At 37.9% G+C, this 131,222-nt stretch overlaps 4 protein-coding genes across 6 annotated transcripts; 2 read left to right on the top strand and 2 right to left on the bottom strand.

Annotated features, from left to right (window-relative positions):
• The first annotated feature begins 20,644 nt into the window (after nucleotides 1–20,644).
• Nucleotides 20,645–71,292, top strand: LOC121322418 (polypeptide N-acetylgalactosaminyltransferase-like 6). Its single transcript, XM_041262395.1, has 8 exons — nucleotides 20,645–20,823; nucleotides 22,274–22,457; nucleotides 41,892–42,009; nucleotides 54,037–54,144; nucleotides 55,253–55,474; nucleotides 68,598–68,714; nucleotides 69,864–70,013; nucleotides 71,110–71,292. Exons 1-8 carry the CDS (start codon nucleotides 20,667–20,669, stop codon nucleotides 71,290–71,292), a joined length of 1,239 nt encoding a protein of 412 aa, XP_041118329.1. The 5' UTR covers nucleotides 20,645–20,666.
• Nucleotides 71,293–89,818: 18,526 nt separating this feature from the next.
• LOC121320804 (N-acetylgalactosaminyltransferase 7-like) lies at nucleotides 89,819–116,741 on the top strand. 2 transcript variants are annotated; one of them, XM_041259456.1, is made up of 12 exons: nucleotides 89,819–90,175; nucleotides 91,854–92,308; nucleotides 103,077–103,243; nucleotides 104,563–104,693; nucleotides 105,133–105,212; nucleotides 106,830–107,012; nucleotides 108,274–108,391; nucleotides 113,234–113,356; nucleotides 113,480–113,698; nucleotides 113,907–114,005; nucleotides 115,311–115,439; nucleotides 115,612–116,741. In XM_041259456.1, the coding sequence occupies exons 1-12, from the start codon at nucleotides 90,053–90,055 to the stop codon at nucleotides 115,747–115,749; spliced, it is 1,965 nt and encodes a 654-aa protein (XP_041115390.1). In that variant the 5' UTR covers nucleotides 89,819–90,052; the 3' UTR covers nucleotides 115,750–116,741. The 2 variants fall into 2 exon arrangements, with proteins under 2 accessions (XP_041115390.1, XP_041115399.1); XM_041259465.1 differs by lacking the exon at nucleotides 106,830–107,012 and adding an exon at nucleotides 106,527–106,709.
• Nucleotides 116,742–118,831: 2,090 nt separating this feature from the next.
• LOC121320817 (high mobility group protein B2-like) lies at nucleotides 118,832–121,503 on the bottom strand. 2 transcript variants are annotated; one of them, XM_041259487.1, is made up of 5 exons: nucleotides 121,397–121,503; nucleotides 120,535–120,693; nucleotides 120,088–120,233; nucleotides 119,792–119,966; nucleotides 118,832–119,375 (listed from the first exon to the last, which is right to left on the bottom strand). In XM_041259487.1, the coding sequence occupies exons 2-5, from the start codon at nucleotides 120,679–120,681 to the stop codon at nucleotides 119,208–119,210; spliced, it is 636 nt and encodes a 211-aa protein (XP_041115421.1). In that variant the 5' UTR covers nucleotides 120,682–120,693; nucleotides 121,397–121,503; the 3' UTR covers nucleotides 118,832–119,207. The 2 variants fall into 2 exon arrangements, with proteins under 2 accessions (XP_041115421.1, XP_041115411.1); XM_041259477.1 differs by having other exon boundaries at nucleotides 121,393–121,490.
• A 2,810-nt stretch (nucleotides 121,504–124,313) lies between these two features.
• Nucleotides 124,314–126,589, bottom strand: LOC121320795 (trihelix transcription factor GT-3a-like). Its single transcript, XM_041259444.1, has 3 exons — nucleotides 126,179–126,589; nucleotides 125,421–125,558; nucleotides 124,314–125,150 (listed from the first exon to the last, which is right to left on the bottom strand). The coding sequence occupies exons 1-3, from the start codon at nucleotides 126,570–126,572 to the stop codon at nucleotides 124,744–124,746; spliced, it is 939 nt and encodes a 312-aa protein (XP_041115378.1). The 5' UTR covers nucleotides 126,573–126,589; the 3' UTR covers nucleotides 124,314–124,743.
• Nucleotides 126,590–131,222: the final 4,633 nt, after the last annotated feature.

The following is a 131,222-nucleotide window of genomic DNA, read 5'->3' as shown; positions in this document are numbered from 1 at the left end:
ACTCTGTCAATGACAGGCCATGAACTGGGAGACCAAGAGTCACAACACCTGTCCAAGATCGACAGATCATTTTGCAGCATCTTCCTGATGTCAATTGTTAATCAGCACAATAAAAAGTTACTGCACCTGCTCTAAAACAGAGTTTGTCATTTTTTCAATCAAATCTAGTGAATTTTATCCAAATATAAGTGATAAGTTTCTTTTGAAGTCATAAGGGAGGTAAGGCTTTTTCTTTTAGAGCCTCTAAAAACTATGGACATTTTTTATAAAATGGTATTTTTCTTAGTGGTTTTAATGCAACATAATTGCTAGCTTTTAATGATTATTTTTTTTATTTTATTATTTGCATATTTTGTATTTTAATGTATTTATGTACAGTGCCTTGTGATACTTCGGTATGAAAGGCGCTATATAAATGAAATAAATAAATGCGTTTCTTTTGATGCTCAGATACTGTATAAGTGATAAGTTTCTTTTTATGCTCTGCATATATTGGAACATATCATACTGTTTAACTGCATATCAACTGTTAATGGAAAATAGTAATCTCTTCATCCAATTCATTTGATAAAGATAGTTGGGGTCTCTTTTTAAATGAAAGACTGTATTTTTAAAACAGATGCATGCTGTGTAGAAAAATGCCAGGTTATATAACAACCCTTAAGATAAACTTATCAGGAAATAGCATTACTGTCATTATAGTACATTACATTGTATGCATTGCATCCATAAGCACACACTGTATTTACTATTGACAATGAGGCAATATTCTTACAGAGCAAGAACACATTTACACAGAATGCATTATGAGTACTGTTTACTCCATCTGGCTATGCAAGTGTAAAATTGTAGGAGCATCCTGAGTAAAGAGTAATCAGACAAAGTAAAGAAGTGCTGAATATATGTTCAATATATCAGTAGATACTCAAAGGTGAATTACGCCCTGCTTTAATAAGCAAGGAGTTTACGACCATATAGTCTGGAAGATTTTTGGTTAAATGGAAAACCATAATGCTTTTCTTTAGTCTTTTGGTTGAATTTGTGTGTTTGCTTATTTATTTTATCTTTAAAACTGAAATTATTCTCTTCCCTGGGATGAGTACAGTGGAACACAGCTGTGTAAAGAAATAAATAAACAAGGTGAACGATACCTTATACAGATATACAAATCTTGGTGTCACATGTAGTTTTGGTTTGTTTGATATCTGTAAGTGGATTTTTCCTGACTCATCGTTATGCCCTGAACTGTGAGGGTGAAAGTCTCTTCTCCATTTAAGTGAGTGTATGGTGAATCAAGATTTTAAAGCTGATATATAGCTGGGTGATTGTACCATAAATAGTGATTGTACCACAAAATTATGCTGTAGAGTAAACATTTTGTTAATTATGAACAGCACCTTTCACAAGACACTGTTTATACAAATATGCACAAGAATCCTTTAGAATAACACACACTAAAGTAAAGATGCCAACGTTTTACCATATAGTACATGTATAATAATACATGGTGCTATTATAAGCTGTCTTAAGTAAACATGATTTAACCTGTGTTCTGTTTGTACTGTAACGCTATTATACACTGATTAATAGTTTATATACAAGTTACAAAACCCAACTATAATGGTTTCTATTCTTTACAAACCCGTATAGTATAGTACATTGACGTTTTCACTGAAAAGATGGTAAAGATTGATATAGGGAATACTGTTAAGTGGCTGAGATACATGGTCGATGCCACTGGTTTGAATTGACGTAGCAGTTTAAGGGAATTCTGAAAGGCCCCTAAGGTATGGTTTTTCAAGCAAGTGGAGTCAACCATACTTAAAATGGCAACAAAGGACTATAGAAACTCAATTTGGTAAGGTTGATTTCATGATTTTTTTTTTTTTTTTTTTGTGGTGTACCATGGAAAACAGGAATGCTGGCAATGTGATTGGCTGAGAGCTTTCAGCAATCTAGCTATAATAGCGATTATGGGCCATATTTGTTTTCAGACCATTGGCAATCTTTTTTTAAATGTGTAAGGAACATTCAACTTGACATGCAATATAAGTGACATATACATTTGTTTTAAATTAAATGTGCAACACTAGACACAGCTGATTCAACAACATTAGCCTGAGGCCAAGAATCTCATTTTGAGTAAAAAGTCTATTTGCTGGAGTGATTTTTAAATTAAAGATTTACTAGTTACCCTTATTAACATACTTGATTTCAAAGATCACTTTATCAATGAAATAATTACTCCTCATGGCAATTTTTTAATTGGCTGCAACCATATGACTTTTTTTCCCCCAGGTGTTGCACTTTACTGTACTACAGCTTGTTTGCATATACAGTACTGTATATAGTAGTGTATGCAATTACCATGAACTTGTAGAAAATGTAGATTTTCCAGAATTGTAAAGTTATTAAAAATCTATCTGTCTATCTATCTACAGTTAATTATTTGATTGTATTGCAAATTATGAATTTATATTAGTAAATGCAATACTCTCTGTTATTGTTTACATGCAATACTCTATAATATTTGAGGGCTGTGTACTGGAAGTAATTTGACTTTACCAATAATAGCTTGTATACAGTAGGTAACAATAGTGGGCTTACGACCACTGTCACATGTTTGCATTCATGATTCTGACACACAGAGGAGTGTGTTAGATAACGTGCATTCAAATTCAGATGACTGCTGGTATGGTAAGCCTGCTACCTCTATCATAAAGAAGTGTCTGTCTCAAAGCTGTATAATGTGCAGGAAATCCACCCAAATAGTCTGTTAAAAGGGGTTTAAATCCACTGGGATTGCTGCAGCAAAAATGGTGTTTAATGTGTATATTGTGTTTCTGCTTTGTTTTGAATAAAATAGACTGATAAAAATTGTGACTAACAATGTCTGGTCAATTACAGCTAAGACTGGGCATACCAAATATGTATCATTACTGCTCCTAACCATGCAGGGTCTGTTTGAGCAAATGGTTTTTACTGTGTGGCTGAAAATGTATGCTAGGGGCACGTTTCTAGTAATTGAGAGATGTCCGGCAACTCAAATCTGGTGTTATCAAATAAAAACTTATGGTTGCAAAAAATATGAGGAGAACACTTCCAAATAGGGTTTAATCCTCAAGTTAGTAGAGATACAGGGTGTCTCTCTGCCTTATGTAATTAGGCTCAATCACGAAGCTATCACCTACGTGCTAAAAATCTACAAGTGCTTACATTGTTTATTAGTCATCTGCAATTCCATAAGTAGGTCCTTATAGTAGAAATATGAGTACCTGACATTTGAGTATTGTGCTTTATTGTTTTATACAATGTCAGCATCAGTTGTGTCACACGCTTGAAGTGATTTATTGCAAGGTTTTATCAGAGTGAGTGTCCTGCAGTCTTAAGACTAACCTCCATCTGTTATTCAGTGGTGCTCTTTAAATTGGCTCCAGGCTTGTGACAGATCGATGGTTATTGATGTAATACAACTTAGCGATCACCTCTACAGACAGGAAATATTCTGGAAGAAAGTAATTATGAGAAACATACTGCACTGACAAGGTGTTCGGAACCCATCAAAGATGTTTACGTAAATATGCTGCCACGTTATTATAATATGCTATTAACAATGCTAGGGTGCACAATACAAGCCAGAAGAGAATTTAACCAACTTAGCTTAGAAATGCTGTATACATAAGCACCGAGTTAGAGGTACATGCTCCTCCAAAGTAAAGCCTATGTACATGGAATGCATGCTACTGTACTAAACACAGCAATACTATAAACTTTTACTGTGTTTACTTGAATGTGTGAATCTTTTTCACTTAAACCTGAAGCTTCTCTAAATCGCTCAAATCGGTGAATCCATTTCAGCCATTCTTTAGTTTTACTGAAAGGAAACTTTTTCCGGTGCCACTATCTGAAAAGCTACCATCATCTCAGTCCTGCATGTGTTGCAAGGCTGTGTGTAATATGAAAGTCTCTTTTCAGGACTCGGAGTCTCTCTTTCTCTCTCTCTCTCTCTCTCTCTCTCTCTCTCTCTCTCTCTCTCTCTCTCTCTCTCTCTCTCTCTCTCTCTCACCTTTGTTTTTTTTTCGAGCTAGAATCGGTTTTCCGCACCCTTCTGTCACCATGTTTAATTACTAAAGAGGGTGGGAGTTGGAGTATAAACTGAACAACCTGGCTTTAGTAACCCTTTCAGGACCAAGCATTTATTAGTGGGATGCTCCCCCAGGACGAGGCGTTTTTTGGCTGTATTTGACTGTTCTCCTTTAAAAATTCATTAAAAAATCTATTTTTTAAAGTAGCATCATGGGAAGGGTGTCTTTTTTTCAGAAAACTCTGGGGAACAATTTAAGATATGTAAATGTAAAGTATTTTATTATGTATTCTGTTTAGAGATACATGTATAAAAACATCCTGAAAGTTTTGCTGAAAAGTATTGATGTTTGGGCAAATTACAAGACATTGTTTCACCTGAGTGATTGTAATACACGTTTATTCTTAGGGTCTTTATAAGCAATAATGGACACTACTCTCAATTTATTTTCTCAAAATAAATATTTATAAATAAAATAAGTTATTCATTCCATTATTATCAGTAGTAAGGGGGGAAAAAAAAACCTACTTGATAACTTTAGTTAATAAAATAATATCTGCTTATGTCCACTCGTTTCTTGATATTTATAAATTTATAAATGTTGGCACGCTTACACCTCAGACACCTGGGTGCTCGCCATCGTGTACACCGGTTACGCGCTACAGTTCCACATGGGGCTTCCTCCCTTTCGAGGGGTCACAAATATATCTGTGATAGACCCTCTCCAGGTCTCAGTACTTCAGCAGGAAGTGGCCACGTTGCTATCACTATCTCTGTCCTGGTCACGAAAGCAAAGTTTGTGGGGAATAATAGCCATTTTCTATATTTTTGAGGCATAAGCAATTAGGAAATAACACTTACTACCCAGGAACAAAAGTGTGTTACCTAGTGTAATAATAACTTCATTAAGCATAACAGGGGCTCAGTGGGCTAATCTGTACCACCAAACATCACACTACACTGCAAATAACTACTTCATAGAAGCCAAACTGAATGAATTTATTCCCTGAGAGTCTTCCTATAACCCTCAGTGAGAAAATACAAAAGAAAGACAAGACAACAAAATGCCGTGTGTGTACATTAGTTCACAGTCAGAACATTAGGGACAACAACTACCTATACAGATTGTAATTGACAGTCTCAGTCTATGATAACTTTGATAATAAAAGCTGTAAGTGTTGCTTAGATAGTGTATATTTGATGTGGTATTTCTACAAAATGTCTAAATAACATTACTAAGTAGAAGAAAATAACTGCTCAATTCCCCCATGGGCAATTCCTTGTTCATTGCAAAAGTATAGACTTGTGTTCAGTTTCAGCCCATAGAAAGCGCATCTCGTCCTTTGAATCTGCAAAAGTTAATTTGGGCTTAGTTCTCTTGGTCTGTTTTTTGTTTATTTTCATGTATTTTTGAAAGGTGGATGCTGCTCTTGTTTAATGCACAACTGGTAAAAATGCCAGTACAGAGACCAAAAAAAAACCTTCCTGAATATAATCCTAATAAGACCTATTGTCCATCAATAAATGTGTCAACACCTGCAGTGAAAGAAAAAGCTGTGTGAATACAAAAGACATATATTCAATTGACTAATGTTGATTTATTGCAAATACTTTTGTGAACAGGTTCCAAGGCCTGCCTAATTTGTGGTCTGGAATAAAAACAAAATGCACACAGAATGAACTGTGTAAAAAAGACCCTCAGCATATAAATGACATTGCACCTTGATATTTTAATTATTTATTGTCAAATAGACATAGTAGTTTGTCTCTATTTGAGTTTCCTGGAAAAACAGAAGAATTCCTGTGACAGTGTAAGTGGTCTCCGGTCTTAGGTTTGAGGTGGTACATGCGCTTTACTATCTCTGGTTATCGTGTGATTCCTGCCTTCTGACTGCTCGAGCATGGCAAACCTTTGTTTGGGTTCAATTAAAATGGTGGAATATCACGGTTTTGCAGGACTGGTGTTTTAATCTTGTTTATTGTTTTTGCCTGGACAGTTTGTTTAAGTAAGCGATAACTGCAGTCCAAGTGAATAAACACCAAGACCTTCAGAACCAGTTAATTATAAGTGAGGTAAAATGATGTTCCAGGGGTGCCAGGTTTGTAAATTCTTTGGTGGTGCCCAAGGGTCAGGGGGCAGATTCCTCTGTACGGTTGCCACCGCTTAGAACGGGCACATTTATGTTACCTTGATTCACATGTAGTAAGCGACGAATGGTATAAACGCCCACACAATAACCTGACATTCAAAATGTCCTCCAATCACCAGTAATCAAAACAAACAAGTGTGTTTGCATTTAAAAATCTTTATTAAAACACTCACTACATCACTCATTTTAAAACCTATGAATGTAATAAAAAGTAAGTGCAAAAAAGTAATGCAAGTGCAGAAATGTACAGAACAGGTCGGCCACATTTCTATGGGGTACCATATGTAAAAAAAAAAAAAAAGTGTTAATATTTTAACTTTTTTTCCAGATTTAACTTAAATCTTGTATTTTTTCCCTAGATTAATAAACGTTGTGAAAATAAATCAATATTTTATTTAAGTGTGTACATTGAGATATAATTTATAAATCTACTTACAAGATTTAAGTTAGATAAATATTTAACTAAATCTTAAATCTATTAACAAGATTTAACATTTAGCCCAATATTTAACTAAATTTTAAATCTCTGTCTGCTTTGTGCTTTCCTGTGATTTGATTGGCTCTTGTAATGCTAATCGGGAAATATGTAAATTTCAACATTGCAAGAGCCAATCAAATTGCATGAAACTACAAAGCGAGTGGAGCTCATTTGTAAGCAAATTCCAGATTTAGCTGGGCAGTTAAATATTTAGCTAAATGTTAAATCTTGTTAACGATGACTTCCTCAGCAACACCAAGAGCCAATTACATTACAATCGGTGTTGTGTCAAAAACTACTGGGTATGATAGTCGCAGCTTCATGAGCCATCCAACTGGGGTTACTCCACATGTGCCTGATCCAAGCATGGCTCAATGCCTTTTGGCTACACCCTAAGCGCGACAGACACCTTCAGCTGACCATGTCTCTCCTATGCTGGGAGTGATACACAACCGTCAAGTGGTGACGACATACGCGTCCAACTCTAGTTTGGGGGGGTCGGTCTAGGCAGACAGAGGAGTGTGCGGACCCTGGTCAGGCTGCTAGACATCCCTGCACATAAATGCGGTGGAGCTGAGAGTGGTCCACCTCATGTTTCAACATTTCCAACCTGTGCTCCAGAACAGACATATCCTTGTCCACACTGACAAAATGTCAGTAGTGGCTACGTGAACCACCAGGGAGTGCTTGGGTCTCTGCTGTGCATGGATCTCCTCAGTCAGGCAAAACGCACCCTCTGGCACCCAGAACTGGGCAGACTTCAACTGTGGGGCTGTCTGTCTGCCTTAGGGCTCTCGAATGCAGTCGTCAGTACATTGCAAAATGCTAGGGCCTCCTCCACAAGAGCATTGTACACCTATAAGTGGAAGTATTTTCAAAATTGGTGCATGACCAGAGGTCATGACCCCGTTTATTGCTCTACAGCAACTATGTTGCAGTTTCTGCAAGATCCGTTAGAAGCAAGTAGATCCCCCATCTGCATGCCATGTCCCCATTGACGTTCCTGGGCGCTCATATACTAGCGAACCGTTTTCAGTGGTTACATCCTCCCCGAACGGAGTCTAAACGTGATACTGGAGGTTCTCACTAAGGCCCCACTTGAGCCTATACATTCCATAGAGTTGAAATACCTCTCTGTGAAGACAGCCTTTCTATAAGACATCACCTCCGCTAAGCAGGTTAGTGATCTACAGTTTCTGTCAGTGCACAGTTCCTGTATGCGTATTTGCGACAATGGAAACAGGGTATCATTGCGCTCAAACCCTGCTTTCCTCCCTAAGGTGATTATGGCTTTTCACTTGAATCAATCATTGGAACTAGAGGCTTTCCATCCCCCTCCTTTTGTGGAGGACACAGACTGGAGGTTGAATTCCCTCTGCCCTGTTTGGGCATTGAGAGATTATGTGGATTGGATGAGAAGCTGTATCAGTCTAACCAGCTATTCATCTGTCATTGTGAAAAGACCCGAGGTCAAGCCCTCTCTAAGCAGCGACTGTTCCATTGGATTGAGGACACACTCTCGACTGGGTATACTAATGCCGGCCTACCCCCACCTGGGATGGTGGCCGCGCAATCTACCAGAGGTGTGGCTACGTCATGGGACCTCTTTAGAGGAGCTTCATTGACCGACATTCACCAGATTCTGCCAACTTAATGTGGTAGATCCCTCTATGCCTTCATTAGGCACAAGAACCCTTGAGGTTGCACGCTTACACCACCAACAATAGTTGGCGGTAGAGAGACGTCCCTCGTATGCTATCGGCAGCTTTGATATAAAATGCTCAGTGAATACCTGACCTGTGCAGGTATATCCCAAAGGTATTGGTTGGTGGTCGTCTTCTCTTCCATCGGACTGTGAACGTGTGTGTTGCAGTGTGTAGGTGTAGGGGTGAAGCAGGTGACGACGACAGATACAAAGTTACGGTTCAAACAGTTCTTTAATTCAGACTTCTCCTTTTTGTTATATTGCCAGCATATAACAAAAAGGGTTTTTCAGTCCCAAAATAATAAGACAAAACATAGACACTTAACACAGACACAAAGCATGTCTCTAGACTCTGTGTGCTCTTAGTGCAGGTGCGGTGCTTTCAGCTGTAGTGATGTATTTAGTGCGTGTCCAGGCTTAGCGCTGGCTTCTTGCTGCAGGTCCTGGCTTCATATTAGCCATCTGACAAATACCCACAGGTTACAAATAAACAAAACACTCCACTCAAGTTTCCACAGTCCTTGCTTCCTCTCATTAACCACAACAAAGGAACTAATTACGGCATCACGCCCCCCTAAAGTATCCTGAGCTCCGCCCCCTCCGATAGCTAGTTCAATCATGTCTCCTCCGATTCATGAATGAAACTTTGCTCACCGTACTAGGGCGATGACTCCTGGTACTGTGACGTTGTCCCTTTCCTGAATGGCCGACCTCCGACCCTAGAATGAACTGCCCAACCATTGAGTATGAGCCACACAGTTCCTGTTGTACGTGCCCTCACAGGTCAAGAGGGTAATTGTTGATTCGGATTCATTCGCTCTCTGTAACACGGATTCTTTCTGGTTTCATCACTTTGTGTGAGAGCCGGTGGTCTGTGAAAGGCTTGCAACATTGACTAGGACTAAGAAATTTCACTTCTAACAGAGGGAAAATAACACTAATTTACCTGTTAAACTAATCTGATGTGAAATGTTATTCAATAGCTACGCTGTTTCTCACATATTTTACCATTAACAGGTGGAATTTTAAAGACATATCGTGTATAAAGATATTGATCCCATCAAAAGCTATGCACATTTATTACATATAAGCTCAAACATTGGTGGTTCTGGATCCATAGTCCAGCATATTGGTGGAGCATTGGCACCATGGGCCATATAACCCGGCACTTATTGATGTAACCTTTAGTTTGAGCTATTCTGCAAGTGTTTCAAGGATAGACTGTACATTTTTTAGGTATGATGTGACACACCAATTAGATGTTTGAAAATTAAGTTTGACTTCAGTGTGGTTCTGCATTTTCCAGGTCAAATTAGTCAGTTTGAATAGATCATAGTATATTAAAAGAACTGTTCTATCTTAAGATTTTGTGAAAACAAGCCAGACACATGTCACCTGGTTTGTTATGTTAAGAAAAAAAACAGATGTGTAAAATATTGTAAGTATTAATTTATTCCAGAAAATGTATTGTATTATCTGTCAGCATTTGCTGGTTTTTATATGATAAAGTACTTTTTTTCAGTGACAAATACTGTATTTATGTTTCTGTTGAATCATAATCATGTCTGTTGACTATAATAAGTAGGTTTATCTGAGGATATAAAACTGTTACGAAGAACTGAAAGAGTTTCCTTTCATTGATTATTGCATTACTGCTCTTGGATGTTACTGTTGAAAAACTTAGAAAATCTTGTTAAGGTCATATGTATAAAAGGAAGTCTTGCAGCATGTTTTAAATTAATTTGACCTTTTTATGCACTTTCCTTTAAAAGGACATGGTCCTTTTAAAAAAATCAAGTTTGTTCTTCCTTTGAGAGTTTAATTTTAATGAAATTTCAAATTCCTTCAGTCTCAGGTCTCAGGTGAATACAAAAAAGACATATTTGCCCAAAGAATACTATCCATCATAAGAAAGACAACCCAAACGAAATGTCAAAGAAATATAAAGCACCATAAAACATAAGGCTTCCAAAATATCAGCTGACTCAGGGTATTTATCATGTTTTTTTTTGTTTTTTTTTTTATATTCTGACATCCCAGACTACAGCAGCTCCAGTTGCATTTCCTCATAACTATGATATGATGTCTCCAAAGGGGACAATGTGCTTTCTGTAGCATGTTACAGTTCTATCCTTGTTTATAATATAATGAAAAAGGTCGCACAGATCACCAACCAAAAAAATAAAAGAAGAAAATGTTGCAGACAATGGACATTTCCCATTCTATTGTTAAAATAACATACTGTCCATACTTTCAGGACAGTTAAAGTTCAAACAAGTTTGTTGAAAAAATGCAGCCCCTTTACTGTATTAAGGGAACAATGTTTAATTTAATCAATATTTTTGTAATAATGTTTTTTATTAGGTAGATAGAAAATCTTGAAGCAGGTATCTGCACTAAAAGAAAAAAATGGATATCAAGGTAAACTTTTGTAATATTTTCAAGCGCAAATCTGCTGTTGCAAAGATTTTGTAGCCTACTCTGCTGTGGAAACTACTGAATAAAAAGATTATTGTTAACAAAAACAGTAGCAGAAATTTAAACGCTAAAATAGGGCAATTACAGCAAACTTTTTATTATTTTTCTTTTTTTAATAGATCCGGGGACAGGTTTTTGCCTAACTATATGTGCAGTAGGAAAACCTAGTGGTTCTCAAAGTGTCAGTTCGTTAATTCGCACATTCTGTTACGTGACATGACAGGAGAGGCAAAGAGGCAAGGCAAAGCAGAGACAAACCTAACAAAAAAAGAAGGAGTATACAATGGTCATGTTGGTACCACTGACATGTTGGAAGGCAAACATTTATTGTTTACAGAGGGATGTCTTGAATACTGTTTCTGTTATTGTTCTTGTAAGATTCATGGTGTGTGTTGGATACTGCTGGCTGTCATTTACATAATCAAGGTGTGGAAGTCTCTGCTGAAACTTTAGAGATAGGTAATGTAAAACAATAGAAACAGTAAACCCTAAAAACCTCTCATATGAGCCTGAAAATGTTAGAACTTTTCCTATGTATCAGCCACTACTGATACTTCATAACTGACAACATCTGGCTTCAATGCATATTTGTACATATTATTGTAAATGTTATTTTTAAAGCGATTGCTCAGCTTAAGGTAAAGAATGATTTAAAGAAAAAAAAAATTCATTTGTTTGCATTTACAAAAGCAAATAACATCATAAAATGTATATAAAACAGTTGTAATTTACCCGGTCAGTTAATCAATGAATGGCAGTCGTGTAGGAATCTTTGGTGCAGCTGGTGCAACTGCACAGAACCCTATGCACTCAGAGAGTCCTGGAGCGATCCCATTTTGAAAAAAAAAAAATGAACAATGAAAATATGTTTTGTTACTGTTTGTATCATCACAACTTCTGGTGCCAGTAGTAAAGTTTTATACTCCTTTGTTTCAAACGTTCTTGTAACATGTTGTCTTATACTTACATACATACTAACATTCAATGGTATGTTGTCAATGGTAATTGCAATCCTCCTAAATTACATTCCAACATTTTTGTATCAATACATTTCATTTTATGGTTTAGTCTTAATGATTTGACAAGTGCCAAATAAAATGAATCCCAAACAGCTACATATGTAAAAGTAGCTTGCTTTACTCAGCTCCTCTGTAATGCTTATATTGTGCTCCCTCTATTTCATGATGTTCATAGTTACGCCATGCTGACGGTACATTTGACATGTTCTGTACTTACCTGTATAAAGAACCTGATTGCTGTATATAGAGCCTTGCCGTAGTTCTAGGGGTGAGGCCGAGGCTCGCTACGCTAATCCTATTGGTTCCTCAAACTATATAGTTAAGGCTCACCTTCCAGTACTTGTTCTGCAAGTTTTTCTTCTGAGTAGGTCGAAAGTAGCTCCTGAACCGTAAACATGGATAATGTACACGATTATTCTTATGTCTACAACCAACCTCGATCTCCGAATCATGTCCAGATCACTCCTACATCTCCCTTTGATCCTGCTTCTCAGCTTGAGCAGTCTGTTTCGATCGACCCTTTTTCTGATTTTTAAGCCAGTTGATTTACATCTCCTCCTGGAACCAGACTCCTGCCAACTGGATCTCATCACTCTGCTTCCCTTTCCATGTCTGTTCGATGCAGCGAAGGAGCTCGCTTATCGGTGGTAGGTTTTGGCCAGGGGTGGGGAACCCATGTTCCTGGCGGGCCAGTGTCCCTCCTGGTTTTTGTTCCAACTATGCCCTAAATTACTTAATTACACCAATAATTGGTAATAATTTCTCCAATTTAATCATTTAGGGCACAGTTGGAACAAAAGCCAGGGGTGGAACCAGCCCTCCAGGACCAGGATTCCCCACCCCTGGTTTAGGCTCTCACATCACCCCTTTAGCTCTCAAACCAGAACAAAGAATATTCCAAATTAAATGCATTTCAAAGATTTCACGATCTTAAACTTTTAAATCGTCTACATCATCTTAAAGTATCAATCCCGGACAATCTGGAAAAATTTGCAAATCTACTGAAACAATTAATGCATTCCCAAGCCACCATCTTGGATCTAGGTCAAAGGTCAAAACACAGTCTCTTCACTCAGGATAATACCCAGGCTCAAGCAGCAACTTCTGCACTGCTATGGCTCACCCTGGTGGATCCTGCTCACACTGCATTGAAACATTTCAGATCGGTAAGAGATGGTAACGGTGTTAATTTAATTTCTCTTAATTAAATTTCTCTCCTATCCAACATTGTTGACCTCCATGTTCGATATGGTGGCACATACTTTTTGAATATCACAGGGCTTTTTCTGCCATAGCAGCAGCTATTCCATTTCAAGACAACATTGTTGTTAACTGGGCTCAAATCGACCATGACCTGTTTAATCAAGTCTTTTCAGGTCTTTGGGCCAACTCTTGTGCTGTGTGCTATTCAGTTAACCATTCCGATACCTTATGCCCATTACCAGCCTCATCCTGTATACAACAAACGGCAAGTATATTCAGACATATAGACCCTCCGTCCCAGAAAACAGAGCATGCTTCATCTCCTTCTGTATTCTTCTCTCCAACCACCTGGCATTATGCCAAAGGACACAAAGTTACTTTCTCAAACGGGAAGCAATTATGCAGTAATTTCAATTTTGGAGTGTGCTCAAACAGTCGCTGTGGCTTCCTCCACATGTGTAATTTTTGCGAATTCCAGAAGCATCCCTGTCAAGCAAAAATTACTTCCCTCACCAATCAATGACTTCCACTGCCATCAGCCTCCATCAATATCCCCAGCTTGGCCGATGCCCTCCAATTTCACCCCGATCTATTGCTTCTCATCCTTTCTTTTTTTCTGACCTATCAGTTGGTTTCCTAACAGGGGTCCAAAGTATTCCCACTTCCAGTTACACTTGTTCGAATCTGAAGTCTGCTCTCGATGAACCTGAAATTGTAACTGCCCTATGGAAAGAAAAAAAAAATTGGTACAGGTTTTATGATTGGTTCCTTCAAAACTCCTTTTACTGTATATCGCATCAGCTCCAACCAGAAAATATTCAGAACAAAAGGCTTACAATTGATTTATCAGCACCTCATAAAGCAGACTTCCCAAGCATCAAGGATTTAATTGCACCTGAAAATATTTCCCTTGGTGACCTCTGACCGATGTGAGAGGTCACACCTCAAATAAGGGCGGCTCCTATTTGTCCAGAAGACGAGATCCTGGGCCAAACAGTCAATCACCCCACACTACATTTTAAATAATACAATGCTGAGCTTCAATCTCTGAATTAACAAAAGACACATTGAAGCAAGTCTGAAGCAATTCAGGTGATTCTAAGAGTATTTCAGTAAAAGCAATAAGGACTACTCTAAGTAATTGCAATCCTCAAAAGGTAAGGGAACGGCACAAAAAAGAAAAGTGCTTGCTTAGAGAGCAAAAAACAGAAAAAAACCTTAAGAAGAATAAAGAACACAATGGCTTCAGAGCAATTGGTACTTGACAACCATGACTGAAACAAAAGTGGCAAAGTCTCAGAATTCAAGACTCGATCTGTAGGTTATAAGCCTACACTGAAGTTAAGTTTATGAAGCATGCTCCCTAAATGCTCAACAACCATGAGAAGTATATAAATATATTTCATTTGTATGGTTAATTTAATAGGGAATGCTTGCAGAACAAAAGCTAGATGGTGCTCAGAAGAGCAAATACAACTGGTATTACTTTACTGTGTGAAGGGGGATATTTCTTTGGTTAATGAAGCTGGCGATATGCCATTTCATTTAGGTCTAATTTAAAATTCAGCTGAATAATTGCAGAAGAAGTAGGCTTGTAAAAACCGTGTGGAAGAAAAATTGCTTTGTCTAGTAAAAACTGATCAGGAGATACGTGAGGACACAGCAGGGACATTTTTTTTTTTTCTACCGGTACATACGGCTGGATTATCTCCAAAGCAGCATATTTCCACTATATCTCTAGCCATTAATCATTTTTTTAGCAGTTAACATGAAATACTGGGGCATGAAGGCTTAACAGCAATGATGCATCTCATGTGTTTCAGATATAATAAAATAGTTTGCACGGTCACGGTTTTCATTGTTAGATTAACTTCAAAAAAATATAATCTTGTAGCATTAAACATCAGAAAGAGTGATTTTGAGTGAATTTATTAAAGACCTTTTTTTCAGCTGGGGGATATCCAATCAGAGAACAATCTTATTCATGAGATCCAGTCTGTAAATAAGTAATGAATTAGACCACCTTGATCAACTGGACTTATACTATATAATTGGACTGGCATAAAAAAATATATTTTGGGCATGTTACCAGTGTAGTGCTTTTAGCAAACCTATCTTATTCAATTGCACACTCCTAACTTCTCACATTACCAGTCCAATCTGTTTCTGATAGGATTGAGAAACAAATGTATATATTCATTTTCCTTATTAATTTAATTATACTGTATACTAATATCAAACATGGCAGATAATGGCAATGTTTACAACAAAAATAGAAGTAGTATGATTATAGCGGTACTATTCCTGTAAAAAATTCACATGACCCTGTCCTTATATATTATTGCAGGACATATGGAAGTGTATTTCTGTCTCAGTAAGAGGATAATTATTCAGTTTGTCCCTTGAATTTTGATGTATTTTGACCCATGGAACGATGTTAATTGTACCAGACTGGCACTGGCCTACCCACTCCAGACTTTCCATGCTCCATGCTAGTAAATTATAGTAAAATGATGGTATAATTACATCAAACGTCTAGAAAAAGAACGTTCCATTCTGGGTGCCAAAAGTCTTTGTAAACATAGCCCATGATGGCTGCAGTAACAAATACTGAGAGTCGAGACTTACAATATCATGGACAACTAATTGTGTTGTATTGTCCATTCATGTTATTAAACCTTACTGAGGCTCATTAAAACAATGAAACCAGCTAAGAAAAGGAGGGCTGTTTTTATTTTCACTGGGCTGGGTGTAGCAGCAGAGGATAAAATACTATCTTTGGGCACTATCAGCAGTGGCAGTTTTGAAAAGCCATCATTGCATCACAGGTAGGATTCTTAACATTTTTAACTAGAAATGTGCTCCTTTGACAGGCTTAATTGCAGTGCAGTCCTATTGAAATGCAATTAGCTCTCTTTAAAGGCCAAGTCAGGCAAACGAGTACAGCCTTTGTTTCAGGCAATTTACATCATAAAACATTCCTAGGAAAATTTCATCTTTTATTACTGACAGCTTTGGACAGCCACCAAGTAAAAATCACCTACTTAGAGCAGAAATGATGCCTCACCCTTTTCTTTTGAAAGACTACTGTAAGTTTAATCCTCTGATGTCAATGTGATTTCTATAAAATGGGCCAGTCTATTTAAATACGTGATACTGTAACCACAAAAATGGTCAAGGTACAAAAAAAAAATGAAATAATCTTATATTCAGCACTTTCATGGTCATTTCATCTGGGGAGTGAAATTATCCCCCAAATGCTGCTTCCCCTAATGACTGACATGCTTTGAAGCCACTAAAGCCTGTTTCACACTGGCAGTCCTACCCGGGTCCGGACCCAAGTTCTGGCTACCTGGGGCGCAATCCTGCGTAGTGTGAAACCACATACCTGGGTCGTACACAGGTTAACCCAGGTCCCAACGACCTACCTCAGGATGTGGGGCTACCCGCTTTTACCTGGATTGAATGAGACAAAATGCTTGATGACCGTTCATGAGCATGCGCAATAACAATTAAACAAACAAATATTACATGATTAAGAGGTAACAAAATAATAATATCTATAAAGAGATAAATAGTGGCTCCCTTTATTAATTACAACATTGCCCCCCTGAGTAACATTCACTAGCTGTTTAATTTTAAATACTGTTTTTGTTTACAACCACATTAATTTCAATATGTTTTGTTAGATAGGATTTCTGTAATATTGTTGGATACCCCCAACCCCACACCATATTTAATGCAGCTAGTTAGAATTATGTACCAAATCCACTGCAACCTCACTACGACTGAGCTTTGTTACATGGCGACAATAAGGCAGTCTTTATTAAACTGTGGCTCTTCTTTACTATGCATTCATTTTTGGCGGGCTAATGATAAAAAATGTCATGGAATGTTATAATATTTTATTTAAGTAAACTGGTCAGTACAGTCACAAATGTTATTGTCTATACTGTACTATTTTCCTAGACCCCTGGGCCATACTGCTCGTGGCCCCTGATAGATTGGTCATAGCTTTGTTCAAGTCTGATTTATTTATTCATTAGACATACTGACCTTAAAATACCTGTTTTACATTTTCTTTTAGGCTGAATCATTCCAGTCAAAGTTTTATTTTTCACTCTTTTGTTTGTGCTAAATTAGATTTGTGGAAGAATAATGCTTTACAAAAATTTTATATAAGGATCTAATTGATTTGTAATCAGCATCAGACTTTTTTTTTTTTCCCTATTGAGTGCTATACTAAACATCTCTGAAACATCTCTTGGGTTTTGTGGCATGCTTGTTGCCTAGGGAACTCTTTCACTGTGAACAACAGTCACGGTGTGCTGATTTAAAAAGCAAATTCACGTCTATTACAATACTATACAATTCCCAGCACTGGGCTCTAATCACAAAGCTTAGCCTAGGAATAATATTTATATCATATTGATATAACTGTTCTAGGCGATATTCATGGAAAAAATTTATTTTCAGACTTTTGTTTTGCATTACAGACTGCATAACCACTGCCCTCTGTGGGGGTTAAATATAGTGTCAATGGGGAGATTCTTTCTGTAGTATACATGTACATTTCTAAAATGAATCAATGCCCTGTTGCAAACCTATATGTAATTAGACACAAAATGTTACCGTTGGTTTGCTGGGGAAAGCCTTAGATGAATTTATGAATAATGATGGGACCCCATAGTGTGTCCCAGCAAGGGCATTGTGCCTAATTAAATTTAACACAACTTCATTGTCTTCACCATATTCTGCCATTTTAAGCATTTGTTCCTACAGAAATAACCCCCTGGAAAAGCAATTACCTATCGCAGTAATAAACATAAACTGCATTCATAAATTGAATTTGTTTCCACAATGTGACAAAAAGATGGATTTTTGAATCACAATGAACTGTATCAGTAGAATTAGATTGTTTCCCTGTTGTAAATTGAATTTACTGCTTTTGCCTATAATGAATGTTGAACGCTCGTTTGATTTAAAAATTACATTGTTTCCAACCATGGAGGCTAGTGTAGATAGGCTCTCACAAAGGCTGACTTATGTGGGTATTTGTTTCTTCACACCTTACTGCTTATGGCATTTGCAAACCTACAGAGTACAAGTATACATTCATAAGGGAATTTATTTTTAGGCTCCTCAATAAAAAAAAATTGTGGACTGTTATGCATCATGTCTGTCCATCAGTCTGTCTGAAACTCAACATGGTGTACACGATAACTGCCTGATTTTGCCCCAATCTACCAAATATTTCTCATACACTCCTAGACGTTTCAAATTGCATTTGGCTATAGTCTGATAAACAGATATTTTTTTACCTTTGAGGTACTGCGTGATTATTAGACGACCATGAAGACGTCTGTATGTGCATGCACTGGTTTAGAAATGTATGCTTGTATTTCTGTACATACTTGTGCTTACCAGTGATGTACACAGGGTCTCTCCAGAAATGTCTTTACAGCAGCTGTATGGTTCTAATAATTACTATTGAGTATTTTAAATGCTGTAGAAGTACATTGTGAAATACATTATCAAATAAGATATATACTTTTGTAGAATAATAATACTATATAATGAAACAAATGTTAACAATTCAGCTCAAGGTTTAGCTATTTTTTTAAGGGTATTGCTTTGCAGTCAGGCATCAATTTATTTTGGTTTTTAAAATAGTAAAACTATTAAAATTACCCCTAAACAGTGATAAAGGAAAGCTGAAAAATACAGGATTCGTTTATGGGCTATCAATGTTGGAGACATAATGCTGCCCTTTATCATAGGTTGTCTCAGTGGTGACAGGGATATAAAACTCCTGCTTTTCAATTTCAATTTTTATTTGTCACTTTTTACTGTAGATCTGGCAGGTGTCTGGCATATTGTGCATGTATGATTTATTACCTCATGTAATCAACCATATAAAGGTAACAATGCTAGATTTTTTTTTTCTCCTTTAAAAAATTAAAATCAGTCCATTTCCACAAGTTTAAGTGTTAGGGGGTATTTTATTTGGCACACAGGGTGAACATGTTTTCTTTCTTGTTTGAAACTGAAATTCATAAGACAGAAAGCTATTTAATGGTGTCAAATATTAATAAAGCTAGCAATTATTACAGTAATTGATGTTATACATTAAATATATGCTTTAGAAATGTAAATGTACATTTTAATGTAAGCGAGAGTGAGAACTATCATGTAATTGTTTGTGGTTGGATAATTTGTTGTTAACATACATAAACTTTATCTGACCCACCTTGTTAAACATCCTTTATAAAAGTTTACCATAGTAAAATTAGCAAAATGTAATAAACAACTATTGACAAAGCATATGTAAGCATTGTAAAGCCAAAAAGAGGTAATGTAAAATATATCTTAAAACATGGCAAGTTATGGTAAACTGTGGGAAATGCATAGTATAACCATGTAAAAAGGGAAACCACACTTGGAAACCACAAATTTACCATGCAAATTTACTGTGGTAAACTTTTGTAAGAGATATGCATATTCAAAAACATACCTTGTCAGGATAGGCCAGATGTATGTTATGAGGCATGGCCTTAAATGACTAAGTTCCTTGCTTTTTTTGTACTGAACATATTTATAAGTGCCAAGACAGTATGTTTTTGTACAGTACCAACTTGTAAAATCTTTCTAGCAGGCATAATGAAGACTTTTTTAAAGCAATCTTTTCTCTCATGCCAATTCAATTCTGGCCACTTTATCTGGGTGGAATATGACCTTTATCAAGGGGATGAATCCTAATGTGTCCTTACAAGAAATGCAAGATGAAAGAGCATACGTGAAAAAGATGATATGAAATGATTATTTATATTATTTAACTGTTTTCACATTACTGTCACGCAATTTCCAGTGCAGAAGAGCACATTTTGCTTGCATGTCAGGCAATTTGCTGTATCTTTTTTGAATATTGAGTAAATATATGCTCTATACGTAATATTTAACCTTATCACCATTTATTTATAATATATGTTGAAAAAACTAAGTTATGTAAAGCTGCTGTTATCAGTACTCACATCGTCAAATTACATTTACATGTATGTATATGGTTAATAAATATCAATCTGAAATTGTGTCCTTGCTAAGTTTATGTTAGCATGACCTTACGTATTTATCTTTCGATTCTTTTTAGCATATCAAAGTTAAGCTGACCTGGAAAATTGGCGAAAATCTACTATTCAATTTAAGTATTGCTTCAATCCCTGTTCAATCATGACCGTTCTATCCTATACATAGTGGCATCTCCTACTCAAGACAAGCAAATATGTAGAAAAACTACAATAAAACATTAAACGATATATATATATATATATATATATATATATATATATATATATAATATATATATCCAAATATATTATTCATAAATATGTTATTGTAGTTTTTTCTACACAGAACTTGTCCTTGAGTAGAGATGCCACTATGTATAGGATAGAACGGTCATGTGTCTATATATATATATATATATATATATATATATATATGCATGCTCTTTTTATTTTCAGAACATCTCAAAGATAAGTTAGAAGACTATATGGCAAGATTCCCTAAGGTGAAGATTGTACGAACAAAGAAGAGAGAGGGACTGATTCGAACTCGACTGCTGGGCGCTACTGTAGCAAAAGGAGAAGTCTTAACCTTCCTGGATTCCCATTGTGAGGCTAATGTGAACTGGCTTCCACCTCTGCTTGGTAAGTCTGATTGTCAGGTAGGATAAAGGAAAGCTTTTTTGTTGGAGAATATCTTTTCCTGATTGGACATACAAAAAAAAAGAAAATTGTCTTTAGAGTCCACACTTAGTGGGGTCTCTGGGCAGTACATTGAGATATTTGATATTTAGTACTGAATTATGAACTACACTGCAGTTGTATATTTCTGTGAGGTGTGGCAAGGGACTTGGTAAACAGATGAAGAGACCATTAAGTTTCCAGTCCAAAACACTGTTGATAAGGTTTGAGAGTGAATAACTTGCATACATAATTTGACTGACAAAAGGTAGCTGAAATCAATTGTCTTCACCTGAAAATGCAAGTGTTGAGTGAATAAAACAAGCAGGACACAAATATCAATGAGAAAAGACTCCTGCAGGGCTGTTTTTGACTCTTAAGTGCAGGCTGTTTATTATGTCAGTGAGAATGTTTCTCTTTAACAAGTTAAAAAGTCAAAAGAGTAAGATAAATTGCACGAATATTATGTAAACGAGTTGCCGTAGTAAATGCTGATACCGTGAAAAAGATGCTTAGGTGTAAGAAAAGGATTAGAAGAAAAAAGTAATTACTGATCTAATCCCATTCAATCATGTACTGTACTTTTGTCTGCTTGACAAGTATTTCACAGCAGGGCATTATTTTATTGTTTGAGCTGTTGATTATACTACTACTCAGCCAACTCTACTTATGATATAATAGACTTGGGGAAAAAAAAAAGCTATTTAATTACTATTGTTTCCCATGAAATAATGTATTGCAATATTTCAATTGATTAAAGATTTATAATAAGCCCTGACTATTGAAAAGGATAAAATCTGAATCCCTACAAATTGAGTAACATCTCTCCTTGATATTGCTGCAGCCGTAAAACACAGGACAGCAATCTGAGGCTGTATTTCATAGTGTTGTTTCTGTCTTCTGGTGTCCTTATTGTTATAGACTGTTCCCCTGTATGCATGTCAATTAGACCCCCTAGTAGCGAAAAGCATCTCTTTATTTGTTTTATTTTACACTTTTATTTTTTCATTTTTAGATCTAAACAAGGGCTACATCTTTAAATGGTTAATTCTCAACAAGTGCAGTTTTTACACTACTGACTTGCACTGTGGGTGACAGATCTGGGACAGCTTAGCCTGGCTGAGTGACAAAGATGTAGATGGCTGGGGCTTGGTGAGCCTCACTGGTGTAAACCTACTTTGAAAAACTGTAATTGTTTCTAATCACTGCCCAGCTGCATGAAGTCCAATTTCAGATAGGCACACAGTATAGACTGAGAGAGAAATGAGTTGGAAATGGATCCAGTGGGGACCTGCTGTAGACAATCTCTCCTTCCCCCACTGGGAAGCACACAAGTGCTTTGGTTTAATATGATGGACGATCTGATTCAAATCTGCCTTTTTTATTCCCCTCCACCATCCTCATTCTCCAACAGACCAGATTGCTCAAAACCACCGAACAATTGTCTGCCCCATGATTGACGTCATCGACCACAACCACTTTGGGTATGAGGCACAGGCTGGAGATGCCATGCGAGGAGCCTTTGACTGGGAAATGTACTACAAGCGGATTCCCATTCCAGCCGAGCTCCAGAGTACTGACCCCAGTGAGCCATTTGAGTAAGTAACTCAGGCATAAGCACAAAGGATAGATAGGCCAACAAGCAAAAACAATACACACATCCTGTTGAAAAAGTTACTCATGTTATGGTAGGGTACGCTAAGGTATATGGCGGGGGGACAGTCAGTATCATACATATTCATGATGTGAAGCAGCCCTTCCAGTATTTTATGGACCATTACACCATTAGTTTATCAAATGTTAACATTAGAGTTTAACATTTTTGTCTTTAAAAGTGCTTCCTCGGTCTAAAAAATTCCCTATAAAACAGGGATATAATGCAATTCATAATGCTGTATTTTTTGTATTGAAATGCTGAAAATTTACAATTGTTGTTGAAATCATTGGAAGAATGTGTTTTACTTGGAAATTAATACTTTAAAAACAATAAGAAAAAAATGTCTCAGATAGTTACTCATGTTAGCATGGTAGAGTACGCTAAGGTATATGTTGCCTTTACAACACATCACTGTTTTACACCATTGAAAATCTATAACTCATTGAGTACTAAAGCACAGCAGTAGATGTAAAGGCAAAAAGTTAACTAGATGACAATCTTTCTCAGGATAGACTGCCATAACTTAAAAAATTATAATTCACTATAAAAGTGTCATATGCCAGGATTGTCAAGCCCATTCTAAAATGGCCAATACATCTATTAAAATAATATATTAAAATAACTCAAAAGGCTATATTTTTATCAATCTAATACAGTAAAAGCCTCATTGTTATCAGAACAAAAACTAGAAACTATCAATAGAGCTATAAAATTTAAATCGCCACTCTTCTAAAACATAAAAAGTCCAATAGCAATCTTGTCCTGAATGAAGGATTTTATGATGGATTCCAAATTGGTTTGCAGAAACCAATGGCCTGTACAAGTTAACCAAAGGTTTTTTCTCTCCTACGATTCCTCAATTTTCAAACAGTACACTAATGGGAACTTCATACACGTCAAGGACAAAATGGATTCTGTGTTGTCGTGAAGGAAGATTGTGTATAATTATGGATTGCAAACAATTAGTGACAACAATTTAGAACAGGCTTGCAAAAAAAGAATAATACACTTTGGCTATCAGCTTTGAAGCAGTTTCAATCTTTAGTGATCTGGAGTCTCATCCATAACTGTATAAAACACTCAATAGTAGAATATGTATTAAAACTGAATGAATCTTTCACAAATATTTCTCAATATCATTCTCAATGTCTTACGATTTTTCTGCATGTTGCCTGTTACCATGTCCACACTGGAAAATGTATATGATCTTTGCCATATAATTTATTTGTTATCAATCTTAAACTGTTTGAAAATGTATTTTGAGGTTCAGAAATGGCAAATATTTATTAATCAATCAATCAATCTTTATTTTATATAGCGCCTTTCATAGTGGACCGCCATCACAAAGCACTTTACAAGATATAGTAAAAAACCATGCATAATACATTAAATACAGAGAAAGACAATGCATAATACATCAAATACAAGGCTAGGATGTGAAAATTCTAGAACATTGTGGATGCATATGTTGTATCGAATCATGAGTATAAGATACAGTTAAAAAAAAAGAAGTAGCAAAGACACAGCAGCTAATAGCAGATATCAGCCTTAAAGAGCATGGAAAGGAAGAGAGAACAAGTGGTGGAAATGACAAATGACTGCTTCCTAACACAATTTGTCAAGGCACTGACTAGAGGGGAGGCATGCCTTGATTTAGTCTTTTCAAATAACGAAGGTAGAATAACTAAAACAGAGGTCAGAGAACCACTGGCAAACTCAGACCACAACATGGTCTCATTTGAAGTGTTTTGTAAAACCCCAAAAGTAATGACTAAAGCTAAGGTTTGCAATTTTAGAAAAGCAAACTATGAAGGTATGAAACAGAGACTAACAGAAGTAGATTGGAGTAAAATAGAGAAAACACCCACAGAAGAAGGATGGTTGTTCTTCAAAAATGTAGTACTAGAGGCGCAAAACAATTACATCCCTAAAGTAGACAAATCTAATGTAAAACTAAATTGCCAAAATGGTTTAATAGATCAATTAAAAAAAATATTCAGCGAAAAAGGCACTTTACAGAGCATTAAAAAAGGACCAAAAAGAAAGTACGCAGAAAGAGTACACGGAACTGCAAACGCAAGTCAAAAAGGAAGTTAGAAAGGCCAAGAGAGAAATAGAAATGAACATTGCTAAGGGAGCTAAAACCAGTTCCAAAATGTTTTTCCAATATTACAACAGCAAGAGAACATTCAAAGAGGAGATTAAATGTTCAGAGATACAAATGGCAAAATCGTAGATGAAGAAAAAAAATAGCAAATATATTAAATGATTACTTTTCACAAGTTTTTACAAAGGAAGATACTAACAACATGCCCCACATGTCATCCAGTTCCTATCCAGTTTTAAATAACTTTAGCATAACTGAGGCAGAAGTGTTAAAGGGACTAGGAGCTCTTAAAATAAACAAATCCCCTGGGCCGGATGAGATCCTCCCAGTAGTACTCAAAGAAATGAAAGAAGTAATTTACAAACCGCTAACCAAGACCATGCAGCAGTCTCTTGACACAGGGGTGGTACCGACAGACTGGAAAATTGCAAACGTAATACCGATCCACAAAAAGGGAAACAAAACTGAACCAGGTAACTACAGACCAGTAAGCCTGACTTCTATTATATGCAAACTTATGGAAACTATAATAAGATCCAAAATGGAAAATTACCTATATGGTAACAGGGTCCTGGGAGACAGTCAACATGGTTTTAGGAAAGGGAGATCGTGTCTAACTAACTTGCTTGATTTTTTTGAGGATGCAACATCGATAATGGATAATTGCAAAGCATATGACATGGTTTATTTAGATTTCCAGAAAGCTTTTGACAAAGTCCCGCACAAAAGATTAATTCTCAAACTGAACGCAGTTGGGATTCAAGGAAACACATGTACATGGATTAGGGAGTGGTTAACATGTAGAAAACAGAAAGTACTGATTAGAGGAAAAACCTCAGAATGGAGTGTGGTAACCAGTGGTGTACCACAGGGATCAGTATTAGGTCCTCTGCTATTCCTAATCTACATTAATGATTTAGATTCTGGTATAGTAAGCAAACTTGTTAAATTTGCAGATGACACAAAAGTAGGAGGAGTGGCAAACACTGTTGCAGCAGCAAAGGTCATTCAAAATGATCTAGACAAGATTCAGAACTGGGCAGACACATGGCAAATGACATTTAATAGAGAAAAGTGTAAGGTACTGCACGCAGGAAATAAAAATGTACATTATAAATATCATATGGGAGATACTGAAATTGGAGAAGGAATCTATGAAAAAGACCTAGGAGTTTTTGTTGACTCAGAAATGTCTTCATCTAGACAATGTGGGGAAGCTATAAAAAAGGCTAACAAGATGCTCGGATACATTGTGAAAAGTGTTGAATTTAAATCAAGGGAAGTAATGTTAAAACTGTACAATGCACTAGTAAGACCTCATCTTGAATATTGTGTGCAGTTCTGGTCACCTCGCTATAAAAAAGATATTGCTGCACTAGAAAGAGTGCAAAGAAGAGCGACCAGAATTATCCCGGGCTTAAAAGGCATGTCATATGCAGACAGGCTAAAAGAATTGAATCTGTTCAGTCTTGAGCAAAGAGGACTACGTGGCGACCTAATTCAAGCATTCAAAATTCTAAAAGGTATTGACAGTGTGGACCCAAGGGACTTTTTCAGCCTGAAAAAAGAAACAAGGACCAGGGGTCACAAATGGAGATTAGACAAAGGGGCATTCAGAACAGAAAATAGGAGGCACTTTTTTACATAGAGAATTGTGAGGGTCTGGAATCAACTCCCCAGTAATGTTGTTGAAGCTGACACCCTGGGATCCTTCAAGAAGCTACTTGATGAATTTTTGGGATCAATAAGCTACCAACAACCAAACGAGGAAGATGGGCCAAATGGCCTCCTCTCGTTTGTAAACTTTCTTATGTTCTTATGTTCTTAAGTGAGTCTTGAGAGTTGATTTAAAGCGAGCGATGGTGGAAGCATCACACACTAAAGCTGGGAGAGAGTTCCAGAGAGTCGGAGCCATGAAGCTAAGCAAGTGTTCTCCAAGTGTGGTGCACTTTTGCTTAGGGATAACAAGTAGGCCATAGTCGGAGGACCTCAGCTTGTGGGCAGGGAAATAGTGGGTCAGCAGGTTGAAGAGGTACTCAGGACCTGTGTGATGAAGAGCATTGGAGATGAGCAGGAGAATTTTGAAAGCAGTACAGAACTTTACAGGTAACCAGTGCAGCTGGGCAAGACAGGGGGTGATGTATTCAGGTTTTTTATCTTGTAAGGATCCTGGCAGTGGCATTCTGAACTAGCTTCATTCGGTTGATGGCTCATGCCGGAAGACCACCACAGAGAGAGTTGCAGTAATCTGGCACGTTGCTGTCCAGAAGTAGGCCAAGGTTTCGTACAGGGTGGAAAGGCAGCATCAGACAGTTTACGAGGTTCAGGGCAGCTCTATTGAGATTTTTAAACTGGGTTTTAGATCCTACTAGATGGAGTTCAGATTTGCTTGTTTTCAGCTGAAGAAAATTGGCAGACAGCCAGGCCTTGATGCCTTGAACGCAAGCCAAGAGCCGGACCAAAGCAGAGGAACGTCTAGGTTCCAGTTTTAAGTAGAGCTGTGTGTCATCAGCTTTGGGGTGAAACATGAGGCGATGTTGGTGTATGGGGTGACCCAAGGGAAGCATGCAGATATTGAAGAGAAGAGGCCCAAGAACAAACCCTTGAGGGACACCACAAGTGACTGGGTTTGCAACACCACTGCATCCAGCATAGAAAATAGGCGGCATGAGTCCAGATAGGTAAGAGGACAGCCAGGAGAGACAGGTTCCAGAGATCCCAACATACTTCTGAAGGCAGTCAAGAAGAATGCTATGATCTATAGTGTCAAAAGCAGCTGCTAGCGCAAGGAGGACAAGCACAGAGGGAGCAGCAGCATCAGCATTAAGCAGGAGATCATTTACAATCTGGAGCAAAGCAGTTTCAGTACAGTGATGAAGCCGGAAACCAGAGATTCAAGCAGATTGCTATCCGTGAGATGTTTTGTTAGCTGACTGGCTACTGCCCTTTTGAGAGTTTTGGAGAGAAAAGGGAGATTGGAGATGGGATGGAAATTAGATATGATAGCATGGTCGAGGTATGGTTTTCTGAGTACCAGTATAATTTGGGCAAGCTTGAGGGCAGCAGGAACCGAGCCTGAATCCAGGGACAGATTGAGAGTGTGCATAATGGAAGAAGCAAGATCAGAAGCAAAGAGTCGGACAAGATTAGTTGGCCAGGGGTCCAAGGGGCATATGGCAGTAGTTGATTTCAGCAGTAGGCCGGAGACATCAGTAATGGAGAGAGGAGAGTCAAGTTGGTGAAGTAGTAAACTGACCACCTTGACTCAAGGAAAGTGTAGAATAGATGTTGTCAATTTTGTTCCAAAAGAAAGAGGAGAAATCATGACAGGTAAGAGGATGAACGGAAGATGGATCTGTCGGTGGCTGGATGTAGGATTTGATCAATGGTTTTAAAGAGAACATTGGGTTTACCATGTCCCATATTTATGATTTCAGAGAAGTGCTTCACCCTGGCAGCAGCGAGCGCACGCCTGTAGCCACCGAGATGGTCGGTCCAGATCTCTCTGTGAACTGCTGGTTCAGATGACCTCCACTTGCACTTAATAATATTAGCATCATAAGTAGGGCTCTTTGTTTTTAGTTTTTACCAATTTTCACAGTTAAATACTTGCTTTTAAAAATTAATCTTGTTTCCCCAAATTTTGCCTTGCTTAATCTTGGTCCTCCAGATCGCTAGTAGTGCAATTCATTTTAATATGTGTATTATAAACAAGTAGGAGCTGATCTTTTATGCAATATGCTTGAGTCTTGTAAGGTTTGCTCAAGCACTGAAGGCAAAGGTAGTTGATATTACCAGGAAAAACATAACCCATGTTAATGATGACTAGGGATCCTAGGACTCCATTTGCTGCAGAATACCATGGAAAAACACGGATCTTCTATCCTGTCAGATAATTTTTAGTTTTACACTTTGGCTGGGGCAAAAACATGCAAGGCTTTTTTTTGGTTGTTTGATAACCAAATCAATACACTTATCATAATCATCAACACAGAGCATTTAGCTTTAAATTTAGAAAACACACTTGTTCAGTAAAACTGCTTCTGGTGTACAGAGGTCAAGGTTGAACGAGGTTCACTGTCAGTATAACATTCTTGCTGAAACATAGCTGCAGTTTACTTCAGTATCCGTGCGTTTTTACTACTCAACAAGCTGTTTAAAGATGTTAAAAGAGTCTGGTAATAGCCATCCAGGTGACAAAGACTAATAAACTAATATGAATACTGTTTTTTGGTTTTTATTATTACTACACAGACATATTTGAAATGTTTAAAGTAAAATGATACGATTGTTTATATCATTGATTGATGGCACTCTGGTGAGCTTGTAACTTCCTTCGAATTTTTTTTTTTTTTTTAATTGTGAAAAATTACAATCCCTGATAATGACATACTGTAATTGATGTAACTGTAACTTTTCTGAACACAGTATCAGAGATGGTGCATGTGCAGAAAACAAAGAGTGCTTTGCACAGCAGATGCAATTATAAAACGTGGATTTACTGGTAGTTTATACATCAGTTATATATATATATATATTATATATATATATATATATATATATATATATATATATATATATGTGTGTGTGTGTGTGTGTGTGGAACTGGGCTGTAATTTGTGTGGAAAATTGCTCTGCAGTAATTTTAGTCTACAAGAGTGTTTTTCGTAAGTTGTAAGTAGTTCTGAGTGCATCTGTGGAATACTGTATTGTGGTACCTAACAGTCCATTCTGTTTAAATCGAACGTAGAATTCTGGTTGGTTCATTATTACAGAATGTTTGTGGCATGATTCTGTGTTTTGCTTAAATGTACAATTAATTTATGTTTTTATAATGGCTGAAGCTGCATGAATTTCAGTTTATATTTCGGCTACATATGAAAAGTCTTTAGTATTATTAATATTGGCCCAACCACAGTGGTGATTAATGTGAGATAACACTACTTTTAAAGTGCTTTTAAAAGTTGAATTTCATTGAGACTCATCAAATATGAGAGACTGTTGGTCAGTTGTTGAATATACATTACTAGATAATGGTAAACTCATTGAACAAGTACAGTATGTTGAATCTTATTTGCATTTTCACAACATACAGTACCAAAATGATCACATTGTTGAGGAATAGAAATACAGATTTCTTCCCAAACGTCACTGACCTGTTTTTTTCCCCTACTGATTTTCTCCTGGTTTTCAACTGTAAAAATAAACACAGAAAATTTGTAAAAAATAAAACTAAATAAAATAAAAACTGAAAATGAGGAACCCTAATGATAAGGCATCAGATCAATTTTCTAGAGAAACTAGCGACCGTCACCATCCAGAAGTGTGGCGTTAATGTAGTCAGTGCAGGGAGTTTAACATACTGTAGGATAAAAAAAAAATGACAATGCTCTTTTTGGGGAGGGTGCAAACTTAAATTCAATAGAAGACGTTCCAGCACAAAAAAGCTGTGCTGCACCACGGCAGCAGGCCTACCTGTTGCACATCATTGCTGACAGCGAGAAGGCTTAAGTATTTTATGCTGCTGGACTTTGACCTTTCAATAACAGTAGTCTCAGAACTGGAATCATTCTTTGAACAAAATAAAAACAAAACAACACAAGCCAGAGCAAGTCTCACTTGGCCTGAAGTAAGCTGCATTCTACCACTTCAGGGATTTAGGTGATTTCAGCACACTCAGCAGATGTCTGTCTGATGAAAGATTTCTGAAACCAATGCATTTGGCAGCATCTTTATACTAAACCTAAAACAGGGTTAGGAACAAAGACAGGATATACAGATGCTTCCAAATAGGCTTATACAAGTAGAAATGCAGTACCATTTAAATGTATACAACAGCTAGGGTAAAATCTGAGTATTCCTGAGAATATATACACAAAAATGGTCAAAAAGATCCTTCTACTATGTTGTTATTATTGTTATGTCCAGTATATAGAGCAGCAGGCTACTGATATTTTTTATAAGGAATAGAATGCTCATTTTGAATCACAGTTCACTGGGGAAAAAAAGTCCTCAGTTTGACCCACTGTAAAAGGATTGCAAAAAAGCGCCTGAGATGAATGCATAACATATTTTAGGTCATTACTATTTTCAAATGGTTACAGTTCTCCTACAAAATGTAATTTTGGTTTTGTAATTTGTACTAACTGTAAGCGGCCTACTACAGCCTTCAAATTCTTGAGCTCACATCCCCACCTGCTGGTGTGTTTTGGAATGGAAACTTAATATTCCCTTCCTCTGTTTACCAAGTCTCTTAACCACACCCCACAGAAATATACAACTGCAGTGTAGTTCATAATTCAATACTAAGACTGCAGGTCTCCCTGGAGAATATGAGTAAACTAGGAAGATAAATGATACAGGAAGGGATATTGTATTTTACAGCAAGTGACCTTGAATTCATTAAAAGAAAACAGATCTCAAGACCATCCCAATAATCCTTCGTTGTAAGGAGGTTGTTATTTATACCATGAAGTTGGTACAATTAAGGTTCCTGGGGAACATTAAAAAAAAAAAAAAAAAACTAATAACAGAGTATGTGAAGATTTATGGAAGCAGTAAGTAGGCCTTCGTCAATGTATTCTAATGCATATGCTCAGTATCAATTTTTGTTTCTAATAGAAATGAATCTCATAGCAAACTGAATAAAAATTTTAATTTCTATGTACATATATCTAGCAAGTCCATAGTACGGATTGGCACACAACATTTGATCTTATTCAGCTATGTGTGATAAATGACTAAATACTAAAGGACAGTAATATTTTGTGAATATGATAATGTGCTCTCTGAATTCTACACACATAACCAGTTTAAGGTGCCAGAACCTACAAGTTTTACTGTCAGAGGAGGACACAGGTCTGTAGACAAATTTGCTGCCTGGGCATTTGCCTTTGAGCATTTCAAAAAAAGGACCTATTGTCAGAAATACAACCAAAGTAAGGTCAAAGATGAGCCTTATACAGGACAAGAATGCACCCCTTACCTTGGAAAATGTATTTCTCAATTCCTGACTTCATTGTGCCTGTTTCCATTGTTATCAACACTGATAATACTCTATTTTAATTTGCATTCACCCAGTCTATCCCCAGACAATTTCCATCCTTAAAACATGGGAGTTTAAGACCAATTCAGCCTCTAGCCAAGATCTCAAACTCTCCTTCCTGATCAGAATAGTTTTAACATTTGCATTGTATAAAAATGTGATAGATGGCAATTTGCTAACATTGCCACATTGATTCTAGCAGATATATGCCATGATCTAAGACTGTATCTGGATCCCACCTTGGTTGCCATGGGAAAGTTAACATCTGTGAATTCCAGTCAAAATTACTGCAGAGAATGATGACCAATGAAGATTTTTTTGTTTGTTTGTTTTTTTTTTAAACAGCAAAATAATAATAATAAAAAAGAAACTGTACTAAAATAATGGGTGATCAAAACAATTATATACATTTAATATGTCAATACATTTAAATGTAATGTTGATTTATTGAATCAAAAAGGTACTGTATGTATTTTTATTTGAAAATAAGTAGGTTATAAAGAAGATTATCTTTGAACATAATAATCAGATTCCCCTATTTTTTGTTGCTGTTGTAGTTCAGAAGGTTATAAGGAAAAATGTAAAATTCATCCAAAAAAAAATGTAAGAATGACAACACAAACATACACTATTTAAAAGTGCCATTGTCTTGTCCATGTGTAGTCAAACTGACTGCTAATCTGCAGAACCTGGCATCTTGGACTTGGAGTCAAGTATCCCACATAAATCTTTCATACAATCTAATTGGTAGAGACAAATTCACCAAAGAGTCCTTCCGTTTTTTTTTTTTCATCTTGAACTGGTTTCCCACAGTTCTGCTCTTTTCAGGCACGATGTGATTATTTGAAATACTCTGGACTGAATTTTTCTTTTCACTAATTTGAGTCTGCTTTATACTATCCCTTATACTCTTTTGGCAACTGTTAAGGTGTGTTTTGAGGTTAGTGGAACTCTTGCCTTTGAGGTTCACATCGCATATCTTGCTCTCTTAAGTTTTGTCACATTCGGGGCCCATTAAAACAAGTAGTTCCACACTTTCACACTTTCTGCCCAGTGCTTGTTTTTGGTATGGAAAGCAAAGTCATTGTAGAACAGACAGCATTTTTTTTTTTTTTTGCTAGCAACAGAAAACACATACTGCATTATTCTTGTTATTATTTGTATTCAGTTAACCTTGACAACACTGTAAATCCAAACATCTTAAAACGAAACAAACACTACTTGTATAGTTATTTGATATGATCTCAGTGTCTGCTACATTCCCTTGATTAATACTGGTAGGCTGCTGGCAATTCAAATAACCCCTTAGGCTACTCTAACTCTGCTCGAGTCCAGGCTATGTCACAGCCGACCGTGATCGGGAGTTCCCAGGGATGGCGCACAATTGGCCGAGCACTGCCCGGGTGGGGAGGGCTTAGGTCTGCAGGGGAATCCACGGCTCACCGCGCATCAGCAACCTCTGTGGCCGATCGGGCGCCTGTGGTTCTGCAGTGGAGCCGCCAGATCTGTGGTCAGGTGGCCTCTCTGGATCCGCAGTGCGAAAAATGACAGATTGGCAGGAGCACGTCTCAGAGGACGCGTTTTTCAGCTTCCATTCCCCAAGTCAGCAGGGGGGTTGCGAACAGTGAGCCGAGGATGCAGATAATAACTGGGCACACAAAACTGGGGAGAAAACCGGGGTAAAAAATTGGAGAAGACTAAATTAAAAAAAAAAAAAAAAAAAAAAAAAAAAAGGAAAACCTCTGCTAATACAGTAATTCACCCCCCCAAGCAAAGATCTTCATCTTTTTAGTCACAGACCAAGATTGTTTAATTAAAGATTGCTGAAATACATTTTTACATATAGAGGTAGTCACAAGGAAGTGTTTTCTCTGTTCTCTGCTTGTGGCTAAGGGCACGCTCTCCATGGTATGTGCCACTTTTGAGCATAGGCTGCCAATTCTGCTGTGTTTGTGCTGAGATATACTCAAATAGCCGGAGTTCATTTTACAGGAGGATTGCATTGCTGTTGCATTACATTGGTTTTGTTTGACTAGAATCTCTGTTTTCAAAGAGCCTAATTTTCATTTTTTAATCAGACTGACAATTTCTTTATGTCTATCTTCTCCATTTAGGGAGCAGTCAATTTTATGAATATTTTGAATAGGCAGTGACTGTGAAAACAAACAATGTAACATTAGTGTGATAATGTTTTAACTAGTCTGTCAGTTTTCTGACACGATGCATCAACGTCAGGTTATGAACAACATGCTGCCAAATACTTGCATGTTGAGACCTGAGATATAGCTCCAGTGGCTAGTAAAACAGGGTTAAATTTCAGACAGTATTAGGAGATTTTATTACAAGTATCTGTCTATTTTTGGGAATATTGTTATGGCAGATCCCAGGGAGTCACAGAGTTCGGAAATGGCATGTTAAATGTAAAATGAGATGGTATAGGTCAAGTGGACTTTATCTCCCAGGGACAAAAAGAGGAAACAGGAATCCCAGTCTGTGTGAGTGTTAATGATCATGGTGAACTTTGTATGTTTAGAGAGATAGGGTCAGCAGACTTATTTATTACTGTAAGATTGCATGTGTTAGCATGTGAGTGTTCAAAATTCAAAACAGTCTCTACTGTATGTAAAACTATATATATATATATATATATATATATATATATATATATATATATATATATATATATATATATATATATACACACACACACACACACACACACACACACACACACACATACTGTATGCAAGGATTGACCATAAAAATAGAAACAGCTTTCATTGCTCATAAGATATTGATTAATTTAGGCCTTAGGCATTTGAACTATGGTTCCCTTCTATCTGTCCATTTACACAGAATCATGTACCAGGTATTTCAGGTATAACACCTCTGACAGGTGTCTAAGCAGAGGTCCTGCTATGAAAAAATCTAATTCACAGCAAGTGTAAAAACAGCAATCATACTATGGGGAATATCAGTGTATGACATTACACAGTGAGCTTAAATTGAATTTGTTTACTATTTTTAAAATTAGGTTACACACTTGTAATACATAACCTAGTTTACACTAAAAAGCCCAGGGAATGCACCATTAATGTAATACATGTGTTATTCTCAGCAAAGACAGTTCCCTTTTCTCTAAACATCTAATGTGCAAGATTTGTTTGTGTGTGTGTGTGTGTGTGTGTGTGTGTGTGTGTCTATATAATATAGAATAATATATATATATATATATCTATATATATATATATATATATATATATATATATATATATAATATACAACAATATAAAATACAAAAAAGCATTAATTTCCAACTGTTAATTTGTTATCAAATTGGCGGTCAATTAATTTGCAGCAGAAATTATTTTTAAGTGGCTGCTGGCTGCCCACAGAGAACAAAATTGTGAGGTTTCTACATACGGTCATTAAGGTGAGTTACAGGCTGTGGTAACTGAAATTTTGAAATTACGAGAAAAAGGGTTTAACCATGTAACATGCAAATTCAGGTTTCTCAAAAATGCTGGAGTGATAAATTGTATCACATTGAGCAAAAACAAAGATTTATTGTAGCTGAAACAATTTAGCAAAGCCTGTGACCAAATGAGCCAAAGAATTTGGCAGGCAAAGTGTGCTGGCACAAAAACTAAAACTACATGTATACTGTTGAATGGCTGATCTTGCACAGGAATTAAATTGTTAAATGGGCTGTGTTGATCACAAGACAATAAGAACAGTGACAGATGTGTTTATGCAGTCTTGAGATTATTAGATTGAGTTTCCTCTTTAGTCAGCCATTAATGTATTCCTGGAAATCCAATATTCGTAATCAAGACTATTGAATGGAAACTTTCATGTATGTATTGCAAATTAACATAGCCAAATTGCATCTGTGACAGGGTGGTGAGTGGAAAGAGGCCCAGAGACAGACTGCAGTTCAAAAAAATCCTAATTTTATTATAAAAAAAAACACAAAAATAAAGTGCACAAGGGCAAAACAAAGATCTTTAGACACAAATAAAGCAAAAACAAAACTTACAAAAAACAAGGTTTCCAGGCTGGGCAATGCCTTCATTGGATTCAAAACTTTCAAACAATCACAAACACCAATCTGCTTCCTCAACTCCCTCTCCTAAATAAGAATCAGAGGCCTCCTTTTATGTCAGGTGGCTGGGCGCTGATTGATCGTTAATTAACCTAATCAACCCCAGCCACCAGAACATAATAAACCCAGGCAGGTAGGGGATATTAACCCCATCCCTGCCAGTTTAAAAAGGGCAGAGCTTTGCTCTGCCACACACCTCCCCCCATGTACAACGTACACCGGCCGCAATCGGCCAACTCCCCCCTTCCCCCCACCCCCCTCCCCCCAAGAGTCCAATTATGTCCCTTGGGTGGGCTGTTATGGTGGGTGGTGGTGGGCGGGGTCGATGTCGGAGCCCCCAAGCCTTCTTTGGTTGAGGGGGCCTCGGATCTCCAAGGTGGTATGGCGACGGTGGCCCGGCTCCCTCTGGTGGCGGAGGCGGCCCGGCTCCCTCTAGTGGCGGAGGCGGCGACGGCGGCCCGGCTCCCTCTAGTGGCGGAGGCGGCGACGGCAGCCCGGCTCCCTCTAGTGGCGGAGGTGGCGACGGCGGCGGACCCTTGGCAACCCTAGAAAACAAAAAGGAGACACCAGCAGTCCCAAGCGATGCGGAGCAGCAGGCAACCCCAGGTGATGCGGAGTAGCAGGCAACCCCAGGTGATCCAAATGAGTCATCCCTGAGCGGAGCTAGCATGGCATCCTTGGGCGGTGCAAGGCAGGCATCCTTGGGCGGTGCAAGGCAGGCATCCTTGGGCCATAGCTCCTCCCTCTCTGGCTCTGGGAGCGGCGGCTCCTCCCTCTCTGGCTCTGGGAGCGGCGGCATCTTCTCCCTCTCTGGCACTGGGGACGGCAGCTCCTCACCCCTCTCTGGCTCTCGGGAAGGCGGCTCACCCCTCTCTGGCTCTCGGGAAGGCGGCTTACCCCTCTTTATTGGAGTGACCGGGGCATCTCCCATGTCTACCGCCAGGTAATTAACCACCATGAGGGCAACCTCTGGGAAGGACGCTGGGTGGTGTTGTTCCTCCCTTTGTTCCCACCTCTCCCCATCTCGACGCCACAGCGTGTTGATAACTATGGGGAGATTGTGGACGAGGTCTGCCTTAGGGTGCATCAACCAGTCCCAGATCTCCTGGGACAGTGGTGAAGGTGGTGGTGCTGGAGGTAGTGGGGTAGGCCCTGATGCCCGGCATCACAGCATCCTATACCTGGATATGGATAAAACTATGCAGCCCTTTGCGTCTAATTAACAGAAAGATGGATCGGAATAACTATAGATACAGAATTACTCTGCTTGCATATTGATTTATTTGTTTATTACAAAGCTAGGTTCTCTATAGAGACAGAAGTCATGTCTGATTACTGTAATGGTGGGCAAACTGAAAAGCCACCAGGCAACTCAATCAAGTGTTTTCTGTATCTTTCACACAAATGGGTATAAAATTACTCTCTACAGCAAGCTTTTTTAGCTTAATCCCCATGTAATACATTCTTCAGCATTTCATTCCTGTGGTTAGAGCGTTTTATAGCAAGGCCAGGGACCGTGGGTCTGTTCATTTCTTGTGGACAAACAGAAGTGGTTACAGTAGGAAAATTAACTATCGATCTTGCTAAGAGAAGTGCAGGTGAATGAAGAGACTGAGCTAGTCACTTGTAACTGCCATCGTCCCTCTGGGCTGATGACAACACAGAATGCTTCCCTTGATACAAAAAGCATTATTCATTGAAAGAAAATTCACGTACAAGCAATTCCAACTCGGAAGACCTGAATACCATACTCAGGATATATTGTCAGGACTATGTGCTTGCTTAAAATAAACCTGTTTTAACATGTTGTGGACAGCATAAATGAATGGTAGAACTTGAGCAAGTGTAGACTCACAGTCCACCTCTTAACTGTAGCATTTGCAGGACCAATGACTTATCTTCATGAATGGATTTTAAACAATACATCAAACTAAGCCATTTCCAAAGCTGGTGAAATAACTAGGGCTTTGTATGTGTGAGCTTGATGTTGTCGCCCAGTAAACTTGAAAATGCTTCTGTGTTTCAGTGGTTTAGTAGTACCCACAAAAATGATTTTACATTAACCAAGTCATTCCTTTTATCATGCTGTTATTAAAATTAGGGACAGGCTATTTAAATTAGCCTGGAGTTGTGATTATACCTAATTGTTTTTAATCAGTGTTGTTTTGCTTTTTCCTTACACAAAAAAATGATGAGTTGGGGGGGGGGGGGGGGGGGGGTTGTGCACTGGTAATTATTGGCCCAGTGACATTATAGCCAGAATCACTATAATTACTATAATTGTTTTGCCAGCATTGTAAAGGTAAATGTCCACGTAGGATTTAAAATCAGGCATTCAACACCACTATCAATGAAATCATTGTCTTAGAAACATTTTAGTTAGGAATATAACCTCAGCACTAGCTAATTAACAGTTTCTGTATCATCAGTATCTGAAGCCAATTTGTTTTTACGATGTTTTTTTTTTCAGCATCTAACAATCTGTATTGCTACGAGAAACTGCTGACAGAGATGTTTCATCACATGTACACAGAAGCACTGATGTTATTCTGTTACAGGCAGGAAGGAAAAAATCTAACTTCATTACCGATAAGTGCTCGCCTCCCTATTACCCTCCATAATTGAGTAAGCCAGTATATTACGATGCTTTCATAAATAGGAAGAAGGCCAGAGCATATTACAGGAGAGCAAATTGCTTTTGGCGCCAACAGCTGCCCCTTCTGTTCATCCCCTTTGCTGTCTTTTTACAACCTAATTACAGAGTTTATTTGGGAAATTGGTGCCCATAAGTGACTGTGCTACCTACCTTGTGTAGTATAGGCATGAAAAAACACTGCCTTCAGTCTTTCACTTGATCACTGCCCTCTCTCTGTTTTTGTGCCAAAGTAATGGCTTTAGGCAGCTCGTTTAATCCCTGCCAATGGTAAATCTTTGAAATGTTACAATTATCTTTGCCAGTTGCAAAGACAGAGTGGGGAGGAATGAGAAGAGAAACCAGACAGTGCTGCAGAGATGAACAAAAGGATTATTTCAAATTTCAGTTCTAGATTCATGATGTGGTTGTGGCAACATCATTAGCTGTATGTCTCTGTCGTTTAAAAAAAATGTAAGGCTCCTATCTCTTTGCATGTTTGTCACCAAATTGCTTTAAGCCAAAAGAAAACTGCTGATTTTATGAATATTAACTTTATATTAAGCTGTAGGATGATATGAATGTATTGTGAGGTAAACACTTATTTTACATTTATATGAGATCAGCTTTTTTGATGGGCAAGTATAGCATCGTTAAATTCTGCTGAATACTGAAGATGTCTTTTCACAGCAAGTATGCCATTCCTTTATATTCTTTCAAAATGAATATGGTTATTTTCAATAGAAAATTCCTACAGTGTAGAGGTAAGCGCTAAACTAATGAGCTAAGCTCTTGCCTGCAGGCCCGCATCATACGTTATAATTGGGTGCTGAAAACTGCTCAGCTTCTGTCTGGTTTGAGCCCTTACTATACCCTTAATTTATATATGTCACTAACACTTAAAACAAGAATTCAAAATTAGCGCCTGCAGCATAATTTCACACAGATATGTTAAACATGTGATGGAGTGCTGTCCTTTTTTGAAAGAGTGGATAATAGCAATCACTGTCAGTGCGATGGTGATGTAAGAAGGACGCAACAGCAGTTCAGTTTATGAGGCTGTGGAAAGAAAATAATGATATTGGCCCCCCAAAGCCATATTCACATGTCTGTGTTGCTGTGGTGGGGGTTTACATCAGTGATATCGTAGGGTTGGAGCACCTGTGTGGAACGACAGTCTTTTAGGCTTGAGGGAACTATAACAAAAGTCTCCCTCTCTTGTTGTGATGACTCAGTGTTACAACTGGATTTTGTATTTCGATTGTATCTGTATGTAGATGGTTGATTGTTCATTGCTTGATCGTAGTTCTTTTTATCCAAAAAGTACCTTTACAAAAAGAAAAGACTGAAAAAACATATAGAACTACAAAACCTATGAACCATTCTTATTATGACCTGGATAGCCAAAATATCCTTATATATGGCCTCTTATTTATATAGAGGATGTATTAGTTATACTGTAACCGTAAGTGTAAGCATAATTTCCATTGCCTCCTGTAAGTTTGAGGTTTTAGATAAGTCATTCTCCATGAAACCAGAGCTATCTAAACTTTATCTTATACGCCCTAGTATCTTATTTATGATACAAAATATGTTTTGGCTTCATGGGTTTTAGCTGCACTGATGTTGAGACTCATTTTGACAGCTGCTTAATGCAGGGCTGCCGCCTATATAGAAATCTACGTTTCAAATTTAAAAAAGGTCTTACTTTAAGTCACTGGGGGTAAGTTGTAATTAGAGTTAGGTGTACAGAAATTGAAAATGTTATTAGGTAGGGTTCTTCAACAGCAGTGTTTCAATTATAATCCAACAAAATCCATTCAGGAGTCAGTAAGCACGTCGGTGGGTGTTTCTGAAATTAACTATGTGATTTAAAAAAATAATAATAATACAATCCTCACCAAATAAAAGAATCTGAGACTTTATGATATATGGGTTTTCATTACAATGTGTTTTCAATTCCTGTAAGAAATTCCGTTTTTTATTATAGCTATTTAATCTGCAATTGTGTGTTTGCAGCAGCAGTAGTGATAATGAAATCAACATTAAGGGTGATTAAATGCTACTTTAAAACCACATACTGCACTGTTATATTCCTACTGTTATTAATAAACTAATAATTGATTCATCCTGATTTTTCAGTGTAACTGGCATACTACCTGGTAACTGTGTTCTTCTGTTTATATGCAGCCCATCTGAAGATTTTGGCTGCCCTTGTCATTTGGCTTCATTTGTGACATGATTTTTGTCCAACAATACATCTGCATGTCAGAATTATGGAACCTGCTTTGTTCTATCTTCATTGCTGTGTTTTTGCAGATGGATCTCTCTGACATTTCAGTGATTTATAAAAAGATAATAAAATTCATAGTTGGAGTGAACTATTTGACTTAATTTTGTTCAACTGACTTTTTATTGCACACTATGTAAACCAAGTTTTAAAATGACAAACATTATGACTGGAAGTCTTCAAATGTTGTAATAGTTGGAGAGTCACACATTAAGATAGATGGGTGTGTGCTACTTATCCTGGAATGGGACAGTAAGCTTACATAGATGTGACTGTCTAGTTAATCACACAAGCAAGAGTGGCAAAAGTAAAAATAGATAACAAAAAGATAGAAATAGACAGTGGTAAAGAGACAACAAAAAAATTATGGCATAAGAGGGGAATATAATACAATACATGGGTAAGAGGGTGGGGAGGAGGGGAACATAGAGGGTCTTAAGTGGGACATATTTTCTGGTACAAGGTGTTATTTTGTTAATTCTGCATAGGCTATCAGTTACTAATTGTGCGGTTGTTTCTTGCTTCTTGTTTTATTAAGTCAGTATTTTGGTTGCAAATACAACTGATATGCATGCGGGCAGTTTGACATCGTGGTTGTGTTGAAACGGAATGAGACAGTAGGCCGAGACTCCCAGTAGTCACAATTATGTTTGTATTGTGCAAATCTGGTGGCTACTGATTTGCTAGTTTCACCAATATACTGAGCTGTACATTTTATGCAATAAATAATTTAAACACATTTGGTGGTTTGCCAGTCAAACTTACCTTGTAGTCTGTTGTTAAATCCATGGCTGTGCTTTTGAAGGCTGTGGTAATATTGACCTGTGGGCAAGTCGCACAGTGTAGTCTGTGGCAGACCGTGTGTCCTACAACAAAGGTACATAGGATATAGCACCTTAGTGCTGTATTTGAAATATTTGTATATAAAAAATAAAAGTGAAGAACTAAAACTGGGGGACCAGAAATAATATTAATAAAGTTCAAATTGTGATTAGCACTCCTTTAAATGTTTTAGATTACATCCCTTTAATTTAATGTGCCCAAATTTGCATCAAAGAATGTCAGATGCAAACGGTCAGTGGCCTGATTTAATCCTATAGCTTTAAAACATCAAACTTAAGAAACTATTTAGTCTGACTGACACGTGTTGCATTTCCCTCACTTATTGTCCTTATTCACACTGTCCTTTCTTTCAGGTCACCTGTCATGGCAGGGGGTCTATTTGCAGTAAATCGTCTGTGGTTCTGGAAGCTTGGAGGTTACGATCCTGGACTTGAGATCTGGGGAGGAGAGCAGTATGAAATATCTTTTAAAGTAAGTTTTTCTCTCTTTTTATAACTCTCCAGTACTGGAATCAGGCACCCCTGCTTAATAATAAGCATGGATAAAATAGATGATGCAAATGTCGACTGCCAGGTTGACAAAAGTAATACCATTGGAAAGGGACTGAACATTCAGAAACATAACTGAATAAACACTGTGGACATTTCCCTCAGCTTCGTGTCAAAGTTAAGGACTTGCTACAGTAGATTATGATTGACAAAACAACCTCCTGCATACCACCTCAAACCACTGGTTCCACTGGTGTACTGCAATGCTTTCAATTTGACCATGAAATTGAATAAGGTACAGTGCTGTACCCTGCTGCTTAGAGCTCAGGTATGGAAGCCAGGTTTCAGATTTCAGCACAGCCATCGACTGATGTGACCTTGCACCTTCCTGAGTCTTGGTCTGTCATCTATTTAACTGGATCAGAGCAGATATAAATGATTTATGGCATCCATGAGCCGTGGATGAATTGTTTCATGATTTTTTTTTTTTTTAAGTGTTATTCTGCTACTAATGGTTACAAATGTATTTAGGAAAGTTATGAGTTAGAGAAATAGTTTAGTGTATAAAAAATAATCTTGCATGTAAGGAATATATGGTGACTCGCCGCTATATATTGGTAACTGCTGAAAGATGACATGGTTTGATGGAAGCTTGAATATTGGAGTGAGTGAACTAACACAGAAAATGAGGAGGTTCAAAAAAGCAGCAGCAACTTTTCTTACATAACATTATCTGCATATTCCAAATTGAAGATTAATTCCAGTTAAAAGGCCTTATACAGAAAAAAATGCTTTTTCCATAAGATAGTTAATATAGTCAGGTCAAATGAATAGCGTTGCTATATATATATATATATATATATATATATATATATATATATATATATATATATATATATATGTGTGTGTTTACAATGCTTTCAAGATAAACTTAGCTGGACTGTACATCAATTCTGACTTCTAAGTCCTTCTTAATATTTTGTAACCGGGCCCAGATGTTTAGATTTTCTTTTTGTTTTTTAATATAGTATGTATTAGATGATAAGTTAAACTATTTATTATACCTGTCAAATGTCTTCCATCTACTGAGATTTAATTATTACATTTTCTTTCTGTCTGTCATTTAGAGGCCTGTAATTGGAGTGCAGGCCTTTCCTTCTTGTGTGGAAACCATGGTAACAACACTTACAATTTACTAGCTAAATTGCCCCAGTCTGTTTTTTTTTCTAGTGATGGATTATTTAGAGACAGTAATGTCACACTGGGTCTTATTCGAGTCATCTTCCATCGTATATCTTATTATAAAGAGCTGATCTTACGGTTACAGTCCTTGCTTATTAGTATTAAAAGAAAAAAAAGAGATTTTAATTTTTAACATTAAACTCTTTAGTCTATATTTTTTTCTAGAGGGTATTCAGGCTTACAAAGTAACATTTGCTATATTGTTTCACAGAAAGTTTTCTTACACAGTATGTTAGTTAGTAGAGCGGGGTAATTGTATATGGAGCGGGGGAGCAGAGCAGGGTAATTGTATATGGAGCGGGGGAGCAGAGCAGGGTAATTGCTCGAGCAGAGTGGGGGAGTGGAGTGGACATTTCCGGCCCGCTCCTTCACAACACTGAGAAGAACTGAGCACGGTTTTATTTTTCTTAAATACATATTCAGCCATGGAGATTTTCTTTTTTTTTTTTTTTTTAAAAAGGTGGTGTTAGCTACAGATACATTCACTGCACAGTATTTTCGATCTTGCCTGTGCATGGTAACCATTCATTTTCCAGTTTCAAAGCAAAATTAGGAACTTTTATGTTTTGCAGACTTGAAAATTGCATTTTTTTAAAAAAAACTTTTCTATTCAATGTGATTGGCATTGCACTGTATAATACATTATGGAGGAAAAAATATATATCCTCCCAATTGTGGAGCTGCCTTATAAAAATGTGAGAAACGTCGGTTATTACATAGCCTACTGTTCTTATACAGTTCTACGGTTATGTCTCAATATGGCGCTGTGAACACAGTTTATATTTTCTACACTCTTAAGGACAGTTCGTACACTACAGGTTGATCCATCAGCCCCTTTGAGACTCACTCATGTTTGTTTGTGGGTTGCTTTGAGCTCCCTGTGAGATATCCAGATACAAACAAGCCCAGTATTAAGTTAATTTGATATGAATCATATGCAAAGTTTGAAATATGTGAGTGCACTGTACACGACATCATAGGAACCTGTTAAAAACCTGTTAATTGCAAGATGATATTTCCTAACTTTTACTTTATTTTCAATTTACGCATTTTTTCAGTACCAATCAGTAATAATAAGAAAGCATCTTCGAATTTAAGTAGATAAGTTATCTGAGCACTTTATGTCTGCTTTTTTCTTTGCTGAACATAACTGGGCATGAGGCTTGTTAAACTTCTTTTTTCAAACCTGTTCGTAGATCCCTTCTACTGACTAATAGTAGCAGTGCATTCAATAGAACAAAACAATACAGTTTAAGAAAAAAAAAGGGAATAAAGTTTCTGTATTTTACTTTTTTGGGTGTTTTTTTGTAGCGACTGAAACAAACACTGTGGGTGGGGTTAAAATTCAGCTAAATGCATACATAATATGGCCATCTCCAAATTAATTAAGTGATTACCAATCTGGAGATGGCCACGTATATATAAAGAGTGGATCAGCTACTCATCAGGGTTGGTTGTTCAAAGAGGAAGAACGTAAGAAGTACGATATAGAAATACAATTGCTACCCGTGCTGTATTTTGACCAGCACAGTACTTGTTTTGTTTGAAACATTGTGTCTGTTCTTTTGTTTTGTTTAAATATTTTATTTATAATTAAAGAAAGAGCACATTTGTGACTCACCCCATAGTACCTTACCTGTGTATTTACTTCCTGGTCTGTGACATCACCACGTGACCATCCTGTCACATGGACCAAAACATTTTTCATTTTGTTACGTAATTGTAAAAACACTGTAAAAAGACTGTGAAGGAATGTGAATCATTCTTTCTCTGTTACATAATCCACCGCTCAGAGTGGAACCGAAGGAACATTCGGCTAAATCTACTTTTTCCATTACTCCTCTCTCCCGGGAAAAATAATCCACATTTTGGTGGTCTTTCCCCGCACGTTGTACCACGTGGTATACGAAAGGCTGCAATGCAAGATACCACCAAGTTATCCAGGCATTGGTGTCCTTCATTGTGCTTAACCACTTGAGTGGGGCGTGGTCTGTGACGAGATCAAATTAATGTCCCAGCAGGTAGTATAGTAAAGAGTGAGTATCCCATTTAATGGTGAAACACTCCTTTTCGACCACAGAGTAGTTGCACTCCCACAGAGTAGTTGAGCATCTTTTTACTGAGCTACAGGATGGGGTTCTACTCCGTCTACCTTTTGGGACAAAACTGGGAAAAAACTGCACCAAAACTGCACAAACCAACATCCGACACATTGGTGTGGAGGATGAATCTCTTAGTGAGCCTCTGCTTGATAATATCAAATGCCCCCTGACATTCTACTGACCACTTAATCAAATTTGGTGCACTCTTTTTGGTGAGATCAACTAAGGGATTAACCATTGTGGCATACTCAGGGTTAAATCTTGGTAATAACTGGCTAAACGCAGTAGAGATATCACCTGAGTCTTGGTTTTGGGGATTGCCACGTCTACTAAAGCCTGGATTTTGGTGAACGGGTTTCACCCTTACATTCCCCATTAAAAATCTCAAATATTGTGTCTCTGTTTTCACAAACGCACATTTGCAAGTTAGCTGTCAGCCAGGCTACCCTTACAGACTGAAGGACAGCCGTAACTTTAGCCAGATGCTCTCGCCAGGTGGAGCTGTAAATAACCACATCGTCAGTATACTCTGCCACATTTTTACGATGTGGGCGTATGGGTCCATCAGTGTCTGAAAGGCAGTGGGCGCACCACGTAGCCCAAATGGCATGTTTTTTAAATGGAACAGCTTCTGGTGTTGAAAATGCAGTTTTCTCTCTAGAACTGTGGGTTAAGGGGGTGAGCCAGTATCCCTTTGTCAGGTCCAGAATGGAGATAAACTTCACTATTCCGAGTCTATCTAGAAGTTTGACGACCTGAGGCATTGAACTTGAACTTGAACTTGGCAATAGTGTTTACCTTACGGAAATCAACGCAGAAGTGGTTGGTGCCGTCCTTTTTGGCCACTGTCACAATTGGACTGCACCACTCGCTCCTGAAAGCCTCAATCACCCCAAGTTCGAGCCTCTTTGCTAATGCCACTTTGTCGACTTTCTGGGATCCGGTAAGGTCTCTCTCGTACCCCTGCGACACCTGAGGGAGAGATAATGTCATATTCAACAAGGTTTGTTCTATCGGGCAAGTCAGACAAAACATAGCTGAACTCCTCAATAAGCTTACAGAGCTTTCATTGCTGATCTGGAAGTAACTATTCCCCCATCAAAATGACTTTAGTGCTAGTGGTCTGTATACAGGGGCCTAAATTAGCCTCTACTTTGCCTTCGGCTATAAATAAGGCTTCCCTTGCCTGCCATGGCTTTAATAAATTTGTGATAAATTTCTCATTCATTATGGTGAACGGGCTGTCTAATTTTATAATTCGCCTTTCCTATAGTCCGAATCATGTCATATGGCCCCTGCCATTTAGCACATAGTTTCGATTCTGATGAGGGAAGCAGCAGCATTATTTTGTCTCCTGGTCGAAAGGTTTGAATTCTTGCATTTTTATTGTAATGCTGCTGTTGCTAGTGCTGAGTCGATTTGAAGTTGTCAAATGTGTTTATTGGCTATTGCAGCTGCACTAGTGGAATGAAATGGAACTGCCTCCGGCATTGCTTTGCATAATCTACCACCACTAATATATACCTGGAATCAGAAGGTAGCAAAGGGCCCACTATGTCCATTGCAGTGCATTCAAAAGGAGTGAAAATAATTGGGAGCAAAGGGGCACTCCACCTGGCGCTACTTGCTGGCAGTCTGGGCATGTGGCTACATATTTAGACATATCATTATGAAGCTGTACCCAATAAAATCAAGCCAATATTCGTTTCCTTGTCTTGTCAGCAGCTCTACCCCAGCTGGGGGCCAACCTTGACCACCATGGAGGGGAGGTAAGGTTGCCCATTGGGGCCGGAGATCTAGGAGGCCTTGTTTCTGGTGTTGTGGGTGGAGCAGAGAGGCGGTGGTGTACAGCTGCTCTGGTGGACGGCAGCTGTGAGCAGGCTGGTGTTGGCTGAGAACAGGGAGTCCTCGAAATCCTCAGCTAGTGTTACTGCTGCTTCCGGGGTGGCGGGGTTGTGTCGCCGTATCCATGCCTGTGTTTCGGGACCGACCACATGATAGAATTTCTCCACCAGTATGGCTTCACCCATTTGGAGACCCGTTTTCTGGGTGGGGCTTATCCAGTGCACCATGTGGTCACACAACTGCTGCGCAACCACCCTGGGGCATGTATCTGGGGATCTTCGGTACTCCTGGAATCGTACCCTGTGTGGTTCCCTATGATGTTGAGAAGGTGTAGGATTGCTCACTTTACCAGGTCGTAGTCGGCGGCTTCATTGTCCGTCATGGCCTGGTAGAGGTTGCCTGAGCCTCTCCAATCAGGCTGGGTCCCAGCTGGCTCGCCCAGTGCATTCTGGGCCATGATGCAGTGGTAGCCAGCCACTTGTAAGCAACCAGGTGAGCTTGACTGTCATCCTCCATCGCCATTTTCTACGCCCTCACTGGGGCCGTCATCACGGGTGCCGTTGGTACTGTGGGCTGCATTGCCAGACCAACCCTTTCAATCAGCTACATGTACCATTCCTATCTCCATCTCTCTGCACTCTCCTGTCTGTTGTCCTGCACTTCCAGCAGAGCAAACAGTGTGGCACAGTCCAACCCACTTTGACACCACGTGTGGCAAAGTGGTAGTTAGTACGCAGATGTAGAGTAGGTGCCCTGCAGGTGCAGTAATACTGTGATACAGTGATACAACAAAGTACGGGTGAAATGGTTTCTTTTATTTATAATCCAATGATGACCAAGCAGTAAATAATAGACTGCTGCAGTGATTTTGGGGAAGTACAATTTATTACTTGAAACAATGGTGCAGTGATGTCCGGGTTTTTGTGCTGGCCCTAAGCGAGAGCTCCGGAACATGTTAGCCATCTAGTCATAAACAAACAAACAAACAGGTTTTAGACAGACTGAACAAACAAACAAAACCCTCACGGCTCTTTCTTATACTGGTCCTTCCGGATTTAGCATAACCTTACAAAGGAACAGATCACATCACTACGTCCCCTTATATACCATCAACCATGACCCTTTGCTTAACGAGTGCAACCACTCCTCCAATCTGTGGATGCCACACCGTTTCAATGATTTAGTGTACCGCAGATCCATCCCCTTTCTAGATTGTCAGACCATCCAGTCCAGGATAGTCTGTTCCCTTTACACAGCACCCTCACAGGTCAGGAGGGAGATTCATCACCAAGAATCATTCTTTCTCTGTCACAAGGAATCAGTAATGAATTAAGATTGACCCTCTCCTGAAACTGCCATAAGATTTCACTGAAATGTTACGAAATGATTTGCAAGAACATGAAGCAGCAGGCAAGACTGTGGCAAGGGGAGACACTTTCCCATCTGTCACAGCAATGAAATAGAAAACTCTTTTACATCTTCTCGTTGAAGCATATCTTACCTGTCACTGCATATCAATAGTTTCACGATTTAATTCCCAAGAGTATCTTCAGTGCTTCAACAAAGGAGTATTACAACAGAGCTAATCAAAGGCAGTGTTTCAAATGGTGAAGAGATTTTGAGAATAGCTTGGATAGATAAAAAATGAAGTGTGGACAAGCTAAAACACAGTATAAAAAGTAAGGTCTTTTGTAACACTGTTCATTAAATTTTGTGTACATCAGTAACAGACCATCAATAAATTATGAACAGTAATAGAAGACATGTATGCATTCTAATGATATCGGTCAAACTGAGATGACTCGTGAGCCTTCAGATTCAGTCAGTGTCTGGATTATCTTTACAAGCACAGCCAGAAATGTGACTATCACTCTGCACAGTTCCGACCCCTTGCAGTTCTGACCTCACAGCAGGCCCTGACAATCATTGGATGTTCTCAGTTTCAATAAAGGTATTTTTGGATGCCTCGGTATGTTTGAACTCAGCCTGGGTCTCTCTGTGGAGCTGAGGAAAGTTAAAAAAGATTTTCATCTCAGTGTGAGCTGGCGCTTGGCTCAAGCATTTCACAGTCCCCAGAAGCAGAATGTTTGATGAAATATGCCTGTTATATTTAGATATTGAAGAAATTGCTAAGGGGTAAAATTGCCATATGTTATTGTTATTTCTTTCAATTATTTAATTTTTTCATGAAGTATATCCTATTTTAATGCCTATATACACTTCCCAGTCACTTTATTAGCACCTGTTTGCAAGATTGTATTGGCATCACCCAGGTGTTGGGTTTGTCCTTCTGATATACCCTAAGTTCCTTGATTACTCAGACTGTGGTAAACACTGTACTTTGTTCCACTTCCATCTCTCTCTCATCCCATAAAATGTTCTATCCAGTATAACAATTTCCGTTATGGGTCATTTTCCAATTAAAGTGTATTTACAGTTTCTTCACCACATTTCCCAAACCTATTGCAAATGTAGCTATGCCATGGTCGAGTGTGTAAAGTGTAAAGGATGTATTAGGGAATTAAGGGACAGTGCAAGTCAATGAAGGCTTGTGTGGTAGTTGACCGTGACTAGAGTTAATGAAAGTCAAGGTCAACTACCACACAGTAGAGGCTTCATTGAGAGGGCCAATCTCTATTAAAAAACATTCACCGTAAAACTTAAATTGAACGCCTCCGGCATTTATTTACAATATTTGCCAGCAGACCCGGCACATATTAGAGACCGGCAATTATTTGAGACCGGTGTTTATATTAGATCTCTAGCTTCACATTCTTCATGCGGTCATTGAGAAACCGCTAACACACAACCTTGTAGCAACATCGTAACTCAATTGAAACACCCCAGCAACTTTGTTAAAAGGCTGTGTCAGTGGAAACTATGTAACAGTTTTGTTTTATAACAAAATGACATTGTATTGTAGACACTCAAGTATAAAGTGAAAGTATTATTACAGTCTTTTTATATGCACTGGTTAACAAGGAAACCATGCAAAAATAACAAGCAGAAGTACGAATTTGTATTTAAAAACAGAATTAGATCTACCATTGTTAGTAGTAGTAGTAATAATAATAATAATAATTATAATAACAGTTAAATCCACTAAAAGACAACCCTGTAGATATCAGAACACAATACGCTTACAGCATAATAATAATAATAATAATAATAATAATAATAATAATAATAATAATAATAATAATAATAATAAGTACAGACTTCTAAAATGTTTTTAAGATGAACTATAAAAGCAATAAGCATCATTATCAAAAATAATGTATTGTTTAATCTCAAACTTGTACATTGTTTATAAAACAAAACATGTTAAAATGCACCAAGAGGTTTGTATCTGGTTTTCAGCTTGCTTAAAATTATCAAAACTTTTAATAAGGTAACAACTGCATTAAACAAATACACATTACATGTAGGCATACCCTAAGTTACATTTTCTCCCTCCTGACCTGTGAGGGTGCTGTGTAAAGGATACAGAGTACTCTGGACTGGATGGCCTGACAATTCATTCCCAAGGTTCGACGGCAGCTGGCCATCTAGAATCATTGACCTGGAAGGGAAACGGAGTGGCATCCGCAGATTGGAGGAGTGGTTGCACTTGTTAACCAAAGGGTCATGATTGACAGTTTATAAGGAGAAGTGATGTGATTTGTGCCTTTGTATGGTTACGCTAAACCCGGAAGGAGGAGTATAAGAAAGAACTGTGAGTGTTTTGCTTGCTTGTTTGTTCAGTCTGTGTAAAACCTGTTTGTTTGCTTGTTTATGACTAGAACAATAAAAGCACGCTTACAGCTCAATAATAATAATAATAATAATAATAATAATAATAATAATAATAATAATAAAAATACAAACTTCTAAAATGTTTTGTTTTTTTTTTAATGAACAATAAAAGCAATAATTATCATTATCAAAAATTATTTGTTTAATCTCAAACTTGTACATTGTTTATTAAGCAAAACATGTTAAATTACACCAAGAGGTTTGTATCTGGCCTACATTCAGCATGCTAAAAACTTTTAATAATGTAATAACTGCATTAAACAAATATGCATTACATGTAGGCCTACATTAAATTACATTTTCTATGATTATTATTTATTAATCCTGAGAGTCACTTTCATCGCTGTCACTTATTAGCAGTTTGTTATGCTCAAGCTCATCCTCACCTTCAATGGCAATGACAGAGACCCAGCGTTTATTTACAGTATTTGCCAGCAGACCCGGCGCGTATTAAACAGGTGGTTATTTGAGACCCGGCAATTACTTGAAGTTTTATGGAAATTTAAAACCCAGATTTACCTTGAACTTGTCGGGTAGCCTTACACACAAGCCTAGATTACACACATAATTAGAGAAAATAACAAATAACTAAATAGAGCAAATTTTTTAAATGTATCGCAAGAGACCCTACTGGTGCTAAATTATAAAACCCCACCCTAATCAAGCCCCCCTCACAACTTCCCACAAAACCTTCTCTCCTGTGTATGTGGATGAGTCTGGGGGGTCATGTAAGTAGTCCTGACCAAGTGAGGAACTGCCATCATCTATGGCTAAGGAATACTAAATAAATAAACATGTCTACTGGTGTCAGAATTTAATATTGCTGGCGCTATTGAGGTACTCTGGCGCTAGAATCTAGCGCCATAACACCAAATTTACACCCCTGATTACTGAACTGTCTGTGTCTCGGTTTGTTGTTGAAAGAGGCTGAGCTCCAGTCGAGCTGACAGGCTGATTCAGCAGTTGTGTGTACAGGACTGGTTGCTTTCGTTAGTGCAAAGTTTTGATTGGCTGGTTTTGGTGAATAATTAAATACATTTGGACCAATTTTGCCTTTGTTTAATTTGCTGTCCAATAGATGTGAACTGAGCTTTCATTATGGCAGGTCAAAATGAAAAAGCCAGCCAGTTTGATTCAGTTAATGTGGTGACATTCCAGCGGTCATCTACTGTACGATAGAAGCCCACTTAAGCTGGAAGCTGATTGGCTGATGGTACTGACTTGTTTTCTAATAAAGCAATTGGAATCTCATAAGAGGGCTTTACCACCTGTTAAGGCCTGGCCTCCTGCTGATAAAGGTCCTGAGCTGAAGGGCCTTACCAGACAGTAAAGACCTCTTATGAGGATTCTATTGATGTTAGAAAATGGATGTGTTAAAAAAAATAACATTTAAAGTGCTTCTGTTTGTTTCTTTTATGATTGTATGCAGCACTAGTTATTCTTGCTCATGAATACAAAAGTTTTCCTCATTATACGGTTTGCTCAGAATTTCATGTGTGATCTGACAGCTTCAGGCTTCATTATCCCAGTGGTTGCATCCTGGGTATTTCCAATAGCCTAAATAATACCTCAGTACATAAAAAATATTCTACTTACATGGACCTTTTCTTCAGTTCAGGTGCCTTGTACACAAAAGAGATAATGTTTGTTTTTGGGGGGGGGTTTTGTTCATGAATTTGTGTAAATTTCCATATTTAAGCTACAGTTAGGTCAAAAAATGTATTAGCAAAATAAAAGGTTTCGTCACTTAAATATCTAGTAGTCTATATGTTAATGCTGTTCAATGCTGTGGGTTCATGAACTTTATTCAAAGCCTCTTCCTGGATTAGCTAGAGAAGAAAGCACCATGCCTATGTTGTTATTATTATGCTGAAATACAGTTGCTGAAAGTAATCCATTTCTTCAACTCGTCATTTAAACTGGAGACTAGCCGCTATTGTGATTACTGTATTGTCGATGATAGCAAACACTATTCTCTGTTTTATTTTATTTTATTTTACTTTATTTGCTATACTAAATTTAAATAGATAAATTGAACTTATCGGAGAGCGAGGAAACTGATTTAATGTACATTGACAGACAGCATTCAAGAGGGCGTGTACGAGAACGGAGATTGTCTCAACAAGCAGAAAAAAGTAAAATACACAAAAATACTATTTATTAAAAACAAATGTACACCCTGTAAAACCTTCACCATTAGCATGTAAGTGTCCTGAAGCGTCGTTAGTAACTGAAGAGTTGAAACACTTGCTCTGATTTGGTGTAGGAAAGGTGTTACTAGGCATCAGTGTCGCAGCAGGGTGGACTTGCTTCTGAAGATTTATGTGAAGAAATGTATTTATTTCCTTTTTATGCATTTCATCCGTGTTTGTCGCGTAATGCTTGAGACTGAGTTCGATCTTGTGTCCAGAAACTGAAATAATGCGCCTGTCTTCAACTCCAGCATCACTTAAAACAAATGGCACAAACACAATTGTTGGTGTATATAGAGAGCAGCTTCTACTGGCAATAAAACATTCACCGAGGGGATGCTTCCTGTACCAGATGTCATCTGATTTTTTTTTTTTTTTTTTTTTGTGGAATTTGAAAAAGCCTTGGCTATACAGCTTAAAGCTTGAAAACATATAGCTTAAAGCCTTGTACAGGCCAATTTGCGAAATCTGGCTGTGAGTAGGCTACATTGTATATCAGTGATATTGTTTGTGTGACATATTCACAGCCAGTGACATCGGTCAGTAATATGTCCCAATCACTTACCCAAATTAAAACAAAGGTCGAAGTTAATAATAGGATTCTACATTTTGCCATGTTTTTATTTACAGCGTTTTATTTTCAAAATACCAATCATCTGAACAGGTTGACATTTATACACAAGAGGTATAGGAATGTTTGAAAATGCTGCTCTGTGATTGGTTAATTTCTCATATGTGATTTATAAGACATTATAATATGGTTAAGTTTTCCCAGTGCACTAATATGTGATTCATCACTCAGGTCCATGCCATTCATATGTTTTTCTCCCACAGGTTTGGATGTGTGGAGGCAGTATGTACGATGTTCCTTGTTCCAGAGTTGGGCACATCTACAGAAAGTATGTCCCTTACAAAGTGCCGTCAGGAACCAGCTTAGCAAGAGTAAGCGATAAACAAGAAAAATCCCATGTGTCAAGAATGCCTTAATCTACATGTATCCCATAATTATGCAAGGGAATTCAACCTATACAATAGCTAGGCATAAAAATAAGCGGAGCAATTCCTCATAAAAATGGTTTTCCATAAACACAAAGAAAACATTAACTATGTATTACTATTATTTCTTTAAACATGTCCTTGGTCGATGCATAAGTTGTCTTAAATAAGCTAGATGTTTTTATTTTGACCATTTTTCAATTTTACAACATATAAACAAAAAGGCAGAGATATAAATGAATTGCATTCAGGAACATTGTCAGTAGGGTGTAGAAACATCATGGGCAGCCAGGGTGGCACTGATTCAATATGTCTTCTTCTGTACTTTTAAAAACACCCATTCAGTCAAAAGAGGAAGGAAGCTGCTGGTTGGTTATTGACAGGAAAGAAGCCAGTGAAGGGGTGGTGACAATTTCACCCTTCTGGTGTAATGACCCAGGAAGTGTAAGGCAGTCTAAAAGCAGGGCTTGCAAACAGAACATTTTAATAATAACAATTACTTTAGTAACAAATATATTTTACATTAAGGAAAGATGAATGGACAAAATTGATCAGTTATCTAGCTATTTTCATACTGGTATTTTTACTATCCATTTAACATATTTTACTATGTTTTTCATGATTGTCTATTCTTTACTGTTCTTTGACTACACTTTACTTGACTTTGTCAAGCTTTTACCATGCAGTACCAAAGTAATCTTTCAAATTTGTAATATTTTAGTTTTAAACTAGTTGTTTTCTCTAGTCTCTTTTTGCCCCCTTCACTACTTCAGTCTATAGGGAAAACAAATACTGTTCAATCAATTACTGTGATATCTGCCTACACCCACCTGTACATTTTTGGGTTAAACTACAGAATTGGTATAATACAAAATAATGTTCTCTTTATACATTAAAAATAGACAGTTAAGGTAATGTATTGCTTTTAGGTGCTGTAATAACTCTAGTAAGTGACATATTGAGTGAAGGAAGAGTATCTGTTGTATATTGAGTGAAGGAAGAGTAGCTGTTGCATATTGCTTCAGGAACGTATTATTTGTCTTTTCAATGAAAGAACCTGAAGCGAGTTGCTGAGGCATGGATGGATGAGTACACTGAATACATCTACCAGCGGCGGCCAGAGTACAGACATCTCTCAACTGGTGACCTGTCATCACAGAAAGAACTGCGCAAGCAGCTCAAGTGTAAGGATTTCAAGTGGTACATGGCAGCAGTGGCATGGGACCTGCCCAAATACTACCCTCCCGTGGAACCATTACCAGCTGCCTGGGGAAAGGTAAGCAAATAAAGCATGATGACCTATCGATACAACCTGCTGTCATGTTGAAATGTTTTATATGTGTAGGTAAGTCTTCTTTTTTTCCCCTCTTTCTATTCCAAAACTTCTTATACACCACTGCCAGCTGGGTAAGGGCAGCTGATGGTAAACTGGAGCAGGTAGAGATTCAAGGTTAGCTTGGCTCAGAAGTAGCCATTGGCACTGAACTAGCACTTAAGTATCTTATTCTGATCCCCCACCCCTCCACCCCTCCACCCTTCTGCTGGACAGTTTCCACCTCACCACCAAAGATCACAAAATACTTGAATATGTGACACAAGATGGTCAGTGCGCTGATGCACAGTGCTTTCGTATGGTGAACCACCACACTGGTGCTTATTAGGCTTTAGGTGACAGAATTTAAAAAGCTGTGTGATTCGTGGGGGGAGTTTTTGCTCTTCTGTGCATTTCCCCAGCAGTGTGTTAATTACTTCTTAGTAGCTAAAACATTGCATTCCCTACAGATGCCTACTGTAGAGAAGACATTTGAAATTGGGTCATAATGATTGTATGGTTTTTCAATACATCTCAGGTAAAAGCAGTCATAATAATGAGAATGGAATAAAAAAAAAGATAAACCTAAATTCTAAAGAAATCTTTTTTTTTTAAAGTGACTTTTAAGTGTGCTGTACTTTTGATGGGAAAACAATTGATGACAAAAAGATTCTGAATCTGCTAACATTACTTTATTTCTTTTTAATGGACAGCTGACATAAGATAATAGCAATATGACCACTTAACTATCCAGGCAGCAATTCACATAATTGTTTGTTTCAGAAGTTCTCATTAATTTAGTTTAAAAAGTACCATTGCATCTTTAAAACCCCATTCATCTATGCAGCTTTGTAACAGCAACTGGATTGCAAAACACCCAAATAATAAAAAAAGAATGGATTGGTCAGTGATTAAAAGACGCTGTGTAACAATTAAAAATATTTGAATTCTAGTCACAAGGAATGGCAGAACTACAACCTGTGCTTAAAAAAAACATTGTTTTGCATCATTATATGACTGATCCATTGCAGCCTTGGGCCTATATCCACCAAGCTGTTTTTTTTTTTTTTGTTTTTGTTTTTGTTTTGTTTTTTTGTCAAAGTGCTTTTCTTCTTGTATAACCTCAATTGTTTAAATGTTTACATGATGTCTGCTATTCTTTCAGAAGTCACGAAAACAAAATGTCATTTCATCTCCAGAGCTCTCTAGTATATTCTGGAAATGTTTATATAGTTGTCAACTTCTGGCCCACATATTTTATATCATATTTGCTTCCATAGAGATACCTTCGTGCCCCCCCCCCCCCCCCCCCCACCAGCACTACTGATACGCATAACAATAATCAACATCCTCATTTTTTTTTTTGTTTCTGCTAGAATATTGACTTACAGTATTGTACATTCCAAATACTTTTCTGATCTTGCCCTATAGCTTTTAGTATAAGCCATACATAGGGACATCATTATACAGAGCTGGGTCTGTAAGTTTAAACTCCAATTGTGCAACACACAGACCTGGATTGCTAGCAGGCACAAATGGCCAATTACTACTTAAGTAGTTTGTCAGTATCAACTTAAAAAATCAATACCTTAGGAAGAATAAAGTAAGTGTACGTGAAGCCTGTTAGAAGATGTATGCCTGACAAATGCCCCTCTTTCCCTTACCATTACTAGCAATTTTACTTTCAAATTGACAGCTTCATATCCTGAATTCTTCAATCTCAGCCCATCACCCTGTCACTTGTATGATATATTAAACAATAAAAGGCCTTCATCAGGAATGCAGCACCATTTCCTAGGCACTTGAATTCTCTGAAATTGGTATCATACTGCATTCCAAACAGCTGTGGTAAAAGAGAGCCTGCATATATATATATATATATATATATATATATATATATATATATATATATATATATACTCCCTTCCTCCTCCTGAATTCAAACACTATGAAGTACTTTCATGTTTTTGTTCTTCTAAAACAAATCTTGCTTTGTGAATTAGGTTTAAGAGATTTTATTTCAATTCTATACACGGTCACTAAACCATGGTGCTGACGTCTGTATCCCGCAGTAGCACTACAGGAGACCACTGCCATGAATTCTCAGCTATGCTAATTTAATACATTTTGGGGTACAAATGTGACTTTTTTGTCTTTGGTAGGTAAAAGTGATAGATGCTACTTGAGGATAGTGTAGAATGAATTGCATTGTATTGCTAACTCTCAGATTAAAGCAATCATCTGTTCAATGACCAAACATGAAAATAGCAAATTATCTCTTTCTGTGCTTTGCAAAGGGCTTTGTTAATCATTTATGTATTGAAAAGGCTGCATTTTGTCATTTGTAGTAGCTTCAGTATTTTTTTTATAACCTTGCTTATAAAACAAGTAAACTGTAAAGCATTATCATTTTATGAGTCAAATTGCAATAATTTGAAACATTGAATAAATGGTGTCACAGACCTCAGCTATTGATACAGAATTGCTTGGCACAGCCTTTAGTTATAGTAGAAAGTTGCACAATGTTACGTCACACACAGGATCTTCACTGCTGAAGTCTCGTGAGCAGAAAGTATGACTTTTGAACATGTTTTCATGTAGAAGAAAAAATGTTTTTTGGTCAATTTGCGTGTTTTTTTTTTAGCATGAGCAGGTGATTTACCCACCCTTTTAAGTCATACAATGTTTCGGACACACACTTCCTATAGTGTAAGGAATGTGTGTGATGTGTGTGAGACATCACATTCTCACGACAATGGAGAGAGAATCTGAACTTTCCAAACTGCATGAAAACCCCGCCAGTGATTCACATTCTATCAAGCAGTGAAAGAGAAAATCTTCCTGCAGAAAGCTGTTTTTACCTGCTCAATTTTTTACTATTAGTTTCAGACAATCCTCCACTAATAACTGGTATAACATCATGTAGTTTTAGTTTGACAACAGCTGGAAACGTTGGTAACAATGTAAATATCACACTGCTTGTGTAATTTAAATACACAACAAATAAGTTAAATAAAAAGAAGTGTGTGAAAACCCAAAGTTTGTGTAGTGATTAAAGAAATCAGTTTGTGTTACAGAATGTTCCACTATGTAATATAAAGGGAACACCATATGCACTTATCTTGAAAAACAAGTCCATGAAATTTAAACTCAGTTTCACAAATCATCCAGATACCAGAGCTGTACTCAGAGTGATAAACATATTTGACAGGTTCTATGAACGACTCTCCATCCCAGCTGCTTTCACATCCTGCCAGTATGTAAAGTATTAGCTGTTGAATTCACCCCTTTACAGTGATTGGAAAAGGGACCAGTTAATATTAGTTTGCCCAGTCTGTAGTGTGGCATCTTGCTCCCGGGTAATTTAATTCAAAAAGCAGATCATATTTGGTGGCAGCGTTAAGTATCACATAGATGGGCACAGCACACTCCATGCTTATTAGAATACTCAGTTCTAGAAAGTTGACCGTTCAACATCCTAAACTTCGGTCATCCTTACTTGTTCATGCACTACAGTAGCTTATTGATCCCAGAAACTCATCAAGCAGCTTCTTGAAGGATCCCAGGGTGTCAGCTTCAACAACATTACTGGGCAGTTAGTTCCAGACCCTCACAATTCTCTGTGTAAAAATGTGCCTCTTATTTTCTGTTCTGAATGCCGCTTTATCTAATCTCCATTTGTGACCCCTAGTCCTTATTTCTTTTTTCAGGTCCAAAAAGTCCCTTGGGTCGACATTGTCAATACCTTTTAGAATTTTGAATGCTTGAATCAGATTGCCACGTAGTCTTCTTTGTTCAAGACTGTTATATTCAATTCTTTAAGCCTGTCTGCGTATGACATGCCTTTTAAACCCAGAATAATTCTGGTCGCACTTCTTTGCACTTTTTCTAGAGCAGCAATATCCTTTTTGTAGCGAGGTGACCAGAACTGAACATAGTATTCTAGATGAGGTCTTACTAATGCATTGTAAAGTTTTAACATTACTTCCCTTAATTTAAATTAAACACTTTTCACTATATATGAGCATCTTGTTGGCCTTTTTTTATAGCTTCCCCACATTGCCTAGGTGAAGACATGTCTGAGTCAACATGAACTCCTAGGGCTTTTTAATAGATTCCTTCTTCAATTTCAGTATCTTCCATATTATATTTTTATTGCCTGTGTGCAGTACCTTACACTTGTCTCTAAATGTAATTTGCCAGTTCTGAATACTGTCTAGATCATTTTGAAGCATTTTGTGTATCGTCTGCAAATGTAACAAGTTTGCCTCCTATACCAGAATCTAAGTCATTAATGTAGATTAGGAATAGCAGAGGACCTAATACTGATCCCTGTGGTAATCCATTGGTTACCTTGCTCCATTTTGAGGTTTCTCCTCTAAAATCAGTACTTTCTGTTTTCTGTATGTTAACCACTCTCTAATCCATGTGATGGCATTTCCTTGAATCCCTACTGCGTTCAGTTTGAGAATTTATCTTTTATGCTGGACTTTGTCAAAAGTTTTCTGGAAATCTAAATAAACCATGTCATATGCTTTGCAATTATCCATTGTCAATGTTGCATCCTTGTCACAAAGACGGCCGGAGTGGGTGGCATCAGACCAGAGCCAGGAAATAAACAAAGAGAGAGGTAGAGTTTGGTGGAGCTGAGCGAATGGTCTCGCTCAGCCTTTAATGAATGAACAGACAGACAGAAAATAAATGGTTGTAACAAACAAAGACAGGACACGACACGTTTGCCAAAATAAACAGACAAACAAAACGGACTAAACAAAACACGGTGAGCAGATATTTAACTACGACTATTATTATTATTATTATTATTATTATTATTATTATTATTATTATTATTATTATTATTATTATTACCTCCGTCTCCAATCCCATTCTTCACTCGCCGAACACACAACCCCGAGTATGTGAAAACACGTTGCTTTTATGCAGCTGTACCGAGACTCGACTGCTAATCAATCATTCAGTTGGAGTCGCGGTACAACTGCATGTGAATTAATAAAATGCAATTCCCTGTGCTCACATATTGTTACTTTTTACTTGCACATGAAGTGCTGTGCAATCCTCGTGCCTAAATACAAATATACATTTTCAACACTCGTGTTGCACAGACCCGTTTATATCCCATGTACCAATGACTATACACCAACATTTACACACAACATATAATACACACAGGGGCGGGCACTTTGCCGCAATCCTCAAAAAAATCAGGTTAGTTAGAAACGATCTCCCTTTCCTAAAACCATGCTGACTGTCTCCTAGGATACTGTTAGCATATAGGTAATTTTCCATTTTGGATTTTATTATAGTTTACATAAGTTTACATATAATACAAGTCAGGCTTATTGGTCTGTAGTTACCTGGTTCAGTTTTCTCTCCCTTTGTGGATCGGTATTACATTTACAAATGTCCAGTCTGTCGGTATAACCCCTGTGTCAAGAGACTGTTGCATGATCTTGGGTAGCGGTTTGTAAATGACTTCTTACATTTCTTTGAGTGCTATTGGGAGGATCTCATCCGGCCCAGGGGATTTGTTTATTTTAAGCGCTCCTAGTCCCTTTAACACTTCTGCTTCTGTTGTGCTAAAGTTATTTAAAACTGGATAGGAACAGGTCGACATGTGGGGCATGTTGCCCATGTACTCCTTTGTAAAAACTTGTGAAAAGTAATGAATTAATATTTTTTATTTTTTTTTCTCTTCGTCTAGGACTTTGCCATTTGTATCTCTTAAACATTTTACCTCCTCTTTGAATGTTCTCTTGCTGTTGTAATATTGGGGGAAAAAAATTGGAATTGGTTTTAGCCCTCTTAGCAGTGCTAATCTTTATCTCTGTCTTGGCCTTTCTAACTTCCTTTTTGACTTGTGTTTGCAGTTCCAAGTACTCTTTCTGTGTACTTGGTTCCTTTTAAACGCTCTGTAAAGTGCTTTTTTTCTCTGAATATTGTTTTTAACTGATCTGTTAAACCATTTTGGTAATTTTGTTTTAGATTTATATTTGTCTACTTTTGGGATGTAATTGTTTTGCACCTGTAGTACTACATTTTTAAAAAAACAGCCACTCTTTTTCCGTGTATGTTTTCTCTATTTTATTCCAACCTACTTCTGTTAGTCTTTGTTTCATACCTTCATAGTTTGCCTTTTTAAAATTGTAAACCTTAGCTTTAGTCATTACTTTTTGGGTTTTAAGAAGCACTTCAAATGAGACCATGCTGTGGTCTGAGTTTGCCAGTGCTTCTCTGACCTCTGTTTTAGTTATTCTGTTTTTGTTATTTGAAAAGACTAAATCAAGGTATGCCTCTCCTCTAATCAGTGCCTTGACAAATTGGAAGCAGTCATTTATCATTTCCACCATTTTAGTTTCGTCTGTTGTACTCCCCACCAGGTTGTTTTTTTCATCCAGATTTAACACCTGGGCTTCAAAACTATTTTTGATGTATAGCCCCTCTACCTCTCCACCTTTTCTATCCTGCCTGTCTTTCCTATACAGTATATACCCACTAATATTATATTCGTCTCCATCACTCTTGTATAACCACTTTTCAGTAACACCTACTGCATCACATCGTAGTTATTTGTTTGTGCAGTAGCTTCAAGTTCTAACATTTTGTTTCTCAGACTTCTAGCATTTAGATAAATACATTTAATGGCTATCTTACTTGAGTTGATCCCTTATTTTGATGTGGTTTCCCTTCTGGTTTTTTTTGTTGATTTCTCCCCCCTTCCTTTCTAGTTTTAAATGCTTCTGAACCTGCTTGAGGATCATTTTTCCGAGTAGATTGGTTCCCTTTTTATTTAAGTGCAATCCGTCTAGCTTATATAGATAGTCCTTCTTGTAGAATGTGGTCCAATATTCAAGGAAGGTGAAGCCTTCCTGTGTGCAACCCGATTTCAACCATGCAATTAGATGATTTATTTCCAGCTGTATGTATGCTCCTTTGCAAAAAATACCACAGTTTTGGTCTTGTCTTTTAATTTCCTTCCTAGCTCTCTGAATTTGTTTTGCAGGGTTCTTAGTCTGTCTCTTCCAATGTTGTTTGTACTGATGTAGACGACTACTACCGGTTTGTCTCCTGTTTTTAAACATCTTGCTGACCCTTTTTGAAATTTTAATTTTACACCATTGCTAAAATTATGAAAAATAGTTCTCAACATTTACTCTGGAGCATTTGCCAGGCAAAAAATAATTAATCTGCTAAACATTGCAGCGTATCCAGTTGATTTATCAGTAACATCAGTACAATTGGGATTAATGAAACTTCAGTACGGTTGGGATTATGTTGTACAATACAGTCTGTTGCTCCCAGATATGGACAACACAGGGTACAGCAAAGGTAAAGCAATGTGCTTCTTTTAAACATTGCACAGGGTTCTTTCACACTAGAATATATCAATTGTTAAGATCAGGAAAGTCAGTCCGCAGACAAACACACTGGAAAAAAAAAACAATATAATGCATGATGGACACTATTTTACTCCAGAATCCGGTTTGAACCCTTTCAGCTGGTTTCACAAACCTTGATTAGCGCTAACCATGATCTGTGAAACCAGTTATTTCTGTGACAAGACAATAATACTGACAATGTTACAAAACTAGAAATAAACACCTTTGAAGAGCTTTCAGGACTCTAAAGTTGTTGCTTTTTAAAATTACAGGTGTGTTTTTATTACACAAAAAATGAAGCAAATTGCAATCTTGAGTCTACAGCTTTGATGAATTGGCCAATATGTGGTATGTTGAGTGCCAGTGATCAATTTTTCAACAGTCAAATACACTCTACTGCAGAAATGAGAAAACCCAGTCCTGAGGGGCATTCTACTATATATTAATAACAAACTACTCTAGTGTCTGGCTGGAGGATTTATTGGCTCATTAAGACCTAAAATATGGTTGGAACAAAGACCTGAACTTTGCCATACCTGCCTCACTGTCCGAAAAACTCAGATACACGTGTACAGCATAAACATATACAGCATAGATACTCTGATAGATGGGCAAACATAATAGATGTATAATGTATACTAATAATAGTGGATACAAAAAATATGTGTTATTAGGCTTAAAATAATTCCTATGACCTAAATATGACATGATTTGAGGCAAGACTGACCACAGAAACAATAACTGTTAATACTGTGCCCACTAAATCTCAGCCTGATTCTTACAGTACATAACCTGCCTTTTCTGTTAAATTAGTTTTTGTTTGTTTGTTTGTTTGTTTGTTTTTTTACAGATAGCAGGTCAAATAATTCCATTAGCAACATACCAACAGCACTTGAATAAAAAAACACCAGACCTAAGGGCCTCATTTATCAATCCTGAAAAAATGCAATTTGCACTATATATTTGCACTAAAATGGTTGATCTCACAAACAAAGTAACAGGAGGGCGTGGCACTGAGACAGTGAATAAGGGTCATTTTGTATGGGTTTTGTTTATAATATACAGAAACGTAACGTGGTATAGCATGTTATAAAGGGCATTTATTTGTCATACTAAGTTATAATTATACCCATTATACAATATTTTAGTAGTATTACTTAGTTGTCAAAAAGTCATAATAACAGTGTTTTACATATTAATAATTTGTAAAGAATGTTATTATACAACATTGTATTAATGTATTTACCACTGAAAAAGCAGGTAATGTGAATATACATAATTAGTATGTATCATTTTTTTAATGTTATAAATGTATTCCAATTTAAACTAAATCTGTGCATTGCAAAGTCATGTCTTCCACATGTTTTAATTTCCTTTCTATATTACAAATCCATGTATTTAAACTGTCTAGCACATTTGCTGAATCAGATCCACCACTACCAGTCCTGAGTATCTGCACTATCTGAGCTGCCCTGTGATGTTTAATCATCTATGTCACTGCTGTCAACCACGCTTCTAAGTAGAAATGCACCTTTTAAATGTATCCCGCGTATTCTTAGTGGAGTTTCTGTATACACTAATCATGTTATTAATATCTGTGCGTATCGTGCATTTGAAATACTGTTCATGCTGCACATTTCTAATATCGAGACTGGTTACGATTTATTATTATTATTATTATTATTATTATTATTATTATTATTATTATTATTATTATTATTATTATTATTATTATTATCCAGGGTGACTTACAATTGTTACAAAATATAACAATACAAAGTATGGCATTATAAAATATCACATTTTAAAATATCACATTACATAATATCATAATACGGATAAGAGCAGTTATAACAGTACAATAAGATCACATTAAAGTAAGAGCAAAATAAAGGATACAGTAAACAGATGTTTAAACTGCAGGAGTTGCATATCGTTCTGTCTTGTTAATACTTCTGTCAAATGTGTAGATCTCATGCATCACCCCATTTGTTAATAATGACGTCACATTTTTCACAAAGGAATGCTGCTTTCCCTTTTCACTGCTTGGCGCTTTCTAACACACTCACAGCAGCACTTGTTGTCATTGTATCAGAGGGAAGGAACTTCGACTGGATGCTGTAAAAACCCAAAGCCACTTAATCAACCCAAATATCTTACAAAACCACAGCTGATATGGCAATAATTCAAAGAGGTGTGTCTTCTGGACACATTGCACTAACCAATGATACAGTTTTTGAGAGTTTGGAATTTGGTTTAGTTTTCGAAATACCGGCCCAAAATATTTAAACAGTTTTGAACATGGTGACACTTTTAAGTTGTCATTTATAACATAAATTATGTTATAAAGTTATTATTATTATTATTATTATTATTATTATTATTATTATTATTATTATTATTAGGTTCTCCAGAGTGCTTTTGATTAACTGACCAATTATCATCATGAATGTTTTGCCTCATATCAATTAAAAACTTTTTAAACCTCAACATCAATAGATCAAAGAATTGATCAAAGAATTGATCAATAATTACAAAGAATTGTAAAAAGAAGGATTTTTAAAAAACCCCACCTGAAAACATTATACACTATTGTTATATGTGTTTATAATGTGGATCTGCATCGGCCACGCGAAACTCACCTGTCTACAGATTAAAAGGCGACGATTTGTTTTTAATTGAAAGCACTTTGGTGATTATACACAGAGCACAACCTAATTGTGTAATTTAAAAGTTAACCGGCTTTCAATTAAAATGTGTCGGTTCAGTGAGACCTCAAAGGAAATTATTTGGAACCGCTGTATTCATTCTATCCCTACAGTGACAGTCGTCACTGCTTTAAGGCTATCCCACCCCCTGCAATAGTACTCCCCTGCTTTCAATGAAACACCTTTATAGTGCTATACTGTGGGCAAGAAAAGCATACAAATCTATCTCCTGACACCAATATTGGACTTGGCTTTCACCAAGATAAAATTAGATGGTAGTGGGGGGGAGAAACAAAATATCTTCACATAATATATGAGCCTCCAATGTTTTTTTCTCTGCCGGGCTACGTGGATTTCCTATTAACTCAGTGTTGATGGCTGAAGTTTAATGCTGGCTCCAGGGATCAGCTTATTTTTAGCCTCCCTAGGGCCTCAGAATGGCAACTGTCCAGAATGGGCTGGGTGGGGCACTTCACAGGTGTCATCAGGTGGGCGCCTCCGTCTTCAGTGTTTCTTCGACTAGCCCATGACAATTCGGGAAGTTTTGACCCTGATGCTCCATCCCCCACCTTAGCCATCCATTCCTTTTCATTGATGTTAACTTCCGCCATCACTTCTATTTTAAGGTCTCAAGGAGAACAAGGTGTGCTGAGCCTGACCACAGGACTATGCCAGGTAGAAGGGTAATAGAAACCTTTGGTGAGAAAATAAGGCAAAGGCCAACATCTGCCTGCATTGTCCAGTCTCTAGCAGCCTCCAATTGTCCCAGGCAAATCTTCGTTCCAATAACCTTTCTTGTTGGTTGCTCTCCTGGATGTTGTTCTCTGGGTGCTAGCTGTCACTGACATTGGCAGCGAGCTGTTGATGTTATTATGCCTTTCTTCCAATGCTAACACCAAGCATCATGGGACCTGGTCATGATGCAAAGTGAGGCGACCCTGGCTAAGAGCCACCTTACATCCTGTTACAATGTGCTTCTGGGTAACCAGTGATGAACACAAAGGACAACAAGGGTTATCCCCTACCCACAGGTCTTTCCAGCCAATCTTACACTGTTCCACATTCTCCCTTCTAAGCCATTCTCTCTGCTTAGCCTGGGACTGTCTCGACACACATCATCATCTCCTCCTGCTTTTGCACTTCAGTAACTACAATCTTCTTCTATTAGGCTATTATTTAACATGAAGGCAGCAAACAGCAAATACACATGAAATACTGTTCTTCACAAATTTACTATTATTTTTAATACATTTCTCAGGTTTATCAATTGAATAACCCTATACACCTGTCTGTCAAATACATTGGTTTTGATGGGAGTCTGTAAATCTGAACTGTCTCAGCCAGTCCCCAGTGTTATACCAAATTAGTGTCTTCTGAAGAAAAGTGTCTCACCAATGATACAGAGCTGTCGGGTCACCCCAGTAATAACGACATATGGGTAGGTAGGACAATTTGAAAGTCAGTTTTAAAAAAAAAAATGTAAAAAAAAAACATTTTTATCGCTGAATTTAACTCATGTCTGGGATGAGTTCCATTTAAATAGTATTTCATGTCTATTTAGAGGTTAGTAATATTGCTAGTGCCATGTGATAGGCAAAATTCTGATTTTTATATCAATTGATTCGCGACTTCAGAGATCAGAATTGAATATGTTTTATTAGCATTGGTATTTACTTTCTAACTACCGTAAATTCACATAAGTTTAAATTATTACCAAATTTTTGTTCTGACAGTGAAAATCAGTGCCTGTCTAGTAGCTTACTTCTTAAAAATGTGCGTCTCCGTTATGGCTCATGTTAAGTCAGTCATAGAGTAATTTTCTCTAGTCTATAGTACATAATGAATGCATTTTACTGTCGATCACTCCATACAATGTGATAGAGCATGTTTGGATAGGATTCTTCAGTGCGATGCCAGTTACCGTGGTGGTAAACATCGCTGGAGCAGTGCTTCACATATAGTACAGATTCCTTGATTTCATTTATTGTTTTTTTTTTTTTCTGCCCCCTAAATTTGCTGCCCTCGGCTGCTGTACAGTTTGCCTAGGCCTTCCTCTGGGCCTGATTTTACCCATACTACCTTTATCAACCAGTGGTGCACTCTTGTAAATGCAGTATAGTACACCATTGGACCACTTTACGGCTAGCTCCACCTCCTTTCCCTTAGGAGCAGAGTTCTCCATTTGGTATTCTAGTGGATTAGTAGGTGAAATATCAGAGGGAATCGACATAGGCTCCCCTTTCCTTGAATCAATGTGTGTCTCTTTAAGATATCTCTCCAATTCAGGCTTAGTTGCTGTAAGTATTCCATTCTTTTTGCTGGTGAATAAGTTCTTCACAAACTTGAATGGGTTTTTATAAAAGCTGGTTCTTTCCTTTTACAGTTTTTTCATAGGCACTGCACTTTGCACAACGTCGCAAGCCTATGTTTTAGATAATTTTGCAGAAGACTGAGGGCCTCCTGACTTTCTTCAGCCCTCCATTGCTTCCTCAGTTGTCTTATTGCCTAAAAACAATAATAAAAAAATGTTGCTTATATTTATTAAGATAGGGGCTGATCATACATTTCCTACCTTTTGGGTTGGAGGGGTCATTGTGAAAAGCCAAAATACTTGAAATAAAAATAAATAAATAAATAAAAAAATATCAATTTAAACTTTTTGAAAGTGTCTAATTTACCTGTCTGTGCAACACCCCACACATTTTAGATAAATTCCAGCTATACACCCCTGGGGTGGTAACAGAATCTGGTGGGATACCGCTTGTTAGCATTAGCAGCATTATCACTAGTCCACGTACTGTTCTGGCATTAATTGTTTGACATTTAAGTCTACTCGTATTGCATTTGTTACACTAAGTTTCACATTACACAAACAAAACGCAAAGTTGATTTATGAACGGCATAATATAACAAACTTAAAATAATATGTACCCCTTGCAACTCATTTGCAACAAACTTAAGAATGGCTTTCTTACTTTTCAGATTCAGAATATTGCATCCAGTCTTTGTATAGACAGTAAGCATGGCTCCACAGGGACAGAACTGAGGCTGGATGTGTGTGTGAAAGATGGCTCAGAACGGACATGGTCACATGAGCAGGTAAATTGTTTTGTTTTCATTGTTTTCAGAACCATAGCATTGGATTGAGCATCTTTTAGAAAATGAACCATAAGAAACTAGATACAAACTGGGAGGAACTGAGACTTGTTTTGCTTTGCTTTGCTTGTATAATTGATTAAAATAAAAGTACACCTGCTGACCATATCTTGTTAACAATGTTAGTATTATAAATACTGTACTGTATATTAAATAAAGGCAACCAGAAACATACTAATACATATTGTGATTAGAATAGGAGCAAAAAATGATCTACACTGGAATACCATAGCATACATGCCCTAAACAGCTTCTCTTATTGTCTTGCACAGATGGGTCATTTTATTAACAAAAAAATATTTAATATTGTGGATTTAAGATAATGTTCTATTCCTAGCAAGCTGCCCAAGAGGTTTATTTGATCAACCTATACCCAGCCAGGGAAGCCATACTGAATTTTGTTCACTTTATAGCTCCAGGGAATCACCCTGGACTGCATCAACCACCTAACTAAGGTTATCCTGTGATTACCACTAAAAGTCAGCCAAGAAGACGGCTGACAAACAAAGTTTTTGCTCTGTTGCTTTTTTTTTTCTTGCAAGGGTTTTAAAAAATGAATATTATCTTACGTGTCATTTGTCTTTTTTTTTTTTTTTTTTTTTTTTTCCAGTTCTTGTCTTGTTTTTGTTTTACAACACATCCCTTACACTTAATATTAAAAAATTAAGCTCAGCCATGTTCATAGCCACAAGTTTAGCTGCTAATGACCATTTTAAGAAGCCTTTAGTTCAATCTCACACAAAGACGTTTTGCACTGTGAGACAAAGTTCGAGAGTGAGACTAATTTGCTTATTAGTTTTACCTATGACAGCTTTCCTGTAGACAATTACCATTCTGTATTAGTGTAGTGTCTTGGAACGGGTGCTTTTCAGGTTTCTTGTTTCCCGCTCCCTCACCATTCTTCTTGGCTTGCAGCACTGTCACAGCCTCACTGCCAATCAGCGGAGCTCAACAGTGCAATGATATTAAGCCGGTGCGGGGTTACAATCCCCCCCTCCCCCAATGTACACCTACGGGGCCACCTTAAAAGCCTTTTAGTTAAAACCGTTTAAATTACAGTATCACATGTTCCTTGCTGTTCTATTTCCCTAGATTTTTACCTTTGGGTGGAGAGAAGATTTAAGGCCTGGGGACCCACTCCACACAAGGAAATTTTGCTTTGATGCCATTTCTCACAATAGCCCCGTCACTCTGTACGACTGCCATGGCATGAAGGGCAACCAGCACTGGCTGTACAGGAAGGTAATGGACATCGCTGATGGTTTCTAATCATTAAACACATCTGGAGCTGTCAAGGTTCTGGCCAATCACGGACTTATAGGGGTCCCAAATCTTATTAACCGCTTTGAGAAGTAGCTACAGTAGAAAATTCTCAGGGAACCTCAATAAATCACTCAGGAGGACATGCAGAAAATAAAAGGCCAAGTTGGCTTACCTAGAGCTTCCTTGCAATCATTCTTTATTCCAGTCGAAAAACTTTGTAGTTTAGTTTTTGGCAGCTGCAACAGTTTTATTCAAAAGCACCCATTCAACATGAAAGAAGTAGGGTAGTGTAAATTAGCCAGTATGAAAATGTAAAGTTGTAAGACAAAGTTTGGACTTAAGAATGATATTGAACAGATGTATTGCAATGGGGTATAAAAGTAGCAGGACATAATGTTTAGAATCTTTTTCAGAACAACGTACAAATGCTCATTTCAGGAAGGACAATTATATATAAAAACAATAAATTAATGTTTTAGTTATCGTTATAGTTAATTGCAATACCATCGGATTGGGTATTTTTTTCTGTTATTTGCCCTGTCCCCCTATTTTTTTTAAAGAAGGAAATTCCTTTTTAATTTTATAATACAAAGAATTTGAGAGCTTAAGAAACGTATACAGTTGCACCTTGTAAAATGCCGGAGAATGCCAAAGCACAAATGTGGTGGCTGAATTATCATATATTATTAGTGGCTAATTAGCATATATTTAACTTATTTTGTTAGATGTAGAAAGCAGAATTTTAGGATTAAGACAATTTTAAAAGCAAAAAACTATATGAACATCATTTAGATATTTTATTTAATATAATGTAAATCAAAGGAATCGCAAAAGTCCGGAAGCCATAACAGTAGTACAGTATTTCATGTTTAATTTTGGAATGTCACATTTTTTAATTTTTGTCAGTTTTATTGTTAAGTATATGGAAAAATACAAACTGGTATGCAATTCAATATGTTAACGTAACATGTTTCAGCAGGTTTTAATTCGATTTTATGAAGCAAAATTAGTTCAATTCAGTAAATATAACCATAGCTATAGTTATCAATGTGTTTCTTATTTTCTTGTGCCTTAGGATAAAACCTTGTACCACCCAGTAAGCAACAGCTGCATAGACAGTAGTCCCGGGGATAAGAAGATTTTCATGCACAGATGCGACCCTCTGTCTGAAACACAGCAGTGGATTTTCCAACACATCAATGCGACTGTTACGAGATCTTTTTCAACAGCCCTGGCAGCTCCTAGGAAAGCCAAATGAAATAAAAAAGAACAGCGGATTACTCTTTCAGGAACTCCGAAAGCATCTTAATTGATGGATTCAGGTATTACTTTTCTCATAGCAGGAGGCCCGTCTTAATTAGATCTTATCCCCCCTAGAGGGAGGGGAGCGCCAGGAGGTAGCAGAACCCCCTGGGGTTGGACCCCCACCTACCGTGGCAGCTTAAGAAAGCAAACTTCTAATTAAAATCACGCACCAGACACTCTCGACCAACAGATTCATGAAGAGCAAATATGGGATAAGAAATGGGTGCCTTGCTGGTCAAGGTCAGACAGACTGTGAACACAAAACAGCCAACTCTGGTTTGAATATATTCTTAGCCAGGGCCAGCCCCGGGACTGTGTATTGCTGTGGAAAATAATTTGTTCTTGTTTCCAGACACAAATCTGCATGACTGTCTCTTGACTCTCGAAGAACTATCCAGTGGTTCACAAGCTGTCCATTTACTATAGGCCAACAATGTTTTTATAAAATGTACATTGTAGTAGTACTGTATCCATAATGTATAGAAAAAATGTCCTTTTTTTCTTGTTCTTGTGAAGAAAAATATTAGCAAAAAATAGTAAATGTGTCTCTACCCCAAACTCTTAATTCATTTTTATGCGCAGCAGGCTCCTACAGCCCTCCTGTTCTTTTTCTCTTGAAATATTTATAATATAGTTCAAGATGTGTTTACATTTTTCCATACAGTTTGACTATTTTTTTTTATATATTTTTGAAAGCCAGAAACCTAGCAGATCAGTACAATTCTAGCAGATATTTGGCACCACTTAATTCACAAAAGTAAGCCATAAAAGTAGATACATTCAAATTGTCACTGCATTGTCTACTTGAGAAACCAGCTATATCTGGAACTTTTTCCACAATTCCTTCAATGTTTTTATAATGACTTATGATGGCACCAATCTTGAATAAAATAATATTTTATTCAAAAATATGCTTGCTGATTAAATACAAACAGTAACAGTTACTGTAGGAGCAAAATGTATTGCAAGGCAGTATTTTAATTGAGAAATACTCATCCTCAATGGAAAAATCACCACAATTTTATTACAGCATTGCTAAAATTCAATGTAGTCTTGTTAATTCATAGAAATGTAAAGGTTTAAATGAAATACTGTACTCTGTGTTGGGAGACACAGAGTGTTTTTTTTTTGAGTGTTATTAAAACTAATTATTAATATTAATAAACCTGGATGTACTAATTCAGTAACAGTAATGCAAAACGTGTTTCTTTGGTTTGTAATACGATGTCTGTAAAATAAGACTGGAGAAGAAGTATTTAATGTAAGTGATGTTTTAATGTTTAAAATGCTGTAAGTATTGGAATCAACAAATGAGTGCTGTACTGAAACAGAGCATTACTGCATCATCACATGACAGGAAGAAAGAATTCATTGTATCAACCCCCAATTTCATGGTACCTAGAACGCAACCGTTATTGCACTTACATCCGTGAGAAAACTTTAAAAAGTACTTTAATAAAAGTTGAACAACAAACCACAGATGAGAGAAATAAATGAGGCAATTAAAAGTGCAGCACACATCATTTGTAATAAAAGCTTCAGTAAGTTTTACCTTTTAAAGAATGGAATGCATTAAACCATTTTGGGAAGCGTTAGCGTGCTGGCATTATTTAAGTTCAGGCTCAAACTGTTCTAAACTGAAAGCCAGTATTTTTATTTGTGTATTTGGTTTGAATAAATACTTTCTGGATAGAGCAAACCAAGATGTCTTTTGTTTGTTTCCTAGGGGAACATCACATTGTGTTTTCATGCAGAAATTTATGTTCAGATATGTGCCTAATGGGTTTCATTATATTGTGCCTGTGGTTCCTTTGATGTCGATGTCCCAGATAGTTTGATTTTGCATTTCATATCTGTATGGCACTTTCAGCGCTTGAGTAGAGAAGGCCATTGCACTTCTCAAATACAACATTCAAAAAGCTATAATGTAAACTGAGATAAACATTGGCAAGTGCATGTGGCTAGTTATTTAAAAATGTTGAAAAATCTTGTGGTTTTCTGTAATACATGCAAGTCTTACTGTTCCTTCTATATGCTTTGTGTTTCACAGTTTAGCTGTAAAACAGATGTTGAGGTTCTGAGGAATCACTAGCATAATCACTATTTAAAAAAATTAAAATTACTGTTTCGAGGAATGCCTAACAACAAATAACCAGACACATTTTAAAACATCAGCTTCAACAGTTAAAGTGCCTGCCCTGACTAATAACCCCACTTTATTTCATTGTTTACCTTACAGTTTTCAGCCCTGTTCACACGGCGGCCACAAGGTGTCCGTTTGTACTGTCAGTTGGGGACTTTATATTTACTTTTTTTTCTCCTGTTTAGGCCAGAGGCTGCACTGTGTTGGAAGTCCGAAGAATGAGGCCATGGTATAAATATTTAGCTGATATCAGCCCTGTTCACACGGCGGCCACAAGGTGTCCGTTTGTACTGTCAGTTGGGGACTTTATATTTACTTTTTTTTCTCCTGTTTAGGCCAGAGGCTGCACTGTGTTGGAAGTCCGAAGAATGAGGCCATGGTATAAATATTTATCAGCTACTAAAAAAAAAAAAAAAAAAAAAGATAATATTGAATCTATTTTCTTTTGTGGGTGTCTCATTTCTGAATTGTTAATGTGACAGAGCCTCAGCATTTAGCCATACAATCACAGTTTTATAAACAAACCCAGAGCCATTTAGAATGATTGCAAACACAGTAAGTAGTAAGATAATGTAAAAAAAGCTATTAAAAAGATTTTTGAAGCTACTTAAAATTCAATGCAATTGAAAACAGATTAAATTTATTTTACCCCTGTTTTGCTACCAATTGGAAAGGCCCATTTTGTATGCCACCTCACTTTACTTCAGTACTGAAGATCAACAGTTGTTTCTGAGGTCAAGCCAATAGTCCCTTGTCAGCAAAAAACACTGCAAAGCTACTGAACCCTGGAGGCAAAGGCCAGCCTGGCTAGTCTCTGCCTGGCCATTAGGGATTGCTGAAGTGTTATAAGATGAACTGTTTTATATAAAATCCAAAGGTACATCTAATTAAATAGAAAACATAGTTCCCATCTTTTTTACAGATGATTAAGTGATTATTGAAGAATATAAGTTGGTTTCCCTGGCACAATTTACCAAAAGAAACGTTCATTTACCTGTCAAAGAGCTACATGCTTAGTGTACAATTGAAGGTGGCAGTTGTCTCAGATGTTTTTAGCCATAGAATAAATTGTCTCACTACCCAGGAGATTTCTGGGCATCGCCGCATTCCACCTGGTGTACATTTTTTTCAGATACTGCTGAAACAAATTACAAAGATTATATATGAATAATTCTTGTTTGAACTATTCTCCAAAGGATTATAGCAAAAGGTACCGTAGTCAAAAACCATATATAAGTACAGTATGCAATATTTGTATTTGAATGATACAACTGACACTGCTGTACTACACTTCTTACATTTAATATAAACTTCTCCTTAAAAAAAAACATTCATACATAAATGGAGTGGTTTAAATATCCATAATCAAACTCATTGTGTTCACAGATGTTAACAAGAATGTAACTATAGTTAAGAAGTGATGAACTATCAAACAACGGCAACAACATGCTCGCCATTCAACCTGCTGTGTTTACGCTACGTGTACAAAGGTTTTGATTTGCTGTAACTATGCTGTCCAAATCATTCATCACACAATGTCCTTTTACTCAATAGAGTAGTCATTTATCTAAAGTTCTAACGGTTCTCAATGGGAATTTCCTCAAAGAGTGAGTCGGACAGGAAGGCAGCAAGAGTAAGCATGCACTATTTTTAGCAAAACACTGAAGTTTCCAATATCTCAATAAAACAAAAGAGAACCAACAAAAACAATGTTTTCCTCTCAATAGGATTTCAATTTCAGTTCTGCATCTTTCATATAAGGTATGGTTTTCCTCATACTTTTTAGGACAACTGCATTAGCCAGCACTGCTCCCAATCCATCTCCAAAACATTACATTGGTCCTCCTTTTATAAACCCATTCAGGTGCTCAACAATCAGTTAGGGATAAGCAATCAAATTAATAATGAATTTATCCCCGACATAGGCGAGCATGGATAGAGAACATTCGGCAAGGAACGTCCCCCTCTGCCTGGCATTACAGTTACATCACACTGTATTTCTAGTATAAATTAAGTACTTCCAGCCAGGAGTACTAAATAAACTAAACATTTACCAATACCTACAATACATACACTTTATCAAGCATTACCATACCTTTTCATAAGGTCTGCACACAGGCCTCTTCTTCAGGCCTTACCATTATCACAGACTAGTGAACCAATTGAGCCAACAGTGTTACGAAGCAAAGGTTCTCGCGGTTCATTTGAAGGTCGTGTGACCCATGAACAGTGTTTAGCAGTAGCTGACAGGAAGGAAATGATTTATTTTTTTATCAAATGCATACTCTTTTTGTGAACAGTGCTCACAGTGTGGTGTTTCAGTCAAGTTGAAAGGAACATTTATTTTTAAATCAAGATGCTGCTTTTTGTTTTAGATTTCATAAACATTTACGTATTTTTTTAAAATTAACAACAAACAAAAAAACTATTAAGTATGTACTACTGACCTACACTGTATACTTTAAGTTTCTTTTCTTTTTTTTTTTAACCAATCACACCTTAATTTTACTCATGAGACCAACTTGTTCTAATATAGCATTCACATCAAAAAATCTTGAATCAAGTCCTTTTAAAATAGTCAATGTGACAATATGTGTATTGAGTCACGGTAGTAACTCCTGCCAACTTATATTGGAGCAGCAACAAAAACTCTATATAGAGAACGGAATATGGGAAAACTAGGGTATCGTCACATATATCCTATTTGAATACCATTGTATTTTTAAAACTCCATATGCAGGAAAAACAGCCAGTCAAAATGTGCTTAAAAAAAATCTCATCGTGTAACTGAGCATACTTGTAGAGATTCAGATGAATGACGGTTTTACTTGAACCTTTTTAAATAGTGTTTTTTTTTTAGTTTTTTTTTAAGGTTACGTTATCACCATGGCCTTGAGGGGTTTATGGTGAAGCAACATCCAACTAAAACAGTGAAGCCAGCCTAGCTGTCTAAAGCACTGTGTCCATGAATTAGTCTATCCTGGATACAGGAATGATGTCCTACCGGCAACAGCTGATCCCCTTTTTTTTCTTGTACATGTTTTTGGTCTAATAATATATACAGAATCCCTGTATATTTTAATAGCAAGTCAAAAACTAAAGTGAAATATAATGATTGCTCACATAACATTTCTAACCGAAGTATAATTAAGGCTTGAACTTTTCAGTTTGTATTTTCCAAATCTCTACCTCCCTTTAAATGTTAATTAGTAAACTGTCTCTGCTAAAGAAAAAAATACTAATTTAAAGAGATAATAATAATAATAATAATAATAATAATAATAATAATAATAATAATAATAATAATAATTCAATTCCTAAGTGTAATACAACAAGATTGCAAATGTAGACTATTGCCACTAGAGGGATCCTCAGCAAACTACTGTACTTTGGTTAAAAGTGAACATTGAGCTTGGAGGAGTTTGCCCTCTTGTGGTGCAACACAGGCAGCATCAGGTACAAGCTGAACTGTCTTTTTTTTTTTCTTTAAATCTTAATAACGTCAAGATAATATAATATGTTTCTTTGAGTCCTCTACCCAAAATTATATAAAATATAATATTATATACAGTATACAAAGCATACCAGAATAGTTTCTTCAAACATATTGTAGTGTTCCGTGGAAAACGAATGAGGCTCACACAGGAATTGCGGGTTCTCGAATACAGCGGTTTATTAAACCGGGACTCTACACTTGGCAGGTAAAGTGTGCTGCTTTACCAGCCAATGGTACAGCTACAGCTGAGCAGCGTAGTGCAACTCAGACTGTGACAAATAATAAAAGTATCCAAAGCACACTACTTTGGCTGTGTGCTACAGCCAACTATGTTCAGTCTGGTTGCTTTTTAGCCCCGCTTCTCTTTGGCTGTATCTTCTGCTCTTCTTACTCTCACTCCAGCTTGTCTCTCTGTCTCAGCAGCAGCTCAACAGCAGCAACAGCCCACTACATATCCCCGTGTCCAGGGCACCCCCTCTGTGCACCAGCCACAAATATCAAGCAAACACTGCTTCCTGCTCTCGATCCCCTGATGGCTACAACATCTCGTCCCCTTGGTTTGTGCCAACAATGGCCAAGCCCCTGATTGGTGGCAATTCTCCCGTCTCTGATGTCCCTGAACATCAGCTTCCCCCTTAAAGTCCCTCGCCCCCGAAGGGACCAACAAAGTTCCAAAAATGATATGGGAGTCTGTGTTGACGTCGGGGTCTTGGCTGCCCAGGTGGCAGTCTGTTGAGTCTAGGTGGAGGGGGACTATTCGGCAGGACTGCCAGGTAAGGGGGAGGAAGGTGCTGCCAGGCTGGGCTGTACAGGGTCCCGTCCCCAGTAGGGAGTGAGCTGATCACGGTGGAGTAGCACCCACCATCCTCTGGCAGGATGTACCAGGCAAGGTCCCAGAAAGTGACTGTCCAGCCCGAGGCAGCGGTCCCACTTGTGTTGGGAGCCATACACCCAGACCATTTCTCCAGTTTTGAAGTACCTCCCCTGTGCCCTGGCATCGCAACTCTATTTTAGCCGTCGGCCTGCAACCTGCAATTGTTTGGTTAATCCTTTTTTGGCGGTGCAGCTGTCGTGGCCGGCAGGCCATCTGGCGGTGAGCTCAGGTCGTGCTGGCTGTGTCATTGGCCCCAGCCTGGTCCTGCCTTCGGCTGTCTGCCTGTGGCTTAGTTGTAGTTATTGGGCAAGGGAGTCAGCCCTTGCCAGGCTGCTCCTGGAAGTATAGGGTCCTTGTTCGGAGGTCCTGTTGGCTGCCGGTGCTCCTCAAGAAGTCCAGAACGAGGATGCGGGGGTCCTGTACTGCAACTACCCACAGGGGTGGTGCACCGTCCCACCACCCACCTAGATCATATTGGTCCCTCTTCCCTGCATGGGCACCAGCTCCCTGGAAAACGAATGAGGCTCACACAGGATTTGCAGGTTCTCAAATTCATGGTTTATTAAGCCAAGACTCTACAATGGGCAGGTAAAAGCATCCACCACGGTCGGAAAAGCTTTGATTTTTTTTTTTTTCTTTTTGTTGTGAAGGTCCCAGCCTCATTCTGTAGCACAAGAAATACACACACGCATCTACTGTTGTAGTTATTCAGGGGTCTGTGATTATCTCACATAGGTATATTATTGCTATATATAAAGTATTGTAACAACCCTGGGTCTGCTGTAACCACTTTCGGGAAAGTTCTGTGACCCAGGGTCAACAGTTCAATTGCAGCAGATGTTAAGGGATGTCAAAGATAGGAGAATAGCCACCAATCAGGGGCTTGGCTTCTCACACAAATGGTACCACTTTGCATCATTGTTGGCACAAACCAGTGGGACGAGATGTTGCAGCCATCAGGGGATCGAAAGTGGGAAGCAGTGTTTGCTTGGGACTGGTGGCTGGTGCACCGGTGGATGCCCTGGACACGGGGATATGTAGCTGGCTGCTGCTGCTGCTGTTTCTGAGTTGCTTATGAGACGGAGAGACAAGCTGGAGTGAGAGTAAGAAGATCAGAAGACACAGCCAAAGAAAAGCGGGACTAAAAAGTAACAAGAGACTGCACGTAGTTGGCTGTAGCACATGGTCAAAATAGTGTGCTTTGGACTTTCTTTTCTTTTCTTTTATTATTTGTCAGTCTGAGTTGCACTACGCTGCTCAGCTGTAGTTGTACCACTGTCTGGTAAAGCAGCAGGCTTTACCTGCCCAGTGTAGAGTCCAGGCTTAATAAACCGTGAATCTGAGAACCTGCAAATCCTGTGTGAGCCTCATTCATTTTCCATGCAATGCTACATTGGTGTACAGAAGTGGGATTATGGACCGGACGCTGCTGGAAATTAATACTGAAGAGGACACACAATGGGACCCGAGGAAGCCAGGATCTCTGGAGGCTGACGCGCCAGTCGAGAAGAGACAATGGGTGCTGTCGTGGCTAAAGGCGACGCCCATTATGAAGGCATTCTGGAGAGCCGAGTGAGGGACCTCTGGACGGCGGATCACCACACCACGGATTCCTATCGCTGTCCACCCCAGAGCCGGCAGCCACGGAGAAACTGCAGGCCGTGAGATGGGAACCCACAGTTCTGCATGAAGGAGTGGGCCAAAATTCCTCCACGGCGCTGTGAGAGACTGATCAATAACTACAGGAAGCGTTGGTTGCAGTTATTGCTGCTAAAGGTGGCGTAACCAGTTACTGAGTCTGAGGGGGTGATTACTTTTTCAAACGGGGGCATTGGGTGTTGCATAACTTTCTTTAATAAATAAATGAAATAAGTATCAAAATGTTGAGTTATTTGTTCACTCAGGGTCCCTTTTATGTATTATTAGATTTTCGTTGAAGATCTGATAACATTCAGTGTCAAAAATATGCAAAAATGTAGAAAATCAGACGGGGCAAATACTTATATATATATATATATATATATATATATATATATATATATATATATATACACACACACACACACACACACACACACACACACACACACACACACACACACATACAGCTCTGGAAAAAATTAAGAGACCACTGCAAAATTATCAGTTTCTCTGGTTTTACTATTTATAGGTATGTGTTTGGGTAAAATGAACATTTTTGTTTTATTCTATAAACTACTGACAACATTTCTCCCAAATTCCAAATAAAAATATTGTCATTTAGAGCATTTATTTGCAGAAAATGACAACTGGTCAAAATAACAAAAAAGATGCAGTGTTGTCAGACCTCAAATAATGCAAAGAAAATAAGTTCAGATTCATTTTTAAACAACACAATACTAATGTTTTAACTTAGGAAGAGTTCAGAAATCAATATTTGGTGGAATAACCCTGATTTTCAAGCACAGCTTTCATGCGTCTTGGCATGCTCTCCACCAGTCTTTCACATTGATGTTGGGTGACTTTATGCCACTCCTGGCGCAAAAATTCAAGCAGCTCGGCTTTGTTTGATGGCTAGTGACCATCCATCTTCCTCTTGATCACATTCCAGAGGTTTTCAATGGGGTTCAGGTCTGGAGATTGGGCTGGCCATGACAGGGTCTTGATCTGGTGGTCCTCCATCCACACCTTGATTGACCTGGCTGTGTGGCATGGAGCATTGTCCTGCTGGAAAAACCAATCCTCAGAGTTGGGGAACATTGTCAGAGCAGAAGGAAGCAAGTTTTCTTCCAGGACAACCTTGTACTTGGCTTGATTCATGCCAAAGCTGCCCGATTCCAGCCTTGCTGAAGCACCCCCAGATCATCACCGATCCTCCACCACATTTCACAGTGGGTGCAAGACACTGTGGCTTGTAGGCCTCTCCAGGTCTCTGTCTAACCATTAGACAACCAGGTGTTGGGCAAAGCTGAAAATTGGACTCATCTGGGGGTGCTTCAGCAAGGCTGGAATCGGGCAGATTTGTCTTTGTGAAGGGCGCATGAATCAAGCCAAGTACAAGGTTGTCCTGGAAGAAAACTTGCTTCCAAGGCTCTGAAGTGTCCCCAACTCTGAAGATTGTTTTTCTCACAAAAAAGCAGAAGTCCTTCGTCGTGGTCCCGACCATCCACTACATTAGTGTGTGCTTCATAATTAGGGATATATGACGGTACGTTGTCCCGCCCGAGAAAACATATCGCCATAGCCGCAATCGGAATCACACTCTCCAGGTCCAAACGCGGGCGGGTTTGGACACACCTCACACCTGTGTGGCACTTGCCCTGACAATGCGACTGTCTGCAAGAACTAATTCCCAGTCACTACTATAATATATATATAATATAGATATATATATATATAATATATATATATATATATAATATATATATATATAATATATATATATACAAAGAGTAAATTTTGACTCATTAAATACTAATAGTTGTTATAATAAATAGAAACAACCAGCGAGTTTTGGACTGTCGGAAGGCACTTAATATATCCAGGGTCTATGGGTCTACCTATGAGTTGTCTTTGTTTCTAATTACTACTTTGAGCGTCACAAACTAGACAGCTTTCAAATGAAGGTAAATAAAATAAATAAATAAATAAATACAAATAAAGACGTACTTATTTTTTTTTTTTTTTTTACCATCTGTACTTTCAAATTAACAGCGGTATAATTTGCTGCTCCATTTATAACCACAGGGTGGCGCCAGAGCCATATAGATTAATTCATCCAATGCAGAAAATAGAAAAAGAAACACAACTGGCTGACAGGTTTTCCATTTCAACACAAATTGGTCAGAGCACAAATATCATGAAAATCGTGATTTACTATGATACACCAATGCTTTTCTGAATAATGTACTGAAAGCGGGTATACGTTTTCAAACGGTCACACAAAGCTACCGTAAAATATTGCTTTTTGTTGCGATGAATGACCAATTTATTGGTTGAATTAACGTGGTCCCTGTATGGGCCAAGACCCTATCTTCCCTACCCCGTCTCCCACTTTCCTCAGGCTGTCGTTCCGACACACTCTCTCGTTGGCCCTGTTTCTCTCTAATTGTCACGTCTCAGCACATTCGTCCACTCACTACTTGAACCTGCAGCTCTCTCGTCTCATTCCCGCTTCGTGTTCCGAGCAAAAATATATTTAAAAAATGACCAGGAAGGATGAGAACAGTAGCAAAACCCCATTCCGACACTATGACGAATCTTATGGAAATGAAGTGGGTACCTAATTAACATACCCCGGGAAAAAATCAAAAGGGTTGATGTGGTCGGATTCAATATTTTCGTCTAAAGTAGATCCTCCTGTTTCTTATTGCTAATGGGAACCTATTTCAAACATAGTTTTTACGTCATTTCAGAATTTCAATCCATGGGCAGGTGGGATTGAAAGGTAGTAAAGGAGAAAAACAAAACAGACGTGTGTTTCAGGAGATATGGAGAAACAAGAAGATACATTTAATAGAAGATAATAGCAAGTACGCCAGGACAGAGAGAAACAAATAAAGGGAGCTCATTTTAATGTAATTTTGTAAATGTATATTTTAATTAAGTTATAGTATCATGTACCCCGATATTTATGTATTTATTCATTTTTATTATTATTTTAATTTTGGCATAAAATGCCCCCCATACACGCGGTTGCACTTTAAGATAATTAATAACACTTGGAATGTAATGGGATATATTAAAAAAAAAAAAAAAACTTAAAGAATCACAAGGCTACTGGCAACACATGACCCGTCAGGGTGCTTGACTCGAAGTCCTCTTTAAGTTAATCACACAATGTCGTAGCACTTGCTGTTCTTAAGGTCCAAACAGGTGGCGAAAACGGGCGAATTTGTGTCTTTTCGTTCACATAAAGTCAGAAAAAAACAAAATATGAATCCAAATTAACATGTATTTATACTAAAGTAATACAAAAATGACTACAAAAGATTTAGAAGTGCGTAGTTTTTCGAGATTTACGATTATACTGTAAATTTACAAAAGATTTAGTGAGTAGTTTGTCGATTATACTGTAAATTTACTTTAATTACTTTAGTATAAATACATGTTAATTTGGATTCATATGTTGTTTTTTCTGACTTTATGTGAAAGAAAAGACACAAATTCGCCCGTTTTCTCATTGGAAATAGTGATATTTTGAAATGTACCTGTCCTGGCCACAAAAGCAAAGTTTGTGGGGAATAATAGCCATTTTCTATACTTTTGAGGCATAAGCAATTAGGAAATAACACTTACTACCCAGGAACAAAAAAAAAAAAAAATTGTTACACGGTGTATATCAACACCTGTTAAACCAGCTTTCTGTTTCAGGCCCTTGTTTACGTTTAATACCAAAATATTAAGTTGAAAATATACTGCGTTGTTTTATTAATCGGAAGTGACATCACTCTGCGCTCGGGTGGGGGGAAGGGGGGCGGATTTAACAACAGTTTGTGAATCAAGATGGCTGGTGATACTGATATTGGTGGTGCTGCTGCTGCAGCTTCTTGCAAGGCTGTGGTTGACTTGTGTGAGGATGATTACAGGCTGTTAGACTGTTGGCAGGGTGATAATGGCATTGACAGCCAAATAACAAAGTAACATACTGTAGCTTGCACGGGGAAGGCAGAAGCAAGTCTGTTAGGTAAGGTAATCACATAGAAAGACATAAGCCCCGAGGTTGTTGAATTAAAATCGAACGTAGAAAGTAACTAGCTGCAATTGTAAATACTTGTAAATATTAATATATTAATAGATACACTTTCAAAGACAGTTAGCTCCGATTTTCTAACTTTCTGACATTTGTTTGAAGTATAAAATAACAAATAACATACACGGTAAAAAAAAAACAACAACAAAAAACATCTTGTTTCTGTCTTGTGTCATTTAATTCTTGGAGAGGGGTATTGCTGCAGAACAAAGGCTCTCACAGCATAGTTAACACAGGGTAGTGCTGCGTGCACAACCCATAATAGCCTTCATCATTATGTGCTACAGTCCGATCACATGATAAGGGTGATACATTTAGGTACTAAAACAAAGTTTATTTCACAACAATAACCTAATCCTAAACCTAAGGTTTGTGTGGTATAATAATAATAATAATAATATATTTGTTTTTATATAGCACCTTTCATAGTGGACCACCATCACAAAGCACTTTACAGAGGTAGGCTGTGAACTGCACATTGTATGCAGTCACTTATAGTTGGTCACTGATTTAACATCTTAAGGTTAAATGACTTGCTTAGAGTCACACAGTGAGCCAGTCAGTGGCAGAGGTGGGATTTGAACCAGTGACCTTCTGGTTACAAGTCCGGCACTATAACCACTGGACGACACTGCTCCCATTATGGTCATGTGGTAGGGGTGTTGAGGCTCAATGAAGCACTATGTAAATTACGAGTTGCGCATGCAGCACTGCCCAGTGTGAGCTAAGCCTTCGTTCTGCAGCAGTGTACTTTTTGAATTCTTGTACACCAGAGCCCAGTCAGGGTACTAAAGGCAGGATCTAACACAGGGGTGGGCAATTCCGGTCCTGGAGGGCCAGCGTCCCTCCTGGCTTTTGTTCCAATTGTGCTCTAAATTACTTAATTAGACTAATAATTGGTCAAATTAAGTAATTTAGAGCAAAGTTGGAACAAAAGCCAAGACCGGAATTGCCCACCACTGATCTCGAGAGGGACGTGGCCTGTAACATTTGCCAGGCGTTCCAACCTCGAGTGAAAGAGGCATGTTTGGAAAGAGCCATGAGGGACGATCCCCGTGTCCTCTATGGCCGGACCGTCAGCGGCCCTGGATGCCCCAGACAACATGTCCCAGGACCCCCTGCTGGACATTCCTAATGTGCAGGCCGCCCACAGAACTCCTGGCTAAACAGGCTCCAGCGGCCCAGGCCCCTGTCCAGGCCCCACTGCAGCCCCAATTGACATAGCCCCCTCCCCCAAGGGAGTGCAGGGGGGTGGGAAGGGTTGCCTCAGCTGGCACAGGAGGATACGCTCTCCATAGCGGCCTCTGGGGATGGAGCTTGCTTCTCCGAAATGCAAGTGGGTGAGACCATTGCTGAGGAAGAGCCTAGCTTCGAGAGTGCCTCAGAAGCCAGTCCCACCCCATTGTCCAGCTCGGTCTCGGCACTCATGGGATGTGCTGCAGCTTTCCTGCAGGTCCCCTGTACGCCAGGGGCAGAACCACACCGGTCCGTTTTCCGGGCACATGCGTTGGCTCCTCGCACTCAGATGGTTCCCGGATTTCCCAGACTTCATGGAGGAAGTACGCTTCTCCTGAGATCGTCCGGCTTCAGGTCCTAGCGTACTCAAACTGGCCGCACCGTTTGCCTCCTTGGAAGGCGCGGATAAGCTCGGCCTGGCGGGGTCCCTCCTGATAGACTCCATCGCGACCAGTGGGTGGTCTTGCTAGAGACCCGGCCTGCCCAAACCATCAATGCAAGGTGATGGAGACACATTTAAAGCGAGCTTATGCAGCAGAGGCGCAGGCAACTCGCTTAGGTAATACAGCGAGTGTGCTGACCGCATACTTGGACGGTGTACTGCGCAAGGCCCCGCTCCCCAAGTCGGTGGCCATGGAGTTGCGTCTCCTGTCCAGCACACTGCTGCAGATATCCGGTCTCCAAAGGCAAGCTCTTGGCCAGAGTCTAGCTAGCTTAATTGTGCCTCGTAGACAGCTGTGGCTGACACAAGCCAGAGTTCCTGATGTGGATAAGGCCGCGCTGCTAGACACGCCAATATCCTCAGAACATACTTTTGGGCCAGCTGTGGAGGAGATATTACGGAGTGATTTTGAACCATTCTTCTTGGCAGATTTGCTCCCGGTTGTTCAGGTTGGTTGGATGACGCACGTGGACCGCAATTTTCAAATAGTGCCACAGATTCTCAACGGGATTGAGATCAGGACTTTGACTGGGCCACTGTAGGACATTCATCTTTTTGTTCTTGAGCAACTCCAATGTTGCTTTGGCCTTGTGCTTGGGATCATTGTCCTGATGAAAGGTGAATTTCCTCCAAAGCTTCAGTTTTTTAGTGGACTGAAACAAATTCTCTTGCAGTATTTTCCTGTATTTTGCTCGATCCATTCTTCCTTCAAATGTAACAAGATGCCCAGTCCCTGCTGATGAGAAGCATCCCCACAGCATGATGCTGCCACCACCGTACTTCACTGTAGAGATGGTGTGTCTTGAGGTATGGGCAGTGTTAGGTTTGCGCCACACATAGCGCTTTGAGTTTTGGCCAAAAAGCTCTATCTTGGTCTCATCTGACCACAAAACCTTTTCCCACATCGCAGCTGGGTCACTCTCATGCTTTCTGGCAAACTCCAGACGTGCTTTCAGATGGTACTTTTTGAGTAACGGCTTCTTTCTTGCCACCCTCCCATACAGGCCAGTGTTATGCAGAGCTCTTGATATGGTTGACTGGTGCATCATTACTCCACTCCCAGCCACTGAACTCTGTAGCTCCTTCAAAGTGATTGTTGGCCTCTCTGTGGCTTCTCTCACAAGTCTCCTTGTTTGAATGTTGAGTTTTGAGGGACGGCCTTTTCTTGGCAGTGCCTGGGTGGTGTGATGCAGCTTCCACTTCCTGATTATTGATCCAACTGTGCTCACTGGGATATCCAAACACTTGCATATTATTTTGTACCCTTTCCCTAATCTATGCATTTGTATTACTTTATCTTTAACTTCTGTAGAATGCTCTTTGGTCTTCATTTTCCTTCAGATTCACAGCCTTACCAGTGATCCTTCAACAGTGGGGTTTTTATCCAGAAAATGTGACAGCAACTTTAATGGTTCACAGGTGGAGGCGAATGGTAAGGTAATTGTGTCCTTGTTAGGGCAATTTCTTTCATCGGTGCAAACTGGGAGCTTCTACAGCACAGGGGTTGAATACTTATGCAAGCATGATATTTCAGTTTTTTATTTTTCTTAAAAATATTTCCCAACATAAAACCAATGTCACCTTACAATAACTGATTCTGAGTTTCAGTGTTTAAAAATAAAATATCAAACAGAACGAAATTTCAATGAACCATTTGTAATTCGGTAATATGAGAGAATTGGTCAGGGGTCTGAATACTTTTGCAAGGCATTTTATATATATATATATATATATATATATATATACAGTGACTATAGAAAGTCTACACCACCTTTCAAAATTTTACCCTTTTGTTGCCTTATAGCCTGGAATTAAAATGCATTAATTTTTATTTATTTATTTTCATTTATCTACACATCCTACCCAACAACTTCGAAGTGAAAAAAATATATAAAATTGATAGAAAAATTAATTAAAAATAAAAACTGAAATAGCTTGGTTGGATAAATGTCCACCCCCCTTGTAATAGCAATCCTAAACTGGCTAAGGTGCCTTCAAAATTACACACCAATTTAAGTGGCCTCCACCTGTATTAAATTGTAGTGATTCACATGATTTCAGGATAAATTCAGCAGTTCCTGTAGGTTCCCTCTACTGGGTAGTGCATTTCAAAGCAAAGACTCAACCATGAGCACTAAGGTGCTTTCAAAAGAACTCCGGGTCGTGGAAATGGAAGGTGTATGGCACCACCAAGACCCTGCCTAGATCAGGCCGTCCCTCCAAACTGGACGACCGAGCAAGAAGGAAACTGATCAGAGAGGTTACAAAGAGGCAACTTTGCAAGTGCTACAGGGTTTTATAGTCAAGACTGGTCAAATTGTGCATGTGACAATAATATCCCAAGCACTCCACAAATCTGGCCCGTATGGTAGGGTAACAAGAAGGAAGCCATTACTCAAGAAAGCCCACCTTGAATCCCGTTTGAAGTATGCAAAAAACACTCAGGAGATTCTGTAGCCATGTGGCAAAAAGTTTTGTGTTCTGACAAAACTAAAATTTAAATTTTTGGCCTAATTGCAAAGAGTTATGTTTGGCGCAAACCCAACACAGCGATCACCCAAAGAACACCGTCCCTACTGTGAAGCATGGTGGTGGTAGCATCATGTTATGGGGATGTTTCACATCGGCAGGGACTGGGGCACTTGTCAGGATAGAAGGGAAAATGAATGGAGCAAAGTACAGATAAGTCCTTGAGGAAAACCTGCTGCCCTCTGCAAGAAAGCTGAAACTGGGGTGGAAGTTTACCTTTCAGCATGACAACAACCTAAAGCACACAGCCAAAGCTACACTGGAGTGGCTAAGTAACATAAAGGTACATGTCCTTGAGTGGTCCAGTCAGAGCCCCGACCTAAATCCAATTGAAAATTTGTGGCATGCCTTGAAGATTGCTGTCCATCAACGCTACCCAAGGAACTTGACAGAGCTTGAACAGTAAAGAAGAATGGTCAAATATTGCCAAATCTAGGTGTGTAAAGTTGGATAGAGACCTATCCCAACAGACTCACAGCTGTAATTGCTGCCAAAGCTGCTTCCACCAAGTATTAACTCAGGGGGATGAAGACTTATCCAATTATGATCTTTCAGTTTTGTATTTTTTTAATATATATATTTTTTCTCAATAAAAACTTTTTCCCTTAACAGTGTGTGGAGTTTGGTGTGTAGATAAAAATCCTGAAATGCATGAAACTCTGAGGCACTGACACAACAAAATGTGAAAAAAGTTCAGGGGGTGTAGACTTTCTATAAGGCATCCGTGATGCCACACACACACCACACACACACCACATAATATATATATATATATATATATATATATATATATATATATATATATGACCCATTTGTCCAGGATATGCTATTTTATATATTTATGCATACAAAATGAATAAAACATTTATATTTTTGTCTGTCAGTTTTTCATCTTTTGCAAATCTTATAGATTAACAAGAACTATTTTATTGTTTTTATTCTTAAATGGCTGAAATAATTACTGCCCAAAACCAACTCATAGTTCAAGTAACAAGTATTTGTTTTTCCTTATTCACACACCAGATTTTCTGGATTGTGTGTGTCCCTTGGAGTTAAGTTTTGCTGATCTCTATACCCTTGCCATACCAGAACTTCTGGCTTGACACCATTTCATCTGTAAGTCTTCACTTTGCTACACCATTTAGTTGCATTGAAGAGTAAAAAGAATACGTGCCACAATGCTATTTTAATTATTGTTGTAATATATGAAGTGGCTTTCATATTGTTAAATAATGCAAAGATCATGCTAGGATGTGTTCTATTGATATGGGTGTGGAAGGAAGCAAAGTACATTACTTCAATCAATGATACAATCTTTTTGAAAGATAAATATGTTTCACTTGAATGAAAAAAAAAAAGTAGCCATGGTAGAGTAGGACTGGTAGAGCAAGGGTTGGTCATGTAAACACACTCATACTAACCATTGACGTTTTGCTTCTCAAAAACAGGGATGTTAGAATACCTGCCAAACCTGTCTAGAGCAATGTACTGAGAAACAAAATAAATTAAAAAAAAAAAAAAAAAAAAAAAAAAAAAAAAAGCTGATGGGCCTCTTTCTGACTTCAGGATTTATACACGCTTCTAAGACCAGTGACACCTCACTTGCATTCACTTCCATTGAGATTCAAAATCATGTCATCATGTGATACCATAAAATTCTGGTTCTGAATCATAGGCAGCACAGAATACTTTTTAACAATAAAAGCCAGGACCTTTAAAAAGAAGACCAAATTAGTCTTCATATAATACTATATCTATAACTCAGTTCTATCTGTCTTAATTAACATCCACTACAAAACATACATTTTTGTAGCCTGTGAAAATAAGAAAATAAGATTTTATTCATAAAATACAAGGTTCTAAAAAAATAATTTATTCTACACGTTTAACTACATGTAAATATTTGTAAAGTGCCACATATCCAAGTTATTGTATGCATTACCACTCCCACTGACTAAATACACCAAAGGTGTGGTAACTTGAAACCGTCTTTTAACATGAGCCACGTGCACTCAACTTCCCGGATTGGATCAATTCACATCCTTGTCAGTCTTTGGGCTGTGTAGTACATTTTATTGCTATGCCGGTGTAAATACGAGGAACAAGTTTTACATGCAGAAGGCAAAGCAGAGGGGGCAGCACCAGAGAGACGAGAAGGATTTGAACAGGATTGAAATAGGACAAGAACGCGAACGCGAGCAGTTAGAGAAAGGATACATTTAACTTTTCATTTAATTAATTTAGAGTCTTGTTATTTTCATTATGAGGTTAAAAATAGGTTTTATTCTGCGCAGTTTGCTCATCGTAGGCACGTTTTTAGGATTGATTGTGCTCTGGTCTTCTCTTAAACCCGAATCCAACGACGAAAATCCATTTGCTCAAGTGGTAGGTGATTTAATTCTCAAATGTTATGTAATATTTAAATTAGTGTTTGTTGTATGTATCGTTCTGTTTCACATTCGAGCGAATTTCTTTGATAGTTACAGTCCGTGTCGTTGTCATGGAGATCAAATTATTATTATTTATTTGTTTTACACATCAACGGGTATCGAGTGCACTGAATGCACTTTAAATAGTAAATTGATAGTAAGGCAGGGCATACACTGCTACTAGACATTTCCGAAAAACAGAGGAATTAAGTATAATAGTAACCGTTGCCGAATGAGAGTAAACACGGAAGAAGGTGTTTGCAATTGAGTCAACTGCAGGATGAGCCCCCAACACAGCAGGCCTGTGTGTGTGTGTGTGTGTGTGTGTGTGTGTGTGTTTAACATAAATTTATGATAAAGATACCGTATTGTCATAGTTTTTAACATGCCATGTCAGTAAGTAAATTGCAAACCTGTTAAGGATGTCGGTGTTTAATGTTTTAAAGCAAGCATATTAAATATAGTCGATCCATTTCCACAACACATAATTAATCCAGGTAGAGACAGACTATCAGACACGTGTGTTACAGTAAATAGAGTTTTGTTGAGGGGCATCAAAAGGTATGTGCATCATGCAGTTCCTGGTTGAAATTATTTTTTGTAGATGCCCTGATAGAGGTCAACCTTATCAGTGCACGTACAATATAATCCTTCAACAAGAAGTCTCAATATGATAAAAAAAAAAAAAAAAAAAGTCAGATTTTAAGGGGCACAGGTACCCCAAAACTGCATACGTGTTACAACATCAACTTTATTTTGTATCATTTTAATTGTTGTACTCCACATTCTGTTGCTAAAACATTACAAGTATGTTGCTTCCCATAGTAAAGCAACATGGACGGTTCAAGTAATAACAAAGTAATGAATAATTAATTATTTTGCTAATGACACCCATTATCCATACCAGGTTTCTTGTTCGACAGAGGCCTGAATATGAAATAAGAAAAACATGAGGATTGCATGTACATTAAATCTGAAAAACACTTCACATCCCAATTCTGGAAATAATTTACAAAAAGTTTGAAAAACCATTGCATTATACTCTATCTGTATTCTGTCAAGATGTAGAGTAAATTGTCCATTTTTTCAGCCCACCCTTAAATTAACACATTAAAAAAGGCTTCCAGAGGTAAAAGGCAATAGGACAATGTTGCGCTAGCTGTGCTAGAAGAATGTAATCACAACTGAATTAGCTGATTAAAGTGCTTGCCTGGGGAAAGTACATTCATCTCAGTAGATTCTATTACACGTTCAGGTAAAAGCAATCAAATTATAATCCCTGTGGAAAGTGTGGGTGGATAACCATACTTTACTGAATGTGCTTTGAATTATCTTAACTATGCATAACAGAACCTGAACTGGAACATGAAAACCTCAAGATTGAGTATTAGTATTATTAGAAGTTAAATGGTTCTCCTTGTTTGGTATAATGTTTCAAATAAATAGCAAATAATATTAAATATATATTTTTGTTTGTTTCAATTCAAAACGTAATTTTTCTTGCTTACAGTCATGTTCTGTAAGTAAACACTACAATTTTCTTGAAAGAAACGTTTCCCCCCCCCCCCCCCCCCCCCAAGTAGAGCTGTTTTGGTATTTGTTTTGTTTCATTTCTGAAAATATTTTTACTGTAGGAAAAAAAACCTGCCATCAATCCTCCTCCTAATGTGAAGGACAACGTCTTGGACAAATTTAATCCTGTGGTCCCCTGGCCTCATGTAGAAGGGGTTGAAGTTGACCTAGAGTCCATCCGACAAAAGAATGACGGTAAAAAAGGACTGCCTCACCCCCCGCAAGCTGGTGCAGATAATCAACAGAATATAATGCAGAAACAGTATGTCACCTTTAAGCCACAGAAACATGTCTACCCAGATCCTGTATTGAGATCTGGAGTGTTGGGAAACTTTGAATTGAAAGAAGCTGAGCCTCAGGGAGTGCCTGGCGGTCCCGGTGAGGGAGCAAAGCCATTCTTGCTTGGGCCAGAGTATAAAGATGCCATCCAAGCCAGCATCAGAGAGTTTGGTTTCAATATGGTGGCAAGTGAGATGATCTCCCTGGACCGCACTGTAAGTGACCTGCGCCATGAAGAGTAAGTAGTCTTTCCTCTTCAAAGAGTAAGTAGTGGGGTTCAGCAAGTGCTCTGGCTTTTCTTTTCAGTACCACATCATGGATCGTTATCTATGTTACCTGTTTGACAATGTGGACAATAGTCCTTACACTATCGGTGCACTTGAGCGGACATTTTGAAAATAGCTTTAAAACAGACTTAAAAGTTATAAGTGTAAAAAGTTGTCAGGGTGTTAACAATAGAAAGAAATGAGGGGTGTGTTATTTAAACAGTTGTAGCAACACATGGGGATGTGTAACACTGTTTTTTGGAATCATGTTACTTTGCCAGAAATGAATGGCAGAGATGTGATATTCATTGAGAGGTAGATTTAATTTACTGTACCATTTATGATTAGGGATGAAATAGGTTAAACAGTCAACCGATAAATAAATGCTACCGTTTTTACATAAGTTAATTTATACTACAAATTGATAAAATGTGTCTGGCATTTTGTGGTTTAAAAGCAAATATCCAACAAAACATGTGCCCTTTATGTTCTGCAACTCCTCTGCCTGTAACCATTTTTTATTTGGCAACAAATGACGTTGAGTTAGGCATGATTAATCGACCGAAAACATCTTTCAAACTAGTCTCAAGCAGTCGCTTTCCGGTGTTCGTACGCGGAGCACAGCAGCTGGCGTCAAAATAGAAAAGGGAGGAGTGTAAAGATGGAGCGGTCAAAACGAGGTTATGCGTCGAATACCTGCAAAATAAAAATAAAAACATTTTAGTTTAAGAAACGGGTACGTTAATGTGTTATTATTATTATTATTATTATTATTATTATTATTATTATTATTATTATTGCAATAATAGTTCAAAACATTGCATTATAAATAAACAATTGACAGTTTTCTGAAGGAAAGTGATGGAAATGGGAGTAATGAAGAGGAATCGAGTGGCACTGCAGCAAAAGTGCTGACAACTGTATCCCATCAATTTGTCACACACTTCATCACCGATAATAATTCATCACCAGCGACAATTCATCACAAACAATAACTCATAGATTAAGGCCACAATATATCATAAAAGCTGCTAAAAACAAATGGAGCCAATAAATCATAAATAACAGATACAGTACATATTCACTTACAAATGACATAAATAAAACCCATAATGTACTAACGTCTACTAGTCCGTGACCACCCAACTAACAAACAAACAAACAAGCAAAAAACAAAACAGAAAAAACAAGTTCGCTTTTCAAACCTTTGTTTTAACACTGGAAGCGCTGCAAATTTCGAACTACCTACAAGCGCCACACCGGTCATTTTCAGCTATGATATGATAATGTACCCTCTGTGATGAAGTACCTGGTGATGAATTGTCATAGACCCGCCGACAACAATGATCTGATCAACAGTGGGGGGGGGGAAAACAACCTGAAAAGCTTGTGCTAAATGGCTTGCTTTGCACGTTTATGGCAGATAGCTTCAATAGTCTTAACACATCACTCCAAGGACAAGATATATTTATCTTTTCTCTCGCTGACAAAATTGAAAGCTAGATCAAGAAGTTGTCCATAAACCGGGGAAGTATTTGAAATGTATTTTTTTTTTTTTACTGTAGGCTGTAAAATATTGCGCAGTCGTTTTATTGCTACAACTGGGAGTCACAGTGCAGCAAAGTCTGAGAACCGCTGCTCAATAACAGATGACATTTTCATTCATCTTTGAGTACAGTGTTTAAGTTTTTTTTTTTTTTAAATGTATTTATATTTTAAACTAAAATGTTTTAGTTCAGTAGTTGTCAGTGCAATTTTTTAAAGTTACAGTTAATCTGTGGTCATATCTGTGGTCATTTTTAAAATGGATTCATAGCATGGATTCAACAATCTTGAAAAATTAATTGTTGATTGCTACTCTGTTTATGGGATGGTAACACGTGTGTGTGTGTGTGTGTGTATATATATATATATATATATATATATATATATATATATATATATATATATATATATATATATATATGGTGTTTTATTTTATGTGAAACCAGTGTCCCCTGTAGTAGAGTGAGATTAACTATGAAGGAGATACTAGAAACTTAGAATCGTCAATGTGATACAATCGTGATGCAGTTAAAGAGAATTTGTGCTCTAAGCTGCCTCTTTTTACATTTGGTAAACAAATGTCAGGCATGACAAAGACTAATATATGTGAAAAGGGTATTTATTGTGACTAACAACGGTTAACCGATAGAAATCAAATACCGTATTACTTCAATTTGGCGCCGCGGCGTTTATTTTAAATTGATCAAAATGACTGCGGCCCTTAAACGAGGGTGGTGATTAAGGTGGCCTTTATTAATAATCAGGAGTGTGTATGTGTGTTGTTAAGTGGAGGGGCAATGCTGGTGTTGCAGTTAAATCCAAGAGTGACGTAGATGTTTTTTCTGCAACAAAACTTTTTTTTTTTTTTTTTTTTTCCCTCTAACTTGCTTGTTTGTAATTTCTCTGAAACTAAATCTTCTCATAGATAGTAAGAGCGTGTTGTTTTTATTTGAAGGGGATTGAGTACAGGAATTACAATTGAACTGAAAACAAAACAACAAAACCACTTCAGAAGGACCGATGTTCTGTACGTAGTTTATCTTGGATTTTCTTTCAGAACTGTACTACCATAAAATAAAATGTGCTTTATGTAATGTACGTGCTAGATTGAGGCTCCCGTGTCTTCGGGGGTGTTACATGTACATAGTCAGTGCTGTTTTGTTAATTTTTTTTACTCTGTGTTTTTTATTTTAGTAGGGGATAAAAAAAATCCATTACTGTTTCTTTATTGATAGCGGCGTTTATTTGAGGGCGGCCTCTATTATAAAGCCGATATGCCGCGTCAATATGAGGGCGTCTTTAATTGGAGTGCGGCACCAAATTGAATAGGGTAATTTTAAACTGCATTTTTATTAAACGATATTCACAGCCCTATTTATGAACTGTTATTTCCCTGTTTTGTGGCTCTGTGTGAACGTCCAGTCATATAAGGGCACTGTCCTAACACACTATTTCAATAGCAAAAGTGTTTTAGGCTTGTAAAGGGGTAAAAGGTGCAAGTTTACCCCCACCCTCAATCGCATGAATCGCCAGAAAATGTCACTGGTAGCGTTCACGGGTATAAATGTTTATTTTGGCACTGGATACTACACACAAATTTTGCAAACGACATTTGATGCTCACCGATTAACAGGATTAATTATTCAATAAATATTTGCACCTGGGGTTATTTTATACAAAAAAAATAAAACTATTACTTTTACAGTAAAACATTCATTAAGGGAAGCGCCCTGATCTAAATACAGCAATACACCATCGTATATCAAACACACTATACTACTATAATGTCTTCCGGTAGACTTTTGTGACATCATTTTGTAGTTTCTTTGATTACACGATGTTAAAAGATCTAAATTATGTATAGGTTGTTTTTTAGTTTTTTTGTCTCACTCTTAAAATTGCCGCGTCATTTGGAACAGTGATTCTCCTGTTTGTTCTGTTGTTGGATTTGGATGAATGCAATATGGATTCTAAAATGAGATCCAGTAATTAATAGGTCATGGTTACCTCTATCAACAGGTTTTATGTTATTTTGTTCTATCATTACTAATTAACCATATGGACAAACCATCAAAATGTAGGCTCAATCATACACAACATTTCCGTTAACTAACAAATACCTGTCGAGAGAGCAAGTTGGCAGGCAGAGACTGACGCTGTCCATCAGTCTGACTAGCAGTAAAAGGTCTGTGACAGACAGCTAGAAACATTGACTGTCATTACAAGAGCGAATGGGTGTGCATCTAGACTACGCCCTTTAAAGGCACAGGCTATCGAATGAATAAGTGATTTGGCAATTCCTGCCTTAGTGCCTGCTTGTGAACAAAGGAAGTCACAGATAGGCTGATTCAATCTATACCACCTCCTTTTGTTCCTCCTTGATGTGAGGATTTATTTATTTTGTTTTCATCCATGATTGTGATTGGATGTGATTATTTTATATCTTTGTATGTTTTTTTTTTTTTTTACTTGTTCTCTGTAGTCTAGATATGTCAGTTAATTGTGTAAGTTTGAGCACCCGCCTAACTTTTCAGTACAAAATGCTTTAATGCACACTGATATTATACCTGTACTTTTAAATTATGCTAAGGACTGTAATGTAAGATATTTTAATCTGAAATTCTGACGCGAAATATGAATGTTAAAAAATAAGTATTTCAACAACTTTTTAAAACAAATTGTTATAAGCATTTTTTTTCATGTTCTGCAAAAAAATGAATCGCATAGACGTATTTCATTCTCCATAAAGGGCTAATCGCACTACAGCTTTTATTTGCTGCGTATTTTTTACGCCAGGCATTTCGCTGTGATTTTTGTATTCAGACTTTAATCATCGAACGCAAAGTTTTTTCCATGTGGCAGTTTGCACCCGATCCATATTGCGTTCAGATTCTATCCAAATTTAGCAGGACAGGGTGGTGATCGCTGTATGTTTCGTACAAAAATCAAACCTGTTTTCGCAGTGAATTTTGATTATTATTATTATTATTATTATTATTATTTTTTTTTTTTTTTTTTCATAACGATTATGCCCAAGTGTGAAAGATTAGTATTCAGTTCCGTAGATTCTATTTTTTTTTTTTACCCTCGAAAACGCAGTGAATAAACGCTATAGTGTGAATAGCCCTTAACTATGTGTCTGCATAACACTTCAAGAGTGTCAGACAAATGATGTCATTTTGTGTTGTGACTTGTAAAATATTTAGTGATTAGACATTGTGGCTGGCAACAGTTTTTCCTAGTGAAAACGCTGATGCATTAATTGTATGAATCAGACTATCAACTTTTGTGCAGTATTGAGAAGAACTGTACTTCCTCACGCCAATTTATCAGCGAGAACTACCAGAGACTATACAGCAAGGATAGTTTACGTCTTTTCAAGGTATTGGCGCAGCAAAAGTAAATCAACCAAAAGCACCATTTCACTTTTAATTTGTAGTCAACGGCAAGAAGGAGGCGACAGATGTTGTTTATCACCTCGTGTGACCACCCTGGGCAACACCCCGGCAACATGGCTCCCACTTAGGACGATGTTCTATTTTTCAGGCAACATTTTCAATAACAGCCAATCGAGTTTGATAGTAATATCACATGATGATAAGGCTCTACCACAACGTCATACATTCTGATTCCTGCATTTCATCCAATTAATTAGTCTATAGATCTGCAATACAGTGCGTATGGGGATAAGCAAATGTTAACGTCCACGATTACAATAACATATTTAAGCTACGCATAAATCTATTTTACAATAATAACATGCCACTTGTGTAGCATATTTTTAAAAATGTTTCATTTGTGTGCAGAATGCCTGTCATACCTACATTGACCCCAATCATAACATTTCATTTTAACAGTAAACTAAGTGAAATTTGTTTTAAAAAATCCAAGGTTGTCCCAATTGTTTCTTCTAACTTGTATCAAAAACACAAGCTAAGTTGGAAGAAACAACTGGGGCAACTTTGGCCAGCACCAAGCAAACAGGCCCAACTGTAAAAGTGGTGGCGGTCAAGGTCGCCCCAATTGTTACTACTAACTTGGCTTGTGTTTTTCAGGCACAATAAAAGTGGGTAAAACTTTTATAAAAGGATAGAACATTTTAAATAAATATATAAAATTAATTAGTCCAGGTTCTTAACTTCCAAATGAGCCGTTGACGATCATTTGTAGAACCTGAGAAATTATGTTTGAAGTGGCATGTGTGTCGGTGAAACTGCAGTGAACAGGGACGACAAGTGTAAATAAAGAAACACTAGGCCTATTGTTTTAACAGGTTTTTTTTTTTTCCCGCATTTTATGTAAATCACATATTTTTTCCTAGATTTAACAAAAAAAAGTCAGAATTTAGCAAAATACCAAATCAAACACATCAACGGGTGTGGGCTTGCATGTTAAAGTTCTAGGCACGCCGGACGCGAAGCGAACCGCGCGAATGACGTGAGCAAATATAGAAATACATTTGTTTTATATGTATTCGTGCTACGCGCTGTTTGTGTCGAGTGGACCAATCAGAAATAAGGTCAAAGGTAGTGGCAATCATTGTCTCACTCAGAGATTACCACAGAAATAAAAAAAAAAAAAATGGGATATCAATGAGAATTTAATTATTAAAGTCGAAAAATATAATGTTCTTTGATGCCAGTATCCTTGGTTATAAAGACAATAAAAAGAAGTACACCACATGAAAATAAATATCAGAACAATTGGAAATTTATGTTTCATCTTACTTTTAGTCAGTGGAAGGGAGCACCACAAACTGGTTTTGTATTTCTGTAAAATTATGTTTTATTTATTTTATTTTGTCTCCACAAAAGGAGGCAGTCTTTTCTTTTCATGACAAGTTACAGTTGTTGTTTTTTTTTTTTTTTTTTTTGTACTCGTGCTGTATTCATATTGTTCGCTCTGCGCCCAGGGTGCATACTTTTTGTTAAAGCCCAGATTTACTTTTTCTTAGATTTAATTGTGAACGATAATTTTTCAGATTTATTTGTTTGGTAAATGTTGAATCGCCAAGTTTAAAAAAAAAAAAAAAAAGAAATAAAAACTTGCATGTATTTTTTCACTGATTTATTTGTTAGAAATGTTAGCTAAATGTTGACTTAACAAATGTAAAAAAAAAAAAATTGCTAGAAACCCAGGTTTAACATGTCAGCTAAGTGTAAAATTTATAGACTGATTTTAAATGTTGAATTTGTGATAAGCTTATGTATGTAGCTAAGTCTGGACTTTTTGTGTTTAATATATGATTTTAACACCTGTTAAAATATGAAGTTAAGGAAGTTTTAATGTGTGTGTGGGGAGGGGCTCAACAAAATCTATGCTAAAAAGGGGGGTGGCATTTAAAAAGTTGGCACACCACTGGGATATAAGACACTCAGTCACGTTCTACTGTCCTTGTATTAAGAAACAAATCAATTCTCATTTGTATGTAACAAATTAATACTTGCCCGTCACAAACGATTTACAAAGCCCATCTCTTCAGTGTTACAATTTATTTGATTATCTGTCACAACACATCTATTTTTTTTCACCTGCCAAATCAGTTTGTTTATAGTGCAGTTACGTGTCACTTCCTACAGTTACACCTGCAGCAAAAAAAGCGAACAAGACCAGCTACTGTAATGTAAAACAGTTGATCATTAAACTGTTTTTGATACTGTGATGTATTTTTTATCTTTAGTTGCTTTTGTGCATTTTCATTTGCAAGTGTAGTATGACTTTTGGCCTTATCGAGCACTATATTCTGCAATTTTTAATACTGACTTTGGACACTGTTTTAATTCTAGAAACTTTTTTTTTTTAATCTTTTGCAGTTGCATTGCTGTTTACATTTTACGCAGTTCTGTGCATGGGTAACATTTTGCATACTGCTACAATAAGTACAAGATTTAAAATGTACTGTACTACAATCCATCTGTCATTTCTTTTGGCAAGTTATATTTTCAGAATCGTATTGTTCTGATAAAATACTACTTGTGTTAAATATAGTACTAAACCAACTACAGTACATCTAAATGGAAGCCAACTTATTTTAAAACACAGTCCTTTCAGATATGTATTTTTGACAAGGGTTGGAACAGGCCAAAATGAAATAATCAGATATGCGTTACAATTTTAACCGTAGCTAAAGTCAAGTTGGATATGTGAGTGATGACTTTAATTAATTTTTCCTAGTGTTAACGCCATTGATCTGTAATCCCAGAACTGGTGTTCCTCACAATGCAACCTGGGTAATCCCCTCTTTGAATTTGAGAGCATTGCCAAGCCGGAACTTGTATTATTTAGTTTTCATGAGGTAGTATTTATATTGCAGTTATATTTGTTGTAGTGTTTATATAGCTGTTTAATGTTTTGTCACTGTTTCTGGCTGTGTGGGAGTGGCTGTTTGCCAGTTGTGCGAGTGTGGTTGGTGTATTGCTATTGACCAACGTTCTGCCTGCACAATAAACACTCAGTAAAATAGCTGTTTGGTGTCTGTCTGACTCATTTGCTTGATAGGCCCTACAACAGCACTTGTAAGTACTGCAATGCTGACTGCTCCACCCCACACACCCTTTTGGGACCCGCCCACATGCAGCTGGTTCTGGCTGCTACAATAAGTTGAGTTAACTATTAACTATATATGGCAGCATAAAAAGGAGATGTGGGGCTGTTTGTTTTAGCAGGGTGCTTAGTGAAAAGCAAATACAGTATACAAATCTTTATAAACTTACGTCACCGAAAGTTGAAAATGTATTGAAAGTGCCTGAGCTGGCTGCATAGTTCTCATGCTGTTCTTGGTGTCTACCAGGTTGAGCTGTTTCTTTCATTACCTTGCTGTTTTATTATTTTACATCTTAAATATGGGTAAGGTACAAGCCTCGTGGTGAAATCCTGTTGTGTCTTAGTCTGAAATGTAAAAGTGTCTCATGCCCAGGAAAAGGTTGGACTCCCCTGCTTCAGATACATTGCATTCAGCTGGCACCCTACCCACCTTTTATATATTCAATTTCAGTTGTCTGTGTTAACTCTTTCGTAATGACTGATGACATTATACGAAAGTCCACATGGCAAACCGATCTCTTACCGTTATATTTTTCAGTTTGCAGTCTTTCTTCCAGTACAGAAAGCAAACCGTACTAGTATGAATGAGCTTGTACAATAGATTTGTCCCTTCCATGTTTAAAGTTTTGTACATATTACTTAAATTTGGCTTTGTTTTTTAACGTTGCATTTAATTTTATCTATTGACATTGATACACACCAAGTTACTACTTTGAATTTGTAGGAGTTTCTTTTGTATTCAGTTTAAACTTAATTTAGGTACTGAAAGTCTGTAATTGTGTGCAAGCTGTTCCTAAAATGTTTTAAAACATGTGATTGCCCTATTGGTCCTACTCCAAATGTTTTGATAGATTTTCTTTTTTTTTTATCGTACAAACCCTATGCTGTACATTCTTTCATTTGCAGTTTAAAAGTGTCTATGAACAGCACAGAGTTTGAGTCAAGTTCCCATTAGAGTTTAGATCATATGAAAGCTTGTGAGGCTTGGACTATAACTTCTGAATGGCTTGTTGGATTGATCTGAAAATCTTTGTCCATAGTGGTGGTAGAACAAAATGGGAACAGTCAAGTATATAACATCTAAAACAATACAAAAAAAGTCTACTAACTATTAATTATTATTATTATTAACTATTAATTAAGCTTCACGTAGGCGTGGCAGGTTGTTACTTCGTCAGCTTAAGAACAGCCGGCATGTATTTTGTCTTGCTCAACCCGGGTCAAAGCGTGTCAACCCACATCCTGAGGTGGGTTGCTGAGACCCGGGAAAGACCCACGTAAGTGGGTTCAAAATACATAGGATTGTGACCTGGGTAGGAGTGCCAGTGTGAAAGGGGCTTGGGGGGGAAAAAATTACATTGTAATGATTGTAGATGTTATCTGTCATGCAAGATCAATTACTGTGTGTAGGAGAGGGGTGTGGCCAGAGGATCACCACGCAATACAAAACGGTTTTATTGTCAGGCAACATGGTTGCTGTTAGTGCTGCAACGAAGGGTACATTGTGACCTTCAAAGGTTCAGAACATATTGCCAAAGGAAAGTTCGAACCTTCGATTGTACTAATTTACATAATTTACTGGTGACGTCACCATAGCTACTTGCTTATGTTTGATTGAAAATCCTATTTTACAGGTAATCCATATAAATCGAATAGAGCAATGAGTTATTTACTGATTAAGCCGTGCTTTATACCATCATACTGTAATAGGAGTTCCCCTATGTAAGGGTCTCAGAACACTTGTATACACCACTATAACATCTTCAGGTATTAATATCACAGGATTGTTTGTAAACATCCAGAAAGCTGCTTTGGAGAAGTACTGTAGCTGCATAATGTTAAACAAATGTTCTTTTTTTTTTTTTTTTTTTAAACCCAGTCATTTTAAAACTGCAGGCTGCAGGAGGGAATAAATCTGTTTAACACTATTGTCTTGTTAGCAAATACATTTGCATTGGATAGTAAAGAAAACTCTTTCACATAGTTCCTTTGGTTCAGTGGAAAAAAAAAAAAAAAACGTTTGAACTGACAGGGTACAAACAAACAGCTGTAATAAAGTTACAATAACAGTCGAGTTAGTGTTGATACCACCCGGTGGAAGTGAAACTGAACTTTGTCTCAGAACAGCAGCTAAGGCTGTTATCAGAAGTTCTCAGTGTGATCTTGGCATGCATCTGCCATTTTAAAACTGCTCGTCCACCTGTGTGCAGATTCTTTATTATGTGTGTGAAATGCAATATGTACAGTAGCAAGCAAGTCATGTTGGAATTGACTTTGAATGATCATTGATTTTCACTTAACATAATAAAGCTAGGAGGTAATTTACAATATCCACTTAGTATTAGTGTTGTCTCCAGATTCAACGTGCAGAGTCTACTCAAAGATACTGTAGCCCCACCTATTTATGATTTCAGATGCAAGTGATTGCATCACATTTCTAATTAAGTCTTTTTAGCTATAATACTATAGGCTAATGGAAACAAGAATATGACCGTTCAAAAACAATGAAAAGGAATTGAAAACACCCCTGTTCTTTACAGTTTCTTTGTAGAAATTGGAATTCTTAAATATTAAAATAATATTAAAACTTAAATATTTTTCATTTTTAAGCTGATCTCTGCAGCTGTATGACCACTGTTTTCTTTCCTCTAGGTGCAAGTATTGGTATTATGATGAAAACTTGCTTACAAGCAGTGTTATTATTGTCTTCCATAATGAAGGATGGTCCACCTTAATGAGAACTGTGCATAGTGTTATTAAACGGACGCCTAGAAGATACCTAGAGGAAATTGTATTGATTGATGACTACAGTAATAAAGGTAAATGTATACATTCAATGTCAAATACTAAAAATAAATGCTATCAATTGTATTGGTATAGCTTAATCATTCAAATCCAGAATAATTGGTAATATCTTATTTTCAGTACACTTCAAATCATGAAAATAATATTATGGGTACTGTATCTGTGTAATGCTTGCAAATTTGTGAATTCTTCAGTAGAATACATGGTTAACTACAGCATGTGTGTAGTGTGACAAAGTGAACTATAACATATATGGGAAAGTGGTAGAGGGTGTGTATATTGGTCCAAGAGTGACGAGAAGCCTGTATTCTCTCCACTGAATTTGTGTCGCACAAGTAAATTGTAGTCTGACTGCCAATGTCAGAGAAGACTACAAATCCCAGAGTTCCGTGGGGTCGACCATTTTGAGAATGGTTTTCACCTGTCTCCAATTAGGCAGACATAAAAGAGCATGTTTTTTTTTTTTTTTCTAAATGCGAGGAGTGTAAGGGCTAAGACCTGTGCATGCTGGAAATAAGTTGACAGTTTTTGTTCTACCTGGGGAGGAAGCAATATTCCACCAGATTTCATGATTAGCATTACCTGGTTTAAGTTGTGTTTTGTCAGTAAACAGCTTAGCTGTCTGACTTTTAGAAAGAGGTAGTTAAAAGATAACTAAAAGGTTTAGTTATTGCTCTGCACTAATGAGCTAGGTTTTTTTTTTTTTTGGCTTTTTTTTTTTTGTTTGTTTGTTGTTGGTATTTGCTTTGCGTGATTCTGTATAAAGAGAACTCCAATAATGAGAAACATACAGGGCACCACCCTTTTTAAACCAATATAATGTTGTCCGGAGTGCTTGCTTCCACCAGACTGTGTTCAAGACCTGACAGAACAGTGACAAAACACCCTAGTCTGTCACAGTAGATAACATTACTTTATTGGAGAGTAATGTTTGCAGATTTGTAAAATGCCAGGTAGCCGATGTGTGTGAATTGGTTGCTTTGTAGACCATAGCTTTAAACCACAAGGTTTCTCTGCTTTGAAGCAATACTTTCAGACTTCTGTGAATGTCTTTCAGACTTTAAGGTGGGTGGAACTGTCTCTCTACACCTATTTATACAGTAAAATATCACTGAATAGAGAAGATTATTAAAGTAATTTGATCAATATTCTCATTCTCACGCTATTTATTAACGCTGAGTTGAACCACATTCACATGCCTCACCCTGCACCCCAAATAGCAGAGCATTGCTTTATCAGATTCATGCTAACTGTGTCTCTTTGGTTGTTAGTTTTGTCATTTTCTAACTATGTGAAAGGTAAAGTTTCTTTTTGTTTTTTTGTTTTTCACCAGTTCACTTAAAAGATAGATTGGAGGAATACATAAAGCAGTGGAATGGCTTGGTAAAATTGTTTCGAAATGAGAGGAGAGAAGGCTTAATTCAAGCAAGGAGCATTGGGGCAAAAAAGGCTGTGCTTGGTCAGGTAAATATATTACTAGTATTCTTGCTTTTATTTTGTTGTCCTTGGCAGCATTCATGGGTTCTCTCTAGTTTCACCCAAATTCCTACAGACCTATGTAGGGGAATATTTTGGTTTAATTTCACAATTGATTAATGCAAGTACATGAAAAATTAGTCAGTTACATGTGTTTTATAAACCCCAAAGTATTTGTGTTAAGAAGTTTGTCTGTAGTACTTCTGCAAGATTTGTTATAAAGTTAAAACCAATTTTACTGCACAGTTTTCTAAGCAAGAAGTTACAATGTGTGGGTGGGGGGGAGGGAGTCATTTTGTGTTGTAAAATGTTTTTCATAAATAACTGATCACTACAAAAATGACTTTACTCCTCAAAATATTTTGTGTTTTAACAGGATGGTTCCCTTGAAAATGCTTATCTTCTGCTATTCTGAAAAATTCCCTAGGTGCTGATCTATCTGGATGCTCATTGTGAAGTGGGACCTAACTGGTATGCACCTCTAGTGGCTCCTATCACGAAGGACAGGTAGTGGAACTTTACATGTACCATATTTGATGTAATAATGTATATGGTGTTGTTACATTATATAGTGTTTGTTTGCTTGTTTTAATATTTGGTTTGTTTTATTTATGCTTCAAGATGTTTACAATGGACTTTCAAGCTGTTGTCTTAACATATCAGTTTACCTTGCTTTTAAATAGATGCAGCAATAAGGAAAGCAGGTATCTGGCAAAAAAAATAACGGTAATTTCAAGCTCGTATCACGCCATTTGTGACCTTTAAGGGTACATAAGGACCTTTTTATTTTATTGTGTTACATGTTCCCATGTGTTGCTACAACTGTTTACGTAAGGTATGTGTTTTGGTTTTTTTAACATTCTGACCACTTTTTTAAACTACTACATTGCGTTCCCTGCCTCAAGATGGCTTCCCATGTACCCTCCAGAACTTCATTTCCCATCATCCTCCTGCTCACATATGTAATGTAAAGGATGATGGTAAATGTAGTTCTTGGAGGTCCTTGTGGGTACATGGGAGGCCATCTTGAGGCAGGGAATGCAATGTAAAGGTTTAAAAAAGTAGTCAAAATGTAAAAATAAATAAATAAAATTAAAACAATACACACACCTTACGTAAACCCAGTTGTAGCAACACATGGGAACATGTAAAATAAAATAAGAAGGTCCTTATGTACCCTTTTAATAGCAACACATTTTAACCAGCTCTGCAGCAACAATTTAAACTATCAAAGTATCAACAAGTGCAGTACCTGTTTTTGTGCTAAAATAACAGTAGGTTTTTGCCCTTTAATTCGTATTGTATTGACTCAAAATTACTTCAATACAATCGCTAAAACAAGCAAAAGATATTGAAGGTTGCATGTGTATTGTGCTTTTATCCAAGTTTAACAGAAGAAAACAAAAGTTGACTGATCTGGTAATACTCTTGTAGAGTACACATGCATTTTAATTGTAAGTACTTGATCAAAATCTGCACTACGAAGCATACAGGATATTTTCGCACCAATTTTATTGCATACTTACAAAATAGTGGCAAAGGTGCAGAATAGCAATGTGGTAGCAGCCCAGCTTTATAAAAAAGAGCATTCCCATTTGGGAGTCAACGGTAGCTTTTACATTTGTTGTTTTCATAAGTTCTTGTAATTGTAGTTTTTAAATAGAATAATATATTGAAAATTACTCTAAGGTTACATTTTACTGGTGGCCATTCTGGTTGCCAAAAATAGCATACATACATTTAATTAAAACTTTAAAATAACATAACAAATGTCTAAAGTGATGTAACATGTTTTGGTGTTGTTTCTTGTTAATGTTCCAGAACTATATGTACAGTTCCCTTAATAGATTACATAGATGGAAATGATTATACCATTGAACCCCAGCAAGGTGGGGATGAAGATGGTTTTGCCAGAGGGGCCTGGGACTGGAGTTTGTTGTGGAAACGTGTGCCCTTAAGCAGCAAGGAAAAGGCTAAAAGAAATCATAGAAGTGAACCTTATCGGTAAAGCAATGTTTCTCATGGTTGTTTTATAAGTACATGTCCCTCTGTTTTTATTCCTTTCTCCCACTTGTATGCATTTGATGCATGGATTCCCTCACACCATCCACATAACGACCACAGAACTATATGCACAGTACCACTGATTGACTCCATAAGTGGCCAGACTTATGATATTGAACCACAAGGGGGTGGTGATGAAGATGGGTATGCGAGAGGAGCATGGGACTGGAGCATGTTATGGAAACGTGTGCCGTTGTCAAAGAGGGAGAAGGAGAAGAGAGTAACTAGAACCGAACCATATCGGTAATTGTAGAAAAATGCTTACAAATATGGCTTGTTTCTATGGTGGTGGACACTTTCTTTGTAAATGTAAGCTTTACTTGAAAATGGTTTCAGTTGGAAGTAACAGGGTGTCTGGGGCCATTGTCTTTCTATGATTATCTGTTAATCCTGCATGCTTCTACTTCTGTTGCATTTACCTTACATTGGCCAAAGGGATTGAACTGCTTGGAATTGCTGGCTGTTCCCCATTTTAATTGTTGTAACTATTTATATAACATTCTAAGAACATATTGATTTAAAGAAAGGACAACTGTGGAAATTAAACAAAGTCTAAGGTTTATTTTCCAAGGTTTGTACACTTGAAATATACAATGACCTTTTAGAAGGACATTACATGCTACGCAGTGCAATTTACAGACCAGGTACATAACCACATATGTATACAGTTGTAGTCAAAAGTTTACATACCCCAATGGAAATTGTATAATTTAGAAATTGCTTTTGTGGATGAGGAAAAAAAAAGGTAAAAGAAATGGGTGTCTACAATTATTTATTTCAGCAAGTTTATTTTTTTTTTTGCAAAACTTCAAAAATGCTCATTCAAAAGTATTCATACCCTGCCAAAAAAAATGAAATTAATAGCTAGTTGAAGCACCTTTAGCAATAATAACCTCTTTTAAACAATTTTCTAGACTTTTCTAGAATTAGGTTCTGCATTCATATTTAAATTTCTAGCACCTTGTAGACAATAGTATCATAGCATCAAAGGGTATGAGTACTTTAGAAAAAAAAATAATACAATGCTGAAATAATTTCTTGTAACTTTTTTTTTTCCTCATCCACAAAGCAAAACTGTTGCTACAAAAGATTTTTTTTTAATTATTTGTTTCTAGAAATTATACATTTCCATTGGGGTATGTAAACTTTTGACTACAACTGTATACATGGTATCCTACATTCCTGGTTCATGCCATTCCCATTTATAGTGTTTGTTTTTTGTAAATCATGCATTAATTCTGTGTTGTTGTAAAGTATTATTTTCCTATACCTGTTTTTATTCTTGTTTGTTGTTTTATCTTTTACCCATTTACCTTTTTCTGTGTATTCTACTGTATCGCTGCTCTCTGCCACTGAGTCATTCTTATGAATTATACCTTTCAAGGCGTCTTGTTAAAACATGTCCCAAATGCCCAGATGCCTGCAGTATACGTGTTTTGGATTCACCAAAACGTGCAGTAAAATGTAGTGTATATGTAGTTATTTGTTAATTTTCAATTTTTAGGTCCCCAGCTATGGCTGGTGGATTATTTGCCATTGAACGAGATTTCTTCTTTGAACTGGGATTATATGATCCAGGTCTGCAAATCTGGGGAGGAGAAAACTTTGAGATTTCTTTCAAGGTAAATAAAATACACATTGGATAAAATGTCTTTTAATTTTGTAATGTACAATCAATTAACTCTGCTATGGGCTTCATGAAGCAGTGTTCTTTTTAATTTGGTTATCATAATAATCTCACCAATTACAGTACAATGCCCTTTGTAGCTTATAGAAATTGAAGTATAGTATATTATAAATGTAGTTATTCTATTGTGGCCACTATACATAAAACACATTTTTCATTTTATTAAAGGCCTTTTGAGCCATAATAAGAAACCTACATTGAATAAAGACAAATAGGTAGATGTACTAAGATGGGCCAGTCACAGTGCAAACATACCGCAGTTTGCATTTTGTGGGTTGGAGTCAACATGGGCTATCATCCCTGTGGAACGCTTTCGACACCTTGTAGAGTCCATGTCTCGACGAATTGAGGCTGTTCTGAGGGCAAAAGGGGGTACAACTCAATATTAGGAAGGTTTTTGTAATGTATTGTACACTGTGTGTGTCTAATATATATATATAATTATATACAGTACTGTGCAAAAGTTGTAGGCAGGTGTGAAAAAATGCTGTAAAGTAAGAATGCTTTCAAAAATAGACATGTTAATAGTTTATATTTATCAATTAACAAACTGCAAAGTGAGTGAACAGAAGAAAAATCTACATCAAATCAATATTTGGTGTGACCACCCTTTGCCTTCAAAACAGCATCAGTTCTTCTAGGTACACTTGCACACAGTTTTTGAAGGAACTCGGCAGGTAGGTTGGCCCAAACATCTTGGAAAACTAACCACAGTTCTTCTGTGGATTTAGGCAGCCTCAGTTGCTTCTCTCTCTCTTCATATAATCCCAGACAGACTCGATGATGTTGAGATCAGGGCTCTGAGGGGGCCATACCATCACTTCAAGGACTCCTTGTTCTTCTTTACGCTGAAGATAGTTCTTCATGACTTTCGCTGTATGTTTAGGGTCGCTGTCATGCTGCAGAATAAATTTGGGGCCAATCAGATGCCTCCCTGATGGTATTGCATGACGGATAAGTATCTGCCTGTTCTTCTCAGCATTGAGGAGACAATTAATTCTGACCAAATCCCCAACTCCATTTGCAGAAATGCAGCCCCAAACTTGCAAGGAACCTCCACCATGCTTCATTGTTGCCTGCAGACACTCACTCGTGTACCACTCTCCAGCCCTTCGGAGAACAAACTGCCTTCTGCTACAGCCAAATATTTCACATTTTGACTCATCAGTCCAGAGCACCTGCAGCCATTTTTCTGCACCCCAGTTCCTGTGTTTTCGTGCATAGTTGAGTCGCTTGGCCTTGTTTCCACGTCGGAGGTATGGCTTTTTGGCCACAAGTCTTCCATGAAGGCCACTTCCGACCAGACTTCTCCGGACAGTAGATGGGTGTACCAGGGTCCCAGTGTTTTTTTTTTCTGCCTATTCTTAGCTGATGGCACTGCTGGACATTTTCCGATTGCGAAGGGAAATAAGCATGATGAGTTTTTCATCTGCTGCAGTAAGTTTCCTTGGCCAACCACTGTGTCTACGGTCCTCAACGTTGCCCGTTTCTTTGTGCTTCTTCAAAAGAGCTTGGACAGCACATCTGGAAACCCCTGTCTGCCTTGAAATTTCTGCCTGGGAGAGATCTTGCTGATGCAGTATAACTACCTTGTGTCTTGTTGCTGTGCTCAGTCTTGCCATGGTATATGACTTTTGACAGTAAACTGACTTCAGCAACCTCACCTTGTTAGCTGAGTTTGGCTGTTCCTCACCCAGTTTTATTCCTCCTACACAGCTGCGTCAGTTTCTGTTAATGATTGTGTGTGAACCTACATATTGAATTGATGATCATTAGCACTTATTTGGTATAATTGTTTAATCATACACCTGACAATATGCCTACAAAATCCCTGACTTTGTGCAAGTGCACCTAGAAGAATTGATGCTGTTTTGAAGGCAAAGGGTGGTCACACCAAATATGGATTTGATTTAGATTTTTCTTCTGTTCACTCACTTTGCATTTTGTTAATTGATAAATATAAACTACTAACATGTCTATTTTTGAAAGCATTCTCACATCACAGCATTTTTTCACACCTGCCTAAAACGTTTGCACAGTACTGTGTGTGTGTATATATACTGTGCCTTGCAAAAGTATTCAGGCCCCTGACCAATTCTCTCATATTGCCGAATTACAAATGGTACATTGAAATTTCATTCTGTTTGATATTTTATTTTTAAACACTGAAACTCAGAATCAATTATTGTAAGATGACATTGGTTTTATGTTGGGAAATATTTTGCTTGCATAAGTATTCAACCCCTGTGCTGTGGAAGCTTCCAGTTTGCACCGATGAAAGAAATTGTCCTAACGTGGACACAATTACCTTTTACCATTGGCCTCCACCGGTGAACCATTAAAGTTGCTGTCACATTTTCTGGATAAAAACCCCACTGTTGAAGGATCATTGGTAAGGCTGTGAATCTGAAGGAAAATGAAGACCAAAGAGCATTCTACAGAAGTTAGAGATAAAGTAATACAAACGCATAGATTAGGGAAAGGGTACAAAATAATATGCAAGTGTTTGGATATCCCAGTGAGCACAGTTGGATCAATAATCAGGAAGTGGAAGCTGCATCACACCACCCAGGCACAGCCAAGAAAAGGCCGTCCCTCAAAACTCAACGTTCAAACAAGGAGACTTGTGAGAGAAGCCACAGAGAGGCCAACAATCACTTTGAAGGAGCTACAGAGTTCAGTGGCTGGGAGTGGAGTAATGGTGCACCAGTCAACCATATCAAGAGCTCTGCATAACACTGGCCTGTATGGGAGGGTGGCAAGAAAGAAGCCGTTACTCAAAAAGTACCATCTGAAAGCACACCTGGAGTTTGCCAGAAAGCATGAGAGTGACCCAGCTGCGATGTGGGAAAAGGTTTTGTGGTCAGATGAGACCAAGATAGAGCTTTTTGGCCAAAACTCAAAGCACTATGTGTGGCGCAAACCTAACACTGCCCATACCTCAAGACACACCATGTCTACAGTGAAGTATGGCGGTGGCAACATCATGCTGTGGGGATGCTTCTCATCAGCAGGGACTGGGCATCTTGTTACAATTGAAGGAAGAATGGGTGGAGCAAAATACAGGAAAATACTGCAAGAGAATCTGCTTCAGTCCGTTAAAAAACTGAAGCTTGGGAGGAAATTCGCCTTTCAGCAGGACAATGATCCCAAGCACAGTCCCATTGGATTCTATAGTAGGGCCCTAACCTTCACACCCAAAAAGCTTTTCATAATCATACAGTTCTTGATATATTTTAATTGTCATTGCGCTGAATCTAACACTAATGTATTTTGGGTAGGCTACACATTACATTAAGTAAAAATGAGTCTGTACAGTAGCCTATACAGTACAGTAGTAATCAGATGAGCGCACTTTTTTTTTGTATTTTGGCCTTCTGGTAACCCAAAAGAAATCAGAAAATAAATAAATAAATAATACAGATGCTCAGAATGAGCTGGAGGGGTTAGTAGCACATGTGTGCAGTCGATTACTCCCAACACGCTGGGAAAACCCCAGAAATGTCATAGAAATTTGTTTTCAAAGCATTTTCAAAGGAAAATTAAGTACTTGAGCACAACTGGCAAGATACGAGAAAAAGAGGCAGAAATCCCAGCAACAATTGCGATTTGTTTAAACCCTGTTTTCAAAAGTTTTTAACAAATTGATACAATTGTAACTGTCACAGTTGTTGGCAGCTTTAATACATCTCATTACAATATTTTTTTATTTCTTATTTACGCTTTCTCCACCATGTTTTTGCAAATTTCTGCAGGAATGCCCAGAATTACATATTAATTTAAGACTAAAGCGCGAGTAAGAACTGTGGCTGCAAAGAATTCATTAAAATGATGCTAACAGCGTTGCGTTTGTTTAGTACATTTCACACTACGCTGTCGACTGGTTTAGTACTCTACCTCAAAATTTCTGGAGTAACATAAGGAGCAAGGAAATTCAATATGAATCCTACTCTCCATATAGTGAACTCTAAATTACTGGTTTACTGGTGCTTTTTAAAAATGTTTTAACATTTTAAAAAAGGGGTAAATAAGTACAAAACACATGTTTGCATGTGGTCCTCCTGATAGCATTTCCTTTAATTGGTAAATACCAGTCACAGATGGTTTCAAAAGCTAGCTGAGGGTGAGACTGAAGCCGTCCGTCAGTTGGATTTGCAGCAAAAGGTCTGTGGCAGGCAGCTAGAAACCTTGACTGTCACTAAGAGGAGCGAATGAGTGTGCCTCTAGTGCACCTCTAGACTGCACCCTTTAAAGGCACAGGCAATCGATTGAGAGAGTGATTTTGCAGTTCCTGCCTTGGTGCATGCTTGTTAACAAAGCAAGTCACCAATAGGCCAATTCAATCAAGCCCCTTCCTTTCATTCCTCCTGAGGATTTGTTTCATTTTCCTCCACAATTCTGATTGATTGTGCTTTGTGTGTTTGAAACGAAAGCATAAATTGCAGTTTATTTTTCTATTGTGTTGTGACTGGTAAAACATTTAGTGACAAGCACATACCTTTTTGTTTGAGCTGACCCATTTGACTGGAAGCTTTAACTGCTATGACATGAATCAATTGTTTTCTTACTTAACATTTGAATTGATCATTTAGTCCTTTAGATATCAGTTTATTCACGGTTTCAATTGTAAACACTATGGCCTCCACTATGCAGATGTCCTTCGTGAAGTTCCTGTAATTTTTCACTGTGTCTCTTAATCTCCTGTTTCTCTTGACCGTATCACAGGTTTCAGATGCACAGAGTCTTGTGTAATTCCTGTTTTCTTTCCAACATTTAGATTTGGCAGTGTGGAGGCCAGCTGCTATTTGTGCCTTGTTCTCGGGTTGGACATATTTACCGTCTCGAGGGGTGGCAAGGAAATCCACAACCTGCTCATGTGGGTTCATCTCCAACGCTGAAGGTCAGTTTTATATTTTAGTTACAAAATTCTAAAATTGTCAAAAATAGTTTTCAATCTCTGTGTGGTAGCTAGCTGGCACAAGGAGCTCCATGTCACAGCTGTATATAATAATTCCATTTTCAGAATTATGTCCGTGTTGTGGAGGTTTGGTGGGATGAGTATAAAGACTATTTCTATGCAAGCCGTCCTGAGACTTCTGCTCTAGCCTACGGAGATATTTCGGAACTGAAAAAATTCCGTGAAGAACACAAGTGTAAAAGCTTTAAATGGTTCATGGAGGAAATTGCCTATGATATTTCAGCACACTATCCACTGCCTCCAAAAAATGTGGATTGGGGAGAGGTAAATGTTTAGCTTTTTACTTTTATTTACTTATATGTATTCCTTCATCTATGCATACAAATACCTAACTCCTCAAGTGAAACAGAGTTGCTAGCACACATTGTGTTTTGACATATTTTTTATGACAAATGTGCATTTTTTTTTTTTTTTTTAAACCTCACAGAACATGCTGGATGGATAAATGGTAAAACTGTTTTATTTCTTTCAGATAAGGGGATTTGAAACTAATTACTGTATAGACAGTATGGGTCACACCAATGGGGACATCGTGGAATTGGGGCCTTGTCACAGGATGGGAGGAAACCAGGTAAAATAATGTGTGGGCAAAAAAACCAATTATGTATTATTTAGTCGTGTAGCACAGTGGTTCCCAACCCCGGTTCTGGGGACCCACTGTGTCTGCTGGTTTTCATTCCAGCTGAGCTCTCGGTTACTTAATTGAACTGAATTTGTTTAATTAGACCTTTTTTGTTGTTTTTTTTTAAATTTTTTAACAGTTGCACATTTCATGTTAGCTATACGATTTTATAAGTGATGAACTTTGCAACTGTGTAATTTTAAAAAAGTCCAATTAAGCATCTAGTTAAGTAATTGAGAGCTCAGTTGGAGTGAGAACCAGCAGACACAGTGGGTCCCCAGGACCGGGGTTGGGAACCACTGGTTTAGCAGATACTTTTATCCAAGTCAGCTTACAGAGACTAGTCACTAGAGGGTGAACTATGCGTCACAACTGCTGCTGCAGATTCACTTACAATAGGACCTCAGTTTACACCTCATTAGTTTTAAATGCCAACATCATTTTCTGTACACCCAACCCATATTTCAGGTAACATATTTGGGAATATACATTGGAATAAGTAGACATTACACAGTCAACATGAGTGATGGTATGTTTAATTTTTACAAGAAGGCACCCTGTATATTAATGGACTGCATCTCTTGGATGTAGTTATGTTTACAAGCTACTAGCTTGGTAATGTGTGGGACAAAGTCTATTGATCAGTTAATAATCAATTCATAGCAGTTTTATAGGTACTTAGTTGGTGACGTCTGCTCATTTTAGTTAAATATATCAACAAGTCTGATCACCAGGATTGGGTGCAGTATATTATAATTACACAACGGTCACTACTGCTCTCCCATGGTTTGCTAGGGATGTCAGCTGTTCTGTTAGAACTCAATAACTGAAAAGATGATGCTAATTAAGAACATTGGTTCTAAAACTACTGCTTACTGATGAAACACTTCACAGGGTCTGTTGAGCCCTGTATACCTTGTAACATGCCACAACATTGCTGCTGTTCCTTACAAATATTACTTGTCTTGTGTTGATGTCTTTTGTGAGCTTAACATTTTGCCAGACCTACAGCCATGGTGAGTACAATGTTCAAAGATTACCTATTTGTTTTAAAAAGTAAATGAATAGTTCTGTGTGATCACAGAATTGTCAGAACAGCATTATATTCTGCTGGTGGAGTGAAGATTTGACCTATCAACAAAATAAACCAACATTTTAGTGCAGAACTGGAAATGCTAAAAGTGTTCTCATATCTTATATTTTCTTATAGGTGCATGTGTAAATATTTTAACCTAAATATCTGTTTTTGTTTAGCTTTTCAGAATAAATGAAGTGAACCAGCTAATGCAATATGATCAGTGCTTGACAAGAGGATCTGACGGCACCAAAGTTATGATCACTCACTGTAACTTGAAAGAGTATTTAGAATGGCAATATTTTAAGGTTAGTGTTACTCTTTCTGTATCGCTACATTCTGTGCAATATGGTAAAAAATAAATAAATAAATAATTTAATAAAAAAAAAAAAAGTTGTGAATGCTTACCATATTAATTTAACTATGTTTGTATATAATTAGTGATGATCAGATTTTCATTGTTTGTTAATCTCATTTCAGGATTTGCACAGGTTTATCCATATACCTACAGGGAAATGTCTAGATCGTTCAGAGGTTCTTCATCAGGTCTTCGTATCGGAGTGTGACACAAATAAAAGTACACAGAAGTGGGAGATGAACAACGTAGTGTCTGTGTGAAAAACTGGACATGCAAGACTGAATACAAAAGTAGCCTGTGTAACTGCTGCATGTAGGAATTTAAATATAAATATTTTAATGAATGAAAACTGTGATAATAGGCTGTTCATGAATTGTTTACAAAATTGATCATTTTCATTTTTCAAGTCTTTAGGTGATGTTTACATACTTTCCTCTTGGTTTCTTACACTCTATGCATATCTTTAAGGTACATCTTTCCTTTGGGATTTCGCTCAAGGGTCTGCAAATATGTGACTTTCTTAAAAACTGTGCATTTAAAGTATGGGTGGGAGTCAATGCAGTTATACAGACAGATCATTAAAACATCTGTTTAAAAATCCAAAAGCACTACCCATGGTTTGATTCTTTTTTGTTTTTGCTTTTATTTTTAGTTATGTTAAAACACTCCTGATAAATTACACCATGAAGCAGACTCTTGCCTCATCAGCTGGAAACCTTAAGTGTTACTTTTTTTATCTGAGTCCTGTGTACATTGAGAGAGGGCATTTTATGACCAATACTTTGCCGTTTTGGAAAGCAATGACACTCTATGTGGTCCCGTTCTTTGAAAGTACTGCCATTTTAGTAATGCTATGCATTTTTCTTTTTTTGGGGGAGGGTTCATATTTTGTCACCAAAGTGACAATTTATATATTCTTGCAGTGTCTTTCAGTAGAAATATTGTTTAACTTGTTGAAGATATGTATTCAGCTCGTGCATAAAGTTTGAATTATTATACTGAGCTAAGAATGTACTTAAGTCACCACATAAACCAGCAGACATACATTGGTTTTACTATCAGTTGTTGATTGTGTGTCAATTTTAGTTTTCACTGTCCAGTCACTGTCCTGGAGGGCCATTTCACTTCAGGTTTAATGAGACAATGAACTACTTTAGGGTCTGGCTGGCGGTTTAAATCAGTGGTGCACAACTCAGGCCATGGAGGGCCAGTGTCCCTCCTGGTTTTTGTTCTAACCATACCCTAAATTAGTTAATTGGACCAATTAAGCTTCTAATAAGGTCCAATAAAGTACTTCAGGATGCAGTTGGAATTAAAACCTGCAGGGACACCTACCCTCCAGGACAGAGTTGTGCACTACTGGTTTAAATGGTTCAATTAAACAATTTAGAACAGGGTTGGAACAAATACCAGGCGTGGAATAGCCTTCCAGGACCATGATTGGCCATACCTGGTATAGACTAAACTGTAAAAATGCATTTGTAAATGTATTACATAATACTCTGCTTTTATATGAAGATAATTTCTAGAATGGGTATATATATTTTAAAGATGAAATATTTAAATTTTATTACCATCTTAAAAAGATGAATTGCTCACTGAAGATCAAATGAATCACTGAAACAGAAGTAAATTACATGGATTTTAAAACAAATGTACTTGTCTACATGGCAAGCTATGCATAACTAGTTGTATGTTTGAAAATTTGAATACAATGTAAATACAGATGCTGTTTCTATAAAAATGAACTACTTTAATGAAGGGGTGTGGTGTGTGTGTGTGCGCATATATATATATATATATATATATATATATATATAATATATATATATATGTGTGTGTGTGTGTGTGTTTTGTCTATGGGGAAATAAAATATATTTTTACTTTGTGATGGATGGTTCTTTTTCTTTTTTTTAACCATTGTGTCAAAACAAAATAACCCATTGTAGGATCTTCAACTACTTTTCCTGTAGTAACTTTTTGCACACCACGTAAGTTCTTTTTTTGTTTCCTTTGTCCATTTTAAATTAAAATCAATTGTTTAAAAAATAACATTTTCTGAGAATTTTAAAAAAGTGATCCCTCAGTACATTGTAGTAGCCTCCCTCTACCACAATCAGCAGATGTACTATCAAAAGCCTTTAAAATGAATGTACTTCTTACTACAACATTCTCACAAGTACCTTTTCATTTTTATGTCAAGGAGTTTACTATAGTTCAATTTTTCACCTTTATCAGGCAATGGGATGTTTTTTTAATGTACGTGGTGTGCCTTAAATATGTCAACACATCAGATTAGCAAATGGGTATGCTTTTAATGCTTACTGTCGAGTATTTTTTGTGGAAAGTGTGTTCCATATGCTGTATACAGCTTCAAAACCCTCAAATGAAAAATACTTTTAAAAAAATTATTTAATTTCACTCTTAAAATGCAAAAAGAAAAAAAATAATAAAAATTGTCCACACTATAATTACCCTTGAACAGTAAGTGGATGTGTTCTACTCTACTATGCTTTTGTATAGGGAAAAGGGAAATCATTGCTGGAAAATGCAAGATTCATATTGTTACTAATTTTCTGCATATTTTATTTGCTTGAATAGGCCAGTGGTTAAAGAAAAAGGTTTGTAACCAGAAGGTCCCCAGTTCAAATCCTGGCTCACTCACTATATGACCCTGAGCAAGTCACCTAATTTCCCTGTGCTTGCGTTTTAGTGAAATGTTTGTAAATGACTATGCAGCTAATGTAGGGTTGACACAACCTAATCCCTAATTGTTTAATTAAATATCAGTGCATAAATCCAACAATAGTCAAGTGCAATCTCATCTGAATCATTTAGTTTCAAAATAAATTTATTTCAGCATAACTTCTCTTGAATCCACTCCTAATGGACTTAAGGAACATCAAAATATTTTGTTATATAGAAGTGTCTGATCTTAAGTTTGTAATAGGTAGTACTCATTTTGAAGTGGGTTGTTTGGTTCTAGGTTTCAAGTTCTTAACGTAAAGGTTCCAATTGACATTTGGTAGGTCTCACTCATACCTGAATAGTAATTGGGTTGAGAAACCCAGCTTGACATCTATGGAAACATGGCCTAGACATTGATTGACAAGCACCTCCAAATTCCAATACAACCTAATTTTGAGGATATCCCACTAAGAACTTAATTAGAACGAACATGTGCATATAAACTCATTGTAGAAATTATGCATCCTGTATATTTTGAAGATTTATAGAAAGCAGAATTAGTAAACTTTGACCAGCAACCATTTCACAGTACACTAAACAATTCCCACCAAGTCTTCTAGCAAAAAGTAAAATAAAACACAAAGGGAAACAAAATAATATACAAACTTTATTATAAAAATTGTGACCTATACATGAAATTAAAACAAAAACAGTTTCATGTAAAAAAAAAAAAAATCCACAATTTGTTTGTTTACTGCAATATACTAAGTACACTACATAAGCTACAAAGTAGTTAAAATTGAACAGGCTGTGGAACTCCACATACCAGGGGAAAGCAAAACAATGAAACGAAGCAATGCTTTCAGGATAACCTACTACTTGCATTACAAAACAGTGCATTACCCTAGTAAGTATGTATTACAGCTATACACATCTGTACATTTAAAAAAAAAGAATCAGTTTTCAGCCGCATGAGTTCACATTCATGTTTTGTAAATTCCAGCTGAAGTCTTCTTGCTCCAAAAGCACGTCACTCGTCATCGTCATCTTCCTCATCGTCTTCCTCATCATCATCGTCATCATCATCGTCGTCATCGTCGTCGTCCTCCGGTTCAACCTTCTTCTTGGACCCAGTTGGCCTGCCCGGTCCCTTCTTTCCAGAATCACCCTTACTCTTGGCACGATATGCTGCAACATCCTAAGGGTTCAGGAAAGTGTTTACTAAGGCAGCATTTTATGTTTTACCCCCTCCCCCTACACAAATTCCAGATAACTTTAGTATAACAATTTAAGATGCATGCAACACCCCCCCCCCCCCCCCCCCCCCCTGGGTTAATTTTGAGAATTCTTAATTTTAGAAGTGTGCATTGTGATGCGTGAATAAATGCACTTAAGATTACCAATTGGTTCCTCAATAACAAATATGGTATAAATAAATACACAATCAGTTTTGGAATTTAAATATAAGTTATGGTATTTTTAATCTTACAATGTTTAACAAAAAAAATTGCTGGCCGCCGGGTTTTATGTTTGGGAATTAAATGTCTTACTATAAAATAATAATCTTCCTGTACCAACTGGCAACACCACTTACAAAAAAAACTCTCAACTCACCTTTTCATATTTTTCCTTTAGTTTAAGTGCTTTCTGTTCAAAGGGCAGCTTGTCTTTAGCCGTTTGCTTGGACCACATTTCTCCCAATTTCTTTGCAGTGTCACCAATGGAACTACCTGGATAGTCAACTTTGATCTTTGGACGGTTTTCAGAACAGAAAACAAAGAAAGCCGATCTGCAAATAAATAAACACACAAATAGAACCTCACACATCACAGAGAGACTGCTAGATCAATCAAGGCCAAATAATATTTTACAGGCCGCTTCAAAAGAAATAAAACACGTTTAGTACATACGGTGGTCGCTTGGGGGCATTCGGGTCCTTCTTTTTCTTTCCCTTTTCACCCTTGGGAGGAACATAATCTTTCATTTCATGATCATAACGGGTCTTATCACTCTTTGCCAGGTCTTCAAATTTCCCTTTTTCTTTTGCAGACATTGTCTAAAAAAAGAAAAGTGATTGATCATGTTATATCCACGTGTACTACAAAAAAAAAAAAAAAAAAAAAGAACTTGTGTGCCAATACATCCACAGGTCTTGAGATGCATATAGTAATTAAACATATTTTGATCATTTGACGCCACGCCTACAAAGACAAACACCATATGCAACCAAAAGGAAATGTCAACTTTGGCATTACATCAACGCATAAACCAAAACGAAAAAGAAAATACGGAAGACAAACAATGTGTGTGTATTATATATCGCACAAAAAAAAAAATCGCACATAACGTGCACCTACCCTCCATCTTTCTGAACACTTTTTGGAGAACTCGGAGAAATTCACTGAAGTGTCCGGGTGCTTCTTCTTGTGCTCTTCTCTGCACGTCTGGACGAAGTACGCATAAGAGGACATCTTCCCCTTCGGTTTGTTAGGATCTTTACCCATGGCTGGAATTATCTAGAATTCGCAAACGCAGAAAACCAAATACTAAAACTAAATTCATAAATACTTTTAAAACAACCCCAGCTAATTTAGACTACCACAAAACCAAAGTATAAAGCTACCCAAATGAAGCGCCCAAAAGATCTGGCGGATCCTGTACGCTGTACTTCCTGCTCTCATAATGGAGTCTGATCAATGATAAGCGTCCCTCCATTTTGTTTCCCGCCTAAACCCTCGCTAGACAAGACTTACAACCCCAAAACAAAATCCAACATTATATATACACAGTACAGATTACTTTTCGAGCCAGCTCGGTCAAGTTTGGGTTAGCCCATGTGTAGATGTAGTTTGTCTTGTAGAACACTTGAAAAATAGACGCGTGTTTATATATATATGCTATCATATATATATATATATATATATATATATATATATATATATATATATATATATATATATTTTTTTTGTTTAAAAATTAAATAAAAATAAAAGTTGTTTGCAAGCATATACAAAAACACACTGGACAACATTTCAATTAATATTGTAAAAATGGCAAAACCAAAGCACTCGTACAGCTTAAAATAACTTACATAAAATAAACGCTAATCAAAGTATTTTGTTCCGCTGTCCTAGATTATGACGTTAACTATTTCAAAACAAGATTCATTTAAATAAACACATTAAAGAGAAAACCACACTGAAAGCAATGCTTACCTACCTCTGCTTAACCTTGTCGTCTCTGTTGGATAATGTGCAGCTCCTGCTTGTTTTGTTTTTCACTATATCACTGGTCATACAAGCTTGAGAAACTGTGTAAGCGCTCCTCCCACTCAAGCTCGCATTGGTTAACTGCTGACTTTCAAATTCGATTTCGAGGTCTGCACGCTAATGAGTGAATCACGCGTTCGGGTTGGCTCTTTTTCACCCTTTCTTACAATCCTGAACTTGTCTGTCACGCCTATTTATTATAATATACCTAAACCAGTAGATAAAAAGAGAGTCTCATTGATTGGCCAAGGTTGTGGTTTAAAAAGCGCGGGACAAACGTGATTGGTGCGTATAAAAAAATCCACGTTATGATTGGTCGTACATTTGACTGCGTGTTTTAAAATACAAAAGGAGCGAATTTTAAGGGAGCTGAGCATGGAAACAAAGGACATAAAAACGCAGACTAAAAGACAGAAATAGACTGAGAGCAAAATATTAGTTAAACTGTTTGTTTTTAATATTATACATAAATAAAACCGTATCATTTTAAATATTTTTAGCATTAATTTTAAGACCGGTCGTCACCACTAAGAAAGTAAACTTTTGATGTTTGGTGTCTCTGCAATCATTATATATTTTTTTTAACTACGGGGAGTCTCACTACCAAATAAGTGAAATGTGTAGCCGCATTCAATAAAAAGACAAGCACGGGTTGTTTTTATTGTGCTACTGAATTCAATGGTATGACCCCTCTTTTTTATGAACAGTCTGTTTTACAGTGTACCACTGGCTGAACACTACAAACTTTATTTCGGCGGCAGCAGCGACTACAGTTTAAGAAACTGGTGATTTCACTGAAACGACTTTAGGTTTAGTATCGCTATGTTATATCTAAGCCTAACACGTGCATTTGTTTTGCTAACATGAGAAAACAAATAATAATGTAATCCTGGATTTAGTTATTCTCTGTTAAATGTCATACTTGGTTTATATAGTCTCACAAATCTTACCAGCATTTTGGTAAATTAAGAGCAGATAAAAAAAAAGAAAAAAGGCAATAATGGGTTCTACTGTCTCAGGAGACGGGTGTTGTGAGTGCCTGTTGCAGACTGCCCTAGACATTTGTCTCGGTTTTAAATTGAACTATGTGTAGACTTTTTGGGATGACTGTTTTATACAAAAGTTTTTGTTTCGCTGTGTTTGTTTACACAGTTTCATTACATGTATCTGAAACTACCCTTGACATTTTTGGCAATGAAAACCTTGAAAATAATAAACCAAAATATTATACTCAGAGAACCCGGATTCTGACACTTTGTTGTTTAATAATTTATTAAACCCAGTCATGATATAAAATATAGTACTGGTATATACTTTTTGGCATACAGATTGTTTGCAGCTCTTAAGATAGTTTCAGCTCCAAGCACACCCCTTTCTTACCAGTTCCTCAATTTATGAAGTAAATAAGAATAATACATAAATGTAGTTTGCACCAAAAAAAAAAAAAAAAAAATCCCTTTCCTTTTTTGAAACAAGTCTGTGTCTTGTTAGCACACCAGTTACCTCATATATGGGAATCTAATAGGGCAGAACCTTACTTTTAATTCCCTTACTGTGTTTTAGATGTTAGCGTACTGCAATACACTAATTCACTTGGTAAACTATTTTATGTTCTGTGTAAAAAGGTGCTTCCTGCTTTTGGTCATGTACTTAAAAACTTAAAAAGACACATGCTGACATAGCTTGCTCCCTGCAACACACAAAGTGGGTGTTACTTGCTGCTGCCCCAAATTAATGCCTATGTAAACCAGGCACAATGGGGACCATTTGTTTTTAATGGCAGTGCAATCAAGTTGCAATGAGGTGGGGGGTTGGGAAATGTGACCAGAATTTGGTCTTTTGTTATTTTTGCATTCCTTTTTGTGTTAGGCTGTTGTTTTTTTTTTTTTTCAGTCTTTGGGATATATAACAAACGCTCATCTTGTTAGAAGTGAAATACCTTTTTATTGTATAAAGCTGTTTTTGTAGGTGAATACCATCGAATACATCACACATTCATAATCATAACACTGTGTAACACAGTAAATACAGTATAATCGTAAATCTCGAAAAACTACTCACTTCTAAATCTTTTGTAGTCATTTTTGTATTACTTTGGTATAAATACATGTTAATTTGGATTCATATGTTGTTTTTTTCTGATTTTATGTGAAAGAAAAGACACACATTTGCCCGTTCTCCCATTGGAAATAGTGATATTTTGAAATATCACTGTCCTGGTCACAAAAGCAAAGTTTGTGGGGAATAATAGCCATTTTCTATACTTTTGAGGCATAAGCAATTAGAAAATAACACTTACTACCCAGGAACAAGAATTGTGTTACATAGTGTAATCAAAGCCAACGATCAAGCTTCCACCACCATTGTAACAAGTGTTAGTGAATTCTCTTTGTTGTGTCAATTAAGATAAATTGTTAAAGCAGATTGTGCTTTTTGTTGACATACTGCAGTTTGTTTAAATTATCTTGAAGCAGTTTCAGCTCCAGGCACACCCCCTTGCCACTCCAGCAATTTATGAATTAAACAAGCATGATGCCTATCTGCACTGAAATATTTGCAAAAAAAAAAAACAGGATATCCCTTTTCCAACATAATCAAAGCCAATGAATCAAGCTTATCCACCACATCATCGTAACAAGTGTTCACTGTCAATTCAGTGATGTCCCAGGTGCCCAGATCAAAGATCACCCAAATGGCTTTCTAGGTTCATCTAATCTAACTTGATGTTAACATTTTATTGAGATATCATATTCCAAAGATATATTGGGGGGGGTGACTATCCATCTGTATGCCACACTAACATTTTTGCATAGAGCTGGAGAATTGCTTATGAAATTGTGATGAAACATTTCATTGCTATTTTTTTATTCTACTCTACTATGTGATTACTGTTGATATGTCACGGTCACCAATGAGCAGGGGATGTATATTACTGACATATGTGTTTATTATACCACATTATAGATTAAAAAAGTTCTCATACCTTATGATGTCCTGTGCAAATCCCAGTTTTCTGCAACTGTACAACACAACTTTCTCTATGCAAATACACTAACCAAAAAAGCTTATGAATTCTTAAACACAGTATTAAAACAGCATATACTTAATTGTCAAGTCATTTATTTGAAGTGAAGTCTCACTGATATGTTATTGTAAGGCTGGATGATGGATTCTACATACTGACAGTATACAATACATTTATAACTATGTGCAATTCAAGGACGAAAACACAACAGTGTAGCAAATGTTTTCATTGTAACAAAAACCTAACTTGAGATATGAAACTAATGGGCAACACTATTCAGTGTGCTGTTCCAATACATCTAAAAATGATGACATCAGTGCAATTTTCTCATCGTGCATCTTTTTCAGTGTGTCCATGGCCTGCTGATGCTCTGACTTTAGGTCCTCCTGTAGCTGTTTAACAAGGGCCACAATCGCTGATCGCTGTTCCTTCGGTGAAGACTCTATTTTAGCGTTATCCAGGTTTTGCCCCAGTGATGTTGCCAGGCTGGACAAAACCCCTATCAACAATGTGTCGTTCTGTCGATTTGCTTCTCTGTCTTCGCATTTTTCTTGCATTTCATTTCTGTGCCGTTCCCTTGCTAATTCCAATTTTTTCTCTTGCAATTTGAAATATCTCTCATCTGACTCCCGGAGGTAATTGATCAACTCTCTTTCCACACCAGACTTCCTTTTCCTTCCTGTTTTAATAAAAAAAAAAAAAAAAAAAAAAAAAAAAAACAGTTGACTTTTTACATACTTACCCTATTAACCAGAACCTATCAAAAGGACCATTGCAAGTTAAAATCTCTATGGTTCATAAATGTATGGCTATAAGACATATTGAGAAAATGACTGGGTTTATTAATCTTATAGACTGTATGGTTGTGGACAATAATATCTAACAAAGGGACAGTATTCACATAACATGTAGTGTGGAAATGCACTGTAATGAATGTAAAAACACCCACCTCTGTTGGCTGCTGTTGGTGTTCCACACAGCCATGATGAGGAGCTGCCAGCACCCTCCTGCTGATCCTGGCACCGGGGAGTTCTGGCAGTCATCTGTGGGTGTTCTGGAGATTGGGAGTGTCTCCAGTTGTCCTGCTCTGTCAATTAAAGAATAAAAAAACATTTGGTAAGATCACTGAACACATTAAGTGTAAAAAAAAAAAAAAAATACTAAAATAAAAAATGCACAGCTTCCAAACTGCCACTCAAGCGTCATGATTTTTTTTTTTTTTTAAATTGGCCACGTTGACAAAACATCCCATGTTAAAAACAATACGTAAATCTAGCACCACTAGCAAGGATCATCATGCAGGATTTCCACGCAGGTAACATTCGTGTTTTATTTGTGCAAACATTCTTAACATCGCCTCAATGCAAATAAAATATTCCGACAGGGGGCGGACAAGAGCCAAAACAAACAGCTAGTTTTTTTCCGTTGTTGCGTTTCGCCTGGGCAGAAAAAGTACTGTGATCTCTGCTGTAAAGCCGTAACAACTCCCAAGACACAGTTTACTCTAGAATACTGTAGTGCTGTGAATGTTTACCTAAACACTGTTAGAACATTACTGTTGTAGACACGTTCCTGCTTTCAGAGAGAACAGTAAAGCTATGCATTTTTCATTTACAAGAAAGAAAAGCAATTTCCATAAGCTTCCGGTTTACTAAAGCTTTACATAAATGACTTTCTTTTTTAAAATGATAATATGTGAAACTTTACCTGTACCGTGCTGTTTCATCGTGGCGTTCTCCACACAGGTACTAATACTACTATTAAAAAGACCCTCATTCAGCTCATTCACGGGCCGGCTCCCTAAAACACTGTCCATTTGTTCATAATACAAAAAAGTTTTTCGGCTGTTCCCCTTCCGATTGTTGCTGCCTTTAATGTTTTTGTAGTGAACCCGCAGTTTTTTTATTTTATCACGGCACTGTTGTGGTGTTCGTGTGAAACCGTTATCTGCAAGAACTTTTGCTATTTTTTCATAGACTCGGATATTCCGCATAGCGCTCATTAATTGTTTTTGTATTTCTGAGTCAGCCCATACGGATAGCAACAATGTTGTCTCCTCGTTTTTCCACATGCCACCGCAATTTTGTTCGACGGCATCCATTGTAAAGAATGTTTTTCTGTTCCCTAGTTGGTTTCACAGAAGCACACGCCTCCCTGTTACGTGATGACGTAGTTCTCTTGTCAGCAAATCAGGGCTGTAATTTGGGTGCGATTTAAATTCACCGCTGTATGCACCGATGTAAAGCGGATTCACGAAAACATTGTTAAATTCACCAGGGGTTGCTCAACGAACATTAGGTTATTACCATAACCCTGGTTCACTGAAAAAGAATGACAACTATTACCGAATGGGAAGAGCACTCTCTGACTGAGCATATATATCTATATATAGAAGAGGGTCGTCCTCACGGTAGCATATCGCCATTTTTTTTTTCAAACCGGAGGTCAGCTGGGGACATGACCTCGAAGAATAATGGTTGTCATTCTTTTTCAGGGAACCAGGGTTATGGTAATAACCTAACGTTCCCTTTCAATGGAATGACAACCATTATCAAATGGAAAGCTGTACCAAAGCTGTCGTGGCTCCAGATTACCGACAGTACAGCCTCGCGGCGATAGCCTCAGAGCCCACATGACGCCTAAGGGCATGCCACCTGCAATACCCTAGAGTCCAGAGAGGGCTTCGCTTGGTTTGCAACATAAATGTGGTAGAAAGGCGTAAATGTCTGACTACCTGTCCATGTAGCAGCATTGCAGAGCTCATCCAAGGAGGCGTCATGAAGGAAAGACCACGAAGTTGCCTGGCCCCTGGTAGAATGGGCCATAATGTCCCACAGTAAGGTAGAGTCCGTCTGTTCATACGTCAAGCGTATAGCATCTGCCACCCAATGCGCTAGACGTTGCTTCGATAGGGCCTGACCTCTAGAGTGGGACCCATAGCAGACAAACAGCTGGTTGGACTGTCCCCAGGACGCTGTCCTATCCAGGTAACAGTGCAGAGCCCGAACTGGGCAAAGCGTGTGCTGTCTACGGTCCTCCTCTGACTCGTGCTGGGGAGGTCTGAAAGTTTCCAAAACCACTGGTTGGTTAATATGGAATGAAGATACGACCTTTGGCAAAAAGGCTGGATTTGTTCTTAATGTTACCCGCGAGTCATTTCCAGTGAATGCCATACATGTGTCATCGATAGACAGCGCATGAAGCTGACTTGCTCGTCTGGCAGAAGTAATGGCTATTAAAAATGCCACTTTCAATGAAACAGGGCGCAGTTCTGCTGATGCCATGGGCTCAAATGGGGGACCCGGAAGGACCCGCAGTACCAGTTCTAGATCCCACTTGGGGACTATACTTTTCATGGGAGGACGGAGCCTCCGAGCCGCTTTAAGAAATTGCACTGCCAGGAAGCATGTCCCAGGCGACACAGAGTCAATTTTGTCGTGGCACACTGATATTGCTGCCAGGTATACCTTCAAGTGGATGCTGATTTTCCTGCGTCAAACAGGTGTTGTAGGAAGATTAATATTGTCTCAATAGGGCAGGTCACAGGATTGTGACCTTCTGCAATGCACTAGTCTTGGAAAACTTTCCATTTGTATGAGTACTGGGCTCTAGTGCTTGGTGCCCTAGCAGACTGTAGTGTTTCTACCACTGCATCTGGCAAACCTCATCTGAATAGACGGCTCCGTTCAACGGCCAGACCCAGAGATGGAGCTGGTCTGGGTTCGGGTGCCACAATAGCCCTTCCGCTTGGCTCAGGAGGTCCTTGCACAGTGGGAGCTGCCACGGTTGACCCGACAACATGTCGGAAAGGAGTGCAAATCAGGGGCGCCTCGGCCATCTGGGTGCAACCAACAGAACCTGTGCTCTCTCCACCCTGATCCTCTCTAATCAGGGGTAGTAATGGTAGTGAAGGGAACGCATACAAGAGCCCCTGTGGCCAGGAGTGGGCTAGCGCATCTACTCCCAGGGGGCCCCCGTCTCTCTCCATGGAGTACTATAGGGGGCAATGACCGGACGGCTGTGGCCAAGAGGTTGACTCGTTCAGTACAAAACCTCTCCCAAATCTGTTTCACCACTTGAGGATGCAGTCTCCATTCCGAACTGTCTGGAGCGCTTCTGAACAGGAGGTCTGCTGCCTTGTTGTCCACAACTGGGAGGTGAACCACCCTGATGGAACACAAGTTTCTATGTGTCTAGGACAGGAGTGTGCGTGGTGGAGGCGTCAGTAGTGACCACTTCCCTTCTGTGAGGGGATCCGAGGGGAGATTTGAGGCGCACATTGCTAGGATGGAGTCACGACTCCAGTGTCTGCCGGCATTGTCTGGACACTCGCACCAGCCGATACCAATAGTGGGCCGGGTGCACCTTGAGCATATTTACCCAGGCTTGAAGCAGGCGCATTCTCAGCAGCCCTAGTGGAAGGATTCTCGAGGTGGCTGCCATCAGCCCCAACAACATATATTCTGACCTGTAGGAGAGCATCCTCTCTGAATAGGGAGAGTGTGACTTCCAACAACCAAATCCAGTCTTCTGACAGTGAGGCAAGCATGGTCACAGAGTTCAGTTTGATTCCCAGGAACACTGTGGACTGAGACAGTACGAAGTTGCTCTTCTGTTGATGTATAGAGCCTTAGCTTCGTCACATGATTTATGACCTGCTTTGTGTGCGCCTAGCCAAACTAGCCAATCATACATATAGTTCAGGATCCGAATACCCCGCACCCTGAGTGGAGCCAGTGCTGCATCCATGCACTTTGAAAATGTGCAGGGAGCCAGCGAGAGGCCAAATGGCAGCATGCAGAATTCGTACGCGTTGCCTTGAAAGGCAAAGCGCAGATACTTTCTGCACGGGACGGATCGGAAAATGGAAGTAGGCATCTTGCAGGTCGATCGATGTGAACCAGTCGCCTGGCTGGACAGCCTGGAGGATACGCTGTGCTGTTAACATATTGAACTTCCTTTGTTTGAGGAACAAGTTGAGGACCCTGAGGTCCAGAATAGGTCTGAAACTGCCGTCCCTCTTGGGCACCAGGAAGTACCTGGAGTAAAAGCCACTGAGGGCATCGCTTGGATTTACCAAGCACACAGCATTCTTCTGTTGAAGATTGGCGATCTCCTGTTGAACGAGTATCACACTCGCTGGTTCGACGGTGGTGAGGAGCACACCCTTGAAGGGTGGTGGACCTAAGCGGAATTGTAAAGCGTATCCGTGTCTCATTGTCGATAGCACCCAGTAGTCCTGGGTGCAGCCTTGCCATGGGTCGTTTCCTTGGGTCAGTCCGGTTGTAAGAGGGGTTGGTGGCAGCCAGAGCCCCTCAGGGGCGGTCTGGTCTCCCTTGGGCTTGGGAAAGGGCGGGTCTTTCTTAGGCCCCGGCCTCGGTCTCCAGCTGGAGAACAACTTAACCCTTGCTGCAGGTGGTCCCTAGCCACCGGCTCTTCCTCTGCCTGCTTGTCTGTTCTGTGCTGGAGGGTGCCGTTCAGGCCCCGTTGCCCCTGCAGGCTGTGAAGGCCACCTTGGGCGCTGGCGGTAAGTCAGAAGGTACAAGTATTTGGAGACGACCTCCGTGGCCTTGTGGGACCTCTCAAGGCTCACATCAATGGTCGCCTCAAACGTCTGCCCCGGTGTAATGGGGGCATCCAGTAACGCCACCTTCTCGGTCTCCACGACCTTGGCTTGCGTCAGCCACAAATGCCGGTGAGTGGCCACCATCGCCGCCAGTGACCTCCCTGATTCCTGGCCCAAGTCCCCCATTAGGTCAGTCATCGCTTTTGCTACCGCCTGAAGCTGCCCTGTGTCCTCTTCTGTCGCCCTTTCTTACAGCCTCTCTGCTAACTGGGTCAGGTAGAGCACCTGTATAGCCATGGCATTCGCTGTTCGGATGGTGCCGAGCCAATCAGCACTGAGGTCGGTAACGATGGGAGTGCGGTTGGTGCCGGGCTGTAGAGGGCGCCGGAGATGTTCACACCGGTGCCGAGTCAATCGGTGCTGGGGTCAGCGTCGAAGAGAGTGCTGTCAGTGCCAAGCGGTCAGTGCCGAGTCAATCGACGCAGAGGTCGATAACGATGGGAGCTTGGTCAATGGCGGGCTGTAGACTGCGCCGAAGATGTTCACACCGGTGCCGACTCAATCGGGGCTGGGGTAGGTGCTCCAGGATGTTGCAAGCCTGAAGTCGGCAAGGACAAGCAAGGTTGATGCTGGGCTGATGTAGTCGATTCAGTCGGCGTAGAAACCGAGGGCAAACGCAGCCACACTAGGAAAGCCCAAGGCTTGAGAGGGGCGCTAGGCCCAAGCTGTTTTTTTTTTTTTGGTCGCTGTGGCCCATTAAATCGGCGTAGAAGACAATATCGTGAGTCCGCGGGGTCACCCTACAGCACAACAGCTAAAACTACACGAGGTAGTGGAAAAGAGAGTAATGGACGCTTGCCAATCGCAAAGAGGGGTCACAACCAGCTCTAGTCAGTAAACTGACAGAAGAATAAAGCAGGAGCACTCTTGATAGAATGCTCGAAAGCATAATTTTCCGTGAAAATTTTTTGATTTGAAGGTAGAAATCAACAAATCAGCCAAATTCGGACAAAGAAAGCACTAGGCAATCTGTAACCTGTCTCAGTGAAGTGAGAGACAAAATGGCAATATGCTACTGTGAGGAAGATCCTCTTCATCAAGAGGTGGGAGGGACTTCCTCCTCACAGCAGGGCCCTGATAGGGCAGTTTTTTTTATATATGCTCAGTGATTGATGGTCAGAGAGG

This window comes from Polyodon spathula, chromosome 1, assembly GCF_017654505.1.
Source record: "Polyodon spathula isolate WHYD16114869_AA chromosome 1, ASM1765450v1, whole genome shotgun sequence".
NCBI classification, from domain to species: Eukaryota; Metazoa; Chordata; class Actinopteri; order Acipenseriformes; family Polyodontidae; genus Polyodon; species Polyodon spathula.
This window is presented reverse-complemented; position numbering and strand designations above follow the sequence as displayed.

Bases quoted from the DNA above. Each gene is read 5' to 3' on its own strand.
- LOC121320817 (XM_041259487.1), bottom strand. From the start codon at position 120,681: ATGGGTAAAGATCCTAACAAACCGAAGGGGAAGATGTCCTCTTATGCG. The intron at 119,967-120,087 runs GTATGTACTAAA...ATTTATTTGCAG, and splicing joins AATGCCCCCAAGCGACCACC to ATCGGCTTTCTTTGTTTTCT. The intron at 119,376-119,791 runs GTGAGTTGAGAG...CTGAACCCTTAG, and splicing joins TAAAGGAAAAATATGAAAAG to GATGTTGCAGCATATCGTGC.
- LOC121320804 (XM_041259456.1), top strand. From the start codon at position 90,053: ATGAGGTTAAAAATAGGTTTTATTCTGCGCAGTTTGCTCATCGTAGGC. The intron at 108,392-113,233 runs GTAAATAAAATA...TCCAACATTTAG, and splicing joins ACTTTGAGATTTCTTTCAAG to ATTTGGCAGTGTGGAGGCCA. The intron at 113,357-113,479 runs GTCAGTTTTATA...TTCCATTTTCAG, and splicing joins GTTCATCTCCAACGCTGAAG to AATTATGTCCGTGTTGTGGA.
- LOC121320795 (XM_041259444.1), bottom strand. From the start codon at position 126,572: ATGGATGCCGTCGAACAAAATTGCGGTGGCATGTGGAAAAACGAGGAG. The intron at 125,559-126,178 runs GTAAAGTTTCAC...TTTAATTGACAG, and splicing joins GATGAAACAGCACGGTACAG to AGCAGGACAACTGGAGACAC. The intron at 125,151-125,420 runs GTGGGTGTTTTT...TTATTAAAACAG, and splicing joins ACCAACAGCAGCCAACAGAG to GAAGGAAAAGGAAGTCTGGT.
- LOC121322418 (XM_041262395.1), top strand. From the start codon at position 20,667: ATGGCAAGATTCCCTAAGGTGAAGATTGTACGAACAAAGAAGAGAGAG. The intron at 20,824-22,273 runs GTAAGTCTGATT...ATTCTCCAACAG, and splicing joins CTGGCTTCCACCTCTGCTTG to ACCAGATTGCTCAAAACCAC. The intron at 68,715-69,863 runs GTAAATTGTTTT...CTATTTCCCTAG, and splicing joins GGACATGGTCACATGAGCAG to ATTTTTACCTTTGGGTGGAG.